General features: G+C 39.1%; 3 protein-coding genes across 3 annotated transcripts; 2 read left to right on the forward strand and 1 right to left on the reverse strand.

The window, feature by feature from the left end:
• Nucleotides 1–3,760: 3,760 nt before the first annotated feature.
• On the forward strand, nt 3,761–79,091 carry LOC149281469 (protein eva-1 homolog C-like; the record flags this gene model as incomplete). Its single annotated transcript, XM_089499200.1, has 6 exons — nt 3,761–3,975; nt 19,223–19,346; nt 20,040–20,192; nt 22,486–22,629; nt 77,986–78,147; nt 79,081–79,091. Coding segments are annotated over 6 exons (809 nt in total), but the record flags the coding sequence as incomplete, so codon positions are not given.
• Nucleotides 10,174–11,947, reverse strand: LOC149281470 (serine/threonine-protein kinase SBK1-like). The gene is made up of 3 exons (XM_089499184.1): nt 11,842–11,947; nt 11,499–11,701; nt 10,174–10,947 (listed from the first exon to the last, which is right to left on the reverse strand). Exons 1-3 carry the CDS (start codon nt 11,945–11,947, stop codon nt 10,174–10,176), a joined length of 1,083 nt encoding a protein of 360 aa, XP_089355310.1.
• A 2,482-nt stretch (nt 79,092–81,573) lies between the features above and the next one.
• LOC149281471 (protein eva-1 homolog A-like) lies at nt 81,574–88,700 on the forward strand. The gene is made up of 2 exons (XM_089499256.1): nt 81,574–81,685; nt 88,330–88,700. The coding sequence occupies exons 1-2, from the start codon at nt 81,574–81,576 to the stop codon at nt 88,698–88,700; spliced, it is 483 nt and encodes a 160-aa protein (XP_089355382.1).
• Nucleotides 88,701–144,179: the final 55,479 nt, after the last annotated feature.

The raw sequence follows: 144,179 nt of genomic DNA on the forward strand, positions 1-144,179 counted from the left end.
CAGCAGGGGGGCGCTGGAGCAGATCCATTCACGGAGTCCTTCTCGGATGTGATCTGCTGCTGGTCTAACAGGGAAAGAAATGAAAAAGTAATTAGTTATCATTCTTAGAATACAGTATCAAGTTAACATAAGTAACTGAGCTTTTCTTAATCTTCTGAATATATGAATGAATGACGGGGGGGGGGGTCGGTTTTGCCAAGTCTTATCTGCAGGAAGCTCCCGTGAAATACCATAGTACAATCGTGTCTTTTATAAAAGAAATAAAAGCATGTCGCGTTTTCCAGTTCATTGAAAAAAACTTCTGTTTCTTATAATTTCATTTTGCAGTCTTTAAAAATATAAAGATGGGGGAGGGGGGGGGTATGTATCCGCTAATAACTTCTATGGAAATGGTTTTTAAGAAAGAAGAGGCAGGGGTCGCTCATGTAGTAAAAAGAAAGACAATACCTATATTAATATTCTTTAATAAATGATTAATAAAGAACATCTATTATTCATGTTAGGATCCCTTTAAGAGTATTCTGCTTTTATGTTCATATATACAGACATTCTAAGGGTTTTCTCTTTTTTGATTTTGAGGAGTCTGTGTTCTCTGATCCAATATCACTGTATATTGTATAAAAGGGGTACGGTCACTTTGAGAGTGTTAAGCATAACTAAAATTAGTAATTTAAAACTACCTAAATTTATATTTCTCGTTGCCAATTGGTTTTTTATAATGATAGCCGAGATTGGCCGCAGTCTGTGGCAGAGACAGCATTAACCAATCAATTTCCATGTCCTGAAGTTCTCTTTAAATCCCCCCCCCCCCAACTTTACAATGGCTGCCCGAACCAATCACAATTATCAGCAACATAGCAACTAATAATATTTCCCAGATTGTAAGCTCATTTGAACAGGGACGTTGTCACAGATTTGTGTCCAAATTAAGTTTAAATTGTTATGTGACGCTTTTCTTGGAATGTCATGTTTATGATCTGACATCATGGTAAAGTTAGGAAGGCACAGCGGAATATGATGGAGCTATATATATATATATATATCATGGTAATATGACATCATGGTAAAGGTAGGAAAGCACTGAGGAATATTATGGAGCTATATATATATATATATATATATATATCATGGTAATATGACATCATTGTAAAGGTAGGAAGGCACTGGGGAATATTATGGAGCTATATATATATATATATACATATATATCATGGTAATATGACATCATGGTAAAGGTAGGAAGGCACTGAGGAATATTATGGAGCTATATATATATATATATATATCATGGTAATATGACATCATGGTAAAGTTAGGAAGGCACAGCGGAATATGATGGAGCTATATATATATATATATATATATATATATATATATATATCATGGTAATATGACATCATGGTAAAGTTAGGAAGGTACTGCGGAGTATGATGGCACTGGCCTTAAAGTGCCTTGTTACGCCTTGTTATCCCTAGTTCGTCCCTGACAAAGTGTATCTATTTTTGTGTAGTTGTCCAACTGACTACTGATGGGCTGCATCATCAACACACATCTCAGTGATCACTTATTTGATCCTCTTAAGGTACCCTTTGCTCATTTAGGTAATCATCTTGTCGGTCCCCCTGAGAAAACAGCTAGTAACAGTCGTTATTTACTAAACTCATGGCTATATCATTGAAGAGAAACATTGGCAGACTAGATGAGCCTGAATGGTTCCTATAAGCCATTGAATTTTATCTTTCTATAAATATTATTATTTATTGATTTTGGGGGGATTTTTTCATACTTTGCTCATCGATCACCTGGATAGCCATCCTTTAATAAAAAAACCCTCAAAGTATGTTTTCCACAGTGGTCTTATACAGAAGACAAGTATTTTAAACCTGGTCAGCAGATGCAGAGACCACTTTCTTTTGGTAGAATGTAATCTGCCCCAGAGGTATTTTTTTGGCAATTATTTTAGATTATATCCATATGTTTTTATTTATTTATAAAAACCGAGATTATAAAAACAAACTAACTGTCAGAGAAAATTACACATTAAACAAAGACCACTACACTTCAAATTCAAACAGAGTCCTCATTACCTTATTGTAATTATTTAATGTTATAATTATAGTTACTTAAAAAGAATAATGTAGACTTTTTTCAAACCTAAGGATGCTAAGAAATTTATGTGTAAGCTTGAGTTCTCAATCAATAAAACACAGAGTTTTATACAGTAAGTATGTAATTTATGCTTTGTATAATAATATTACATTGGGATATTAGGTTAGTTTTTAGCTTATTACATAGCTATATAGGTTGAAAAAAGACATTCATCATGTTCACCTCCTTGGCTCTCTTGTGCCTATAGGGATACCAACCATACCCCTCAGACGAGGCCAGTGAAGGCTGAAACGTATGTCTGGGGTTGTTGGTTGTCTGGCGATGGGGAAATTTGCCTTACAGTTCAGCTCTGGACTGTCTTCGGGGAAGGATCAGACTGATACGTAGATTTTTTTCCTCTGTAATGGCACAAGAGACCTAAAACTTGAGATGCTCCTATGCGGGAAAGCGGCTCTCAACCACACCTATCACCCATATCTGTTGATCCAGATGAATTTACTTTACCGAGAGAGGTCAACAAGTTTAACAGCCTCCTAGTAGCGAGGAAATGTACAGGCATACGGCTCCGAATCTAGACCAACAACTGAGTCTTTACGTCAGGAAGAACAAGAAGCTTAGATGAGCCGAATGGTTCTTGTCTCCCATGAAATTCTCTGTCTCTCTGTTTCTAATGCATTAAAAAAGGAAACTTTAAATTAATTTTGTCGCAAGAGGACTCAGAGGGCAATCAGATTTCTTTCCATGGGTCAGCATTACCTATGCTCGAGGTTGCCTAAGAAGAATTCTGTTTTTTTCTAACTTTAAAGGATGAACAGTTCTATTTATATATAACATAATTGTTTTCCTTTGCCAAATGCGTCATTTTACTTTTCGCTATGTTAAAATGCATCTTTTATTTTACTGTCCCGGCTCCCATTGTAAATCCATCTTCACTGAGATTACATCAATTTCTCATTTAATTAGGTTACACAGTTCTGTGTCACCCACAAGATATTATTTTCAGTGCCCTATTCTATATAATTAATAAATAAATGAAAAGGCACGGGAAGAAGGATGCCACTCAACCCACAGTAACCCTCCGTATTCTGTCTTTCAACTAATTCTCTGTCCGTGTACAAATGATATATATCCCAATGCTTTGTGTTTTCATTTACACATTATTGTACAGCGCTACGGAATTTGATGGCGCTATACAAAATAATAAATAATAATTATAATTGATGTGGTCTTTTTTGGTTTAATTCTCCTCTGATAGATCTTCAAGCTTATTACATTACATTGCTTGTAACCACCTTATCATTGCAATGAAGACTTTAAATGTGTGAGATTTAACATATGGTAACATATAAGGATTCTTTTTTTTTTTTGAAACTCTTTTTTATTGAGTTTTAAGAGAAGAGAATTCTAAAAAAAAAACAAAAAAAAAACCGGAAGTCATTGCATTTACCTTTTTCCGTTGATAAAAGCCAGATGTGCGTGCATTAGATAAAGAGGGGTAACCTACATTAGCAGCAGCTGTTATACTAGTGAGCGGGTTCTTGTTACCAAATAAAGTTTCCTTTTAGCATGCTGATTACTTTTGAACCAATATGCCTACATTTAAGGGGGAAAAAAAATATGAAATATGATTTATTTTTTTTGTTAATTGTAGGTTATATTTCCAGAATTTTGAGGAATTATACAGTACGAGCTTGTGATGGAGAGTATGCGTCGCTGAAATGTCCGCACAGAACCACTATCAGTATTCAGTCGTCGTTTTATGGCCGGAATGTACCCAGTCATCAGATGTGCCCAACGCGGAATTTCCAATCATTCGCCGCGTTTCTCAGAGAAGATGTGTCCTGTTCAACTGCCACATCACTTCAGGTACAGCTCGGCATATAACTTTTACTAAAGCATATGGGGGGAAAAGGCTGAACTGTGTTTACGTTAGTAGCTGTGATTTACTTATGAGCCTACAAAGAGTCTATTGAGGTCATGCTGACCTGCTTCAGTTGTTATGATCTGTGTGTGTGTGTCCGCATGAGAATGATCGCTGTGCATGCACTAAAAACCATACTTCTAAGCTTGGGAACTTTCCGAGATGCTGGCTTGGAAGTCTCTCCCATATGGGAGCCTAGAGGGTGCAGAGCTGGGTCTGAGAAGTTGGGGCTACCTTCGAGGAGAGCTACGATTGGGATGGGGAAAAGTTGGAACAATGGACAAACTATGGCCTAATGTAATTTAACACAACCACGTAAACTAGCGCAACGCTGCGTCTGATTTAAGTAATTCTAACATTGACTATTTGACCTGACAGCAAGTTAAACCTGGTGAGGCTCTTTTGGTGGCACCAAACTTTTCTTGGGGGAATTGCCCTGTTGCCTCTCTCCCAGATCCCATCGATGGAACTTGGTGAGATACAGAACCGAACTGGTAATGGGAAGAGTCAAATACAGCTCTTCTCCAACTAGAGATTAAGCTGCTGCCCCAATAACCAGCTGCCATGCGTGGAGCCATTGGGTTCACCATACTGGGTGGATTCTTTATAATGGTGCTGAGAAAGTCCTGTTTACCTGTTGAGGTCCTTTCATCCATAGCCTTTCCTTAAGACAGAGACATAAGATGGCACGATAAGAATGTAGTGTGTTTATCTAGAGCAGACCTGGGCAAAGCACGGCCCGCGGGCCACATCCGGCCCGCTGAATAGCTCGGACCGGCCCGCAAAGAGTGTCCTGGTGACTCACCAATGAGTCCGGTGTCCCCCCCCGCCCCGGTCACTTACCTTAAACTCCTGTGTTGGAAGCGTTTGTCTCGGGTGCCGGCGCTTTACGCTGGGCGCCGGCATATGACGTCAGACGCCGGCGATCAGCAGTGAAGCGCCGGCACCCGAGACAAACGCCTCACGCTTCCAACACAGGAGTTTAAGGTAAGTGACCGGGGCGGGGGGGGAGATCCTGAGAAGGGGGGGTTAGGGAGTTAGAGGGGAGATACTGAGAAGGGGGGGTTAGGGAGTTAGAGGGGAGATACTGAGAAGGGGGGTTAGGGAGGGAGGTCTTACTGTGTGTGTGTGTCTTACTGTGTTTGTGTGTGTGTGTCTTACTGTGTGTGTGTATCTTACTGTGTCTGTGTGTGTCTTACTGTGTCTGTGTGTGTCTTACTGTGTCTGTGTGTGTCTTACCGTGTCTGTGTGTGTCTCACTGTGTCTGTGTGTGTCTTACTGTGTCTGTGTGTGTCTTACTGTGTCTGTGTGTGTCTCACTGTGTCTGTGTGTGTCTTACTGTGTCTGTGTGTGTCCTACTGTGTCTGTGTGTGTCTCACTGTGTCTGTGTGTGTCTTACTGTGTCTGTGTGTGTCTTACTGTGTCTGTGTGTGTCTCACTGTGTCTGTGTGTGTCTTACTGTGTCTGTGTGTGTCTCACTGTGTCTGTGTGTGTCTCACTGTGTCTGTGTGTGTCTTACTGTGTCTGTGTGTGTCTCACTGTGTCTGTGTGTGTCTTACTGTGTCTGTGTGTGTCTCACTGTGTCTGTGTGTGTCTTACTGTGTCTGTGTGTGTCTCACTGTGTCTGTGTGTGTCTTACTGTGTCTGTGTGTGTCTTACTGTGTCTGTGTGTGTCTCACTGTGTCTGTGTGTGTCTTACTGTGTCTGTGTGTGTCTTACTGCGTGTGTCTTACTGTGTTCATAGCTTATTCAGTTATTGTAATAAATATTTTAGCCCATTTTTTAGCTCAAAATATTTTTTCCTTTTTTTTCTCCTCTAAAATCTAGGTGCGTCTTATCAGCAGGTGCGTCTTATAGAGCGAAAAATACGGTATGCACTCCGAAGCCTTGTTCATTTTGTTCACTTCTGTGCTGTGCTAATAGTTATTCAGGCCTTACTTATTCAAGCACCTCTACCAATGACGTAGGCTTGAATAACTTTATTAAACAGCACATAAGTTAACAAAATGGACAAGGCTTCGGAGTTTGTAGTTTGTAGAGGTCTGGCCCTCTAAAACCATTCCAATTTCTCATGTGGCCCCATGGGAAAATTAATTGCCCACCCCTGATCTAGAGGATTGGGCTGAGATAACAGAGTTTGAACACACACATGGAACGTTTACAAATTCCCAAAACATTCTATCATGTAAAAACTATATATTTTTTCACAATATTTTTAAAAAGCTGTAACGGTGCTGTCCTTCTTCTACAAAAAAAAAATGTAATGGGTTCTTTGGCACGTTTAGCAGATCTGTCATTTTATTATTTCCTCTAAAAGTTATATCATGAAAAAATAACAGAAAATAACAGAAAAATGGAAGAAGCTTTTTTCAGTTTCTATGGCAACAAAGCTGCCAGTCACACGGCAGTTAGGTGTTTCCGGCAGAAAAAAAATAAATAAGAAGGAGGCAAAAGTTGACATAATTAATAAAAAAAAAAATTCTGGGAAAGGTTTGGGTATTCAGGTCCATCTAGTACACTTGTTTTTCCTGCTGTAAAGACTCAGATCTTAATCAGTCGTTGGTCTCGTCTTCAGGATTGAGCAGCCATATGCCTTTACCATGCATGCTTAAATCCCCTCACTGTATTAACCTCTACCACCTCTGCTGGGAGGCTATTCCACTTATCCTTTATACCGGCGGAAGCGCAGAGACGCGCTCAAAGCTTCCGGTTCTCTCCGACCTTTAACAAGATTTTATAACACTTTGTGTACGTCGATAAACAGATTAACAAAAGCTAAAACCAGAGCGCTGACGGTCTGCAAATCACAAGCAGGTAGGTCGTTGGACTTGAAAGTTGTTTATTTTCAGAAGGAACCCTACGCTGACGTCTCGGGTTCCAACTGGAGGCCTTGCAAAGAATAGAAAACCGAGACCTGCATGCGATCAAATAAAACCTTCTCAGCACGTGTTTGGAGGTACGGCGTGTTAGAAACCACAGCTGTCCGACTTGTTCTGCCAGAGAGCTACAGTAGAAAGGGCCAGATCTGCATTATAAAAAAGCAAAGGGACACTCCGGCCATCGTACGCATGTTAATGCATAGGGCAACTGAGAGGTCCCTTTATATTTACATGGTGCCTCCCTTCGAATGCATGGGGTGTAAAGATTTAAAGAACCCCTCCATATGCATTTGCCACTTGCCCCTACCCCCCACCCACCAGTGATTTTTCATGTAGGAGATGTGTTGGGCTCTCTTGCATGGGATAAACTTACCACCAGTCGGCTCTTTATGCATGGCGCAATCCATCATTGGGCCGTAGGAACGTTTCTCTCAGTAGAGCCACCGCGTACAAATGGTGGAAAGCCTCCTTTTCCCAACTGATCTTCCTTCTCATTTTCTGGCAAGGTCCTACTGCCACGAGGAGGCCTTTGGAGTAGGGTGACTACATCAGCCATGTTTTTCAGGACACATACCATTACTACATATCGCTGACCAACCCAAATAGTGCTGCATGCTGCCCTGTAGTATGTAGGATGTATAAGTGGTTCCCTTCCATGAGTCTATACATCCCGCATGGCAATGTGGAAACCCACTAACAAACATATAATGAATTTTAGCAAACTATACTTTAAAAAAATTATATATATATATATATATATATATATATATATATAAAAGGCACTAAGCAATAAGTACCTATGGGACAAAAAATAATGAATGCGATTCTCTTTAGCAGAATTAAAATAGAAATCAATATAAACAAACATGAAGGTAAAATAACGGAATTTTATGGTGGCGAAAACGGTTGTTTGTCTTTATGTTAAAAGAAATGTGTACTCCTAATAAAATTAGCACATTCTGTTCGGTATGATAGACAATGACAATTAGCTACAGCTTCACAGCGGGACCTGAGTGGATTTTTTCATTACAATGAGACAAATGGTTGTTGTAATTTACTACAATGTCTTAGAACCAACACCAACACTTTAACCAACACTCGACTTTAACGTTCAATCCACCACTGATTATACGTTACAATGCACACACACACACACACACACACCCACTGGCATACAAAAGTATCTCTATAGAATGCTGTAATTGTATGTATCGGCCATTATCTGCTTGATAATCTGTAGCTTGTAGTGTCGCCCACAAACTGGCTGAGATTTATTAGGGGATTTATTCTAACTATAAATTCCCAGCACAGGGGCAATAAAGGAAAATCTGCGGTGCTGAAAGATCGCATGCCATATTTCCAAAGCCAGTAAAAATAATTTTTCCCTGAAAAGTGAATTCACTAATTAGGACCTCGGACTCTGGTTTTCTCTTTCTAAATCTAAAATTCCTACACTTATCCTACAGATATTTCTTGACCTATAATATAATACAATATATTGCCATTACTTCACCGAACCATGTGTGATACAGGCCAGATATTCACACTCGTATTGTTAAGGATTCGTTATGACGCCATCCATAACATACGCCAGCTCCGTGGCAAAGACTAGTTATGCGCTACTAGCCGCAGCATACACTGACAATTCTGGATATCACCCAAATGTTCTACATGTAGACCGACAACCCGGCCATACAACCTCACGACACACAAGTTTTCTGATATACAGACAGTAGCCCACCTAGGCCTCCCATATTATTAAATGGAAGGAATCATCTTAACACAAACACATTCTATGCTCAACAAAGCTCATGTATTTTATCCTTCGTTGGTAGATCCCTGATACGAAGCTGCTCCCCATACTAACTACATTTTGTTTCCAAACCCTTAGACGATTATATTTTATGTTAACGGGAAGTGTCCCGGCCCCCGAGAGTGGTCATTATTGACAGATTTATATTGCCGATAAGTATTATAAAGTTATCACAGTATTGCTGTGTGGTTGTTACAACCTCCACTGTTCTCCCCATTCTCTCCTTATCTACGGATTGTTACCCCTGTTTACATGGGTGATATAACCATTGTCTGAATGGCCCGTCCGGATCCACAGTCATTCTGTCCTTGGGCTTATCAATTCAGGGCTTTCTTGAATTCTTTTACTTCTGGTGATAGATAAATGACATATCTTATTTTCCTTATCCATCGCCACTGGAAGCAGAAAACATACCTGCCGTATCTCATGCATTGTAGCGCTAATTGCATGTGTGCTAGTGGAACAGCAGTATAAGAGCAAATATATATATATATATATATATATATATCCATTGTAATATACAATATATATATATATATAACACTGAAAGGCTTGGTAACATAACAAAGCTAAGATTCAAACAGTATAATCTACTTAAGACAAAGACAACAAAAAGTAGCTTTGGTTTAAAAAGCAGTGTTAATTTATTGTTTTATAATTTAATCAATAGTGAGCAGATTTGTCAACAAACCCAGGGTTTAAAGGCCATAAAGAACAGGTTGTATGTGTTTAAGTACAAATACCCCACGATGAATGACTCGCAGGCTACCAAATGTTTTTGCGGGACAGTATTGGCAACACTTAGGTTCCACCTCGCACCACACAATGAACATGAATTAAAATGCTAATGAACCTTACCACGGGTGTCCACCTAGTACCGACACGTCATTATAATGAAAATAGTGCTGCATAAACTAGTCTTGGCACAGAGGGTCTAGGGCTGTCTTTATTTGAAATGAGGGGTCGGGGGGGGGGGGCTCTATTGTTGTCCACCATAAACTGCAATGTTAATGTCAATGGAATATTTATATGATGCAACTATTCCAAAACTAATAATTAAAATAAGGCTTTATCCAGTTTTGGTGCCTTTAATAGAATTCATACAACCTTAAGAATGTACAGAAATGATTTATGTGGACGCCAATCCCTTGGAATGCATACCCAACATCTGCCAATCGCTATGGTTACATCACAAATAGAACGGGCAAAAATATGCTCATAGTTGCTCAGTTTTACAAATACAGCCCATTCATACAGAAAGGCTCCCCACCCCAATTGCACATCTAGTAAGTTAAGAAAGGCCTCAGAGACTGTCATCAGTCACAAATACATTAACATCTAGTCCATCGTGTCCATAAGAAATCCAATCTCGTATGGAGGCATGGAAACATATTAAGAGAGAAGAACCTGATGCATTTTACAGTAAGTGCTATTTTACATCTTTGGTTGGATTAGTCGCAGTATTCATAAGTTTCAGCTTCAGTGCCAAAAGTCCAACCGGTGCTCTCAGTCATTAGCACCAAAAACTGGTCATCAGCCGTGTTGCCCACAAACACGTGGTCTTTCATGTCCATGCTTTCTACTACGATCACATCATCCTGTGACGGTATAATAATGATATCATAGTCCTGGCTTTCCTGAATGGTTACCACCTTTATTTCTTCATGTTTTACCTCGCTGTTGCCGAAGATGTTTTTGACACACCAAGGGAAATGGAGATATTTCAATATTTGGTCAGTGGAGGGCCTTATGGATGGGTCCGGAGAAAGCAAGTTAGAGAACATAGCCATTGCTTCCATGGTGAAACTCTCCCAATTTATAAGAGGAAAAACGCAGTCACTGGTTTGCCAGTTCACAAACATATTGAAATAATGGTCATTCTCTGTAGCTTCTTCCCATGGAAAATACCCGGTAAGTACCATGTACAGAAGAACTCCAAGAGCAAAGATGTCCACACTGGGGCTCACGATCAAGCACTCGTCTTGTTGAAGGGAACAGAGCTCCGGTGCCATGTACGGAATATTGTGTGACATGGCTGGGACTAAGCTGCCAATACACTGGGTGAAACCAAAATCACCAAGTTTAACGTGAGTGCAGTCTTTATCCATTAACAGAACATTATCTGGCTTTACATCCCGATGAACGAAACCCATGCTGTGGATATAGTGAAGAGCACTGAGCAGCTGCACGGCACAGCGCTTTACAGTTTCCTCAGGTATCCCAACCTACAAGGGACACAAAGATATAAAGTTAAAAATAAATACATATGCCAGGTTGTCAACATAATACATAAACCATGAGAGAATTCTTTTTTAACTATGGAGGTTAATACAGTAAGGAAATTTAAACATGCGTGGGATAGGCATATGGCTTGAACCAAAGTCAAGACCAAGGACTGATTAAGGATGGAGTCTTTACAGTTGTCAGATTCTATGTCTCTATGTTGCCATACGTGGAGGCTTCCCAGGGCTGGTCACCCCAGAGCTCTTCATGGTCTATCTCTGAGGGAGATGTTCCTATCCACATTCATGGGATAGAGTTGGCCCAGTGGAATAAAGAATGGGGACAACCAGGGGGGTTAGTAGGTGATGTCTGACACCTACAAATCTACTGATTACATAGTAAATGGCGCAGAAGATCGAGTGTCAAGTGTGTAACATTAAAACAGCTGGATGTGACAATTTTATGAAAGAGCTTTGCGAAAAAAAATGAGATGCACAATATATTGGCTATTATTGCTACATTGTGATGACTAAAACCATTGGTTTTTGCTTACCCCAAACTCAATGATGGAATGTAGTGTTCCGGCCACGGCCAGCTCTTGTATGATGACGTAGTGGTCTGGGGTATCCAGGAAGGTTGGATAAGTGAAGATGATGCCTTCATGGTTGGAGAGATATACAGAGACATATAGTTCCTTGAGGAAGGTCTCCTTTTGTGTTTTGTCCTTCCTCACCAGTTTAAGTGCAACAGATTGACCTGATGACAAGGGAGTAAAAAACAATGTAACAATGTAAATCAAAAAAACATCCCCACGTTCAACAAACATTTATCTCTTTGAGCACTGGGCACCAGTGTATTTAATCGAGTGGGCATTACTAATGATTCTAGGTCTTTACCTGACTCGTGGTCATGAGCTAGAAGAACTTTTCCAAATGTTCCACGACCAAGCATCCTTATGATCTCATATTGGCTTTCAATGATCTTGATGTCCTGTGATTCCATTAGGGTCAAGGAGATCAGGTGTCCTCTAGTAGAACATTAGCCTCGGACCTGCAGATGCAAGTTGTTGATATTTGTTAAATGCATAGGTCGGTCATAGACAGGAATGAAATACTTGACATGCAAGGCTTTACGTCTGTGGACAGATATGGTGTATGCCATTTTTGACCCAAGGATTCAAACAGAGATGCATTTTCCAAGCTAATATTTTGACACAGGTCACCGGCGGATCCAGCAACTGTTCTGGAACCCAATGAAGGAATGGCCTAGGTTTCCCAGACATAGCAATTATCCAGTTTCTTCCCATGATTACAGATAGTTTTGGTAAACTGGTGGAAATTAATAGTGTTACAAAATAAACTCCAGTTTAAAAGCCCACTAGGGCTTAAACAGTGATAAACCTTTACGGGACGTTACGACAAATGTATTTTAATATGTCCCACATTTACAGTGCTGCTATTCCATGTAATGACCCTTATTAAAACGGGGGAGAAACAAGTATTTTAAGGGACAATGATACACAGGAAATAGGGATAGATAGTGTTAATAATATAAAGAAAAACCCTAATAATGACATTCTTCCTAAGAACCGTAAAACAATTCATACAAATGAAGGGTTATGCTTCATTTAATAGAACAATCGAAATATAATAAATAAGATAAAATAGATACTAAATAAAAAGTATATAAAAATCAGCCACCTGGCGCTAGCCGTCATCATATATTTCTCTTACCTTGGTGGTAATGGAAGCCACAGAGTTGACATAGCACCGGAAACATGCCATGGGTTCCTGGGGCAGAGGATATTGAAGGAATGGAATCGGACAACTTGCTGCTTCAGAGTTGGAGGAGAAGTCTTGGGGAGGTGATGCGGGTTCAGCGGGGGAATTCAAAGTGTGACTCGGGTGCTACTCCAGGGGTATTTTATGGGGCAGAATGAGCAGGAAGCAGGCTCCACCTCTGACCAAACAATGGCTCTGAGCCTGTATTAAAATGCTAATGTGCCTTACACCCGGTGTTACTAGCCAGCGATCCTAGTGGCCAGGAGAAGTGTTAAAAAGATTATTTTCAAATAAGGCTGCTTTTGGTGAAATACAATGTTTTGACAAATATTTGACTTAGGAGTTGCCTTATCCTAATCTAAGGCCAGGACTTTGCGCTCGTTCTGTACCAGTATGTCTTATGTATGTATGTTTTTTATTAGCCAACATGGAAGAAAAAGCGCAATGGCGCAAGCTTTGGGGACCTCAGTGATCTATTTTTTTTATTATGTTGGCCCAATAAGATGGCAATTCCAACTAAAAACGCCATTTTTCTTATAGCCCAATATAATTATTGTTAATTCTGTATATTGTTAATTGTTAATTTTGTATGGGATCTGCTGGTGCTTTATAAATACAATGTAATGCAATGATACATGAAAACCATACTGTATTGGCTTATGTGGCATTATTAGTAGTATTTGTTGAGAAGATAAATACTTTTTTTTTTCTCCTTCAATGCAGATTACGCAACTTGAAGTTCTTTACTGAGAGGGTGGTAGATAAATGGAACAGCCTCCCAGCAGAGGTGGTAGAAGCTAATACAGTGATGGCATTCAACTGTGCATTGGATAGGCATAAAGCTATCCTGGCCTTGGGTTCGCCCTAGGCCTGACCCAGGGCAGTGCCCCAGCCGCAGCGCCAGGATATAATTTCCTATCTTGGCGCTTCATGTCTTAAAGGCCCCCCGAACGTTTGTAAGCATTCTATGGAGGTTGTGCCGGCTCAGCACAGTCTTCCATAGCATCGTTGGGCCGGTGATCAGTGATTTCCCTCATAACCGGCCCATTGACACCAGTTTTGCCGTATGGGGGGGGCTGTTGCCCGTCAGGACTTGCTGCCCTGGGCCGTACGTCGCTGGTTATATGGCTGGATTGTGGTGACCGGAGGTTTCCTCTGTTTGTACAGGTAACGCATCCTGCTTAGCACCTGGTTAATGTCGCTTTGTAGTGAAGGACCCCTGCGGTGGCCGCGTCTTCTCTGTACCTGGCGTAGGTGCAGTCTTCTTATCTGCATTGAAAGACAATATTATTTGGTTTCGTTTCCAAGGAACACACAAAAAAAATTACAAAACTGGAGTCACTTTGATTTTATCAGGCTGTATGTAAAGGTCGATAGCCCCCTGTCCTGCTTCCATTAGACCAGTGGGAGTCTGGCTACAATAAGCCCCCCACATCACATTATTATATATATATATATATAATATATTGTTTTACATAGCGCCATCAGATTCCCTAGCGCTGTACAAAGGTAGACAGGGCATAATAGTTAGTATATAACATAACAAGATGACAAACAGAAACACCTTGTGCGGAGGGCCCTGCTGAAATATTCATTAACTTGTAAAATGTAAGCATAAAATATACTAAATGTAGGGTAATTTATCCTATAGTAATGTTGGGTTTATCTGCAGACTTGGAGGCTGCTGTTGAAGGTAGTAGACAAGTGGAGCATCCTCCCAGCAGAAGAGGTTAAAACAGTGAGGGAACTTAAACATGCATGGCATAGGCATATGGCTTTTGAATCTAAAAGGAAACCAAGAACTGAGTAAGGTCTTACATCATTGTATTCAGTCCTTACATCATTATATTGTGGGTGACTTCCCCTGCCCACACTGCGCTGATACTTTATGGCAACGTTAACAAAGTCCGTTCCTCCATAGACTTTTATTAGTACGACTGGATGATTAAGACTGAGGTATTCTATTGTTTCCCACAGGCAGTGTGATAAGGAGTCGGGATGTTTGGAAGATCGGGGGTCAGATAACAGAGCGAGAACTCATGGCTAATATGCAGCTGCCCGAAAACATTATATTATGAATATGAAAGTTTTTTTTGAAAATATATTTATATATATATATAGTTTTTTGTTGACTAATCTGTCAGCCCCCTTATCATTTACTTAGCCTGAATTATAGGTTTAAAGTAGGCTACCCTTGGATTTTTTCATGAGGGTGAGAGATATTAGTTTCAACTCTTCGACTTTTATTATGGGTCGTAAAGAGCCCAAAACGTATTGAAACAGAAAATGACATTCAATGAATAAAGTGTCATCACAAAAGTGCTAAAAGTAGCAGATTAGGTGAAACGCCTCTACGAGAGACTATTATATTAAAAAAAAGGTGTCAATTCCCCTTTAAGAGATAAAAGCATTTCTATCAAGAAGACAACAACATTTTTTAATTAAATTAAGGAAATTTTTTTTACCCACAATTTAAATATTCAGCTTTCTCATATTTATTATCAGCTAAATTGTATTTGAGAAACATATTTAATAAAGTATATTGGCTGATTGGGAATTTTACAAACATATTGTGAGCTGATGACATTTATATGTCCTGCTAACATACCAGCAATTCACTGCTGCTATAACCATTGATGCTACTGAGCATGTGCAAAAAAAAAAAAAAAGCATACACACGAATGCTTCCTGTCTTCAGTAGAGGCAGCTGGGGGGAGGAGTTAAATAAGACAGAACTTCAATAATTAATGGAACGAATGATTTGCATGCAGTAAAATGCATTAGAGACTATGCAATGCACGTTAAAAAATAAAACAACATTTTGGAGACTAGACTTAAAAAAAAAAAAAAGTTATAAATAATTAGTAATATTAGTCAAGGTCAAACACATTGTAGACATTATAATTATAGACATCAAAGAACAAAATTTGTTACTCATACATTACCGTAATGAGCCCTCACAATAAGTTGTACGGCTTTAGATTACACAAGGGTAGTACCATCTGTAAAAAAAATATAACATAAGTTTGAGTAAAGGCGTCTAATAACAATAAAATTAATAATAATAAAAGTAATAATAATAATAATAAAATAATAATAAATTTGCTTTCCAAGAAGCGAGGGTCAACTGTTCCTAACCGTACAGCTTGTTTTAAGATATTTAGAGAGTAAGAGTAAAAAATAACCGGGTTAATTAACAGACGATTTACCATCAACATACAAGGTCTGTACGTTTGAAGTCAATCTGGTAGAGTTTCTTCATAATCCTGGTTCCAGAACATCCATTTTACCAGCTTCATTAATATTTCAGCCTAATACTATATACTACATTGTGGAAATGCAGAATATTTGTCTTGTTTCCAATAAAGAAATAACATTATTATTATTATTATTATTATTATTATTATTAATGTCAGTGTGTAAAACCGCAGCTCTGAATGTCAGTGGAAATATCGTCAGGGTGTATTACATCCAGACCGAGAATAATTATGGCATAGAGTATATGCGTTATTGCTTCTTATGATGAGAGTAGTAGGTAAATAGAACAATCTCCCAGCAGAAGTGGTAGAGGTGAATACAGTGAGGGAATATAAACATGCATGGGAAAGGCATTTAGCTCCTAAAGACTAGATGGAGGACTCATTAAGGTTTGGGTTTTTAGATTAGGAACTAGAGGCAGACTCAATACTTATTATCTGCTGTTGTTTCTATGTTAATTCATTACAAGGAGTTAAATCCCAGTCCCCAAAGGTCACAGGCACGCCTGGTTTTCAGGATAGTGCTCAGTGAAACCAAGGGTTAATGTTTGATTGCCTGTTGACTGAAAATGTCCCTAAAATGTGGAAAGATTGTAGCTATAGGAAAAAAAAATAAAATAATAATAATACAAATAATAAAAATAATGAATACATAAACAAGTAAGCTAATTGAATGCATGTAAAGTAACGTTCTATAGACATAAGTGTTACATTGGAATAAAAGGGTTGCCACCCTCCCGGATACATATGTTAAAGAAGATTCATCACGGCTTCATAGATTAGAATGATTTTGATGCATGTCTGCGCTGCGCATACGACATAAAAGAAATACGTTAACTGCTTTTGTCTTAACTTCTTCATTTCGAGGAGTCTAGACTGAGCCCTGTATGAATTATCATACTGTATACAATAATAGGGCGACCACATGTAAAGTGCTGCCCCCTGCAGTATGTGAGAGGTAATAACTCAAGAAGGAGATAAGTTATTCACTTATACATCCTCATACTGCAGGACAGCACCAGGTGAGAGCATACTTCCTAAGTGTCCCTTTTTAGGAGGGGCTGTACCTCTTTGGACCCCAAATCCCTTTTTCCTCCCCTGATTTCCCTCTTTTCTAGAAGCCCCATTGTCATACTATTGTGCATAATGTGTCCATTCGTATGTTGTTATATAGGTATATGGAACAGAACTTCAGGGCTAGAGGTGACTTTCCATCCTTTGTTATCAGTTTTTGGATGAAACATCTGGAATATAGTAAAAATATTTATAAATGTAATTAATGAATAAGTCCTGAATCAAGGGTGTCTAGCAGGGGCGGAGTAGGGATGAAAGGTCTCCCTATCTCTTCAAGACCGGCAGCCTCCAAATGACAGATGGGCGTCCGTGAAGTTGGACATGATTGTACATTCTGTTTCTTTACTCTCCAAGCTTGCAGCTGGATATGGCAAGACCCGATCTGCTGCTGGATTGGCAGTAAGGGTAAGTATGCAACGTTATCAGCCACTGGCCCACTGGGCATTTGCCCAGTTTGCCAGATGACCGGTTTGGGCCTGGAACCCAATAAGTATGGTCCAGCTCAGTCCCGAGCGCAGGTGGGCAGCATGAAACTTCTTCTAATGTTCAGTGGTAAGCAAAGTGTCCATCAAAGGACACCATAGCCCATGGAAAGGCTTGTTGGGGAGTCATTGATGCCTATGGGAACATTAGAAGAAAGCCCCGGCTCCCCCAGCTAACCTCATAGTCTGGGCTTTGACAGTTTCAGAAGCTTATTTAAGAGCTCGTATTAACTTATATTTGTAGATTACTTTGATTTATTTTCTATGAACGCAGAGCAATAAAAATGCCAGCCCTGTCGGTTTGAACTTAGAATTTATGAGTACAATTACCAAACACCCTGAGAATAAATATTTGTTTATGCGTTTTCAGCCCTTAGAGGAATATCTTATCATCTCGTCCAAAATCTCTTGTTGTTTCATCAGAATTTCATTTGCATAGAAAATAAATCAGAAAAATAGAACCAATAACTCAATAACTGTGTTCTCACCCCAAAACACATCTGCATTTCGCAGCTAATTGAAAGGTTCCTTCAGGGGTAAGAAACAGAAGCTGACAGCATTTCTCTGTTTTCATCCAAAATAAATCTCCCAAATAATAAAAACCCGGTGCCGGATTCACTGATGTAGGCCGGCTGCCATTGTTGTCCGTCATGTAACATGTTGGGAGCCTTTCCCTGCTCACACCACACTGAGCTGATTCTTTGTGCTGATAAAATGCTCTGCTTCCAACTTTGTGGGAACAGTTTGGGGGAGACCCTTTTATATTCCAGCATGACCACCCCCCAGCGCACAAAGCTCCATAAGACATGACCTCAACCCCATCGAACACCTTTTGGGATGAACCGGAATGGAGATTGCGAGCCGGGCGTCTCGTCCAACATCAGTGCCTGACCTCACAAACGCTCTACTGGATGAACGGGGAGAAATTCCCACAAAAACTCTCCAAAATCTTGTGAAAAACCTTCAGCTGCAAAGAGGAAGCCAAACCATGAGGGTCTCACAATGTTCTCCAGCCCTAAAATCTGTAACAATGTGTATAGAAACCACCGAAAATGCGAAATGGGTTTATAAATTAAATACATTCTTCTACCGAATGCCTTTACATTTACTAATTCTGTGTTTATTTAGTTTTTTTTTGTGTATAATTGCCCTTACCCTAGCCCAGCCTGACAAACAGGTCTACTAGAACGTTACCATCAGAAAATTGGTCAACGCTAGAATGCCAGGACACTTTTATTAACCAAAAACGTACAGTATCCACATGTGCTATTGAACAGTTCTGCCGCATATGATGGCGCTTTACAAATCAATAAATAATACTTATTATTTTTTTTTTTTCCACGAATAACTCATTTGTGACCAGGTCGTTTTAATTTCCATTTATTGTGCGTGTTCTGCTGTTTCTTATTAAACTTGACCCCGTTTGCTGCTTTGTATTTCAACCGGGACGCTGAAAAATTCTCCCATTGAGAAAAAAAAATTGTATTTTTAAAAAAAAAAAAAAACACCTGCTCTGGTTCTTAATGGGCTTTGATATCTAGATCTGGATCTGTAGCTTCATGTTCTTGGATCGGCTACATGGAATTACTAAAAATGAATGATATTTCCACTTGCGGCTTTGTTACAGCTACTAATTTTATTCTTTTTTTTTTGTTTTTTTTTTTTGTGCGTTCCTCTGTATAGAAGATGTTGGATGAATGCCAGGATCGCAGAATTTGCCAAATTCTTGTCAATAGCCGTTTGTTCGGATCAGACCCATGTCCTGAAACCAGCAAGTACCTTGTTGTATCGTACAAATGCAGACCGAGTAAGTATCTCACGGCCTCAGGAAAGTTATACTTGGTGGCCTTTCTTTATTTATTGTATTTTCAGAATTGCACAACCTCCTTTGTTTTTAACCAAAAAAAATAAATAAAAAAAATCTATCTAATATATACCGTAAATGTATGTATATTTTTTTCAGGACAAGTATTGCTTTTTTGTAAACCATTATTCATATACCTAAGAAATTTTTGTAGAATTTTATTTTTCCAAAAATTGGATTAAAAAAACTAAAACATTTATTCACAGGTAGTAGAAATGTAAAAAAAAAAAATATATATATTCGTTTACTAAATTGAAACCCACCCTATATTCATACAGTATATAATTTTCATTTATTTTAAAATTCAAATTTTTTTTCAACCCTTACCTAACTAATTCCCTACTAAAAACATTAAAATGTATATTTAATTCTACATATAAAAAATGCAATATTTAGGGTTAGGTGGAAATAAAAAATAATATTTAAAAAAATGACACTTCTATATGTTTTATATAGTTAAGTTTTACTTCCTAGCTAAGTTTTTAGTATTTTTAAATGAACGTGTATAAATATAGTCTTCCCAGCGAGGTGTGCTTTTCTAGTCCCACACTAGAAGTGATTAAATGGTTAATTTATGTTGTTTTATTGTCAGTTTCATGCTTGATTCATGGCAGATGATCTTGTTTTTTTTTCTAGATGAATATAAGAGCAAAGTGGCCTGCGAAGATGACCGGCTAAGGTTGAGCTGCAAGAGGAACACCGTAATTGCTATTTATTCGGTGATTTTCGGCAGGGTGCGGGGGGACGGCCTGGAGTGTCCGTACCCAAATGCCGGCGTTCCTACAATAGGTAAGGTTATATATGGCTAGACCGTCGGTGCATAACTCTGGTGCAGCAGGGGCAGCAGACAGGCCAGGAATTCTGTGTCTACCCCTGCCCGAAAACAAGAAGTTTCATGATTTGTTTAACGGGACACGCCAGTCATCACACGCACTTTAATATGTTTATTAGCGGTGGCTCCTTACAAATTTCACGTGGTCCCCATTGCATTGAGGGATTCCGGACTATCCTCCCATATGCATTTGCCTCTTTCCCTGCCCCTCTTCTGTTTTGGGGATATTGCACTGTAGCTCTGGAGCTGCAGCTTCTCCCAAAGGCAAGATTTAGTTTGCGTTTTTCATTAATGAGGCTGCAAGGGACACGGGGCAATGTATGGCCTGTTGCTGCCCCTGACCACTGATGTTTACTGTGCACAAAAATTATATATATATATTTTATTATTATTTATTTATTTATTTATTTTAATTGATCCATTGGACAACACACAAGTTATATATGGCCTATATATGGCTAGTCATTTTTGTGTGATGGTAATTACACAACCTATGTGCAAGCAAAACCAAAAAGTTTTAACAAAAATTCTAAAATTTAAAAAAAAAAATATACTAGGGAAATTCCGATTTAAAGGTGTTGCCTATAAACAAACGTGACCATATTTAGGCCAATATTATTTTATCACTTATATATACCGTATTTGCTCGATTATAAGACAAATACCCCTCGTCTTCTAACCGGGGTCGTCTTATAATCAGACCTCAAATAGGTCTGACTATGAGACTAAGATCCAGATCCCCCGCAGCGATGCAGGGGACCTGGATCCTCCTGTGTATGCCCCCCCCCCCCAATTTACCGGTGCTTCTGAGTCCCCGGTGCTTAGTCCGGGCAGCGTGTAGAGCGGAAGTTGTCTACGCGAATCGCGTAGAGCTCTACACGCTGCCCGGACTAAGCACCGGGGGACTCAGAAGCACCGGTAAGTTGGGGGGGGAGGGGGAGGGAGTGTTAAACGGGGAGCATAAGGCATTTCTGGAGGCAGAGTGCTCTGTGAAATGCCTTTTAACCCCCTTAATGCCACTCTGCCTCCAGAAATGCCTTTTAACCCTCTATACGCCACTCTGCCTCCTGAAATGCCCTATACCTCCCTATATGCCACTGTGCCCCATAATATGCCTTTTAACCCCCTAAATGCCAGAGTGGCATATAGGGGTATAAGGCATTTCTGGAGCCAGAGTGGCACATAGGGGGTCAAAAGGCATATCATAGGGCACAGTGGCATATAGAGGGTGAAAAGGTGTATCATGGGGCACAGTGGCATTTAGAGGGTTAAAAGGCATATCATGGGGCACAGTGGCATATAGAGGGTGAAAAGGTGTATCATGGGGCACAGTGGCATTTAGAGGGTTAAAAGGCATATCATGGGGCACAGTGGCATATATGGGGTATAAGGCATTTCTGGGGCAGAGTGGCAAGCCTGGGGGCAGATGTGCATAACTGGGGGGGCAGGTTGTAAAAAAAGGAAATAAAAACAAAATATTTTTCTCAATCATAGCTTTTATTAACAAACAATTGTTCACATAGTTTACATGAATTAACATTTACTGGTAAAACTTTTTTCCTATAGGGTCGTCTTATATTCAGGCTTTTTCTTTTTTTCATAAATTAATATTCAGATTTTGGGGGGTCGTCTTATAATCAGGGTCGTCTTATAATCGGTGTGTATATATATATATATATATATATATAACATTTTTAACCATGTTAAACTATTGAAGCTTTGTTGCATGAATAGCTACATCTGTTCTTACGTCTTCTTCTTCTTCCGAATTCCTTTAATTTTAATGTTGGTAAAATCCACAAAGCATTATTTACTTAACAAAAATGATTTGCGCTGAGCATATTCCCAGATTAGCTGTTTATTGTTTGTTGTGCTCCCGAGATTTTATTAAACGGAACCGAAACACCATCTGGGTTAATTAAATCATTTTAAAAATAAAAAATTATTCAGAAAATGTTTTTTTTTTTTTTTAAATTTAAGTGATGAAAAAGTATTTAAAAAAAAAAAATATTTCAATTACCCAGAGGGTGTTTCAGTTCCCGATAATAAAATCTCAGCAGCACAACAAACAATAAACAGCTCATCTGGTTTTAGATCCCAGTCCTGTGTCAGGTTAAAGTTTTTTTTCACATTGCGGATGCTATTTGTAATCTGAAACTAAAGATATCCTTAAGAACGGCTTTTTCCTTGGTTTGGTTATCCAAACATTGATGATACTTTGTCAACGTCTACTTTTTCCTCCATTATTAGAGTGCCAGTCTGTGGCAGCCCTTCCACTGATGACCAAACGTTGTCAAGGCAGGAGAAGCTGTATTGTCTATGCCAGCATCAATGAATTTGGGGATCCGTGTTACCCTGGGGTCCGCAAACATCTCAATGTCATATACACGTGTGGTGAGTCCCAGCGATGACATGTTTCCATACATTCTTCTTATTATGCCCGTATGTTTATCTCATTTCTTCCTCTTCTATATGGCCTTCTAGCTCAATAATATTCCTTTTATTTTATGCGTCACGTCTCGGGTTTGGGTAGATAAATCTACCTCCCGTTGCAAAAAAAAGTCCAGTTAAGTTATTTCAACGATCTTTTGTTTCCGACATTACTTTACAAGGAATGTTATTACAAATACTGCTTGCCTTAAGAAAAACACACACTTTTTTTTTTAAAGGTAATTACCCCTCATTTATTTCTCAGGGTCTAATTTCTCTTTAAAGACTTGGGGGAAAGTGAGAGTGGTTGCTTAGAAGCCGTGGTAACCTGATCCAGTTCTCACCTCGCTGCTCGTATTCTAAGACTAATTGAGCTGTCTGGTTACATTGAAATTATCGCCATTCTGCGGTTAATGAGTTGCCTGCAGCTGTCAGTGGATCGGGTTATCTGCGGAGCCCAGTATGTTACCTGTATCGCTTTCATTCACATGCTCATCCTTACACCGGCTACAAAGAAAATACATTCCCGTATTCATCCTGTGAGCGTGAAATAAGGAAAAAATGTGGCGTTAATACAACTTAATTAACCATGTTGTACTTCCATATTAGCACGGTGGCTTATATATATATATATATATATATATATATATATAATATAATATATATATGTATGTATTTATATATATATATATGTTTATATAATATAATATAATACATATATATATATATATATCTTATATTATATATAATATAATATATATATGTATGTATTTATATATATATATATGTTTATATAATATAATATAATACATATATATATATATTATATATAATATAATATATATATGTATGTATTTATATATATGTTTATATAATATAATATATGTATGTAATATAATGTGTGTGCCTGCTGTGTGGGAGGAGCAAAGTATATGGAATATTTGAGGATGAAGATTTAGTTTGTCTTCTGATTGACAGCAGGTGTTGCTTACGGTGAATAGTGCACGTTTAATAAATGATGTGGATTCAAGAATAGAAAAGTAATTCAAAAGAGGAAGCTCCATGAAAAAAAATGGCTTTTGTCCTTAAACATTGAGAAAAGTTGGTTTTATCTCATTAAATCCCCTTTATCTGCAGACCCGGGGGCCGCCATTGTTGTCAGTCATGGGATATTTTGGGTGACTTTCCTGGCTCAAACCCCACACTGAGCTGATGCTTTATGGCAATGCTAATGAAGTCCCTCCCTCCATAGACTTTCATTAGTCAGAGAGTCCAGTTGAGTGATTAAGACTGCTGCCTGAAAACATTATATTATGGAAAATCTAATGTGTGTGCAAAAGCTTTGCCGAAGCTGGGCCTTAAAGTGAGATTAGGTAAAAAGAAAAGAAGCAGACAAGTCTTTGTGGGAAAAAAACCACATGGTATTCACAAGACAAAACGCAAAAATGATTCACGGTAATTCAGTTTTTTTCATACTCAAAAGTGGAAAATCTAAACACATTGATAAAAAAGACCTACAAAAAACTGAAAGTAAGTTAACGCGCTTTCATGTATGAGTGAACTTTCCTGTCTGTGCCAAGAAAACAGATGAAAATCCTCATGTATGAAGCACGCATTCCAGAGAGGAATTATTTAGGATCTGAAGGTGTGCCAAGTGGAGACAGATGTGGACTGTGTGTGTGTGTGTGTGTGTCGGGCGGAATATCCCGGCAGTCGTCTTCTTATCATTACTAAATTATCAGTCTCTAGGAGATGATGGATGGGAAAAAAAGCAAGTACATTCAGGTTAAGAAGACCATAAATATGTTCTTCCTTTTATGAAGGACCACCTCTAGAAGAACTGACTGGGAGACATTCCAGCCAAGGATTCTTATTCTGTACCCTTGAGGCTGAACTCTGCCACACATCGAAGGTTCCATAATGATAAAGTAGTTTGATATTAAATGGGCTTAATTGTGTGCTTTTCTGTACGTTTTTGTGATAAAGGTATATCGTAAAAAAAAAGGGGTTCACGGGGCAAAATCAACTCAAGGATGGGGCTGTGGGGGCAGATCATGAAGAAAACCTGGCCTGAAAGGTGATTGAATAGGCAGCATTGACCATTGTCTGCGCTGTTTAAGTAACTGGATCATGTTCAGGTAAACACGCATGTGTCTGGGCCGTGTGTTTTCTGCAAGGTTCACACACACACGGGCAAAAAACAAAAAACATCTGTTCCGACTTTCCGCAAGTTATTATCATTTAGCGATTTATATAGCGCCATCATATTCCGCAGCGCTCTACTATAACTTTATTCGTTTTGGTATGCATCACGTTGAGAAGGATCGTTTTTAATTCTTGATATTTAAAGTTAGAAACAAACAAGTGATTGTACAGACCGGAGGCCCCATGACCTACACGGCCACCCATTAAAAAGCTGACATTGTGGGAAGTATTAAGTATCATGACTTTCTGTACTTATTCCCTGTTCTCTCTAGAATGTGGACGGTTCTAACCAACCCTACCACGTTCTAATTGACGGTATATATAGCTGGTGGATTTCATTTCATGCTGAGGCAGGCTCTCCTTCAGACTCACCAAGGTCATGGTGACTGATCTTCTGGACATGGCCAAAGACCTGAAGCCAGGAAGAAAGGAAGCATTTGTAGGTGTCTTAGGTCCAGCTTAGCCCAGACGGTCATCCTTCTTGCGACCTGTAGCAGTACGTGGAAGTATTATTACCCCCAAAGCCCAACAATTAGCGCAGCTTTGCCCTGGAACCATATTGCCCTGAGGTCTAAGGATCTTCAACGGGTCGGCTGTAGGGTTGCTGGTTTAGTTAAGAGGAACTTTTCACATTTTTACGAACATTTAGCTACATTTTCTCTAGGAAAATAATTCTTGGAGGGGAAAAGTTTCTGAAAAAATACTTTTTTTTGGTCTTTTTGTATTTCCTCCATGATCGAGGGGCACTAAATATTTTACTTGTGTTGTTAAAATGCTCTGTTTCGCGGGAGAGCTACTCATGTTGTGGGTTACAATTCCAAAGCTTACAGCACCAGCTGAGTGATAGGAGTTGTAACCAGCCGCTGCTGTAGTGATGGGAGGCTTCTACAACCCAACAATACTCCTAAAATACTAATAAAATGCATTGCGTCAGTTGTTAGTGTTCTGCATAAGGTTACGTTTATTTTAGGGACTCGGGTCAGAAATGTCATCCATTTGGGGATGTGGCCCTCTTAGCTCCTAGTCCTGATATATTGCAAGTATTGAAAAAATTGAATTTAAAAAAAATGTATTAAATGATGCAATGTCAGTTTTCAACTAATCGCCATCAAATAAAGAAAAATAGGGACCCGTTCTATGAAAAGTACCTAGAATCCCAAGCACATGGAAAATCTAACACAAAATATTTCTGAATTACGGTTTTGGATGAGAAACAAATTATATTTCTATATAATTCCAATTCTTTCTGAAGAAGAGACCTCTGAGATCTCCAAAGCTTTTTCATCTTTTTCAAAGCTGGCCAAAAATCTATTTTGACTCTATTTTGGGTAAAATTTATTACTGTGACCAGTAGATGGCGCTGAAGAGCAGTCTGAAATTATGTGGTTTCATTTCTTGCTTGTATTTATTATTATTATTATTATTATTATTATTATTATATGCACAGGTTCTGTGTATCCTGTTGACCCCATCAGACATGCTTTCCAGGACAAAAAGGTTTGAGCGCAACTCAATTTAGAAGGAACAGCTGCTTAATAGCCTATCCTATGGTCCATCCCTGCTTAGAAGTATCTTACCTTCAAACATGGAATTTTACTTGAAAAATGCAGTAATGCTAAATCAAACATAAGTTATTCAGATATAATGGGTCTTGGATCTTTCTAGTATTACGGTTGCATTATATATATGATGAAAAGGGCTGCCACTTTATACTCTTTTCTACATATTGTTGTCAATGACCATCACCTGAATTCTAGATGTGTTCTAAACCATTGTTCTAGATGCCACAACAAGAGTGCAGCAATTATATCAATGCTTCTGTTTTTCAGTTATCTGATTCTCTGTCACTTGGCTTCTTGAGTAAAGGGCAGACGATTCTATTCTATATATATATATAATGTACTGAATTTGGTTATTTAATGTAGAATCCATGTATCTGAAAATATAACTGAGAGTTTGCTAGTTTTCTATCCAGACCGTACAAAGGGAAATGTCTCTATTTACATTGGCTCATATTTTAACCGTTTTCATTTTTGCTCATCGTTTCAGTTCATATTTTTATATTTACTTTTAAAATGCCCTCTTTCCTTTAAAGGCCAAAAAGATAAGGACACCTGAGTTCATCACTATCGCCATAGACTTATTCCTGCATTCCTTTACTTTATTTTTTCGCTTGGTTGGTTGAAATTTTCCTATGTAAATCTAGGTCATGACGTTTGAAAGACCAACCAGGCTGCAGAATTTCAGAGATGTCAGTGCCACTTAGTTTCTTCTATGCCAGGATCACCGCAGATGTCAGAAATCCCTTGTTCAAACATTTTTCATTTTTTTTCTGATCCATAAATAGTTTTGATGTCATTTTGAAGGGCAGGTGTATATTTTGTAGTCTGAATAGTCTGTAGCTCTGGCGATAATATACATTAACATGCATATGATGTCTATAGTATCCTTTTAATTTCTAGGGGACTCTGTAAAAGGGGGACAAATATTCCACACCAACCCTTACCTGAAAAGAATGAGTGATCAGAAGCCACCTGTAACCTGTAACCTGGATTAAGGGAAAATTTGGTTTTATTTACAGCATAATCTACAATGATAAATCTTGCCCAATAACAGACTTCATGAAAACTCAACTAGTTCTTGTCCACCGTCTCGTATCTTTTAGGGCAACACATCCCCACGATAAACGTATTATTAACATGTTATTCCTAAAACGTTATGGCCATAAGAAGACCAAAATGGACAGCTCTGAAGACAAGTGTATGGTTACCCAGGGCTGGAAATGATATTCCAATTTAGAAAGACATATTCATTTATTGTTACATCATTTGTTGACATTGTGACATCGTAATTCCTAATCGTAAAGAACATGTACAGCAGAATAAATCAGCAGATGGGCGGCAGAACAAAGAATTTATAATTTAACTAATTGAAGGAAGTGGACTTTGGTGGTTCAATAATGAAGCAACAGTCATCTGCAATGGAGAGGCCACAGACCTCCAGCCTGTCGACCCCCTCTGCATTTCGCCCCCAATGGGGTAACTCAGACGGGTTTGATAGGAAGCAATAGAACTCTGTAGAACAATAGGTTAATATTGAATTTAGCGATCACTGCCAAACCCATTCAGAATAGCATTGTCATCCTGTCACTGCGCTTACTACTAAGACATGGGAACCGGGGAATGTTGCCTGAAACGGACATTTGTATCCCTCCCTTGTCTCTTCTCATTTTATCTACACTTTATAAATTGTCTGTTAAAATTAGGATCTTTGGAAAACCGCGAATCTAATTAAAAACGGTTCTCTGCGCTGTCTGAATTCATTCTTGCTGTATTTTGTTAAACTGTAGCTTAGAAGGACGTTTAGCCGGTTTAAATGGATACTTTAAACATAGAGTTAAATAGAATTCGGAATGTTTTGCATGGAATCCGGTAGAATGCACCATAGAATGAAGAGTACTTTTCATGTGCATAGACAGTGACAAAGGTATATAGAGGGTGATAGATAAGTGGAATGGCCTCCCAGCAGTGAGGGAAGCTCACCATGCCTGGGATGGGAATGCATTGGGGTCAATGCAGAATGGACTCCAATATGCTTTAACATATGTTCATGTTATTATTTAATGTTTCTATATTGTCAATTATAATGTTATTATTAGTCTTGGAGTCTTCCCTAATGTAAGAGTGCTTATGGAATCTGTAGGCGCTCTACAGGCCCGACCGGCCATCGGGAACACCGGGCAAACGGCAGGTGGGTCTGTGGCGGATTGCTCCCCGTACTCACGCTGCAGCACATGGTCTCCGGCGCGATATGCCCGGTCGCACGCTACGTGAGCGTAACAACGTGATGTGCAGCCGTCGACTGCACTTAAATCATCAGACGCCCGTCAGCCCTGGCGCTCTATAAAGGTAATCTAATAATTAGAGCCCTTCGAATCTCACCTTTTGAACCAAGTCGAACCTAAAATCAGGGATAATTTTTACATTTAATCAAGTCCCAAATAGAATTTATAAATAATCATCAGACCAAGGCATACATCAAAACTCAACGCCACTCTTTCCACCAAAGCCCACGCGCTCCAAAAATGCTCATATACACAAAACATATACCACCCAGTGCTAACCAGGGCTTTCCTCAGGGCGCCCAATCCAGATTACTGCCCCATGTAATAAAATATACACCACCATGCCACCCTCCGCTGTCAGGTTCACCAATGGACCCATCGAGTACATGCTCAACGAAAGAAGACAACACTAGCTTAGCCACCAGACTTTGGGAGTAAGTGGTTGAGGATCTCAGAGTGATTTATTTGGCTTCTTTATGGCGGTTGTGCACACGCGACACTGACTTCATATCTAGCCAGATCTTCGGCGTGATTGGTGGGTATCTCTTCCAGTCTATTTGAAACCCTGAATAGGCCAGTTTAAGGCAAGTCAATAATTAATTGTCTTAAAATAATAATAATAATATTATTATTATTAATAATAATAATAAGTATAGGTCTTTCCTGAATCTAAGACACGGTCTCAAAGCAGAAAGAATGGGCAGACTGGATCAGTAAATTCTTATTTAATATCCAGTTTATATCAGACTGTACTTCCTAAACCCCCAGATCATCCACAAAACCAAAACTGCTTGCGACAGGAATGACCCCAACTCACTTTGTTTTACATCATCATGAATATGTAGCACAATTAAACATACGTTGTAGTAAACAGGCTGCCTGTATCCTTTTACATCTCGGATGTATTGGATTATGTCACTTTTTAAATACTGGATATGTAGGATTATGTAAGTCATTTACAATAAAAGCCGCAATACACAAATGTCTCTGTAAAAACATTTATAGACTATAAATAAACATCCAGAGGATTTATTCATTCAAAGCTGAACTGCAGATGTCTGCGATTTAAAAAAAGCTTACGCATCACATTGCTAAGAAGAGCCTTCATGTTGATCCAGTATAATGTCATAACCTCAGAATAAGTGCTGCCTGCGCATGAAAACCTTATTATCGAGCGTTTGTCTTGTAACATCTCCATTACCTTTAACAAAAAAAAAATTAAATTAGTGTCTCGGACAAAATAGCATGGAACATTACCATTATTTGCCTGTAGCTATCCTTCAAAACTAGGGTGATATGTTCCAATTAAAGATTAATTTCCGCAAGTATCCAGCAGCGCCAAGAATATGGAGCTGGGCTCTTCTGTTCCTGTTTTCAGGCTTATCCATCAATGAGAACATTAAAGTTCAGTTGATCAACTAATCAACCTAATGTCCATGTTATGACCTCATCAAATATGGCGGATTGATGAAGTTGCTCTCTTAGACCTTTTGTCTTAAAGCTTAATGACTTTGTATTTGTTTTATTTCGGCCGCTATACGTTGAAGTTGTCTGATCGTACATTGTACTTGGTACCCTCTATATTATGCTGAATGCCAACATCCGGGTCTTCTAGTTATCAACTTTTGTAGAACTGCAGACAGTAGTAATTTTGAATAAAAAAATGTTTTTCTGGAATATATAAGCCCAAATTCCTCTCTTTTTAAAAAAATGCTTCTTTCACACAGGTCATATAAACAAAGGTGGTTATTAACTAAAGGGAGAGTTTGTAGGAGAGCTGTGGTTTCAACTCCCTCGCTTCACTGTTCATCATGAACGTCCAACGCCGGCAGGTTTCTCCAACTGGCCCTGTATAATGCATAAATCAATGGATGAGGAGACTGTAAAGGAGTGCTGCATAAATTGTTGGCGCTATATAAATAAAAGATAATAATAATAATAAGTCTCATTCATTTAACCATACATTATACAGGGCCAACCAAGCTCTACCTGCTGCAGAAGCTCTCTGGGGTTGTCCCGTCATAATGTAAAATGAAGTGAAGGAGCTGAAGCCACAACCCTCACTTTAGTGAATAGATCCCGGAGTTGGGACTGCCTATCTTTTGTATTTTAGGAATCCGTCATGGGTACTGGATTTATCTATATTTATAAAACCCTTTGCAGCTGATTTAATATCTTTTGTAGGCACAGAATGCCCGGTAAGGATCACCTCCATGGTTTTACATCCGTACAACCAACTCTGACAGCATCATTTTAAGACGTGGCCTTACTGACCTATACAGTACTGTGCAAAAGTTTTAGGCAGTAATGCCGTAAAATAAGAATGCTTTCCAAAATAGACAGGTTAATAGTTTGTTTTAGTAAATCAACAGAAAAATCAAAATCAGATCAATATTTGGTGACCATTCCCATCACTCCTTTATCACTCCCATCACTCCTGTGTTCCAATGGCATGTTTTGTCTAATTCAGGTTTAAGTTTAGAAAAGGCTAATTAATAGTTAGAAACCCTTTTGCAAGTATGCTACAGCCAGAAATGTCCTTGTTTTGTAGAAAACAGTTAAGTGACCCCAAACCTTTTGAACGGTAGTATATATATATATATATATATATATATATATATATATATATATATATATACACCGTATTTGCTCGATTATAAGACGACCCCCCCAAAATCTGAATATTAATTTAGGAAAAAAAGAAAAAGCCTGGTAAAAAAAGTTTTACCAGTAAATGTTAATTCATGTAAACTATGTGAACAATTGTTTTTTAATAAAAGCTATGATTGAGAAAAATATTTTGTTTTTATTTCTTTTTTTTTACAACCTGCCCCCCCAGTTATGCACATCTGCCCCCAGGCTTGCCACTCTGCCCCAGAAATGCCTTATACCCCATATATGCCACTGTGCCCCATGATATGCTTTTTAACCCTCTAAATGCCACTGTGCCCCATGATATGCCTTTTGACCGCCTATGTGCCACTCTGCCTCCAGAAATGCCTTATACCCCTATAAAAGGCATATTATGGGGCATATAGGGAGGTTTAAGGCATTTCAGGAGGCAGAGTGGCGTATAGAGGGTTAAAAGGCATTTCTGGAGGCAGAGTGGCATGAAGGGGGTTAAAAGGCATTTCACAGAGCACTCTGCCTCCATAAAAGCCTTATGCCCTCCCATTTAACACTCCCTCCCTCCTCTAACATCCAGATCCCCCGCAGCGATGCAGGGGACCTGGATCCTCCTGTGCTATGTACCCCCCCTCAACTTACCGGTGCTTCTGAGTCCGCCGGTGCTTAGTCCGGGCAGCGTGTAGAGCTCTACGCGATTCGCGTAGACAACTTCCGCTCTACGCGAGTCGCGTAGAGCTCTACACGCTGCCCGGACTAAGCACCGGGGACTCAGAAGCACTGGTAAGTTGAGGGGGGGTACATAGCACAGGAGGATCCAGGTCCCCTGCATCGCTGCGGGGGATCTGGATGTTAGTCTCATAATCAGACCTATGTGAGGTCTGATTATAAGACGACCCCGATTATAAGACGAGGGGTATTTTTCAGAGCATTTGCTTTGGAAAAAACCTCGTCTTATAATCGAGCAAATACGGTATATATGTGTGTGTGTGTAAATATATATACATATATATATATATATGTGTGTGTGTATTCACCTGTTGTTGTTCCTTTTAGAGAATGACCCAGTAACCTTCCACCAACGGAGTTTTTAGTTGCGATGGTGCAGTTGGCGCGTCTTTCCTCCCCGTGTTTTAAGTTTCCATTTAGATGTTACATCTTGTCAACACTTTTCGCCCCGGAGGTAGTCACTGACATATATCTGTACAGTAATGCAGGCCTGCCTGCTGTATTATTTATAACAAACTTCTCTGCCAGGTGTAGAATTCAATGGCTTGCAAAGCAAGCAGCCGATCGGAGTTAATGATTAGCCGAGAAAGGGTTTTTAAAATATGCGTGGCAGAAAATAGCGTTACTCTTGCAGACGAACAGATGTGTAGTCTTAGAATATGTGATGCATCGAGTTGGAAAGTCCCGTTCCGAAATGTCTGGGGTCATACATTCAGTAACAGAGTATTATTACAGTACAGAGCTGCTGTTTTAAGCTGAAATAATACATATTTAATAACTATATTTAAAAGACACTTTGCTGGCAGAGACCAGCCGCAAAGTCTCAGACCTTAATCAGTCGTTGGTCTCGTCTTAGATTCAGGAGCCGTATGCCTATCCCATGCGTGTTTGCCTTCCCTCACCGTATAAACCACTTCTGCTGGGAGGTGGTTTCATTTATCCACCACCCTCCCAGTAAAGTAAAACTTCCTTACATCACATTTAAGCCTCTGAACCTTCTACTTTTAGGTTATGGCGTCTTGTTCTAACATCCGCTTATTGCTTTTTTTGAGTGGGAGTTGTACTAAAACATCTTCTGTTATGGAGATGGAGAGCAAATAGAGGGGGTTTACATAAAAATAAACTATTCTGTCAGAAACCTTGAAATAGTGTCCTGTCACCATAGCAACCTGCTGAATAGTCCAATCAGCAGGGACATTCCATTGGTTGCTACGGTGATACTTCTCATTTTCAGACTTTGTACCAGAATCACTTTTTAATACAAAGATCCTGGAGATCTTTTACGTTGTGGGTCTCCATCGCATCACAAAATCAGCACGACTGTCCCTAATAACAATAAATAATAATAATAACCCTACATTACATTGTAATAACTAAGTACCAATTATTTGTGATATAATTTGATCTAAATTACCAGCGATATAATGAACCCGTGATTACTGGTGTTATTGTATCCTGATCACTACTACTACAATTTGATTCCAGCTACCTTTATTATGAATCGGAACCCCGAGTAACATTATATCCAGTGCTACAATTTCTTAATATAGTAAAATATTAGATACACACATAATATATAATAAATATAATACTATTATTCGCTATTATTCTCCACCTAATGTATCGGTTTCTCTTAGTCTGTCCATTCTTGTCTTGTCCTTGTTTATATATATATGTATTGTATTAAGCGCTGCGTAAATTGTTGGCGCTAAATAAATAAAAGATAATAATAATAATATTAATAATACTATTATTGGAATTTCCTAGTTTATATTTTATTCTGGAGAACCTTTTCATGTTGTTTAATTGTCGGATTCTGACACTATCTCCTGTGATTCACATATAAGCGTGTTTTTGGTGCTAGCCTTTTACATATGTATTTAACATGCCACTTAGCATTATATACTGCACTCGATTAGCCATTCTGCCCAAGTCATGTCCTGACGCAGAGGTAAAAGTGATTTACAAGTTCATTATCTCCTTTATAGCAGTCATTGTGTGTGGTTATGGAAACCACAGCCTTTTAAGCTCAATATCACTGCCGGAACACACACTATTACCCTTCACTTCACAGCCACAAGATCCACGAAGTAAGCTAGAAAGGCTCTAAGGAGAAGTTATCAGATCTTACGAACTTTCGCTCTAGTGGAAATTTGCCAACATGTCAACAAGTTTTTGGCATAATTCCAAAAAAAATTTCTGTCCACAGATAACTAGATAAATTAGTATATAATATTAATATATATAATATAAAAAGTAATATAAAAATTATTATATATATAATATAAAAATTAATGTAAAAATTAATATATATAAAATCTAAAAAATTATATACAAATTTATATATATATATATATAATATAAAAATTAATGTAAATTTTTTTATATATATTATAATATTTACATTTAGACTGGTGCATGGTTAAGGCGAGGTCATTTATGCAAAATGAGCTTCAATTCTTGCTTATCTACTTAATCGTGATAAATTATTGTTATTAAGCAGGGACACAAGGATAGCAAATGAACCCCAAATTAGAATTTTGTTTGATGAGAAAACATTTAATATTATTATATAAGGTATTTTGGCGTACATGTCGCCTTCTTAAAAAACTTCCTAGTGATTGAGTCTAAAAGTTTATTCAGGCGAATAATAGCGTAATTAATTAATCTTTAAAAGCTTTACAGAAAAGGGTAGTAGATACCTGGAATAGACTTCCAGTAGAAAGTAGAACAGGGAAACCCATTAAATGAATTCTAGAAAGCTTGTGATGTGCATAAAGCTATCTTAAAGAATCGATAATTAAATGTAATTTAAAAACAGCGGGTTGTATGGAACAGTTGGTTCTTTTCTGCCAGCCATATCAAAGTACGGTATTTAAGTAATTTATACCTGGGAATCACCTTACTTTCTTGTATATCTACAAGAAAGGCAAAATTCTTAAAAAAATAAAAAATAAAATTAGAGCATTATAGGGGCTAATCGGGGCTATACTGTTCCCCTATTATATGCATGGTTAGCGTCCACTTAAATTCACAGACAATTAGAAGAAGCAAGGGGGAAATGAAAACTTAAATATAGCTATTGAATAACTGCGTATACCTGTCGTCCGCCATCCTGTCATTACAGCGGGAAGTTATAATGTAAATTAACAATCAAAGCTGTTCAGTGTATTGGAAAATAAGATCATCTAACTTTAAAGGGACGCCACCATGAAAAGAACTATGCGCGTAAATCTTGTGTAACACAGAGCGGGGCTTTTTAAACTTGGGGTCGGGACCCATGATGCCCATCGCTGGGTCACACCTGGCTTTCACTCTGCCCTTGCTGTACTTGGCACTGTTGTATTCGGCGACACGTAACATTTTACAATTGAATGGGTATAAAGTGTTGGCCAGCGTGGTTTGATTTTCATTTCCAAGTTTTTGAAGGTTCCAAACACTCATGGCTCATGATTCATCCATTGATTGATCCGTTGGATATCGGCCCAAAACGATTTGTTTTAACGGGACACCCATGGCCGTGTGTACCAAGCTTTAGTCTGTCGAGTAAATCATTTGTGCTTTGCAAGTGGAGCTCAACCAAGAGCCTTAACTCCTTGTTACTCTAGAATGCCATTTAGAATGTGGAATTCTAGTAATACATATTTTAAAGGTTTAGGAAGTCTTACATTCGTGGCAGCCCAGTTAAAGCACCCCCGCCCACCGCCATATTTCTTGGTTTTTGTGAGGGTGACAGTCCCTCTTTAATGGCCTTCTTCTCCTGGTGTAGGGGATCTGTCCTCACAGCTGCACTGAGGTCACACCGTGGGGAGTAGTAATGTCCTGCGCATGGATAAATATAGACTTGTCCGTCTAGAGGAGAAACCCAGTTCTTAGGGTTAAGTTGACCTCCCTATCTTCTGCACCTGTTCAGCAGCTCATCAACCTTTCAGCTTAGTTCAGGGTTCTTTACCATAACCTTTATAACCTAAGTCATCTGGACTCTGCTGAATCTTCATCCCCAAAAGGTCAGGGTGCTCACTTAGTTACACCTGATGTCTTTACTTTTATTCAAGGTTAATTTTCCCAACACATTAATTAAAAAAATTAAAAAAAGCTTTGGTTGGAATGAGTTGAATCCTTTATTTAAAAAAAAAAAAAATCAAGAAAAAATAATAATAATAAAAAAAACCTTTCTGCAGTGGCGGCCCCTCTTTGGTTCTGAACCTGGCCATTGAAGTTCCCCATAGTGGTAATTGTTTCCTACCTCTGATGGCGGGTGCTCTCCGGATTGATCGTGTTTATTTTGTTTAGAGCCATACATGACCTCATCCTCTGTTGGTGGATAAATTGTGCTCTGGGGTTTATTACCTTCCTTTCAATTGTTTGGGCTTCCCTCCCCTTTTTTTTTTCCTTTTTGTATCCCGTTTATCTGAAATTCTAATAATAAACATTGACTTACCTAAAAAAGAAGTTCCCCGTTGTGGTGTGCGCATGATGCATGGGAGATAAGTTGTATAGAAGTAAATGTATGTCTATTGCCTCTGAATGATGACTTACATGTGCAGACAAGCTAATGATTGGGACTGGCTTATAAGGCAAAGGCAATTCTCCCGGTACCTACCGGGGTAATTGGTTAAATTCGTTGTAGTCCCCGGAGATGCGAACAAAGATAGAAGATAGAATAGAGAAAATAAAAGATGAAAGAGAAGAGATAAAAGATGGAGAACAAGAATTTTAGGCATAAGCCAAACTGATCGGCAGCTGAGCCCATGCAAAGGAGTCCAATGTGCACTATAATACATTTAATCAATATATGTTTGGCTTGGCTAGGCACTGGGATGTTCTTAAATGATCATTTTGTAATTCCTGCTATTATAATGTTGTAAATGATATATCTTCACCTTTTTGTTGTATTTTAGGCTATTCATATAGCAGACAGTCTTTTTGATTGGACTTTTGATTTCTCCTCAACCTCCTAATAGATTGTAAGCTCACAAGGGCAGGACTCTCTTGTCAATTTTAACATCATTGTTAATTATTACTGTCCCCCTGAGCTATGGAATCTGCTTGCACTATATATATATATATATATATATATATATATATATATATATATATATTTATTATACAGTATACATGTATATATAGTATAAGCAGATTCCATAGCTCCATTGTAAGGTAAGGTTAGAAGCAAAATTTTGACACCGAATCGACCATCTGGTTTGGCCTAAAGATGTGTCCTGGTGTGACTGTGCTCCGAAATATCTGTTATTTTCATCTGCCGAGACGTTTGCTACGTTTCTTCACTGCGTGGATAACAGATATCTAACACAAGCTTACATTATTTTTTATTATAAACTGCACTGGTTCTTCTTATGCACAAGAAGTTTAAGAGCCTAGCGGGCAAGTATCCAGGACCTTCAAAATAGATTTCCAGGTACTGGCAAATCTATATCACATTTTAGAGTTAGAAGAAAAACTGGTTTTGTAGAAGGAATAGACATTTACTGTATCACTGGAAACAAAGTCGGCTACTGCAATATATTTAGGAAATCGGTCACAAAACCACAGGCCAAGAGGCCGATCTGGTAGTCTCACGAGAGGAAGGACCTTATCTACCTGCTTCTGTTTCAATCACTGGGTTAATACAGAGATATATATATATATATATATATATATATATAGTGTCTATTGTCCTTTCACTTGAAAAGAACATGAGTTCACATGCATTGAAATCGTTTCTGAGTTGTCCTCAGGGCGCACGTAGACCATGAGCCCTTAACCTGACAGACAATGGGCTTGGCTTACACTATGAAATCATTGTTAACATGCATGAATTAGTATCGTTTATCATTCATTCCACTCTACAATCCTTCTGGATTCACAGGCTTTCCAGAACAAAAATGCCCGTAAGCCCGCTCTATTGAGAAACAGGCCTTCGGCTCCACGGGCGTGAAATTATGACATCATTGACTTCAGCCATGATAGCTGACATCATGAGATGTAGTCTGTGTGAACACAATGGTTTATTTGTGTTTAAGCTTAGTCATGAATCTAAGACGAGACCAAGGACTGGTTAAGGTTTGAGTCTTTGGATCAGGACAAAAAGGCAGACTAGATGGGCCGAATGGGTCTTATCTGCCATATAATTCTATAGTTTTATGTTTCTTCTAAACCCCTATAATCGATATTTATTAAATATTTGTTAAATAGGCACAAGGCAGCTAAGCTTAGTGGAAGGAAAGCCATTTTTTTTCCTAATACAAAGCACTGACCCCTGACCTTCAGCAACAATAAAGCAAATGGCTTTGAATTTATTTACAGCGGTTTGCTTTCACAATTTTAGGTTTTGTTCATCAAACATTCTATACATTCCTGTACAGAAATAGCCAAAATACCCTTATCTAAGCTCAGAACCAGCATGTTTGGATAGGAGGCATGCTGGTCTTCCTACCATGTGAAAATAGATTATTGTCATATGTTGTCAGGATCTTTACGCACCGTATTTTGGGTATTAACTAGCATTTTTGTCATGATTTCGGATAAAAAAGATCTAAACAGGAAATAATTTGTTGAGGCTTTAGGTTGAGGTCACTGGTCGGAGTACCATCATATCCAAGCAGAGTTATCGGGATGTTTGACACGGACATATACAAGGAGCGATAAATATATACCTGAAGTACAACATTTTTACTACCCTAAAGTTTGACAAAGGCTAGTGGTAGAATTAGTGCATGGAAAGGGTTAAAATACCAGCATTTGAAATGCCTTGGGGTGTCTAGTTTTTAAAAATATATGGTTTGATGGGGTAAATTTCATTGGCCGGCTTCAAAGATACCCGAAATGGCACATGGGGCAGAATGACCAGCTTTGGGGAAAAAATGGTTTTGAAATAGCAAAACGCTACTGGTACTTATTGCCCCATAACGTGCAGAAAAAAGCAAAAAAACATAAAAACATTGGGTATTTCTAAACTCCGGACAAATAGTAGAATTTATTTAGCAGGTTTTTTCATTTGTTTTTGCAGATGAGTAAAAGTTTTTTGTTCAAAAAGTGAGAAAACTTAATTTTTTTTACAAAAAATCACCACATTTTATCATTTTTTTATTGTAAATTAGATGATATGATAAAAATAATAGTATCTAAAGAAAGCCCTGTTTGTCCTGAAAAAAAAACACCAATATATAATATGTGTGGGTGCACGAAATGAGAAAGAAGAAAATCACAGCTAAACAGCAACACTGAAAAATGTTAAAAGAGCCATTGTCCCACAATATACTACGAGTAATAACCCCTATTGTCCTTAAGGGGATAAATATCATCCCTGCTTTATCGTTGTGACCTCCTGCAAGGAGAAATGTAAGAAAAACCCATAATTTTACATCAAAAAATGAATTAAGTCAAAACTATCCAGAGCTTGTACTTTTATTACTTTTCAATTAGTGTCATGGTTTTAGAATGCTTGGTTTCAATGATTACAAAGGCTGCCTGAACCACAACAACAATCAGCAACTTAACAACGGGGGAGCGATAACATAATGGGCTGGAATAATCCCGTAGAACGGGAATTTAAGACGACTGCTCCCATGGTATACACATAATGTGGGTTTTTTATTATTCATATGTTGTTTATTATAACCCGTAAACATTATTACATGGGCTTATTGTTCATGTTATAAGTTCTGTCTATCACTTTAAGTATTTTTGCCAGTTAAAAGTTTCATTCAGCCGCAAAATAAAATCGCCCCTGTGCCGCTAGCGCCTTTTGGTCCTGCATGGGACAGCACTTTTCAAGGCTATAGTTTTTTTTTGCTATAAAACCAGTCAGCAGTTTTAAAAAATAGTTAATGTAGGGAAAAATGTAGCCGAGCCAAGTATATGCTGGAGCCGAGTGATATCTCTTTCATGTCGCCTCCTGCCGCTACCCTGCCGGACCGTCACGTCGTCTCCACGTGCTTTGTAACGATCCAAAAATCGACGACTATTTCTCTGCCGTGAGTAGGATGGAAGGCGATCCCCTTTACTTTCCCACATGTCTATAGTATGAGCTTTTCTTTCCCTCTCGGAGCCCAGGACACAAGGTAAAATCATTGTCAGCTTCTTGATATAAGTGGTTTAATGCTTTTTATGACGAGAGGGGTTTTTTTTTTCTATAAAAGGTGATTTTCTAACTTTTACAGTTCTGTCTAGATGTTCATATGATACAAAATCCTGTGTATTACGGTTTAGTGCACTAAAGAAATATATATGACTTCGGAGCAGCCATGTTAATTTCCCGTTGTCACGATCAACATATTTATTCCTCCCCATTAATGTTATATCCAACTTTTTATTAAGTTGCAGACCAATAAACTATCAATATACAATGAACAAACATTAAGTGTAGTAACCTTTCATGGTATATATACTTAGGGGCTCTATGGGTTTGACCCGGAGTCTCCAGGTGAAGCCCGGCTCCCCGGGGTCTCTGAGTCTCTTAGTACCTCAGGCAGTGTGGTCCTATATATAAAGTGGTAGGGATGTGCAAATGAGGGAGCCCGTGTCATTTAGGGTCAGAAATCAAACCTTGTGTCCTTATCTGCTTTGCTAGAATTCATAATTCATCGTGTATTTTACTTGGCTTTACCAATAAGCAGAGAAGGTCTGGCCTTAGAGATGAACAGTGCAGCCGCCTACTACAGCAGTCCGCCGGGGGATCCGAGTCCGGGCCCGACGTGCCAAAAGCAACTCATTTTAATAAGAAAATGACACCTAGTCCACAGCACAGAGGGCCGAGTGGAACAGGAACTTTTTTGATCCTTAACTTCATTTCATCATAATCATTTTTTCACTTATGGATTTTCCTATGTAAGTGTGTTCACCGGTAATCTGCTCGTACGTCATATGGGCCATACCTGGAAACATCCAGGGAGTCATAACTTCGATTGTCTAAGTGATACATCCAAGGGTGCCCAACTCCAGTCCTTGAGGACTGCAGACGTGCCATGTGTATCCTCGCTTGAAAACAAGGAGTTTAATTCATTTTCAATTCAGATTCCCGTGCTCAAAAATTGTGGCCCTCAAAGACAGGCCTAGTGCTGCACTGGAATATACAAATCCTATCTACCCTGACTTGCAAAGAAATATTACTGGTCCATACTTAGCCAGAACAAACCGCTGAGATATTTAATGTTATTAATAAGTTGACTCCAATCCTGTGACTGCACAGCTTCAGGTACAGATGGGGCAGCTCTGTATAGAACAATCAGAGCGGTGTAGTTATTATGATTTTTTATTTCTATGACGCCAATGATTTCCACAGCTCTCCTTACAGTCCATACATGAAGAGGGCAAGAGCTTACAATCTAGCGTTCTGGGGCTTCTCCCAGCTCTGAGCTCTACCTGTTCTGTGTCTGTTTGGAAGAACAGTGCTGGAATCTGGAAATCACAGGTGCCCTGTGCTGGCCCTGAAATGAAAGGGACACTAGATGGGCCCCAGAGGTCTAGGGCCCGGGTAACAGGGGCAGCTGCCTATCATTATGTTGTTGGTCCAAACCCTTCTACTCCTTTCACACAAATTATGACCTTGTTACTTTTACCTACGTTGCACCCCTTCTGGTTATAACCTCTGCGCATGTTTGTCCAAAATGGAGCCATTTTCACAGACATCACTTAGTATATCCTACCCGTACTTAATATCAGAGAATGACATTTATACGTCCCATAAAAGCAGCTCTTCATTGTGTCAGCTTTATGATGTGTACTTTTACTCAGATTTTACTCTTTACTTTACTCTATAGTATTTTTATTAAGGTACAAAGCATCGTTTGCACGTAAAGTTTTCATTTGAGGTTACTCTTTTCTGTGACATGGACCACAGACCAGCAGAAGATGCCTCTATCTGTGCAGAGTCACAAATGCCTGTGGTTGTCTAGCAATTCAATGCTAAATCGAGCGAATCATTCTCCGTGAATAACAGAGCCATTGAAAAGCCACGCAACGCTCTGCCCGTCACCCTCTCCTCTACGTAAGCCTGGCAGGAACGATACAACGTCATACGACGTCCCAATTTCTACAGCAACGTTCTGGATGAAGGTCTGGCTGGTTTTCGTACAATGAACTTTAGGAGCCATTACATATGAGGACAAAGCTACAGAAGACAGAAACTAAGTTTTTATATCGTTGACTTTTTGGGTCAAAAACTATAGTAGAGAAACTAAGACAAGTCTTTCAAACTGTTCATCTCTTACAAGTGTTCTGAATAGACAGATGTACTAATTCTGATTTTGGAGTATTTTTCTTACAGATATTTATCATTTGTTGAGTTTTTGCACCAGCCTAAGCCCTCCCCCCCCTTACCAAAATTAACCACCACGTCCGAAATGGAGGAATGGCGACCATGCTTGACATTATTATCCCATAAATTGTATAAAAGGGTAAATGCTTCCTTCAGCAGCTTCATTGCCAGATAATTTACTGTTATGGTTTATAGGTTCGATAACTTGATCCTTTGAAAGGAACTCCAGGACATGTATCTGAACAACAAACGATTAATCGTTAACCAAGGGAAGAGAGCTGTTACCGCACACCGTGATACCGTCACCGCGAGCGAAATAAATTCTGCCTGTGAGAGCGAGCGTGAAATGCAGCTCATGTAGATGGCCCCGTTATGCCGTAAAGATGAAAGCTTCACAATGCGACGGCCTATGAAGGAAAACTTTAAAAGAAGATTCATTCTTTCACTATATATATATATATGTACATAAAATGCTCTAAAATTAAGCAATATATACTGTCACTGTCAGTCTCCCGCAGATGATAGGCATTGGAACCAACAATTTCCACTTCCACTTTCAGAAGGAGCGCTGGAAGTTCCTCGATTGCGATGTTACTCTAGCTTTGCATTATTCCAGATGATCAGAATGCAATTAAACCTCCTTCCTTATAGACTCCATTTGATTTTTCAGAGCAGAAACAAAGGGTTAGGACAATTGGAGAAACATTTGCAGACATTCTAGGCAGCAGTATGTTCTTGACCAGCCCTATAACCTGCGGTGACAGACCCAAAAGGTCACCGGCCACCCAACCAAGGGAAGATCAGCCTTTTGTATGATCAGGCTCCCCGATGTGTCGCTGCTCAATGGGTCCGGTTACAAGCAAGATCTCTTATGACCCCAACCGGCCACGTTTCACAATTTGCAATGTCTTCTTCTGAAACCGGGATACGCAAAGGCCTTTGACCAAAATCTGGACAAGATATATGTCTGCCTTTGAACATTGCCTTTTTGTCAACACTGGTATAAGGTATGGGGACATAGCTTGTTCCTGGGATAGGTTAAAGTGGCAGTAAACTTTAACAATACATTAAATGCCAATTTCACACAGCAACCGACACAGCAGAACAGCCCCGGAGGGAAAGAATTGGACAGAGGGGCCCCATGAATGTAGTGCGGACGAGGTACCCATGGTCAAGCCGGTTTAAGGGGTTAAGGCATGACTAAGCGGAAATTTTAGCACGGAAGGAGTTAAGTTTGGAGGCACGTGCAGGGCCAGAGGGGAGGGGGTAATTACCCTCCCTGGGGGATATATAAGGAAGGGTCGTGGCCTATAGGGGCAATTATTTTCAAAGAGATTTTTCCCGCCCATCCCTCCCCTAATTTTTGGCTCTGCCGGGTACTCTGGTTTGGTTAAGCTGGTACGGTGCAGGAGTTAACCATCTAGGTATGGTTACTTGTGGTGCACAGAGGTGTAAGTGCAGGACACTCCAGGGGCATGCGCCTCTGTGAATCGTAAGGTCATGTGACTGCCGCGCTAGGGGACGCCGGCAGTTCCAGCAGAGATACAGGTGGCCACGCCCATACCAGCAGGCTATTAATTTGGTTATTAATGGTTACAATTGGTTATGTTGTCTTTCGTTTTGACAATAATTATTGATATATGTTGTGTCAAATTTGTTGTGTTTATAATATTTGACACTTTATGACATATTAATAAAGGTTGAGTGTCGCGGTGCTGAGGTGTTTAAGTCCGCACCGCGGACAAATAATTCCATTCTGACGTTAATAAAATTTTGAAATAAAGAAGTGTCTCTTGTTTTATTTGTGAAAGAGGTACCGAAACTGGACGCTACTTCATTCAAGTCTCACCGATAGTTACTTGCAGTTCCTGAAGTGAGCAACACCATTTTCCCAAGTTCTATAAAAGGGATCTTAACAAAACATGATGATGTCATCCTATCATATGATGTCAGTTACAGAAAAGACTGCATTGTACACAAACAGGAAATCAAGATCCTTTTATTTTTGTGGTATTAAATTAATTCTTTAAAAATGTGTCACATTTCCTGAGTTATTATAATGTTCCTGGATATCACGGAGAACCTTAAATAGTTAAAGTTTTTATTTGCAGAATATATAGCGACTTCTGTTTTACAGGAACTTTCAGGTTTCTAGTTTCCGTAGGTTTGATCTTTGATTATCTTTAAGCAAACAATTGGAATGCTGGTGAACACGCGGCTGCTCTCAGACATTCCGCAAACAGCCAAATCCTTTCAATCCCTTCCTTTCAGGTGAGTATAATTGTATGCACTGGGTGATGATGTCATTGGTATTACCAAAAAAAAATACTATAAACATTAATTGCAAGTACTAGCAGTAATGTTTGGAATGAGAAAGTATTTTCAGCTTTAATATTGGAAATGTCTTTATGTCAATCTGGGATTGTCCGAGAAGTAAGAAACCCTTACAAAGAGGGAAGGGAATTGCAAATTAACTAAATTATCAAAAAAGATCACTGTTCTTTAGGAAAGTTATTTTCTTACATTCATTCATTCATTCTTTTTTCCGTCTTTCATTCTTTATTTCATTCTTTCTTTCTTTCTTTCTTTCTTTCCCAAAACACCCATTTTGCCCTGTGTCCCAGAGAAGCGGTACTTCACCCAAAGCCTCCAGTTGAAATCTGAGAGTTTTCCTGGTAATGCCCACCTTCTCTGCAGTCGATCACAATAGGGTCTATTCACTAAAGAAAGAGTTGACAGAGGAGTTCACAGGTGAGTTGTGTTTTAGCTCCTTGACTTCTGCATGATGAAGAGCCAACTCCAGTGAGTTTCTGCTGCAGGAAGAGCTTGGCTGGTCCTGTATAATGTATAACGTGTCCACCCCCATTACATTATACATTATACAGGGCCACCTCAGTGAAGTGATAAGAGTTAAAAATACAAATTGTAAAGCGAGAGAGTTTGAAACCACAACTCTCCTGCCAGCTCTCCTTGTAGTAAATAGACCCATTTTCTTTGCCTTTGTACCTTAATTGAGGTTGCAAATGCTGGAAGCTCTTTTTCCAAAATATATCTTGTAAAATTCACATTCTTCCCCTTCAGCGAGTTGGTTTGTAAACAGCATTTGAGCCACAACTCCTTGGAACGTTTATAACGATGGCCGCGATCACTACGGAGCTGTGCGTGTTTATGTGATGAATGTGGCATTGCAGCGGGACACGTAACTTTACCACTCGCAAGAAGACCACCCTGGACGTGAGAATTTTAATTCCAGGGGCAAATTACTTTTCCAGTTTCCACGGCTTTTCAGATATATATATTCTATCCAACGCGCTTCAGTACGTAACTGGTGGAGCATTGTTGTATAGTCTAGAACCGCCAATGTTTACACTCCCAAGAATCGTATAAGAATCATTTTTGCTCCGGCTCTGTTCCCAGGTCTCCTCTGAAGCTTCGTCGTCTCTCGCAGGCTCTTTAATTGGGTTTGCAGATTTTTGCTGTCTGTGTGTTATTTGCTTTGTGGCCACGCCAAGCCTTAGATCAGTCCAAACTTTCGTCTATGGTGAGAGCTTCTTTATTTTCTTGGCTTTGATGATAAAGCCACTACAATGAGAAGTTTGCTTCAATTTATTGAAAACATGTTGCTGGTATGTTAAATAAGCTTTGGCTCCCGCTTCCCCTCCTTACTGCAAATATATTGTGCTAACTATTACTTATTAAAGCCACCTGTTGCTCCAAATACTCCAAAAATAAGTTTATCATACAGGACAAAACAATTCCTTTGGAATCTAATATCTCCATTATAGGGTGTATTACAAATCATTTTTTGGTGTTCATTGTTTGAAATCATACCGCCATGTAAAAATTTCAGACTAAACGTCAGGCGTATCACTGGCTCTGCTTTCCTTTTGGGCCAAATGCCCAGTATTTTACAAGATTAAAAAAACTCAATGTAAGAAAAATTGGACAAGTGTTTTGGCAAAAGATGGACATTATTTTTCTACGGGAAAAAAAAAAAGGAATCACAGCTCCAGGGATTTGGCTAATGTTAAATGACGTGAACTTTACGAGATTGTATTAAAAAGTATGGTATACTTCAAGGGGCAGAGCCTGAACTGGGCACAATACATGGGGTAAAAGTGGGGGAGGCAGGGCTCATTGTACAGCGCTATGGAATATGATGCCGCTATATAAAACAATAATAACTCTGAGGATGGACGTCATGCTGGAGATATGGGGTTGTTCCTGGTTCAGACTTTCAGGTTTTGCAACTGAACCTATGCATTGAAGTACAGGGGCAGGGGCAAGCCTAGGGTTACTCACATCTGAGTGCGGGATTTCTTTGGTGCCTTTCTCTCTAGATGAGCAAGGCTATAATATTGCCCCACACCTTCCTGCATACCTATGGGTGAAGAGTTTAGCCAAGAGTCTTCCTGGACCCCCATTCCCTAAAACTAACACACACACTAACACACACAGACTAACACAGACACGCATGCTAACACAGAAACTTGCTATAACATCCACGCACCTAACAACATAGAGTTACTAACTGTAACACCATAGACTAACACACATGATTTAACACCATACACTAACACACACTCTTACACCATAGACTAACACACATGATTTAATACCATACACTAACACACACTCTTACACCATAGACTAACACACATGATTTAACACCATACACTAACACACACTCTTACACCATAGACTAACACACATGATTTAATAACATACACTAACACACACTCTTACACCATAGACTAACACACATGATTTAATAACATACACTAACACACACACATACTCAGCCTCATACACAAATTCACACACACTCTAATAACATACTCTAACAACATACACCAGCACACACATACTTTAATAACATACACTAACATACACATACTCTAATAACATACGTTAACAAACACATACTCTAATTGCATATTCTAACACACAAACTCACTCTAACGCTATACACTAACAAACATTCATAGAGTCCCCTCAATTATACCCTTAAAATGGTGACTTTCCAAAATAAGATTTTTGTATTTGGCCACAAAAAAAATGTATATGGCAGGTAAAGTTAGGATGTTAAAGAGTACTGAACACAAACATTTTCTTGAAAGAAATGTCTGACGAATGGAGGTCATTTATGAATATATTTTATATTAATGAGTAAAAAAACAAAAAACTAGCATACAACTCAAGTTTAATCATCTTCGGTATTAAGGTTTATAAAACGCTCATCTACTCCGCCACACTTACAATGAAGTAACAGTACAGACCTTAAACATTTTAAATAGATTTCAAAAAGTCTGTTTCCTGTTATGAAATATTTAATATATAAAAGTCCTCTGTTGAAATACCATTGGTCTGACCATCCTTACACATAATGCGTTGGCCTGGTCGCAAATCATATAACCACAGAATAAATCCCTAAAAAAAACAAATGAATTCATATCACACCATGACACTTGGATCGGTGAAGTTAGCTCAGAACCACAAAATGCAGAAAGTAATTCCAGAAGTCTAGGCCTGGAAACAAATACTTCTTCCCAAGCTTTTCAAGAGAGAAAAGTCTCACGAGCAGGAGCTTTAAAAAAAAAATATATATAGTTAAATAATTAAACCATAGAGCCACCTATAGCTTGTGTTTTTTGTTTGTTTTGTATGTTTTTTTTTTTCGGTGTAATTGTTGTGGAGGTACTTGGTTTAAACATTAACCTAATGGAAGCTGAGACTGGAGGCAGCCTGTAGCAGAACCAGAATTATCTACTTAACTTCCTCTTATGATGTTTCGTTCCCCCATCATCCTTACAAAGGCTGCCTCAACCAATGAATGACAATCAGGAACTTAAGGATAAAGCAGAGCTACAGCAATGCGAATGAATAATCCTGAGAAAACATCATTCCCCACTTTTCCCATAAAGTGGGGTTTTATTATATGTCGATATTGTTTATTTTAATGTGTTGTGTTTGGGGACTGGCCCAGGTCTGTTTTAAATGAGAATTCCTACTAAAATGATTAAGACACAGACATTTTATCCAGCGCAAGGCAATATGATACTAATATAGGTCTAAAATAACGGCTAAAAACTAGAATTATTTTTTGAACAGTACCAACACAATATAAAAAAGAAAACCTATTTTAAAGTAGTATTAGTAATAATATAAAAATACTAAGGAAGGTTTTTCCCTTTAATGATGCACCATGGAATATAAATTTATATTGATGTATTAATGCATCACAGTGCTACATGACCCCGATTAAAACGGTATTCTGTCTACAATGAATATATGCATTTTGTTCTTGAATTTGTACTTAACACATATTTAATTTTTTTTCCTCATTAACACAAAGCACCATATGTTGGCATTTTACAGAAAAAATTTTTTTTAATTATTTTTGATCATTTTAATTGACATAACATGTACAGACGTATGTTCTTTCTACCACCAGGCAGGCATCTGATCTTGATGCAATTCTCTTGTTTTCTGCTCACTGGTTTTTGGCTTCCTGCAGGACATTTTGTTGGAATTAATAATGTTGTTAATGCTTCAAAGAACTATTGCAAATATACTATTTAGAATGGAATTTTGCTCTAGTTTGGCCTAGAAGTTGGGCTGTGATAGGGCATGAGCCGAAGCTTAGACTCGTCCTCCATGGACATCTTTGTGCATTCCCAGGGACCCCCAAAATTAAACAGCTGAAATATGGGGCAGACGGGGTTAATGTTGTGAATGACTATTGGAGCTGGAAATGGCCGATTTTTTATGGAATATTTAAGGATTTATGCTTATATCCAATATTTTCCTGTATTCTTGATTGCTTGTTTTTTTCGAATAACGACCAAACAATTTCGATTAATAAAACGACAAAACAATTTCGATTAATAAAAACAAAGTTACATTTTTGTTCATATTTTTTTTTTATAAGATTGAAATGTAACAAGAATTTCTAAGGATTTATTCCAAAAACAATAAGTAAATGCTACATTCAAACGTGGAGATGAAGTTTATGCTGATGAAAAAATAGCAGTTCCATCGTAAAACTTAGAAAAGGGATCTCCTGCACATTTTCCTGACATAATAGTCCCTGGCATGGTTACTTAAGTGTGATTAAATTCTCTGCGCTGTTCCTTTACTGCCGCGAGGCGCTGGCAGCTGTCCAGCTCAGTGCCGGGTACTCTCGTTGGAGAGGCTTAGATGGGATGTAAGGAAGTTTTACTTTTCGGAGAAGGTGGTAGATAAGGGTAACAGCCTCCCAGCAGAAACAGTAGAGGTGAATACGGTGAGGGAATGTTGACCTGCATGGAAGTTATTCGCCGGCACACCTGAAAACATTCCTAATTAAGCCAATTTTGAGACTTTTTATCGCGTTTTATTAGCCTTTCACTGGCATTCTATGTAGCAATTAGCTGGTGACATTATATCCCTACCTGGGAACTTTCTAAATCAGCTGACCCCTTGAAATATTAACCCTTTAATAGCCATCGTGAGGATTCTATGTAGCGACTCGCCAGATGTGTTACTCAAACCGCTCTAATACCGGTCCCCATGGAAACCTTTTCATTATTTCAAGATACACTTGAGTCACCTGTATTCAAGAAGGGATAGAAACTAGACCTGTGCATTCGTTTTGGCGGGAACTTTATTTCATACGCAAGAACTTGCATTCATACGAATCATTAAAAATGAGGGCGATCAATATTCTTCAGCTATAAGTAAATATTGGTGACAAAAACCATGGAAACCTTTTCATTATTTCAAGATACACTTGAGTCACCTGTATTCAAGAAGGGATAGAAACTAGACCTGTGCATTCGTTTTGGCGGGAACTTTATTTCATACGCAAGAACTTGCATTCATACGAATCATTAAAAATGAGGGCGATCAATATTCTTCAGCTATAAGTAAATATTGGTGACAAAAACCAGGCATTATAATATATAAGATTGGGGAGATTCGGTCCTGGTCCACGGGCTCTACTACTCCTGCTGCTGCTGCACCTCTTTGACCATCTCTGGGGGAACCTTTTTTTTTAATTTCTATAATGAAAGGGGAGTCCAGAAGGTGTCAGGAACCTCCACCTCTTGGGAACTCCCCCCGAATGTCCTTCCGAATTAATAAAAGACCTCTGAATTTGTGCACAGGTCTTATATGAGCCATAACCTACTGGTAGCAAAAACACCAGTTGGGGGTCTTAGATATAATCAAAGAACATCGGTATAGGAATAAGTCAGTTCCAGACTGTGTGACCCTGAGAATCTGCCCCTTCACCCTGAGATTGGGGCAAAAACCCCTGAGATTATATCCCAGTGTTCCACATTAACGATGGTGGCCGCAGAAGGGACCGCTAGGTAAGGTAAGTACGCCGCTGGGGATGCTGAGCCCTCTAGGGAAGCTTATCTAGGATATTTACAATGAATTTCTACTCTGCAGACGGGGTTTTTACCCACGAGGATCATGTTTACCATGGGCAAAAGTTTGTAAAAATGTTCCAAATGTTTATTGTACATAAATATATAAAAAAAAAGATATTATGATGCCAATTGCCGCCGTCCCGTTTTTTTGTAAGATCGCAGGGACCATTACCACGTTTACTGCAGATATCACATCAGGTATTGTGTCTCCACTTATATATCATTGGACTAATATGAACAAAAAACTATAACTTAATCATTGCAATATTTTGCTTTTTCTGAATGAAGAACATCTGCTTCACATTCAAACTCTATAAATGCAGAAATGTCCCTTAAAATACAGCAAATACATCTGCCAGGTCTGTTTTGGCTCCGTCTTGGTTTTGCCTGAATTAATTCAAGAAAACATTTTTTTTCTCCAAATTATGCAAAGTGCAGCAATAGTGAAATATATATATATTTATATAATTTTTCATATTTTTTTTGTTTCCGTAAGTGGAATATTATTCTGTTATGTTATATACTACTTGTTATGTTTTGTTTACCCATATATAAAATAATACATTATATATATATATATATATATATATATATATAATATACCCCTCCCCCACACCCCATAAGGTTTGACCTTCTGTTATGTTCCCATATATTCTCCTGCGGATGCAGTGTGAATTTGGCTTTGATTGTTGGGGTTTTACTTGTCACCGTTTATATCACAGTTGGCTTCCTTGGATTGCTGCTAAATAAAACCTTACGGTTTTTTTTCCCTTTCCCTGCGGATCACCATATGCTCTCCCAAACCATAAGCATTCCAGACTTAGTCAGCCGGATAATCCGACCTCCTTAAATATGAAAGAATGGGTTGATTGAATTTAGACCAGCCAACCTGTTCAAGGTGCGCTGTCTGGGTGAGATTGATGGGAGTCGTAGCTCACGGTAGCTGGAGGGATAGCTATTTGGAGGAATGAAAACAGGTGAGGCACAAAATGTGAATAATGAAATTATTATTATTTATTGTTTTATATAGCGCCATCACATTCCGTAGCGACTGATTGGCTGTTTGAAGTATCCAATCAGTGGCAGGAAAGTGCGCCCACTGAAATCAATGGGTGTTCTTGGGTGTAGTGTGACCGCTACTGATTCTGCCCCTCCCCCCCCATGCATTTGCAAAAGGGTCCCGACGATAATTTAAAGGGGCTACGCAGCTATTATATGCGTTAAAGTGTATATGACGGCTGGAGTGTCCTTTTAACTCTGTGCTTTTACAAATACAGGGTCCGCTCTACGATCGCGGGTCAAACTTTGCATATTACACAGTCTTATTGTGCAAGTTTTATGTTCGTTGCAATGAAAAGGGAACTGATAAATTACAACTGTTTAAAGTTTTCTAGAAACAGAGTTTTTCAGGTTAAAAAAAATGACAGCACTTTGTTTACTTTACTGGTCGGGCCAGGCAGCTGGCTTCTTTCAGAAAATGTATACTTTACTTTTTAACACTGTTTTGAGTAAATGGTACGGTTTTGGCTTTTAAACATCACCGCGTTTATTTCTTTAAAACATTAAGCATGACCCAAAATGGGATATATTTAACTTATTAAGGGGAATCAGGGGGTACCTTGGTAAGTCATCAAAATAGCGTAATAATTGTAAATATTAAGAAAGAATTAGCTGACGCAATAAGGGTCGGGGTGATCTAATCAGCAGGGTGTGGTGATGATACCACGTTTCAAATTTTACATCAGAATCACTTTTTACAGAGACCCTCTTCTTCAGAATGATATTGAGATTTTGGAGAGAGTTCAGATACGGGGTTTAGAGGAGTGAAGTTTAAGAGCAGAAATGTTGGAATAAGCGGCCATAATCTAAAACTAGAGGCTTAGATGTGATCTATTGTTGTTACTGAGAGGGAGGTGGATAAGTGGAACAGCCTCCCAGCAGAAGTGGTAGAGGTTAATACAGTGAGGGAGTATAAACATGCATGTGATAGACATATGGCTCCTGAATATAAGACAAGGAAGCTGTTATTGTAGACTTGGAAGCCTCAGAGAGAGAACGTGTCTTGGTCTGTATATTTCTGACACCATATAGTAAATTGCCCTTGGGCTGCTCTGATTTAAAGATTTTGTGTCATTGCCTTAGCTTTGTATGTTTGCGTTTGACTTGCAGTTCCGCGTATACGCACTAGGGTGCAGAGAGTAGCAAGGGCTTCAGGAAGCATTTACGCGATGACTGGATCCTTTCTGTGCTGCCTCTTATCAGTTGCAATGGGTTTTCTTTGTATTCCCTTTCAGTAACTTTTTTGTGGTGCTCCCGTTGCATATCCCCCTTCCTTACTAACCAACTATTTGACATACAAGACATGTATTCAACCAAAACGCATAATTTCCTTACCTCCAGTCACCTCCAATGCTAGTTCAGCAAAAGCCAAAGTTTTTAGTGACATTAATCTGTTACACTATCCTTTTAAGGCTTGAATAAATACCATTGATTTATTATTTATTATGATTTATTAGTATTATTGATTATGTTTTATTATTATTATTATTATTATTATTTATTAAGCACCAACATTTTCCGCAACACTTTGCAATTAAAAAATTACATTGAAATTGACATGCGTGTTCTGTGTATTTTTTTTTTTTACGTACTTTCATGCACGTAAAGATTCCAAAACGTAAAAATAACGTAAAAATAATAATGTTTTTTGTTACGTTTTGTGTTTTTTGGGGGTACAGCCATTGAAAGAGGTGATAATTATATTAAAAAAAAATAATAGAAGAAGGCAAAAAAAAATTCTTTTTTTTCTGCAGAACTGGTTGGTAGGAATGCAGGCGGCCGGTGAAATCAAACAGGGTTTAGGATCCAGAAAAAGAGGGATGTGTTCTGTATCATTAAAAAAATCTCCCTGCCAATGAGTGATAACAGACCGAGGCCTGAGCTGGTCCTTTTTCATCCAATCTTGTCAGCACCCGCACATGGATTTTGACTGCAGAAGGGGGAGGTGGGGAGTAGGAGGTAGTGTTGGTAAGGGAGGGGAGAGAAGGAAAGTATTGTGAGGAGGTTGGAGGAAATGAGACAACCTTTTTTTTTTTTGTTAAAGTCTACAAGACTCCAGGCTTTCCAGCGAATGGTTCTGGTTATCTACTTAGTTCTGAACTGTGTTTGTCTGCGAACGCTCATCCTGGCATATAGCAGAGAGTCTGCGCCGGCAGCTGCCCAAACTTTACTATTTTAGATGAAGTTTTTATTTTAAGGCACGGGGAAGTGATTTGTAGCGTGTGGCTGCAGCTTCTCGGGTTTACCTGTGTCTAGCGGAGGAGACTTATTCTTTTAAGAAAGAAAAAAAAGAATGGGACGTGCGGTTTGCTTTCTCCTGTTTCTTTAACTCACAGAATCTTAAGGAACAGAGAAGAGAGATCACACCACTCAGAAGGTAGGTCTCGGAAACTAAGAAACCTGGGCTATGAATGAACTTTTAGAGAGTCTTCTTCTTCCTCCTAATTATTATTATTATCATTATTATTGCAGAACACAATGTAATTCCTACGCTTCTTCTTATTTGTATTATTGATATTGCAGAACACAACGTAATTCTTACGCTTCTTCTCGTTTGTATTTATATTGCAGAACACAACGTAATTCTTACGCTTCTTCTCGTTTGTATTTATATTGCAGAACACAATGTAATTCTTACGCTTCTTCTCATTTGTATTTATATTGCAGAACACAATGTAATTCTTACGCTTCTTCTCGTTTGTATTTATATTGCAGAACACAATGTAATTCTTACGCTTCTTTTTCTTTGTATTATTTATATTGCAGAAGACAATGTAACTCTTGTGTTTCAATGCACTTTAATGTTGTCCTTTTAACATTTGTGCTGTAATTTATATATTTACGGTTTCGTAGTATGTTTACAGGGTTTTTTTTCTTTGTGGGATTTTGCACGACAATTTCTCAAAGTTAGAAAAAGCTCATTCTTGCTGGGCTGGATGGCTGGCATTTAGAGGCATGAGATGCAGCAATGTACCATGTATTAAAAGCAGAGCGTGCTATTGTAACCCTTTACATGCCAGTCAGAGGTCAGAGAACAGTCCTATCAAAATCACTACCATCTAGTTTCCATGTGGCTAGGTAGGTAGAAAAAAGGGCAACGTGCATTGAATACGTCATCCGTAGTAATTTGATACTTGAATGGTGGCCAAGATTTGTTCTTTTTATTCATTTGGATATTTTGGGGGGTTCCATAAAGTTGGGTTGGGCACGCACCCCCTGGTTAAGAGAGGTCTTGCTTGCTATTGGATTACGTTGAAATTCAGCAAATAATCCAAGAAGAATGTTGATTCAGTTCTCTGTCTACTCTGGTCACTGGAAGTTATTGTCGGCTCTCGGCTCTGGAATGCATTGTGTTGATGTGCCTACATCTCATGTGTAACTTTCCCTCTAATCTCATTTAAATTGTGATGGGGAGATAAGCTGTGTAGCTGGGACTGTTATTTGTGTACTGGAGACAGAATATAATGTTGCTGACCTTTAGAATTCTGAAATGCTTTATAATCATGACATAGAGGAAAGGTAGTTAATAATGAAATATGTGGTGGGTTCAGCGTGTATTGAGCAGTCTTCTGGATTTGGTGAATTTCCGCTTAATAAGAGAATTTAAGAACATCAAGTATTGTGTTGATTAACATTAAACTTGAAATATTAAACACAAGATTAATTAAGAGTATTACTACAGTGAAGCTACACCCCATGAGCTTGAGGACTCCAGTCCAGACCTAAAAGCCTGGCTTAGTCCAGGTCTTTGGGGGGAAGGGAGCAAGCCTTGGCCAAGCCGGCTTTATCACCTTCTGCCCTTTCGTCTTTAGATCCCTGCTCACCTCCAGATGGATGCTCACAAGAGCCTGTTGATCAAGACAAGATGTCAGCACATGCACAGCTCAGTCAGGTTCTGATCTACCCCAGCACCCCAAAGGTGCTATGACTTTAAAGGTTGATGTTTGACCCTACCGACTACAAGGGTGTCAAACTACAGGCCTCGAGCGTCACAAACAGATTAGGGTTTATGTAAATCCCTGCTTAGAACACAAGTGATTTCATCAATTCCAACCATTTTGGAGCCATCGGTACTAATGAGAAAATCTGGCCTGGTTCAGGCCCTCGAGGCCTGGATTTTGACACTCCCATCTTCAATGTGGAGATGTAGATCTTTTTTCTCCCTCCATTACCAATATCACGTTTCAGAGATTTAAGAAACTAGAGTTGTGGGTGGTGTTGGGTTGGATGGAACCCCCATTGGCATAAACCTCCTGGTTTCCATCAGCTGTTATTTGGAGCTTAAGTGGTTCAAAACTACAACCATCATGAATATACAGTACATTCTATGCTGCATGGAAGTCTTTATGTCAGAATACTAACTAAAACTAATATATTGGTCACTGATGTATCCCAGGCAATAAGACTAAAAAAATTTTTTTCTAAACATCTACTTTTCTCCATCTTCCCCGATTTAGGTAAAATCTTCCAGTCTTTGGGATACTGAGATATCACCCCCCGTATGGTGTTCTTTGATTTACGTGTAATAATGGGAGTTGCAATCTGAAGCTCTGTCGTTCTTATCACGTTGGATGCACCCCAATAACATCCATTATCGTCGGAAAACCACTTTACATGTTACCGCAGGTGTATTTACTTTCATCTGTTTAGATTCTATCCTTAAATGAATTGCACACCTACAGTTTGGTTTTGTTTTTGATCATTAAGATTCACTGCAGGGGTGGCCAGCAGGTAACGACCCAACTGTTTGTTAACTTCAGTTACCGCAATCTTTAAACAGTCTGGTGGCTGCCTCTGCTATAGAGAAAAAGAAGATGCCTTCTATATAAAACAAATAATATTCTTGATAAGTCGGTTTCGTAAGCTTGAGATGACATGGTCAACAGATGTTTGGCTGTTGGTTGACTAGTTTGTTTCTCTAATAAAATTAGAATTCTATGGAATCTTTTGATTCTTTTACGGGTCATAAAAATGTTGGTGGAACGTTATTGGAGGTAGGTTACGTTCATTCTTAATCAGGAAAATACAGAGTCTTTGTTGGCCAAGGAAGTTAACTTGGGTCTTCTGCAACCTCTCTTTCCAGCTGAGCAACTTTGGAATGGTTTCAGGACGTTGAGGATCTAAATGCTCCGAGACCTTCCAGCCATTTTGATTCACCTTAAGTTTTCAGGTTCCTTTAAAGTCGGCTTGGGTCACCACGACAAAGCTGGGAGCAATTATTATTATTATCAGTGAATTCACCGATTGTTCACATCTGTGCGTCACTCTAACTACAACTCATCTGTTAATGCACACAACCTCACTGTGTGGCATCTTAATAAAAATAGTTAAATGGATTTAAGACACATATTAAGTCACACACGTTAACCGAAATCCTCTAATTTTCAATGACACTCTTTAACACATGGCCTCTTAAGACATTAACCTTATTAATTTGTGTGTTCAATGTTCTTAAATAACAGGAAAAACTCAATTACTCTCACTTTGTTGTGATGCAGCCCTGCACAATGTTTTTTTTTTTTTTATTTCATTATCTTTCCATGGGTTTGTAATGTTTAAAATTTTATGTATCAGGAATTTCAGTAGCTCTGGTAGCTTAGGACCAGACCCATACATACGATCTGCCTTCTGTTATATTTGTCTTTCTTGCTCATTTCTTAGTAATGATTCCCCAACCTTAGTATGTAAGCGTGAGCTCCCAATGCCTTCTACCCATAGCAGGGTTCGGGATGGAACCATTCTTGTCTATGGAACGCAAGCCTGGAAGACCAGCGAAAGTGCCACCAGCACGAAAGGAGTTTCACAGAGCTATGGGAGGCTGGGAAAACTTATTTTTAATATAAAATGAACAATTATGGCAAAAAAAACCTGATTTAACAGGATTCTTGCAATACGTTCCCTTAGAGGGACACTCCACCCATCATATGCCCCAAAATGTATGTGATAGCTGAGATGTCCCTTTCATGTATTTGCTCTTTCGGCCGCTGACCACCTTTATTCCAAAGAACCAGACATGTTAAGCAAAAGCTTTTATAGTCAGCCCTGGCGCTGGCTCAGGGAAAGCTGTCCACGGCGCCAATCACGGGCAAGAATTGTCGGGGGGTATCTGTAGAGCTGCAGCTTCTACAAAAATTGTCCACAAGGTTTCTGTCCTCACATATTCACTTATCCCCCCCCCAAGGAATACCGCAAACGTTTACAATGTATCCATATGGTACGTAGGAGAGTGCCCCAGTGTTTACAAATCTATGACATATGGCTCTTGTAGTATGTAACGTAAACCCGCAGTCGGGGATTGGCGCTCTGCTTTAAATTAGATTGCAGTTTGATTGCTGCAATCTGCCTGTCAGAAGGGCCGGCTAATTTCCTTCCTCCCGTCCCCAGCATCGTCCCCAGCATCGGCGCACCTCCGAGTATTATGTTACAGCCGCAAATAGTTGGGATCTCCGCATGCAATCATGAGCCGGGCCCTTTTGTGTAACACTCATCGCAGAACTGTAGACAGACTTATCTTACTGTAGCCTTGTTTGGGTTGGTAAAGCTCTTAAACACTATCTCCTTCATCCTTTGAAGCGGTGAGTGCTACCCGTGTTAATTCTTTAACCGATAAGAAATCCTCTGGAACGTGATCCATGTCTATCTCTTTGCCTTTTAAAGTCATGGCTGAGTTTCTTTTTCATGGCCGAAGTGTGTTGGCTTCGCTGTCGGTGTGCTTCTGCTGTGTATGTGCAGGCCATGGAAGTACCTCCTAGTTATTTACCGCCTATTGGCATAAAACACCTACCAGGATTTGCAAAGGGGAATGGGATAGTCGCCCTTTCTGGGTGTTCTTACAAGAGACTACCGGAGTAGTCTGGGTCTGGAACCAACATCTGGGACGTAAGCCGAATCCAGGACTGTTGGCAGCTATGCAAGAATGCACAGAGCAGTGTGAATACTTGTCCTGTATACCATGGTCTTATCAGACTGATTTACACTCCTTTCCTCTCTAATGACCGATTGGGAAGAAGGATATGTAAGAGACAGATTCATGCGCTAAGTATTATTTTTAACAGTGATGTCACATCCCTTCCTGAAGAGACAGAGCGGAGAGTTTTAGTTAAGGGTTAATATTAATTAACGTAGTATGAGTAATCATTTTTTTTATGCTCTTAGTTTTTCTTTAACTGTTTCCAGGTAATACAATGTCATATGTATAGATGGATCTAAGAGGGATAAAGTTAACGCATCATTTAGGATAAAGGTTGCCAGGTTACAGATGGATTATATCAGCGGATATAGAGGATTCCTTTCCTAGATGCATGTTTCTGGTCCGTGATCATGGTGGGAGTTCTAATCATCTTCTGATTGACTGCGAATACCAAGAAACTAACACAAAGCCAGCCTTTTTAACCCCCCCAAAAATACCTGCTTCCTCCAAAAGGCAGGAATTATAAAAAAGAGTCAACTCACCTTAACGGACTTCTCCAGCGTGCTTCTGCTAATTTCCCATATATATATTAATCTACCGGTGTATTTTCTACCGCAAGAAACATACTTACCGGTAGGGCACATGATGCCACTCATCGGTTTGCTCACAATACATAGGTGGTGTTATGATGTCATGTCAGGTTTCTGTCTCTTTTATGCCAGCAGCTAGGATATACGTGGAATCCAGGACTGTTGGCAGCTATGCGAGAAGCTTATCAGTAAGAAGTGACATTTGAGGATGGACAATTATTCTGAAGCATTCATTTTTAGGCATTGGAAATTTATTTTAAGGATTGGGCAGCAATGTCGGGTTCTGTGTGTTTGTATGTATAGGAGGGCAGATTGAATGGAAGAAGAACCCTTTTATCTGTCGAAAGATGAGAAAATATTTAATGATAGGTCAAAACCGGCAAACGCCTCAGGCCCAGCAGAGTCTGCGTTCATCATGAGCGCTGGGCCAGCCCGACAATGGAGCCGAGTGGGGCGCCGAGTGGTTTTCGCTTACCAAGCTGTCAGTACCCGCTCGGCGCCCCTCTCTCTCTCCTCTGCGGCGAGTCTCCCTGTTCGGTCTTCGTGCCGGCTTGTAATGCTGAGTGCCGGAAGATTAACTGATTTCCGGCGCTCAGCATTACAAGCTGGCACCGAGACCGAACAGGGAGACTCGCCGCAGGACTGCTGAAAGGTAAGTACAAGGGTGGGGGTAAGGGTAGATAATAGGGAGGGAGAGGAAGGGTAGATGATGGGGGGGGGAGGAAGGGTAGATAAGGGGGGGGGGGCGGCTTTTTAAAATTCGCCCCAGGCGGCATTTTGCCTTGGGCCGGCCCTGGGGACGGGCACACCTCGGGAATGTTTCCCTGGTATTTCGGCCTGGTGCCCAATATCTCGGAGGCTTTGTGTCCGCGGTTGACACCTGGAAGTGACTGCTGACAGTTGATGTTGCTCCTCTTGTGAGCAACAGAATCATAAATAGGGAAGATTTGTAGGGGGAGATACTTGGGGGTTCTTCATCATCCATGAATTCAGCAAAAACAATGTATTTTTGCACTCCTCCTACCACTGCTCTTATTTCTTTCTAGTCTATTTCCTTTATCCCATTGCCCCTTCGTGTCTCGTTTTCCCCCCTTTCAGATTCTTCTGATTATACCAGTGATTTTCTGCTGGCTATAACCCTCTCTATGCTATTCCAAACTTAATGCCCATCAAGCATGATGGGAGTTGTATTCTATAGCTCCGGTGGTGCGGTGGCTTTGACTTTCTATAATAGTTTGCAGGATAAAAGTAATCCGCAAAGACTAAGGCATCTCAATGTGTCCGGCTTGGAGGAGAGAAGACAGAGAGAGGGGATGTGATAGAAACATTTAAATCCATAAAAGAATTTAACAAAATACAAGAGGGAATTTTAGGCTCACAGGCTTAGATGTAATGTAAGGAAGTTTTATTTTGGAACAGCCTCCCAGCAGAAGTGGTAGAGGTTAATACAGTGAGGGAATTTAAACATGCATGGGATATGGCATATGGCTACTTAATATAAGGCTTTGCCTGCTTTCTGAGCTCTGTCCCACAACGGGTTAATCCGCACACACGACACATTTCACTTTACTCGGATTTGTAGAGTTGCAAGTGGTGCGAGACCACACATGCAGAAACAGGCAAAAATGAGAGTCCTGGCTCCACTCCCACCCGGCACAATGCCTTGAAGCTTTCGAATCAGCGATGTGACTTACACTTGGTTACTTCCCTTCTTCTTGACTTGTTTGATTAAGGAAGAGCCTCAGGACTGTCTCTGGAATTTGCTGCCTCATTGTCCTTTTGGAAGCCTTGAAGTCAGATCTTACCCCAGCCAGCGATGTTAAAGGGACCCTGGCAACCAAATCTGACGTGCTTTCAAAAAAGAAACGTAATGGCCAATACACAGAGCTTGTCAAATTGATAGCAAATGTATAGATCAAATGTATTTCTAAAAATATTTTGTGGGGGTATTAGCCGAGTGTCCACTCAACCTCAGTATACAGTATAGCGAGCTGTGCTCCACTGTTAATAGTATGTATTGGTTTATATAGCACCACCATATTCCAGAGCGACGTATGTACAAAAAAATCTTTGTGATTGGTGCATTGTGGATGCCATATCTATCTATCTTAAAGCCCTAGGCCAGCGCCACCAACCACCCCCTCCGCTGCCAGGAAATGACATCATATCCCAGTTCTCCACCGTTTAAGGTCACATGATGTGAGTGAACTCCGACGCAGTCCTCCATAGGTCAGTTGCGGAGATCAGGGATCTCCCTTTTTACCGGCCCGCTAATCAGTGGTGCCCCAAGAGTCCAATAGGCTTCCTGTTTAGCGTCAGCGGGGCTGCTGCCCCCTGGACCTATGGTCCTAGGTGCATGTGCATGAATAGGACTATAGCATGAATGAATTCAATCAAAACACAAACGATATATTTGGTCTGCTGTCATTTGCCATAATTTGGCTTTTATCCATGTAGATCTTTTAGCGAAACCCCATTAAGAAAAATAATTCTGCTTATAATTAAAAGAAATACTGGTGATATTAGAAACAGTCGGGCCATCGAGTCCTTAATCAGTCGTTGGTCTCGTCTTTGATTCAGGAGCCATATGCCTATCCCATGCATGTCTGACTTCCCTTATTGTATTAGCCTCTACCATCTCTGCTGGGAGGCTGTTCCTCTGATCTTCCACCCTCTCATTCAGCAGTTGCATTTTTGCAGTTTTACAAATCTACTGTTTAACCGTGACCACCCTGACGTAAAATACACGCTTTGTATCCAATGAACGTATAGCGATTCCCATAGGTTAGAATTTTTTTATTTTCCTGTTCCATAAACTCTGATTTTATGACATCAGAAAGGAAACTTGGCTTCCGTGGCATGTTTTTGTTATCAGCAACCGGGCTGAATTTATCTTAATTTTAAAATTGCCTTTTCTGACACTAATGACTGCCTGACTACTCTTTAGCGGGGATATCCTGAGGCTTGTGGACAGACATGTCAGTTATGGGCAGAAATTGAGCAGTTACTCAATGTCGGAGGCCTGGAGGCTGTGGAGACCTCTAAGTCTTACTGTGGTTTTTTCGGCACTGATTATAATTCATAGGCAGTTTTGCAATTAAATTAGGACTAGTCGCCTCTGTCCCCTCTCGCCTTTAACCCTTCGAGTACAACCCTTATCAGACCCATTCGGCACGTCTAGTCCGCCATGATGTAAAGACTCAGACCTTAATCAGTCGTTGGTCTCGTCTTAGATTCAGGAGCCGTATGTCTATTCCATGCATGTTAACTGTATTAACCTCTGGCACGTCTTCTGGGAGGCTATTCCGCCCATCAACCACCCCTTCTGTAAAGTAATCATTTATTAATCCTTCAAGCGCTCAGACAGTTAAACAATTTTAATAAATACAGCTGGTCCGTAACAAAGCCGAGGTGGTTATTATTAACCGGAGTCCCTTTATGGTCTGTAAACATCTCCTCTTTCATTTTACTTAAAAAGCTTTTCTACTTTGATCTCAGGGGCCGTGTTACCGGTTGTGACCATTTAAATAAGGTTCCTTGTACGCTATAAAGTAGGATTTCTGCTCCGGTGCAATTAAAAGCCTTCAATTTTTGAAACATTTAAACAGTTTAATTGTATAATAAGTGGCAAAGGCTAAATCACAGACAACATGGGCTTGGCTTTAATTTCTGCGGGAATAGACAAACTGGATATTGCATCGTCTCCTCCATCTTTCTTCTGTTATCGCATAAAAGTAATATTAATATTTGAGAATTCTTTCATTTTTAGACAGAACATTCCGTTCCTGAATCTCGCGCTGTTTCTAGAAGTTGTCAATGAGCCTTGATTTTCTATTGGCCGAGCAGTATTTTTGGTGCAAGCCAATGGAAGAACAAGGACAGTGGTGTCCATCTTTCTGCAGAATCTGTCCATATATATTTGCCCCTTTCCCCACCCCTCCCCCTCTAATTTTCGTGCAGGAGGTGTGTTCAGCCAAACTCCATCTCCATGCATGCCTTAAGTCCAGCCTTGGCTTTATGAATGCTGTTCATAGCGCCATGCACATGCGCTAAAAGCGCTCCCATTGATTTCAGTGGAAGTGCCTTCCCTTTGGAATCAGCCAATCAGTGGAAAGAATCATTGGATCATGGAGGTGGAGGGCAGCTGCTGCAGCAGGGCTGTAGCTACTGTATAGGGTAAGTGCTTTTTTTTTTTTTTTTTTAAAGAATGCATATTAAACGACTCATAAAGTGTTTTCTTATGCACTCTGGCCTGCCAGTGACATTAAACTGTCCCTTGATTTTGTAAATAGTTTATTTTTATAATATCACTTTAAATAGTGTAATAATAATAAGAGTAATGCATTTATGGAACTACCTAAAAAACTACAATAATTACAACAACTGTAACTTTTCTACGTTTCTGCTATAGTTAAAAAAACAAAACAAAAACTAAATTAGACTTTTGGTTTAATTTTTTGTTTAAATGCAGACAGGACCAACAGCTGTGCCTTAAAGCTGCAAAGCCAAGCGCCAGGCCAGACTGCTTTGATTTTATTGGAAGCGTTTCTGTGGTTGGGGGGTGCAGAGTCTTTTAAAAAAAAACAAAAAAAAAAAAACATGTCTTTGTTCAGGCAGCCAATATATAAATAAAAGAGACCACACCTTAGAAAAATCCTTAGCATTAAATCTTAATAAGGTTATAAAGAGAGTAAAATTCTTAGTCTACTCTGCTAAATTTAACACTTTTATAACTAAATTCAGTCTTAGGAGCATTATTCCTAGTAACATTTAATGTCTATACCTTTGTCAGAAATAATTCTTTCATTAATTGAAATTTTGCGACCGCAGGCACTGATAGGCTGTTGCCCCCGAATATGAAAAAGTTTTTAATAATATTTTGAATAATACAATGGCAGACCTGCTTAATTCTTACATTTAAAAGCTAAGCCTTTATGAGAAACATTTAAATGAATATTTGCAGTGAGATTCATTATTTTGTTTGCGAGAGCATGCAAGCTCTGCGTCCACTAATAAGCAGCATATTGGAAGCCATTTTTTTTTGGGTGGAAAATGTTGCCTTTGAGATCGCTTTCGAAGAACACGCATATAGAAGATAACAGAAAACAGATTCTTGATCTACAGAAAGTTTCTTATAATACATTAGCTGGCCGCATACAAGCACATTAATGCCCCCCCACCAGAATCTGTTATCATGGTTGCAAGCAGCCGTATAAAGCTGCCTGCTCCATGGACAGATCGCTGCCTAAAGGCAGTAATCAGGCTTTATTTATATTTTTTTTTTTTTATTGTTAAAAAGAGCCTCATTTTCAAACACCCAATACTTTTTCCTTCTTTCAAATATATATATACTTTTTTTTTTCTTTCCTTCAAATATAAGACTTTCTCCTTCTTTCAAATATATATATATATATTATTTTTTTTGTTGTTTGTTTTTTTTTTCTTTCCTTCAAATATAAGACTTTCTCCTTCTCTGTGTTGTTTTTTTTAGTGTGATTAAAGTTCGAAGATATTGAGTGCCAGATCTGCTTTGGTTTAATTTTCAAGTCTTACTAGAGCAAATCATGTTTTATCCAAGTGGAACAGCACCTCTAAGTGATGCATCCAGGAGATATTATCGTTTTTAGATTTATTATAGCGCCATCATATTCTGAAGCGCTGTATTAGAAAGTCATATTTTTATTTTGTCGGCCAGCACAGAATTTTGAGAGCTTTTTTATTTATTTATTTTAAAAAGTGGAGATTTGACAGTATATCTGCAGAGACCTGTAATAATTGAAATTTGTAAGCATGTTTAGTTTACACGTCCCTCTTGCAAAGTGAGAAGCTGGGGTATTAGAACCCAAAGAAAGGGCTCATCTCTGCCTTAAATTCGGGAACACAAATAAAGAACAGGAAACAAAAAGCTATGAATTAAAAGCAAGACCGGTGTTGTTCTTAAATCAATCATTCTCTGCGCTGACCCTCCCCTTCTGTGCGCTGCTTTGTTGACATAAATCTGTTTGCGTAGCCGGTCGGGGAGCAGTTCTTGCTGCGGGGGAATCTGGATAAAACACATAGGCTGCAGGACACTGGTATACCACAGCGGGTGTATAATATATAATATATTACAGGGAAACAAGCCGTATAGACATAATTATTGCTTTCAGGAGTGGGGAATGTGCAATACAGATATATGATAGACACATAGAATGTGGCGGGGGATCAGACCCATTCGGCCCGTCAAGTCGCCCGTTTCTCCCGCTGTAACGATCAGACCCTAATCAGTCGTTGGTCTCGTCTTAGATTCAGGAGCCAAATGCCTATCCCATGCATGTTTAAATCCCCTCACTGTATTAACCTCTACCACTTCTGCTGGGAGTCGGATCCACTTATCTGCCATCCCATCATTAACGTGAAACCTCCTTACATTCCATCTAAGCCTCTGACCCTCCAGTCTCAGATCATTTCTCCTCCTTTCCAGTGAACTTCCCTCCTGTACTTTGTTAAATCAAATTATGTATCAGACCATTTTTTTTTTCTTCTTCCAGCTATTACATAATTAATAAATCTTGTATATATATATTTTTTGTAAGTAATTTTGGTTTAATTTAAAATTAATGGTGGGACCATTTTTTTTTCTATGTTGGAAATAAATTTGTCATACAACAGTGTTAATAAAAATGCTAAAAATTTTGGTTTTATTTTGGGGTATTATCTTGACTTTATTGCATAATGTGACGCAGGGCCTGCCCAAGACTTAATGCCGCCTGGGGCGAAGTTTAAAATGCCGCTCCCCCCTGCCGACGCCGGGGGGGGGGGGCGGCATTTTAAACTTCACCGATGCCATTATCTACTCTGCCACGGTGCCGGCTTGTAATGCTGAGTGCTGGAAAATGACGTCACTTCCGGCGCTCAGCATTACAAGCCGGGACCGTGACCGAGCTAGAGAGCTCGCAGAGGAGAGAGAGAGGTGCCGAGTGGGTAAGCGAAAACCACTTGGCGCCCCTCTCTCTCCTCCGCTTCAAAAAAAAAGAAGCGCTTGGGGCGGCAAAGTGCCGCCCCTTCTAAAGTGCCGCCTGGGGCAATTGTAGGGCCGGCCCTGATTTGATGACAAAATACATTTCCGTGTTGGATTTTAGAATTATTTTGAGCAAGCTGATGCCAAGTTAACATGTTAATTAGTTTGACATATTATATATTTTTTTTTTAGTACCTCCCTCCATTGTGTTGGGGGAAGGGCAGATTGCTGGAGGTTGGTTAGGAGTATTGATGAATGGTTAGGCTCAGTTCCTATGTTCTCAGGGCTGAAGAGCTTTTGGAGGATGGAAAATGTGTTGCGGGCTAGGAAATGTTTAATGAAACGTGTCATCAGCTTGATAGCACATTGTTTCTGTCGTGCAAATAACAACAACGGGAGTGATAAAATTAAATGACATCACATCTTCTCCAGAACAATTTAATTACCAATATGTCGCTAATTTATTTGCATCCAAGATGGTTATAATTTTTGTTGACTGTTAATTCTGTTCCCTGGCAGGAGAGGAAAATTGGTCAGTTTAGGATTAAAGAGGAAGCCTCGTGAACAAATAATTTGCACACAAAATTAGAATTAATTCACCTGATTTTCATTAACTTTATCGGCAGATCTGGAGGCAGCCATTGTATGCAGTTTCGGTAACACCCCAAACACCGCACTGAGCTGATTCTTTCTGGCAATGCTAATGAAGTCCTGCTTATGCTAATTAAGTCCCTTCCACTATAGTCTGAGTGGAAGTACCTATACTCCTACAAACCTCAGCTGTTAATAAAATCATATTTTATGAAAAGTTATTGAAACAGAAAATGAAATTTTTTTTACAAAACTTCTTTTGGTTGCGTACATTGATCCGGTCGCTGGTGCAAGCCTGCCCTGATAAGATGGTGACCTATTTAACCACTAATGGGTTCTTTTTAGAAACAGTGTTAATACCGTCATATAGACTAGTCAATAAAAACAATATAGTCCATTATTTACACGCAGTTAGCATTTCAGAGACTATTTTCCAAAAAATTATAATAGAACCATTTTTATCAGGTTACTATTATGATAAGAAGTGTCGTGGTTTCTATATAAACATAGAGGGGCTTGTTTCTCAGTAAGGGCTGTAAAGCTTTGGAATCCACTGAATGTTTAATCCAGATTATTCTGACCGCCCTTGGTGTCATAAACGTGCATTCATATTGATACCCGAGGGGCATACGTGCGCGTGCGTTACATGACCTGAAAAACATAACGTGCGGCTGCGCATCTCCAGCCGTCAGACGTCATTAAGAGGCCGCTGGCCTTAAAGTGCCGGGACCGCCTTGTTATTTCCAGTTGGAGCTCTGCCTACCCCCATTCTCTCTAGAGATTAAAATGGTTTGCTTCCTTTCTTCCACCCTCTTTGCTTCTCAAGGGTCCACGGGCCAGTGGGTACAGCAGTGAAAGTCCTCTGTCCACCTCAAATAATGGTTGGCCCATGAGCTGCAGACTCCTTCACCCCTCGGTATTTGGTTCCCATGGGAAACTATACACGTTAACACAGTGGATTGTATATTTTTTTGCCAATATAAACTGAGAATGAACAGATCATTTCCCTTCTGTAGATACCAGTTAATCCCATTAAATGATAAACATTAAAAGAGCCGACAATTTCCCGCCAGCCAGGGATCAAACGGACCGAGGCGCCCTTTTAGCGTCATTCACTGTGGTTTTGCTTTTCAGAGGTAACGCCGCAGAGAAACTCGTATTCTTGTGAAATCACTGATGTCGTAAAATAATTACCCCGGCCTTTCATTTTTTTTCCCCATTGACTCTCGTTTAAAAACACTGTAAATTATTGTCAATTGCTCATAAACATTGCCGTATTGTAAATATTTATGACCCTCTGTTACCTGGATTTCTCACCCCTCTGCATGTTAAAGGGACCAGCTAAACACTTAATAGCCAGTGATGACTTAATAATGGCACAGAGACAAGCACTGATAGGTTGTTGCCATATACACAAAAAAAAATCTTGTTGTGTTTTACATGATTAAACCTTCCGACAAAAAAACAAAATAAGAGATCCGTGAGGTTTACTCGCTTGGCAAACTAGAGAGTACAATTATATTGCGTCAATTAATACAGTGCGATTAATAATAATGTCTAAAAAAGTAAAAAAAAATAATAATACATCTTTTATTCAATTGCAATTCAAAATGCTTATATTAGTAAATCCTGGTTCTACCCTTTCATTAACCCCTTGTAGTTGGGTCACTTGCCATTCTTTTTGCTGTTAAAGGTTGTGGTCGTTCAGGGGTTCACTACCAATGAACATATAAATTGTACAGGGCTACGGAATATGATGGCGCTATATAAAACAATAAATAATAACGATAAATTGTGACCTTGTCTTTGACCAAATCCTATGGGGTTTATTCACTAAAAAGAGAGTTTGCAGGCGAGTTTGGACTCCTTGACTTTACTACCCATCATGAAGGGCAAACCCCAGTGATTGCCCTGTATAATGCATAGTTAACTTTAAAGTGTCTTGAATTATGCGTTAATACGCATATGCCTTCGTATATATGAGAATGGACCGCCTTCTAGTATGGGGGAGACGCATATAGCAAGCATATATCAGGTGTAATGTTGAATATCACTCTTATGGCATTTTTCATATATATATATCTATATATATATATAGATATAGATATATAGTGAAATGCGACGGTTAATTGTCATTTTTTTATGGTGAGACTCATACACGTTGGACATGAAGCCCCCATAATTGTTATTGTCAACATATTCTGCATAGATTACTGTATGACTTTCATATTTTTTTTTAACATATAATACTGCAATTATGATTCTTGAATGTAACTTTAAATAAAAAATCTTAAATAACATAGTTCATTATTTACTAAAAATAAATAAATCATGATATATATATATGTATGCTGTGGTGTCATTATCTAAATATGTATCACTCACACTGTTAATGTATCTGGTAGTTCTATATTTCTGGCTTTTCTGATCTTTGATATTGTCTCGCGGGAGCTCGTGGGGTTGATGAAGTCGGTAGTGATTACTGGTATTGCTGTTTACCCTCCGATGGATAATTGCATTCGTCACACAGGGAACGCATTGTACTTATCAGTGAAATCATTGTCAGGGTGTCAGTTCTATGAGGTGTAATTATGTAGAGAATACGTGGGAAAACTGTCTGCATTCTAAGACAGACTCCCTGCGTGACAGCTCTGTACTGTGCTTCACTCTCGGCTAAAGGTTACCCATTCTTCTTATACAAACATATGAAATCATTGGCGTGTCTTAGACACTTATTATACGTGATATCCGAAGCAGCGTTTGGCTTACCTCCCAACATTTCAAATGGCCAAAGACGGACATTTATGTTTTACAAGGTGTGGTTAACGGCGTGGCCGGTGGCGGGCTTTACTGGGACTTTTTATGTGGCTTTGGGGTGTGTATGCGCGTGTGTGTGTGTATGAACATATAAAGTACTATATATAAAGTCTTCAGCGGGATCCCCACCGAAGAATGCATATCTACACATGGGCACATGGGGTATCCTTCGACTCCCCAGCCCTTCAGTTCCAAAGAGGGACTGGTCCTCCTTTAAAGGGACACTTGGTAGTTATGACTCTGCCCTACATCGTCGGGCAATAGCCGTAGTCTGGATACGGTGCACACAGCAGAAGAGCCACTAGTGATCCTGTATCATATTTCACCGGTCACAGCTGTGTTAATATACAAAGCACCGAGTGTTTATTTTCTTTAAATACAGTAATTAGCTCACGGGGCTGTAACCCTCGGCCAGAGAGCCCCATCAATGTGTTAAAAGGCTGTTTTCTTTTGCAAAGCCATCATACGAGACCTTCGTACAAAGCGCTCTGGAGATTGGAGGAGAAGGGAAGGATTATGCGGACGCATCACTGGAGTTTCACAATGCTGACCGAGGTCACCGGCTGTACGCGTGGGCGACAAATCTATTTAAAGTTTATTGAACATTTTGTGATGTAAAATACTATTAAAACAAGGACCACTTTGAACCGTGGGTGATAGATAGCTACCAACAGTCCCGAATTTCCCAAACTGTTGACTGTCTTGGCAGATGTCCCATTTATTGTGTGTGGCTGTATATATCGGCCAAGAACTGTGACATCATACAGGTGACAGAATCGGAACGTGAAATGGCTGAGACTTTGTAGTCCACAGAGGGGTAATTAATTAGTCATGGTTCTCTGCCTTATCGTATAAAATTGTAATTAAAGAGAAGGGTTGTCCCGGTTTGCCCAATGGCCGGTCCTGGGCCTGTCTGAACTCCTACCTTTCTTCTTACAACGTCCTTACATATGCTGTCTGAGCAGATCACCTTCTACCAGTCCGGGTGTCACAAAATATTGCTTATTTACATTTATAACACATGATTACGTGGATTAATTTAATAAACTAAACTCTAAAATATGGAAGTTGTTAAAGCAACAGTTCTATAGAGATCACCCCAACTTTGGACCTTTTCACACCGATTCTCTCACGCCACGAGAAGACCCCCGGGTTCTGCAGCCACCTGTAATGACCTGTGTGATTGATTGGAATCGGAATATTAAATATCAGAAGCCTCTTTTGACCTTGTTTGAAGCATTGCCTACCTTCATCATCCAAAGGGTTAAAATAATATCTCTATACATGGTTTCATGTTTACATTCTTCTGCGAAATTTCTCGTAATCTCTTAATCTTATTAGACCCGGCGTATAAATAAATAACTAAAATAGTCATTTTCCGGATGATAGTTTGTAGGTATACTGCCGGCTTTGCTCTGGTGAGCTGTGTACTTGCCGATATGTTATTCTGTATCTAGCCATGCGAATGGGACATTATGATCTGCCCGGTGGCACGCAGCGAAGGCCGTGTGTCTAATATCCGAGGCAGAAGGAGTCTCCGGCCTCCCGCGGACCTCCGATGTTATCCAAATGTGAATGGAACAGGAAAAAGACAGACATTCTCGGGACAGATGGACAAAAGCAGGCGTTGCATTAAAGGAACCATTTAAAGAAAAATGCATCTCAGCTACCTGCCTCCTCCGTGGTGATTCTCACTGCTGATTGGCTGCTTGATGCGTTAGACAAGTGTTTGGCCCGAACGCATCTCCTGCATCGAAAGTAGCGGGGAGGGGGGATGCATATGGGGAGATTTCGCAGAATTGCCCCATTTATTTGCAAGGGGGACCCCATGGAAATTTAAAGCGACCTCTCATTAAAGTGCATATGATAGCTGGAATGTTGCTTTAAGTGGAACATTATCTGTACAATATAAATTGTCCAAAAGTATGTATATGGATGTCACAATATATATTATACACCAAGCGGGGGTGCTAGAAAACATGGAACTTAACCAGAATGAGTAATAGTAACAGTAAAGGTTATAATAAAATCTTATTAACATATATATATATATATATATATATATATATATATATATATAGCCAGTACTGTAGAAGTATAAAGGTTATATACAGTATGTCATATTTTTGTTGAACTTGTTTAATATTCACCCAGCTGTCAAATGTAAAATTGTGATTATTATTACGCATGCGATGTTACGGGAAACGTTCTAATTGGTCCTACTTATTCCTGGAACAAAAAAATGTTGGTTTAATCAGTATCCAAAACCTAAGACATGCTGGCTAATTGGATGAATCATCAGTTACAGTAAAGAATTTACTTTGTGTAACATTTCAGTATGTAAAGATAAGGATTCTGCATTGAAGGGGGGGGCAACGCAGAATTAAGTGTTTTTCATTAGAATTGGTCAGTATGTTCTAAAGAACTTTTTGAACGATGAAAAGTATTTCCAGCACAATTTGATGGCCTGTCATATGAGACCAAGCTAAATCCCAACCCTTCTACCGTCATACCCAACTTTTTAATGTAGCTAGAAATGTTAATGATACGTTATAATAAGATATGATAAATATAAACTCTCCACTACATGTCTGATATTGGCACAAGTTTTATCTCTGGTAAGAACCAAAGGTGTATCTTGGCTGGGCTCTTCTCTAGGCTTGGCCCAGGACAGCACCCCAGCCGCCCCCACCACTGACCTCCGCAGCCACCGTCCTCTATGCTACGTGTGCTGTATTTTCATCTCTGATCTCCCAACCCGGGTCATAGAGCAATGGCGCTGGCGAGCCAGATGACCTAATAGGCGTTCTGCCCTCTGCTTCGGCACCCACGGAACTGCCACCCTAGTCAACCTAAACCAGAATACGCCGCTGGTTTGGACACTATTGTATGGAGAACTCCATGCTGATCTTCTCCAGCATTTGAAGTTTTCTCTCAAAGGACACAGGTGGTTATTTTGGTAGAAAAACATTGCTGGAGCCACCTGTGCTCACCACTGGAGACGGTGAAAACCTCCAACAGCAACTGGGCACGAGGACAATAGGGCATCAGCATTGGACATTTCATCATAACTTCATAGAGGTCATCCGAAAAAATCTTAATAGAATCCAACGGCATTACATAACATCATATCGTTAATCATAATTTAGAAGAGTTTTCCACCCAAACGTCATGTTTTCTTTCATTTTTTATATATAAGTATGTTTAGCAAAGTCGCGGCCCTTTAGGGTATTTATACTCAGAATAGTTGACAGTTTTATTGTAATAATCCGTCTTATCCTCCTGCGCCCTGCAAAAGCCTTCACAATAGCGGAGTCCGTGCCAAAGTAATGTGGAAATCGGACTGACGGTGGCACTTATCCAAAGCCGGCAGCTTGTGCTGGCACTTGAAGCGAAGCCATTGAGTCAGCAGTAATATGCATTAACAAGTAGGCCTCGTACAAACCGATCACAAGCTTCGGCTCATGAGAACGCAACACCCTTTAATGGCCTTCAGTCCACTGATGTGTTACTTTATGATGGAAATTTCGGAGTCCTGGGGAAACTGGAATGCAATGAATATTTTATATGTTACATTTAAGAGACTAACAGTACCCGTTATCCTGGAAGACACAACTGTTGTATGCATTATATGTGCAAATGAGCTAGGGAAAAAAATATTCACTCCTAATATTTATGCCTCGGAAATTTCTAAATGAGCTGGCCCTGAGACTCTTAAAATATGTACCCTTCAAAAGACCATTATGAAGATTCTATGTCATGACTCTCCAAATACCGGTCATCAGGGAAACCATACCATATGGGTAGCAAAAGCACCAATTGGGAGTCCCGAGTTTGGTGGAACAGGTCCAACTTTCCAACCAAATTCATTGTTCCTCCTCTTGTACCCTACTTTTCACCACGCAATCATTTTCATACCTGGGAACTTTTAAATGAGGGAAGTGTGTCAGTAAGGTCAGGAACGCATAGATGAGATGAAGCACAAGAAGGGTGGTCGAGGGAAAGGAGTGTCTACTCCCACATTCAAATGCCCCAACATGGTACCTGGCTCCTATATTTTATCATATTTTCTGCTTTTTCCCCATACATGTTATTAAGGCTTTTAGGGCTATAAGACACCGTGATACAATCAGACACACAAAACATTCCTACAAAATAGGGCGATTGGGGAGAAAAGCAGGACATAGTGATTAAGGTACCAAAGAGGGGCTCTCTATCCCGAAGTAGGTTGTCTGCATATTAATCAAAAGACAAAGTTGACTGGAGTTCTTATTCAAAAATCAACTACTGTAGCTGTTAATGTAAGAAAACTGCGAGACGTCCTTCATGGAATTTCTAAGCAAGTTTCGTTCTGTTAACACCGGTGGATCGACCCGGTCATTCAAGGTCATTTGCCGTTGACATTGTCTTGGATTTTTTTCCCCACATCTGTTGCAAGACTCCTCTTTTGTCAGAGGTCAGGCGTTTTTCTGCTAATGAATGTGCCGACAACTTCCTTTTACAAAATGTTACCAAAACATAGCTTTTAATACGCCGATCGTACGATAGGAAGGGCTTTATGGTGATTGTGGTGTCCGGTCAAGGTCCGTTTGTCTGCTGGCCACGAGGCAGGAAATCGTGGCACTTCAGGTTCTGCCGCTGGACGACTGCCACAAAGACACCATTATTCGGAAGGAATTCTTTCGAGGAATTATTGTCTTTTGCGGCAATTGCTTTTAATTTGCCTCAATTTATAACATAAATCAGCATTTTGGGTGCAAAAAGTACGACACTGGCTTATTATGTTTACCGTCTGGAGTTTTGGAATAGAAATGCAAGAGTAGTTCTAATAGTTATGAGTTATTAGAAGAATAATCATAGTGATCATGTGATCAAGATGAAAATTCCCGCTGTCACCCTATGAGGGCCAATTGGATTTTATTTGAAGTGAGCATAAAGATTTCTGTGTTAAACCTCAGTATATCCTACTGACTATAAAGAAACCCTGAAAAGATCAAATAGTGGAAGTGACATTTCAGGTTCAAGGGTCGCAAAGCAAGCTATTACTTTAAAGAGCGGAATATTAACCACGAAGTCACTAATTCCTGTCCTTCATCCATCACTAACTCCCGAACACTCACTGTCCAGACAATGGTCTTCCTGATGGCAGCAGCTGTTACAACTAAGTAAGGTGAGCCTCAGAACATTTCCCAGGATGTTCCAGGATTTAGGAAACAGATTGACAGTTATTAACGCCGCTCAGTGATAAATTGCTTTATTGTTAAAAAGGCAGCCTTAACGCTCAACATAAAGCGGTCTATTAAATAATTCGATAATGAAGAGAGAAATAATGCTTAACGAATGCCAACTCTTCCAAAGTGGTGCCGTCCTTCGGGGGATTTCTGATACCTATAAGTATCCATTGAGGAGCATAAAATCGGACTGGGGGGGGCAATTTTTGGGAATTTTTCATGCATTGTGATGTCAAGAGCAGCCATGTGATAAACTGTATATGTCACGGCAATCAACACAAATTGCTACAGACTGACAACTTGGACTTGAAAGACTAACTTTCTGCACTTTTTTGGAGGAGGGTAAAAAGTTTTAAGCCTTTTACTCATACCTTAAAAACGATGGCGCCAATGATTGGAAATCCTTGTTTGTCTTTGAAGGCAGTCATTAGGATTCAAATCAGATGGCTGCCTGTTTCAGCTTTGTGCTTCGCGCATGGCAATTAAGATAAAACTTTTTACTCCAGCGTTTTTGTAATGCAAACCACGTGTTTCAACTCATTTACAAAATCTCTTTGGGCAAACAGTTGACAAACAAGGGGGTATAGTATTCATAATCCCATGCCGATGCCAAAAATAGAAAAGCATTTGCTGACATACCATGGACAGCAACAGGAACCGGGTATAATGTTACCCAAGAGAGTTAAAGGGATACTCCAGCCATTTGCAGAAACCCCCCCAATAGGCATTTGCCCCTACCCCCACCCCCCGGTCATTTTCCACGCAAGAACACGTCTTACATGGAACATACTTACCCCCAATCAGGTCCAGCGCTGGTTCGGTGAACGCTGCGGGGATCTATTCAGACCCCATACTCATGTGCGCTATGCGCCTCCATTTATTTCAGTGGGAGCACTTTCATACCACTGATTGGTTGCTTGAAGCAGCCAATCAGTGTCAAGGATGGTCATACCATCTTCTGCGTCTGATAAATCTTTTTTTTTTTGTACATTTTGAATGAATACATATTAAAGTACTCACAGGGGGGTTAAGGTTACCCACAGAGCACTTGAATTCTTCTTTAGTGGGGCTGTCGGGAACAGTAAACATTCCCTTTAAAGTTTCTTTCCTTGCTGTCTGTTAATGAAATGTTTGGGTGGGTTCTCGCAACCCACACAGTTGGTGGTCTCCAGTGGGTGGCGAGGAAAGGAATTGTTATGATCATGGCACTACATCGGTTTGGATGATACTTTGGGACTTTAAACAATAGCCTTTCTGTAACATGCTCTCTTAACCAACCGTAAAATAAGAGAGGGGGCTTTCTTCTGCTAAGCAGTGATAGATGGTGGGATCCTCCGGCAGAATCCAGTGTCGTAAATGATTAGAGATCGCCCTACAAAATGAGTGATGTCTTGCAGTTTCTTGTGTTCTGAACTTCTGGTACGTTTGTTAGTTGCTGACGTTCTAATTCATGTTAAATTTTAGCTGCTTTGTAAATGTTTTTTTTTTCTTATTTATATCTGTCGGAATTCCAGAACTAGGTATACTTTTTAGAGGCGCCGTTTTACTTTTAATGTTACTTGTACTCTCTAGTATGTTAACCAAATCAATGTTAGCAGAATTTTTTCAAGTCCCCCCCCCCCAAATTACTACGGCAGCAGCTTATTAGCACCTGTTCTTGTGTCACATGACAATTCCGGGTTCCCAGCAAAAATGACTGATTATGAGACAGGATTTTACACGATTAAAGAATTATTTCTGGGAAGGATTTGGGCATTTAACAGTTCAAGTAATGATGTTTCCAATGCATTTAGTTCCAAAACTGTTATATTTAGCACGGTAGGTGGAACAGCACCTTTAAAATACAATGTATTAAAAGGAACAGCTTACAGTCTCTGACAGCCCTACTAATTAAGAATGAATGAAAGTACTTTTTGTGGCTTCCAGGACAATACTTGCCGCATAAACGTCATTTAAAGGAATGCCATGGCGTGCAAAATATATAAATAATTCACGTTTTTCACTTTATCCCCAAACCACCTTCGTTTTATACCCATTTGTCCTGAAAATACATTTTAAGGATTCTTGCGTAATTACCAACAAATAAAATTTATACAGCATGTAGACAAAGAGGGTATTGTTTGGCGTGGGCCGTAATTTGGTGCGGTCGGTGTTTCCAAAGGACTGCGTTTAAAAACCACAGAGACTCTGGAAGAAAATCTGACGTTAGAACTTTTCAGATGTTAAAATATTGTAAATGGAAACGAATAGAAGGTTTTCTCATTTTCAGTTATATTAGAGTGTTTGTGAGTACATCGTGCGCGGCAGCGGTGCCCCGGGGTAACTGGATTGACCACATCAATCCAGCAAAAAATGTTATATTGAGTCATAGGGAAAAACATTCCTTACGTAAGAGCATTAATGTATTTTATTATTATTATTATTACTATTATTATTATTTACCAGGGTATGTGGGGCAACTCATAACCCCAGAGGGGCAAGTGTAGCCTAATGGTAAATTAATATACCAGCCCCAAATACATTTAGAACATCCATAGATTGAGCATATAAAGGATCCAGTGAGAGTGTCTTGACGCCCTGGTGGTTGTATGTAGAATTGCAGATTTACAGAAAAAGAAGAAAAACCTGTTAGTGACCCAAAATCTTCATATCAGAGCAGATAAGGGTCATTTTCCATCTGCCCAGGACAGCGGGACTTTCCCCGAAACCCTGCGACCTGTTGGAAGCTATGATATTATATGGAATGGTTACAGAAGAAAGAAATGTAAAATGAGCCTTTCACCAGAAAAAAGAAAAAAAAAATCCTTCCGCCTGTGAAAAATCTATACTTGTTAACCTTTTATTTAAATGTATCTTGTATTTTTTTTAAATCCCCTGAATGTTGTTTTTTTAAGGTAAAACAAGAACATTTTAACACAAAATTGGTTAATGTAAGATAATCATTTTTAGGCAACGGAAACCAATTTTACTGGGATTTCCAAATCCTTTCATACGACCACTTATTGAATGGAACCTTAAAATGTTTTATTTCTACTTCCTTCTAGTTCCAAAGAAACTGCTTTCTGAAACTCAGCCAAAATCAGCAAATTACCCCGGAACGCTGCAGACTCACTTCCCGCGGCAGTCAGGGGCTTTTGACCGCAGTGTTATTGAAGATGGAGCAGTCTTCCCCGATCCTGCGTTTATAAGCGAGCGGACACTGCAAGGTACCATAATACTGTGTCACCTGCTATCAGAGGGTAGTAGCTATATGGAACAGCCTGCCAGCAGAAGTGGGAGGGGCTAATTATGTGAGGGAACAGAAACATGATAGGAGTATGGGCAGAGTGGTTCGTATCTGCCATCACATTCTATGTTTCTAAGCCCAGAGCCTGGGAGGGCAGTATACTGCACACTTTATCTATCAGAAAGAGAGATCATAGCTGCCAACACTCCCAAAATTCAGGATTTATTTTATTTTTCAGCTGTGGTCTTCAAATGGATGGCAGTTTGGTGTTTTATTTGCTTTGTGTACATTTTAGAAATTCTTCCAGCTGACAAATACTGTTTATTCCCAGGAGCTGTGATCGCTCGTACAGAGCGTGTTATTGCTGGGGGCCGCCTTAAAATTAAGCCTTCGAGGCAGTCTTAGCGTAAAAAAGGCTCAGAAGTATAAGAGACCGCGTCTGATGTGCTCGGTGCACACTAGCACTCACCAAAAGGCGTCGTTTCAAAAGCCCTTGAGCAGAACACTTAAAGGATCCAGTCACGATGGACAGACTGCAGAAGTCCTACCTTTTCCAAACTGCGGTTTAAAAATGGATGCAGAATAAAACTGTAATAGTGTGAGCAGAATTGTGATTTTATATTAAAGCAACCCATTAAAAGGACACTCCAGCCATCGTATGCACCCTAAACATTTCTGTGTGGTCGGTGAGTTAGAAAACACCCAGTTTAGTGAATACACCCCAAAAATACCCACCTCTGCTTTTCTTCCTAGCAAAAGACAAAGTACACACATCGTTATTGAATAAGGAGAATTATTTTGAAGGAGATCTGTCATTTCTAACTTTAGCCGCTGGTAGCAAACGGCACCAAATGCTTTACCCGCATGACAAGCATCCATAAGAACGTAAAACGTATACTATTTCCTCCCCTAGGTTATGCGTAAAGCCCCCGCTGGCGGGTTCTGGGTTGGGGGTTTATGGCGTTCCCACCAGGATACATTCCAGCCTAAAACCTTATTCCGTATCTTTAAATATCCAGAGGTGAATCTATTTACTGCTGATACCCGAGCTGCTGTCAAGGGACGGGGATCGCTTACACCGGCCGGGGCGATATTTCTCTTTGTAAATAATGTCAGAGCCTCCGATCTCCTTGTACCTCGTAGACTTTATCCCCCCCCCGAACGCAGACTATAAGTTATTATTACGCATAGCGGCGGCCTCTCGACACGCCTGTGAAACCCTATACACCCCTTCTCGGTGGGACTTAAATGGAATTGAACAAATACTTGTGACAAGTACCCGCAAATAGGGGAATGTTCAGGGTTTAATGGGGCTCTTGAACCTACTCTGCTGCGTTTAACACTTTGATGACCAAACGCAGCGCTAGCATGGTTCCCGGTATGGTTGAATCATGTAACATTTTGCCTCGTTCTTATTTTTTTTCATTCACCTGATGCACCAGTACTGACTACATTGCCACCGTGTAGTTTCTATGGGACTGAACCTTTAAAAAAAAAACAAAAAAAAACACCCCAGAATGCTAGTGAACTATTTAATAAATTAACTAGAGCCATGTGATATGTATATATTGCACAATCCTTAAGCTGGAAAACCTTTATATTTTTATTTATAAAAAAAAAATAAAAATTACATAGTATAGGACATTATATAGTCTTCCATTTATGAATATGGTTTTAAAAAAAACCCTAGAATTTGTTCACTAAATAAAAAAAATGTAAAAGAGCCCTGGTCTCTACGGGGTTAAACTAAACTTATGAAGACAATTAAAGGGATAGTCTAGTGTCCCCATACAGTCCCACCAAATATTAATGCATTATGGCCGAAGTGTCCCTTTTAAGCAAACGTTACTTCTGTGAATAGGTTGACACAATTGATCTCTAAAGAATTCCGGAGAGACCTCTATTAACCCCTTAGGCTACCAATAGTCACTTTCTCCTGCGCGCCTTCTGGTCACAGGGAAATGTGAGAACTTGTGTTGTGGAAAACGTGGCCAGTGTGGCCACCCTACCTGAAGAAGACCCACCATGTCCATAGAAACCTAGAACCTGCCGGCAGATCAGACCCATCCCCCCGTCTAGTCCCCCCCCCCCCCCCCCCGTTACTCCTGCTGTAGAGACTCAAACCTTAATCAGTCGTTGGTCTCGTCTTAGATTCAGGCGCCATGCATGGGGTAGGCATATGGCTTTTATCCAGATGAGACCAACGGGTGATTAAGGTTTGACATCAAGAAAAACGGGCGACTAGATGGACTGACTATCCTTCTGACTTATGTCCTGTGAAAAGTCCGTCTCCGACCATCACTCTGAAACCCTCAAAACTTTTACGACTCTTTGAAGCAAAACAATGACTTCATATGTTTGAACGTTTATCCACTATTTTAGAAGCTTTTCTAAATTCACCCCATTATAGGGACAACTAGCACCCCAAATAGGTCTCTCTTAGGGCAAATCAGTCGGAAGAAAGAAAGAAAGAAAGAAAGAAAGAAAGGGTATTTAAAGAAGTCCTTAAGAGGCCGGCTCCTTGTGGCGGGGTCTTACGATCAATCTTTGCTCATTCCCCCCCTTTATAAAATTCAATTAGCCCTGTTCTGTAGCTGGCAAAAGGAGGAAATGGCCCAACGTCTAAATTTAATAAGCGCATACCGCTAATAGAGGAAGTGATTAATTGAGCTTCCTCTCACTTAATTGGCTGTTGAAATAAACCAGAGTTGTGTAATAAAAACAGTTAGGAATGACTGAAGCCGTGCACGCAGATGGGAGAAATCTACTTAAAATCTGATTATTTTTTATTTTAAGTCAAGATGGAAAGTTACCTCACTCGTAGTTTGCTGGCTGCCCCTTTTTATATACGCACACTACTATTCAAAAGTTTGGGGTCACTTATACATTTCCTTGTTTTGGAAAGAAACACAGATTTTGTCCATTAAAATAACATGAAATGGATCAGAAATCCAGTGCAGACGGGGTTAATGCTGAAAATGACTATTGTAGCTGGAAATGGCTGATTTTTAATGGAATCTCTTAATAGGCGTACATAGGCCCTTTATCACTCCCATCACTCTTTTATCACTCCTGTGTTCCAATGGCACGTTGTGTTTGCTGATCCAAGTTTAAGTTTAAAAGGCTAATTGATGGTTAGAAAACCCTTTTGTGATTATGTTACAGCCAGAAATGTCCTTGTTTTCCATGAAAACAGCCAAGTGACCCAAACTTTTGAATAGTAGTGTATTTATATACACTTTATTTATTTATATATATAAGCTCATGAATGATTTTTGTTGGAAATAACCATTATTGTTTTCAGATACTAAAAAAAGAATTACATTATATCTACTTTCGTGTTCTGTAAACAGAGAAGAAGAAAGGGAGAGCTGCTGCCTATTACCCAGCGGATAATAACCTTTCTATGGATGAAAGCCAACGTCCCGTCTCCAATAACAGTATGGCGCCCGTGGGCCAGATCAGCACAGAGATGGCACTCATCAGTAACGTCTTGGCTGCATACTCTTTCATATCCGGTATGTATTATTCAACTCGGACCTGAAAGGAAAGCCAGATTGTTCTGCACAGAATACCCGACAGAAAGCCAACGGATCCCCATACATAATATATCATTTAAACCTTCTAGCCTTCGTATATATATATATATATATATATATATATATATATATAAGAGATATGTGTTATCTTTTAATTTGTTTTTTTGCATTCATAATTTGGGCGGCAGGAGATGCACTCCATCGAAGGTGTCTCCTGCTCAGCAGTCCTTGCCCTACACCAGTCTGCATCTATTGTCGGTATTCTAAAACAGAACGTCTTGCACACCTTGAGATAGGCAGCTGAACTCGGCTGTACAGAGAACTTCACCTGTAAAAGTACCTCTAATATGTAATAATATGTAATAAAATGTCATATCCTATTTCCCCATCTACTGCTGGAATTTTGCTTCTCCACCATAATTAGATGTAACACCCAACATTCTTGAGGTTTATTGGCTAAAACCAGTAGACCCACCATGGTACGTTTCTCCAAAGCCATAACTAGGGCTCAGGGCACTAGGGCAAGGGTCACATTAGCTTCTTTAAGTGAAAAGGGGTGATGGACCATTGCCACTGAGCGTCTCAAGTTCACCCCTCGTCTGAGTTTCTCCACCAAAAATGACTGAGCGGGTCCTGCACGATTCAATCAACGAGGTGACTCACGCAATACCAGTTTTTAAACAATGCATTATATAGGGGTTAAGCAGGATTTTCTCGCGTGAGAAACTCACTCAACTTGGTCCCAGTGATCTCCTGCTTGTTTCCGTCAAACCCTCTGGAAGTGCGTTTTCAGTGGATTGCAAAGCTTTCAGGCTCTTCCTTAGAACCCGGGCCAACGCCTTCACCGTTTATCAAGAATATTCTGTTTTTAATAATCATTGACTGTCATTTTAAACCAACAAACTAAGAAAAAAGCACTTAGAACCCATCTCTTTTAATCGCACCACCCTCTGTTCTCTTTCGTTATTAAGAACTTTTTTTTTTTCAGGAGATGAAAGAGGTCTCCTTACTTCACTAGGATATTTTTTTGAATGACTATATTTTCAGGCGAGTAGTACTTTTTGGCCTTAGCTCAGACCATTCCAAATATAACCGCAAGTAAAACAAACACGTCAAGTAACTGGAAATATTTAGACTTCTGTACTATTTATCGGGCATTGTTCATACTCTCAAGTCTTGTAAACGGTCTGCACTCAGCGGCTCCCACAATGCATTGGAAGACAGAGTATACGACACTCTCCTTTCTAATAGTTTCTGCTGTGGGAAAAAAACATCTTAATAGGAAATTGAAGTATAAAAGGTTATTTTCTTCACATTTACATTTATTTATGGAGCCCCGGTAGATTATGTAGTGCTATTAACCCCTTAAGGACAATGGGCGGTCCCTAAACCCATTGAAAACAATGCATTAAGGGGTTAAAATAGGGGAGAGTCAATATAAACATGCGCTCAGACATACATGTACAGAAGGAGGAGATGGCTTCTTGTGAGCTTACAGATTTTATTATATCCTGAAGAACTGTAGACTTTTTATTGGTGATTATTATGTGTATAAAGAGCTACTTAATCATTACTGTCCATTATAGTTGGTTGAACCCATGTTCTTCTTCCTCTTCTTCTTTCTTCTATTTTTTGTCTTCTTGCTTCTTTTTTTTCTTTTAATGTCTAGATTTTCTTCTTTTTAAAGCAGTAAAGCAAGCCATGCATATGTTAGATATTGGTTATCAACAGGCTCAGCCTGGCCATCGAGGAAACACCAATTTAGTGGGGTTTCTTTTTTTTGTTAACCCTTACCATCCAATATTTTTGGGGCCATCCAGTGGGACCAGAGGGATGTATGGGCTCAAAAGTAGACAAACAAATAAAACCAGCAAACAAAGCCAGCAGGAACACAAAAACATCTAACTAGGAATAGCATCAGAGAGCGCATCTATCACCAAATGAACAATGACGTCCGTGTTACTAAATACAGAATACTCGCAGGGATCATACTTGGCACTGGTTGTGAAAGGGACGGCACCTGCTAAACTGCAGCTTGTTCCGGGCCGCAGATACTCTATCCAGCATGCGCAGCCCAGCTGCTTTAAAGAGGCACTTTATTGATGTGTTACGAGTTGTAACCGGTGTCTAGCACAAACAACAGCTGCTACAGGCCAGGGAAATCCTATGACGGATTCAGTTACACGTGAAAACGTTATCCCTCTTTTAGTAAGAACAGCTTCTGGCCATTTGGATGTAAATAGAAACATAGAATGTGACGGCAGATAAGACTCGTTCTGACCATTGAGTCTGACATTTTTCTTACGCTCTTAAGACCTTAATCAGTTCTTTGCCTCTTCTTAGATTCAGAAGCCGTATGTCCATCCCATGCGTGTTTAAATTCCATTATTTTATTACAATAAAGGCTACTTTGTACTCTATATTAATACAGACCAAGTACATTAGATTCCATACACTATATCTATACTTTATTATAGGGAATGTTATATACCTAAAAGTCCCATGGGGATGAGGAAAATGAGACAGACGTATAATTTTCAATCTCCGGTAAAAAGAAAAAGAGTGCCTGCAATATGCATTTTACTTATAGGGGGCAGAGTGCTCCCTCAAGGAAAATGTGGTACCCTAGGGGAAAAACGAAACAGAGATTGTGATGCAACCACTGGCATAACTACAGCTGCAACGGGGCCCGTGCCTCTAGGGGGACCCCGGTGGGACCCCTTTTTCTGTCTCCTCGTACCGGTTAAAAATTGTTTAGAAAAGGCCCTTTCTAAACTATTTTGAACAGGCACAGGGTAACGTGACGTCACATGACCTCGCGGTGAAACCGAGGCTGAGCCAGAGAGAAAGCTACAGGAGTGGTGAGAAGTAAGCGGGACGGGCGGGATGTATGTATATGTGCTTGTATGTATGTATGCATGTGTACTTGTGCGTGTGTGAGCGCATGAATGTGTACTTGTGTGCATATGTGAGCATGGATTTGTAATTGTGTGTGTGTGTGTGTGTGTGTGTGAGCACGGATGTGTAAGTGGGCTGAGATAGAGTGTGTGTTAGTATGAGTAAGTGTGTGTAATTTGTATACGTGTGTTTGCATATGTTGCAAGGTCTAGGGGCAAAGAAGGCAGAGACAATGGGGCAATTGTATGGGGGCAATGATGGCACAGAGTAGCTGCTGAAGTTGGGGGCCCCGGGGCAATTTTCACACCAGGGCCCTGTGGTTTCTAGTTACGCCCCTGGATGCAACCATAATAACGGTAATAAAATGAATAATATTTTTAAACGATACCAAGCACATGAAAAGATAAAACATTATTTCTGTCTTTTAGTAACTCCACTTGATCTTGTTGCTAATCTAATAACAAACTAATGAAACACATCTGTGATTACACGCCGTACATTATACATCTTTATAAAGCCAGACAAGGTTTGCGGAATAACATTTTCTTATGACAACACAGCTTTCAGATTTGGAGTTTAATTTATCAAAGGCTAAACTATATTTAGGCAACAAAAGTTTTTTGGCACTTTCACATTTGTGATGGAATATGTAAAGCAAGATAATGGCCGCCAGCAGGAAGAGATTAGGGTGGAACTCTGACTAAAATGTTTTACTATAGGTTTCACATTAAAATAGAGTTTTCAATGTATTGAATTTTCTGTTTTAAAGGTTTTAGATAATACAATGTTTTGAGCTGCATTTTTTTGGCACGTGTATGTTTTCTAATCTACTAGACAAACACCCTGGCTCCTTATCATACTGTTTGTGGTAAATAATAGAATTACTCGGTCTTAATCACCCAGCCGGACACTCTGACTAATGAAAGTCTATGGAGGGGTCGACTTTATTAGCATTACTATAAAGCATCAGCTCAGTGTGGTGTTTGAGCCGGGAAAGTCACCCAAAATATCACATGACTGACAACAATGGCGGCCTCCAGGTCTGCAGATAAAGGAAGTTTATAGGAACAAAATAAGATAAAACCAATGTTTCTGCAATGCCAACCGACTTGTCTGTATACAGCGCTGTATAAAATGCTCAAAGAAAATGGAAACATTTTCTCCTTTAAAGATTAATAATGGCATGCGTCTCACCCAGTTTATGCATCCCATAATATCAGAAAATAATCAGAAAACCACAAGCAAATAAAAATAATAATTTCTACAGAGAAAGAAATATAACTTTAGAACTGGCGTGCACTAAAATCAACTGCTTTTAGAAGGTTGTGGTTCACAGTGATTTTTTTTCTGCCCTCGGACCTCCTAAGATGTCATTTTCTCTCGGATAGGAAGTATTGTTTTTTTTTTTCTTTTTTAAGTCGGACATTATTGTTGTGGGCAGTGAAATGTATTAATAATTTTTTTGTTGAAAGTGGTAAATGTAAACATAGTCCTTGTAAACCATCCATAATAATGTCCACATAGCTAAAGTGTTTACTGGACCTACATGATCTCCCATAATGCTTTTTCAGCGAAGGGGCTGGCTGAGGAGTATTGGGGATGAAGTCCTGCAGCAGCTGGAGGGCCGCAGGTTGGACACCCCTGTTATAGACCTACAGAAATACAGATACCAACATAACCGCTGTGTCTTCCGATGTTCAAAGGAAAAGTAACATAGCTCCTACTTTCGATATTAAAGAGAATTGGACACCGAGGAGTACCATGTAAAATATAAATGATACCGCATTTGCTCGATTATAAGATGACCCCCCAAAATCTGAATATTAACTTAGGAAAAAAGAAAAAGCCTGAATATAAGACGACCCTAAAGGAAAAAAGTTTTACCAGTAAATGTTAATTCATCTAAACTATTTTTTTAAATAAAAGCTATGATTGAGAAAAATATTTTTTTTGTTTTTGTTTCCTTGTATTTTCCAACCTGTCCCCCGGTTACGTACATCTGCCCCCAGGCTTGCCACACCAATATGGCACTGTGGCCCATGATATGCCTTTAACCCTCTATATGCCACTGTGCCCCATGGTATGCCTTTTGACCCCCTATGTGCCACTCTGCCTCCAGAAATGCCTTATACCCCTATATCCCATTCTGGCATTTAGGGGGTTAAAATGCATATTATGGGGCAGAGTGGCATATAGGGAGGTATAAGGCATTCCAGGAGGCAGAGTGGCATTAAGGGAGTTAAAAGGCATTGTATAGAGCACTCTGCCTCCAGAAATGCCTTATACCCCTATATGCCACTCTGGCATTTAGGGGGTTAAAAGGCATATTATGGGGCAGAGTGGCATATAGGAAGGTATACGGAATTTCAGGAGGCAGAGTGCTCTATTAAATGCCCCCTTAACGCCACTCTGCCTCCTGAAATGCCTTATACCTCCCTATATGCCACTCTGCCCCATAATATGCCTTTTAACCCCCTAAGTGCCAGAGTGGCATATAGGGGTATAAGGCATTCCAGAAATGCCCTATGCCCCCATTTAACACACACAAGCGTGCACACACACACACACACAAACACACATACACACACACACACTTACCGGTGCTTCCAATTTGCTGCTGTATTGCCGGGGCAGCGGGTTGACGTCTCCTTCCGCTGCAGCCGGAAGGAGGTGGAGTTGGCAGCGGGGGTTTGTCTGCATCCGTCGCGCATACCTTCCCCGGCGAATCGCGTAGACGTCAACCCGCTGCCCCGGCAATACAGCAGGAAGCACCGGTAAGTGTGTGTGTGTGTGTGTGGGGTGGGGAGTGTTAAATGGGGGGGAGACAGGAGGATCCAGGTCCCCTGCAGCGGTGCGGGGGATCTCGATCTTAGTCTCATAATCAGACCTCTATTTGAGGTCTGATTAGAAGACGACCCCGATTAGAAGACGAGGGGTATTTTTCATTCTGAAAAAAACCTCGTCTTATAATCGAGCAAATACGGTAAATCAAACTTCCGTCATTGTTGGATTCATTTCTGGCGGTCTGGGCTGGGTGCCAGAGGGATGGAAAGCAAATACATAAGTACTGCTAAGGTTACGTTTCCGTCCTTAGCATGAACTGAATGACGTGATACATTGTCAGACGTGACAAACAGCAGAACTATTACTGTATACGTTTTTGGGGTATAAAAATGTCTAATTTGTAAATTTGCAGAATTTATACATTTGCGGAATATATTACCCAGCATACACCTGGCATCCTCTTTCTTATTGGCTTTATTGTTTTTACATTTTTCATTGTTTGTTTAGAAAAAAGGTTGAAAGTAAAAAAAAAAAAAAAAAAGGTTTATATGAGAAATGCAGAACTTTCCCTTTCCATTGAACCGTCTCCAAGCAGAGGAGGTTAATACAGAGATGCATAGGATAGGCAAATGGTCCCTGAAACTAAGACAAGACCAAGGACTGGTTAATTTCTGAATCTTTATTCCCGAAAAAAATGGGCAACTAGATAGGCCATGCTACACAAAAGAGAAACGGGGCTTTTTAGTTAAAGCTCTGCTGTAGAGATTATTCTTTTGCTCTTTCGCATAATTTAGCCATTAGGAAAAGTGTACATTTGTGTAATTTATGCCAATTAAATAGCTAATTGCTCATACAAAATAATAAGGCTTCTGTAAGGGTCTTGTTTTTGTTTAGTTTGTTTTGACAGTTTTTCTTTGTTTCCCCTTTTTTTTCCCCCCTAGAAAATCCAGAGAGAGCCGCTTTGTATTTTGTATCTGGAGTGTGCATTGGCCTAATTCTGACTCTGCTAGCCTTGGTAATAAGGATATCTTGCCAAACTGATTGTAAGAGGTCCACCGTGAAGAAGACACCTCGGAGGCAAGACAGCGACAGCGACAGCAGCGACAGTGACGATGACTCCGATACCACTTCAGATTTGTCTGCACGGAGGCACCGGCGCTTCGAGAGGACTTTAAACATGAACGTTTTCACGTCAGCCGAGGAGCTGGAGAGGGCCCAGAGGCTTGAAGAGAGGGAGCGCATTATCCGAGAAATATGGATGAATGGACAACCGGACATTCCGGGGACTAGAAGTCTTAATCGATATTATTGATACAGGGACAGCTAGAGGCTAAGAACTTCATACTGAAGGGCAGAGGCGCCTTCGCTTGGTCAGTAAAGGTTTATCTTTTGTCTACAAACTTGTGTTCACAAGAAACTCTGTTCTGGAATTGTTCCAGTATTCTGAACGGCAACAGGAAGGTGTTTTTTGTTCCATGTTGTGATTTGTTGAATCTTAGAAGAAGGGCTTTTCAATGTTTAGGCCTTCCATTGCATGTGCCACTTTGAGGCTGGACCTTGATGATGTTCGTTAAAGGAGATCTTGCGCGCCGCGGGAGAGACATTATACGGCACTATGGATTATACTGACTTTGTGAACTATTAGCCTGCATAATGCAGGAACATCCGTGATTTAGGGCATTTCGAAAGAAGCTTCAAGCTGGAAGTTTTCTATAAACATTGGAATCACGTTGGTGCTTAGAGTTTAAAAAGACTTCAAATATACGTTTGTGTGGCAGCATTTTAACCGACGCCTCAGGGATGCAATCTTATTGTAAATATAGGGCCGACTTTTCTGTAGGCTCGTGATACAAAGTTCCACTTTTTGAAAATTGTGGGTGTGGCTTAGCAGTGGCCCCACCCAATTGCAACAGTCTAGTCAATGGGGTACCCATCTTTTCCCATATCCTACTCATGTCGACCATGACTTAAGTAGCATTTGTGGGATATAAAACGGACCTGCGTAATAAAGAATTTATAGGAAATGGACCTTTATATTGGGTACTAAAGCTATGGCTATTTTGGCCTGGGTTCATGCAATTTGGACCATACTTTTATGGAGCAAACACCTGGGGACTCCCCTGGCTCTCCCCCCATACACTTTCATCTCTTGCTCTTTATGTAAGTCAATAGGGGCAGGCAGTGCCGGGTTGGAGGAGGCATGGCTAGCCGTACCTATGGACATGGCAATCTAAAGATGGCAGTCCTGAGGACAGGAAGTGAATAGAACCAGACAGGAAGTGGGTGGAGCTCATCGACTGACATCGAGTGATCAAAGGCTGCTCATGTGAGATATCGTGAGGCGCCGGGGGTAAACCCGGAGTTCCCAGGTTTGGGTAAATGTGGATAATATCACAGCCTCCCGGGGAAAGGCCTGAGAGAGACGTGTCGGAACAGAACAACCTCAGGGAGGTTGCTTTTAGTTTTATATATATATATAAAATATATATTTTTGGAAATGCCACATATTAATGTGCCTTATGATTATCTATTTGTCCAACAATGTTTTCCTAATAAATGACAATGCACATTTCTTTTTATTTTATTACAGGAGAATAATGTTTGTACGTCGCCGAACAAATTCTGTAAATAGTGACCAAATGTGGCAGAAGGATTATGCAAAAAAAAACAAATAAACAATAACTGTTTTTGTATTTAATGAATTGGTTTACAGTATTGATGGTATAATGATAAATGCAATTTATGTTGAGACCAAGGACTGATGAAGGTCTGAGTATTTACAGCATTTACTAGATGGAGTAAATTCTATATAAACTTCACCATTCATTACCAAGAACCAACCCCAGCAAGTTTATCCTGCAGAATGCATGGTTTTATTACTATATGACATTCAAGAACTTGTTGATTTAAAAGGAAACTCCCCATTTTTCCCCATTATCAGGTCCCCTTAACAAGGAAGTTCAATAACACTGCCATGAGCATTCAGCGTGTTGTGGCTTAAATATGGAACGCCACCCGAATACCCCATGCAGATAACTCTGACCGCCATAAATATAAAATGAAGTTTATATAATCCTGTTTTAAGAAGAAAAAAAATGCTCGTTATTCCTGTTTGAATGTAATTAATTAGAATTTGGTACATAAAGACACGGGGTTACTACAGTGAGCTTGGAATACATTTAAAATTTGTGGTAGAAATAGAACCCAGCTGAACATGTCCTTTGTTCCTTTTTAGAACAGTTTTTTCTACTACCTCTGGTATCCAGAGAAGGCTTTAATTTGCTTGAAAGCCTAATTTGGGTTAAAATGCAGAGCAGTCCCACTGATTCAGCTCCTTGGTAAGCAATATCCCTGTGAAAAAGGAGGAAATCCTTTATTGATCAGATGTCACCTAGAGTACTGTATCCAGTAGCGTACCATTCCCAGAAGACTATAGATGGTGACTTAAATGGTGCATGGCTTGCATAATAAAAATGATAAAGAAACACTAAGGGGTCTCAAAAAAACAATAAAGAGGGTATGCAATTGAAACATTTAAACACACAAATGAGTTATACAGGGCCGGATTTATGATGGAGCGCACGGAGCAATTGCTCCAGGGCCCCTAGCGTTCTGGATGGTCTGTAGAAAGTGGCGATCCGCAACGTGAGGCAATCATCATGACACGACATGCCAAGAAATGACATCACTTCTCTGCACGCAGTGTCAGTGAGGGAGGAGGATGATTTCCTCACATCACAGGAGCCAATGTGTGCATATGTATGTGTGTGTGTATGTATATGTAGGTGTATATGTATCTATGTGTGTGTATATGTAGGTCCACAGCTTCTTCTGACCTTGGGTACATACAGAAGAGGAATTATTCTGGGACAAGAGATAATAGATTCCGTAAGAGGGGCAGGGTAAGAACAAAGTATTTCTTTACTGAGTGAGTGGTGGATAATTGTAACAGCTGTCCAACAGACATGGTGGAGGTCATTGGTTAATAGAGTAAGTGAATTCAAAAAGGCTTCTGCTGGAATGCTATTCCACATATCTACTACCATCTCAGCGAAACAATGCTTTGTAACATTACTATATTTACTAGAAAAGTATCAGATACTGGCTACTTGGCCTAGCAGTTGCCTTCCTTTGACATATCCATCCCTCTTGGGATGTGTTAGACTCCCTTATATATATTATAATGTGTCTATCACCTGCAGAAAATAAGCTTGAATAAGAGCTTGATGTGTATTTATCGGTGAACTAGGTTTCACACTTTGTTTTGATATGTCAGATCCTATGATGTCAGAAGGACAGAAATCTTAAGAAGTTCAATATCAGTATCTCCCATTCACTTATCTTGTTGTTGTTACAACAATAATATAAATCATTCATGAGAAATTCCGAGAGGTAAATGAGGTGTGACCTTTCCTTCCGGAGATCATGGTGGCCATGCATAACCTGGCGCTGACAATACTTCTAGAACACATCTGGCTCCTTTAAATGCTATAGCATCCCATGCCCCTGGGCTACCAGCCTCCCTCATTCATCTGCTCTGAAGGTAAAGGCTATCAGTCAAATGATAGATGAATTTCCCTTTAACATTATTTTGATGCTTTTCATTTTCACCATCAGTTCAAACACTAGAGAATTTGGCTTTCAAACTTTTTTTTTTAATACACAGAACCCACGATTCTTCAACGTGTTAAATCATTGGGGCTGTATTTTCATTCATGCGCTTAGTTTGCCAGGTGAGATGCTATTAAAGGGACACTCCAGCGTCCCAGTGAGCCCTCCTAAACGATCGATGCCCGGAGCGTTTAGCGAGCTGCCGCTGACTGGCAGCATATCACGCAGCAGGAGATACGTTTGGCTGAACACATCTCCTGCGTTGGAAATAGCCGGTGCGGGCAAAGGGGCATTTACACTTCATTTAAAGGGACCTCTCAGCATTACAGTGCATATTATGGCTCGAGTGTCCCTTTAAATTAATCTCTAGATTGGAAGGTGCCAGGCCCTCCTTACCTTTTGTTTCTGTCCAAATTGTGATGTGCTACTTGTTATGTCCTGTTTATCTATTGTACATCGCTGCAGAATATGATGGCGCTATATAAATCAATACATAATAACAGTGCTGTAATACAGATGAACCCATAAAGAGGACATTATGAATGCAGGTGAGTGGTGCTTGTGGGCTGTCGCGTTCCAGATGGTCAATAATGATCTAGAATTCTGACTAAACTCATGGTATGAATGAAGAGCAACATGCACCCAAGGATCCTCACCTCCAGAGCTTACTATCTGTCCCACAATGTAAACACATTAAAAGCGAGGAATTCAAGAAATTTGGAACTGGTGACAATTTGCAGGGAACATAATCAGTGGGTATTAAACTATGGAGCAGTGTACTTCCCATTCCTTTACACAGGGCGTCTGTTTCCCATCACAAATAACATCCACTTAGACATCCATGGCTTAGATAAACCTGCAGAGGCAATACTTGGTTAAGAGAGAGTTTATTGGACTAGATGTTTACTTACAAAGTGCTAGCATCAGATAAAGTCTCAGCATTCAGACTCTTAACCCTTTCATCACCCAATAAAGAGGGCTTTCCTCAAAGGAATGGATATGATTGCTGGGAATGGTGATCATGGCAATCGCATGACCCTGGCTGGCTCCCATTGGCTCCTGCAAGGTGGCCTGGATGGCAAAACATTGGATGGCGGTGGAACATGCCCCAATTCTTTGTGTGTTCTGGAAACATTATTATTTATTGTTTTATATAGCACCATCATATTCCGTAGCGCTGTACAATGGGTAAACAGAACATAACAAGTAGTATATAACATAACAATTTGACTTACAGAAACAAGCGGTGAGGAGGGCCCTGCTCCAACGAGCTTACAGTCTAAAGGGTATAGTTTATTGAATGAATGAGCTTTTCTATAACATAATTTGGTGTCAGGCCTTTGGTCAGGAATATAATTCTCGTTTATTTCTACATAAAAATCAGATTTTACTTCCATCACCTTTTTAGAATTCCATAAAATGTAAACAGGCGGATCTATAAAAATATGGGTATAAGTGACCATGCATTCTACTTGACTGTGACCCTTCACACCAAGAATGAATTCTAGAATCTAATTAATTAAATCTAGAATCTAATTCATATTTAAAGGCAGGCTCCAGAAAAAAAAATTGACTCTTGAAGGTATATATACATATATAGATATATATATATATATAAAACTTTAGGGCATTCCATGGCTGACGGTTTCGGGGCAAGATGGGTAATCTTTGAAAAATTTGAATTAAAAGATTTGATCTTTTGTGGCAATGGTACTGTAAGGGTTAACCGTTTTAGTGCTGAAGAGATGGGTACGATTTTGTCTGAATATAGTGATTTCAAATATTTTTATTTCTTACTAAAACGCTTTTTTTTTTATTATTACATTAGATGTTTTCTTATGACCTACGGTGTGTTTTAATTTTAATGAGACAGGTTAAATATGACATCATCACTCTTTTGGAGTTTATGTTTCCTTTGGAGAGATTTGTCACGCCTTCGGGAGTTTGAGGGAACTAGAGACGGGTAGAGTGACACATTTAAAAGCAAATGAGTTAAGTTGAGAAATAAATCTATCAATATAGTTACTGCATCAGCACTTGCAATTGTTTATTTTGTTACAAATGTATATGTTTATTTGAGCATATGTCTTATTCTTTCTTTTTTAGTTTCCAACAGGAGATGGCTGACACCACTCAAGGGGCATGGGGACTGGGTTGATTAGTACGATGGCTGAGAGTGTTGGGAGGAAAGGCTGTGCGCTTCTTGAAAGAGGAGGGTTTTTCAGAGAGCTTTTGAAATTTGCATACAAAGGGGAAAATCTGACAGAACGGGGAAGGGGATTCCAGGGAAGGGGAACAGCATGGATGAAATCCTGGAGGCAGGAGTAGGAAGAGGTAATGATGATAGAAGAGAGAGACGCAGGTTGCGAGAGGAACGGGGAGGGCGGTTAGGGGTGTATCTGAATAGATAGATAGATAGATTGATAGATGATAGATAGATAGATAGATAGATAGATAGATAGCTGCAGCCCCCGATGACCTATGGGCAGTAAGGTGCGCTGCATGTTGAGAAACATATGCGACTTTCTAGGTTATAGGTAGGGTGACCACATGGGCCATGTTTTTCAGGACATACATTTTTAATGCTGTTCACAGGCACATGCAAGGTGCTGCCCCCTGCAGTATGTTGGATGTATAACAGAAAGGAATCAGTTACTCGGTTATACACCACATATACCGCAGGGGGCAGCACTTTACACGTGCCCCTTATCAACATACGAAGTATGTATGTGTCATGGAAAAAAATGGCTGATCAGGTCACCCTAGCTATAGTAAAGCAAAGACAGTAAAGTCCTTCAACTGCAACTCTTGCAAGCCCGTCCTGACAAAACATTTATGTTAGCTGGCATTCACAGACATCACATCCAGCCGCATTGAGATCTTTGATATTTTCCTTTTCAGTTCAGACAAAACAATGATGTCAGGCTGTAACAAAAAGTTTAAGAGTACACGTGTACAAATAATTCATATGTATTTCCATAATAAATATGGCACGAATAACAAATTACACGGGGTAAATTTGTGCAATTTGAGTCATCATCCTTCAAATCCATTCTTCTGGACATGCTATCTATCCTCAACCCTTTAAAGTCTAAAGTTCTGGGCTTCAAAACTTAATGAACCTCACAGATTACCCCATTCATTGCAACGGGGAGTACATAAAACAAGTCTGGCTGCGCCGTCCGAGATGCTACCCTTTTAGCCCACTCTCCAGATTCAAACGTATAAAGAAAACACAGGTTAGGAATTACAATACCGCCAAATCCGTATTTTTTAAATAATTAAGCTACTCCACATTTCCCGGCATAAAAAATCCCTCGAGAGGTTGGCGCACTAGTCTCTAACCTCCTCATTCTGTCGAATTCTATTGCTATAACTTGTTCCAAGTGCACATTTCCATCACTTTAAAGTTATAATGTGACTTGAACCTCCAAACTAAATTGAGGGTTTTTTGTGTGGGTCCCAATCTACCCAGAGCAACGTATAGCATCACCTGCCGTTACTTAAAGGTTTAAAAGTAGCGCGTCATCACGTGATGATGTTACCAGATACGTTTCACAACAAGAGGTGTAGTAGACGCGATGATGACTGTGTGTAATCATCCGAGCTGCACTTGGACATTGTTAATGAAATGCCTTTGAAATGTTATTCTCCACGAGACGTCCCCCTTAAGGATTTCTTCATATCCCGTAACTGTTCTATAAATGAAGCGACTGGAATGGTGCAGAAGGTTTCCTGCAAACGACTTAAGGGGCTAAGGGTTAAGCATTATCCAGAGCTGGAAGACTGCTGGAGCTCTTCATGTCTTCTTACAGGGTCACACGCCATATGTCTCCAAAGATAAATCACACAAACACAGCTTCCTCGCTGACAGTGCTGATGCCCCTTCTTTATTGATGAGACCGTCTAACCCTTTAGTTACATTTCCTGTTACAAACATGCCAGGGCCCTGCCATAAATACATTTGTAACTGGATAATTTATACCCATACATGCAACTTGGGCTGCAGGAGGACACAAAGGTATTATTGTTGACCTAGAAGACCCCTAATGCAAATAAACGTTGGGTTGTATTCACTAAATAATGAATTGTGGAAGGAGTGGGATGAGGTTACGAAGGACGAACTCATGGTAAATCAGCCCCACTGTTTTCTAATGTTGGGGTATCTTTCTTAAAGTTTGAGTCATGAGCAAAGACGATGAGGGTAGACGCAGAGGGCAATGGAAGTTTGAAGTCTACGCCAACCTGACAGAAGGGTAATACACTACATATAGCGATCGCTAACTAAAGCACAAACAGGGCCACTACATAGGAGAGACGTAGCTGGCACACTGAGCCCAATTTGCCTGCCGTGTATCTTCACTCATTGCTCGTGGCCCTATGTATTACATAGGGCCAAAGAAGCTCTCTCTCGTAGGAGGATCTCATTGGGATGGGTTCTTCACGATGTATAATGAGATCTGGTTAAACTACAACTCTTTCTGGCAAACTCAAGCGCAGACTCCTACTTTAGTGAATAACCCCTTGTGAGACAAATAACCTCATTGCACCAATTTAAATGGATACAACACAGGGCAAACTTAGCCCTCACATACGCCAAGCATAGTTATGGCAGCGACGCAACTGGGATACTTGGCTCTGTCAGTTCTTGTGAAACTCACTGTTTGGTGAATAAACACCCCTCTCTCTGATATGTAAAAATGAGTAACACTTTATACATTGAGCATTTTGGTTAATTGGTTATGTCTGGGCAAGAACGATTCTTACAGGATTAATATCTTCATTGTTACCCACCCATGACACATACACGGGGAATGTAAGCGTTAAGTCGGCTCCGACCACAACAAATTGTACCATCAAACTGGTAATTCAAAGAAAGAACAATGGGAAAAAGATGTGTCTCACGAGTGGAGGTGCATAAAAACACGCCCGGCAGGATGGAAACCATCATGATATATATATGATATACGAGTGATATAAGAGTGAGGCTAAAACAATGATTTTTAGGGTTCTAAGATATTTAATTTATTGCTTTGCGGCCTATTTTCAGGGTCACTCCAGTGTGCATGCTCGTGGTCATCTAGTTAGACCCCCCCTGCATCTCTTGTGCAACCCAACATGGATCTGGCTGCTGGTGAGTATGGTGTGCATGCACTATAGTGAGCGGGAGATCTGGTTTTGGTTTTCCGGCAAGTTTAGGAGCTGGGAAGGGGAGAAAGAAGCAAATTCAAATGGGGGGATTCTGTAAGGGTGTCAAAACCCACAATTATACGCACACAAGTGTCTGCTTAATCAATCAGCGACAAACCCACAAAATAGTTATTTTTGGTGTAATGAAAATTAAAAAGTATTACTAAAAAGCTTACTTGGATTCTTGGTGGGGAGAAACTTGTGGGATGTACAGCTGGCCCTTTCATCTCACTTCACCTACAACTCATTCTTCATTATAATATTATTATTATTGTTATTATCCTTTATTAAAGCACCAACACATTATGCAGCGCTGCACGATTTAAAACGGACACTTAACACACATAACAAATATACATTAATACATACAGACACATCGGGAGAAGAGGACCCTGCCCGTGAACTTGCCATTCAGCCTTATGGTTCTTTTACACAAAGTTCCGGGCAGGAATGGTGGGCTTTTGAGGGCCGCACCTATGAGCTTACAATCTAAGTGTTCATAAACATCAGGGTTTTCTTTAATGTGGACCTTGAACCCAAGCTTACCTTAAGGGTCTCAAATCAGCTGCCAAGAGTATACTAAGGCAGTGATGTAGATGGACGACCTTAAAGCCGACCACACAGACCTCTCCAATAATCACTAGTGGAGATACTTTGTGCTGACGGCTGTGCAAATCTCTACCTCCATCGCGCTGCGACAGGTACTACCGGGTCAGGTGGAGACACTTGGAGGCACCATGTGATACATTCCTGATCCTCTAGTCTTCCAACTTACACAACGATGATTAAACATTTGAATTCCAACTTCAAGTAAAGGTCCCATTAATCTTCTAGACTAAGGTGCAATTTGTCTATATTAAAAATGTTCAACGATATTACAGCAGCCTCTGGGTAATATAGTTTGTGCCGTTTTGTTTTATAGGATTGGAAATCCCAGAATATGTCAGGAGTGTCGGTAATTGTCATGGCATGTGAGTGCAGAGCGCTATTATGTGGGATACAATGAAATACAGGAATACATTGGCTTATCTCCCACCTGTTTCATTCACCCTGAATGCCGCCTGTGAATTGTGGTCAGAACACAGAAAGGGACCGTGTGTAACGACGTGCAAATGTATCCTGATCCGCACAATAGATTGCACAGGAATAAATAAAGAGACATTTATTTCGGAGAGAAAACTTTCTTTGCGTGTTGTGTGGTTTTACCAAATAGGTCCTGCTGAGACCTTGAATAATAATGTCTATAGCGTCATTGTTAGGTTTGCGTACCTTGATATGGTGCACATCCCCTGAAATATTATTGTATGTTTGCAGATACCAAAATAAGGCGGTAAAGCGGTGACTTTTCTTGTTCTAGGTTCTTGTCAAGACGGGGGGTTATGGGTGTTGTATTTTCTATGGTCCTTCTAATTCCAACCGCCCCCCTGTGGCCTAATGTGGTGTTGCAAGTAAAAAACACATTGCGGTGGTGGCGCGAATTACTAATAATTGACCACTTGGCTGGTTTATAATTAATTTAGAGCAGGATATTTCAGGAATTGTGTGGCATAAGACACAATTTCGTTTGGAGATTTTGAAGATTACGAAACACTAAAGACCATAAAGATTAAAAACAAAGTCTATTCACCCCTAAAAAATCAATTTGTCAGTTGTGTTAAGGGTTAACAGACATGACTTGATTTAAGTTGCATTCACTCACAAAGCAACCTGCACATTTATTTCTAAATACGTGCATCAGACTTTAAAATTTGCAAATTCCAAGTGATTTTCAGGCATGAAGTGTCTACACAGAAATTACTGTTTTTGTAATTATGTGTATATCTATATAATATATATGTTCTGTGTGTATATCTATATATATATATATTATATATTGTCTGGATTTCCAGGGGCTTTCCTCTCAGCTGCCAGTACTTGCTGGAGCTAAAATACCGCGGAATATTTTTCCAGTGAAATAAATATGTGCTTGTGGTTTGTTATGTCTGCAGTAAACAGCTTGGGTCTATTAAACAAAATCTTACTAGCAAGGGAAAAAAAATTAGGCCATATCACAGTTAAAGCAAATGTGGAATTGTGGCAACAAAGTGTCAATACTAATGTTATATTCTATTTGCTTGTAGACTGAGAACAGTATTTTGTCCATTGCCTCTGCTTTCAAACTACAATCAGATTGGTCAAGCACCATCTGGAAAAATGATGGAATTTACTACAAGTCATCCTTGCCGCCTCTCAACCATACATACAACGTAAATTACCGTCGAGGGCAATGCAAAGTGCACTGCTGTTCGGTCTTCACCCATGTTGGCTGGAGATGAAGCATGTATCTTCCAACTGTCCTACTTAAGGTGGGGCAGTCCAAACCCTACCCCATGCCACATATTAAAACCGCATCCCCTAAAACAAAAGTGTCCCTCTTTGACCAAGTGTTGGTAGGTAGGAGGTTCACCCAGGATGCTGGAAGCCTACATGCAGAATCATTTCCTTAAATTTTTTTTTAAAAAGCCCTAAATGAATAGACACTGAAAACCTTAATGTATTGATACTTTGTCTCCCTCTAGTGGCCATAACGTTATATGCAATTCTACACTATTTGTATAGCGGGTACAAGCAGAACATTTACATACAAATTGTGGTCATAATTAGACACAAGGCAAATAATACGCATCTTTTATATTACAGAAAATATCACACTCATTTTCAGCAACATAATACACAAGACCATTAGCCAAGTCATTGTTTATAGCAAAGGGCTGTTAAAAACAATTTAGTGCAATAAAGAGAAGTTTTCCCTGCCAAGCCAGATTAATTCCTTCATAGGAGCCACTGGAATGTTCCTAATGATTGGATTACTTCCTTTCGGTAGTTGCTATAGTGATAGCATCACTTTTCAAAATTCACATGAGAATTACTTTTCATACATAAGTCCAAAAGTCAGGCTATACTGACAGTATTAAATACTGGTGTGAAACCATCAGTTAGAACATTTGATTTATTTAGTCTAAGAATCCCCTTATAACCATGTTCTGCATCTTCATCCACCCGATACTATGCTCGTCCTATACAAATTGGCTCTGATACCTCAGATGTGGCTAAACAGGTCAGGCAACTTGTGGCCAAAGACTTGATGTTGCCGTGTCCTCTACTGTTTATAGTACAGTTAAGCTGGTGTGTATAGACAATCATGGGAGAAATGCAAGAAACGGCTAACAAAAGGCAACACTGTTAAAAAAATACAACAAAACAAAAAAAATAAAACTCTTTTCCTTCATGACAAATGCTACCGGAGCCAATCAGCTTCCACTATAAAATACTTTAACGAGAAGGAGACTTTACTTAGCTGAAAGGGAGGTATGTAAATGGAACAGCCTCCCAGCAGAAGTGGTAGAGGGTAATACAGTGAGGGAATATAAACATGCATGGGATAGACATACGGCTCCTGAATCTCAGACGAGACCAACGACTGATTAAGGTCTGAGTCTTTACAGCAGGAAAAACAGGCGACTAGAAGGGGTCGAATGGGTCTGATCTGCCAGCGTGTTCTGTTTCTATAGATAATGCAGTGCTTATATTATATAGGTATATCTCGAACTGAACTGTAAAGTTTAACAGTAAAGTTACAGTAATTATATAGAAAAAAAAGCATTGGTGAGTTTATTTAATCCTTATGGAAAACTGTCGACTTCAAGTTGGAAAATGTATCCCATTGACAGATAACGGCGCTCCGACTTTATCGTCTCTTTAAGGGACTCGTGCGTGGCTTCCAGAATCATTCAATCATATTTAAGTTTGGAGAGCAGGACACTCCTGGGAACCCTAACGTTTCTTCATTTCCTAATGTACGAGAGTCTGCTTGATTATAAAGTAGTCTACAATAGGAGACGGTGGAGCGAAGCTGTCATGGCAGCTACTGAGATGGTTTCCAAGGAGTTGGTGTCCCATTGTTAACACAGGCCAGCCTCGTAAGGACTGAACGGGACATTTGTTTACAACAACATGTAGCAAGCCGTGCCTTCAGACCACAAACACACAAATCCAGCAGCTCCTGTGTGTAATGTGGGAGATATGAACCCTGATGAGAAAATGACAGAGCTGGGAAAACAACCGTCGGGGGAAGGTAAGGTGAACACTGTCACGTTTTACTACTATGACAGCAAACCTTTTTAGATGAATCAGTCCATCCACAGAGAATAAAATATTACTTAAAATATCGTCTCTATAAAAAAGAACTATAGTGATGGGTGAATAGCTTAGTTTTTTAGCAGCTCTTGTTATTTTGACATTTGGCCATTAATGTGGTCTACTGATCCCTGTTAAAATTGACTGGAAGTCCTCTACAAATAGTAGGTTTTCTAATACGTAACAGAGACAATTTCCGTTTACCCACGTTAATTGTACAGATCAGGAGTAAACAGCAGGGGGCGCTCTAGCCATTGCGAGGGTATAGCTCCCTATATTCTAACATAAATCTATACCACGATAAAGAAGAATAAAAAAGGACAGCAGGTAATAGCTTGATGTCCATAAGCACAATCAATAAGAAGGCAAAGTCAGTGGACAGGAGAACTCCCGGATGGTGGATCTACTGCGACAGATGAGTTTAGAAGCTTCACTTCCTTCCTGTCCAACCTTGTGCCTCGTCCACGCCTGGCATGTCTACTTAAGCCTGGTTCAACTTACAAAAAAAATGAGATACAATGCAATGAACAATTTTTCCACTGCAGTCCATGCGAGGTTACTATTCAATTACTTGTCATAGGTTTATCTCAAACATTAAATCCATCCTATGGACAGATCCCCTTGTTCGTATTCTAAGTGTGAAGATAACATGTTTCGCTTTACTGACGGGTGGTAGAGAAAAGAAACAACCTCCCAATAGAAATGGTAACGGCTAATACAGTGAGAGAATTTAAACATGCATACGGCTCCTGAATCTAAGACGAGACCAACGGCTGATTAAGGTCTTAAAAGCAGGAAAAACTAACAGGTTAGACGGTCCGAATTGTTCTTATGCGCCATCAGAATCCTATGCTTCTATGATAACATATCGTAATGGTGGGTGTCAAATGTATGGTTTATATTTCAGATGAAGAGAAAGGCTGCAAGATACGGCTTCGCCGTGGACTTTACCCCAATCCCCCATCCAATCTCAGGAATTGAACCCTAATCCTAATTTACAAAGTGATAAAGGAATTTGTCTGCCGCCTATTCACTGGACAATGCCTGTCCACCCCAAGTAAGTCTTCATTGGAGTCCTCATTTTGGTCCATTAAAAGGAAAACCAAATCTTTAAAAAGCCAAACTATTTAAAACACAAAACAAAGGAATAAAAAGGGTCCGCGCCAGGCGGTGGTCTTTCCAGCCAGATTACTAAAGTCAGTGTCAAAGTTTCACCTTAAAAAGAAAGCCTCCGGTTGCTGTTGGTCCATGTCTTCTTTGACGCCTTTTGCTCGTCCCTCTGAGTAGTCTCTGCAGGTGTGTAAATTGCGTAGTCCTAGAATGTGATGTTATATCCCCACAATCTCCTTCGGTTATACCTACTGGGACTGCGCATGAGGGAAAACAGGTCTGATCAAAGCAGAAACTGATCATGATAATGTAAATTAATTTACGCTTACGTACCACACTCAGCCACACACACACACACCACTGTTAGATCCCACTCTACCATACATGTATTCTCAACCATTCACACCATCAGCAGAATGATAAAAAATGTAATGGCGGATACAGTTACATCATACAAACCCCAATAATGCTCAGCCGGACAACTCATTGTTTTATATTTGCGATCCCGTATTTAATTGGATACTTAATTTTTTTCTTGTTGGTAGCTGTGATCTGGATTGGAAACCTTCTGCGAGATGGTTACCGTCTCCGCGATATCCCGATGCTCCATATCCTCACATAAAAGATATAAAATTTCCTGAAGGCATCAGGCTCCTCCGCTCCTTCCCAAGTAAGTTGTACCCCCATGACAATGACATCTGTATGTTAGTCTTTAATGTGACTATTAACCCAGCCTTCCAAATATCATTCTTTGGGTGACTGCGAGGTTGAGAGTTAAAAGAGCAATTTCTTTCCACACAAAAGGTTATACAAAATATATATTTTTTTGTATAATGCCTCCCTTTTATAAGAGGTACCTTTCACATGATGAAAAAAATAATCAAAAATAAAAGAAAATAAGGAAACCTTGGGCTAATGTCTATTTGTAATAGTTTTCCAATTGTGGAACCAAAAATCAAGTTTTTTTATGATGTGATGTTTGTATCCTAGAGTTTATGAAAAAAATCTGGAAATCTATAGTCCCGTTGTTCACATAACACTAGCCCATTTTGGTTTAGTTCTCTAGCTATCGGCATCTTTGCATAAAACATAACTGATATACAATGATTCATAATTGAGAAGGTTGTTTGTCTGTTATGATTTAACAAATGTCAGACTTGCAGGTCGTCACGTGCTCAGGAAACATTCCAGATTAAATTTATATAATTGAATTTTTCAATTTTAAAAATAATTTAATAATAATTATAATTATTTCATTTTTTTATTTAAAATGGATGCATTTGTAGCATAAGAATTTAGAATTTAAGAATAATATAAGGGAATATAACAATCCCACTTGTCTTGTGGTCAAGAGAGGTATAAACCTCAGAATTTTATGAAATGTGTTACTTCTATATAGGTATAACTTGGAAATGTCACAGTGACCAAACCAATCTATTTTCAATATATGGTATCTTCCAGAAAGCTTTCATGATGTTGGAGCCGAGTGGACATTTTATCCCAACCAAGGGTTGCCTTTCGCGTATCATACAGGGAAACGTTGTATCTTCCAGGGAACCCACCGGGGTAACCAGACCTCAGCTGATATATCAACGTTACCAACATACTTAAGAACAAAGAAAAAAGGTAATCAATTGAACACTAATAATAAGCATGACAGGGCAAGGATGGATTTAAATCCTATAAATCCTGGATTATAATAAATCTGGACTACTAGGCTACTGAGTGACCATGTAATTCCAAAATTTACAGACTATATGCCATTATTTAGAAGAATGAATAATAATAATAATGAACTTGAAAGTTATAAAATAAATCAGAATGTTATGGATCAAAAGTTATCCCGGGCAACTTTTAAATACTGGTCTTATTACCATAACAACCAATGAAATGGCCCATTCGGCAGAAAGATTCCATTGGTTGCACCGCCATCCCTTTTATACGCATCCTTCTTTGTTTATGAGCCGTATTGCTGAGTATTAATGACATCAACCATTAATGTATTAAATACAGAACAATATGACCCATATATATGACTTTCTTGCAAATTTAGCACTGAATTAAGTGTGAATATTACACAGGTGTGTATTTTATCCAAGACTATACCATAATCTTTAATAGAATGACCAGATGTCTCTGAATTTTCTATCATTATTTCTTAAGCTGTAACCCTTTTAAGTATAAAGGACAGAAAAGGATAGCAAGGAAAATACATTATTGAAAGAGGAAATGCAATTTTTTATTTGCTTGCTATAAATATCATATGACCTCTTTACTGCTATCCTATACGAAATACGGTAAGTTAATAAATTAATATTTCAGCTCTCAAAAGATCAAAAGATCCAAGAAATAGTCAGAATGGATTCTAAAACGTGTACTAAGCTCTTTGCCGTCTCTAAATACTTCCCACCAGAGGGAGTTTTTGTATAACGTTTTAAGCTTGATTACCATTCTTACATGGACATCTTCAAAAGCCGCAGCACAGGAATCCGTATCGAACTTTCTGTACAGCGTACTTTCCTAGTAATTAATTCTTCAGGCTTCTTTTTATAACTGTGAAATTAAATGAACCAGCGGAAATGTACAAAAAAAAAAAGAAGAAAATAACTGATAGAGAAAGTCATCAAAAGAACTGCATCGGTAGGCACATAAAGTAGCCACTCAGCACTTTTTGACCCGCGGTAAGAAAAAAGACATGGGATTTACCATTATTCATACTCAAAGGTCAAGAGCAGCAGAGCCGGTTTTTGAGTGTTGATAGAAAAAAGGAAAAGGAAAAAAAATGGCGGACTGGGTGGGCAGAATGGTTCTTATCAGTCATCAGATTCTATGTTGCTATGAATTACCTTCATGGAGACATCAGATTATTTTTATTGAGAGGGTATAGGTGGGTTTTATTTTTTGATGCTACTGGAGATGGTATTAGGATAATGTTTTTTAGAAAAAGAGAAATCTTTGGGTCCTCCTCACCTTGTTTCTGAAAGTTTCTATGTTATGGATTACTTGTTATGTTCTAATTACCCATTGTACAGCACTGTGGAATATGATGGCGCTACATAAACCAATAATACTAAATGATGCAAGTTCATATATAATACTAATAGTCCCTCTGTACCAGACCATGTTACAGTTCTGTATACTCTCCTGCTTTGGTAAATAACCCACATAATGTCTTAAATCTAATTTGTGATCGTTTTACAGCAAAAAGGCATTGTGCATGCAGGAGATCTGAACCCCACCCTGTTGGGACATCCATCCAAGGGGACACAATGTTTATCTGCTATATAGTGTTGGTTAATATGATTTTTTATGAGCAATATGTTTGTTCTTCTTGAGATACACAGATCTATGGTATTTGTTTCTTACTAGAAATCATAAAAGATTGGTTAATATTCCTATAAAGTCATTTTATATACAGACACCGCAAGTTCTTCATATACCAGGAATTTTTGTTGAAACTTGATGGTCTCTTGATTGTTTTAGTGCAGTTGCAGTGATGGGATTCATGGCTCGTAATTTATGTTATCAGCAGTACAAAGGGAAACTTAGCGCCGTATGGCTTCGATATTATGTTTTGTGTTTTGCAGTCACTGACCCTAGAAATGGGATCCCTGCAGCCAGCCTCGGGGATAAAGCATTCAGTACTCCAGAGTACAGTCCTGGCTTCCACAAACTTGGGTCTACAAGACCATTAGTGAATTTTAAGTAAGTATCACCAAGTTGTCAAACAAATGTACTTAAAAATGATGATCTAACATTCTATTTACAGAAACATAGAATCTGCCGGCAGATCCAACCCATTCAGCCCCCGTCTAGTCGCCTGTTTTTCTTGCTATAAAGACTCAAAACCTTAATCAGTCGTTGTCTTGGATTTAGGAGCCATATGGCCATCCAATGCATGTTTAAATTCCTTTACTGTATTAACCCCTACTATTTCTGTTGGTTGCTCTTCTTATCTACCACCCACCCAAAATAAACAGACATATTAAGGCAAAAAAATAGCTGTTTAAAGGCGTATCGTTACCTACACATATCTCTGAATAACAGAATTAATTTATTAAAACTGCATACAGCTTGTATGTAGCTAAAAAGTAAAGGGCTGTTTTACGTCAAGAAAGTCTGCGGAAAAAGGAGGCAGTACTGGCATTAACAATCAATTTACACTCCATTCTTCTCCCACCAACTCCAGGGCTGCCTGAACCAATCAACAGCAATCAGCAACTTAGCAATAAGGGAGGGATAACTAACGGTGGCTGGAAAAAATAAATAAATAAATAAATAAATAATTTATATATATTTCCCATATTCTTGCACTCAACCTTTACAAAAAAGGAAACAAATACATAACCAACAATAGACAAGTATCGACAGAACGAGGCACTCATGGTTCTTAAAACAAACAAACAAAACACACATAATAGTTACATGAAAATAGCACAGAAAATATAGAATTTGTAAAGTGACTTTAACCACTAGGGTAATTAGAGTGAACCATAATGTGACATACATGTCACATAAATTTGACAAAATAAACATATATAATATTGTGATGTAACTTTTTGAGACCCCCTCAGACACAGACATCCTTTTTGGGGGGCTTAAGTTGCTATTTAATTTGCTTATATGGAAGCGCCTTTTGTGGCCTGGGCTCAAATAACTGGAGCTGTTTGGTCTGATGGCAGGAAAGCCAATGCAAAAATCCAGATTTTTTACGTTTTTAGTATTTAGTTCTCATTAATTTTAATATCACATTTTGCTGCAACACTCCTTTGTAAGTGCCTCAAACGTATGTAATATTGGCAAGCATCTTCCTATAAAATTAAACTTACATTTAGTAACGTATTGTGACAAACAACACAGAGTGTGTTAAATTATTTAGGCTCATTAAATTGCAAAGCTGGCTTGAAGTCAAATCCATAAATCAGCAGATAGTATTTAGTCAGCTCTTCTGTCATTTCTTCATAACTGTTACAGTTACATGAATAAGGAGAATAACATTTTAGAAATACATGTATGCAGTACGGTAATTCTTATGTTCCAATATAAAAAATGGAACAGATATTTTAAGTGGCTTTTGGGTCTATTCACTTAGGGTTAACTTGACTGGCCAGATTCTATTGAGGTTGCATGGCCTCCATGCAAACATTCGCTAAACAATATGTTACCTTACATGCCCTCTTGCAAAACTCACAAAATATCCCCCCCTGGGATATCCCTGGGATATAAAATAAATAATTTAAAAAAGCACTCCCTATTAACCAAGGGCAGGGACAAGGATTGCCTCCCCTCTTCCCCCACCCTGTGTGCGGTGTAATTAAAAATATATAAAAGTAGGGGGTATAGTGCCTATAAACATAACCTCTGTTTCCATTTCTCCAGCTCAGAGGGATGGCATAAAAACAAATAACCTATGAGAGGTGTCGACCCCTAGCCATGCCATAGATCGTAATTTTCAGGCCAAGGAAGGAGATCATCAAAAAAAAAAAAGAATTTCAAAAAAGCCTTACATAAAAAAACACCACCCAGAAACCCCCCCAAAGTAATCCATTGTCACCCAATGGTAGCAAATAATAAAAATGGCTGCTTGTTGCACAGCAATTTGTAAATATACTTCGGTTCCCCAGCAAGACCCATTCAGCCCATCTAGTTGGTCTGTTTTCTTCTGCTTTAAAGACTCAGATTTAATCAGTCTTTGGTCTTAGATTAATGATAGCCATAAATACCCTCACTGATTTATCCTCTACCACTCCTGCTGGTAGCCTGTTGCACTTATCCACCACCCTCTCAGTAAAGAAAAAAAAAACTTCATTACATCTAAGCATTTGAGCCTCTTGTTCTAATATTTATCCTACTTTAAAATTCTTTCCTGCACCCAATACTTTAGGTAAGGTCTGACCAAATTAAATTATCAGGTAGTTTGAGCAGGGCTTTAATTGCCCTTGGTTTGTTAGTCTAAGTTAACTATTATTTAAGCAGTCGGCTAGATCTTTATCCTCATTTATATAATTCCCTTCAATTGTCTTCAGTAGAATTATTAAGCTTCTCCCTATGGGCACCACAGTCTAGGTGCAGGCCTACCGATCACCGCAAAAACCTCAGGACATACTACTGTTTAAGGCGCACTCCACCATTATATGAGAACAGGTTATATGCTATATATAATGGTTGGGAAATCCAGGTCATATACTTCATACATTTTATATTATTTTAAAAGCATAAACCATAGTTTTCTGATTTTCATAAGTTTTCATAGTTTTTTTTTTTTTTGCCTGTTTCAGCATAAAACTTTAAACAAGCTAAAGAACAGCCCCGGAGGGAAAAAAAAATTGGACGGAGGGGCCACATGAATTTAGTGCGGACAAGGTACCCATGGTCAGGCCTGTTGAAGGGGTTAAGGCATGACTAAGGAAAATTTTGGTACTGAAAGTGTTAAGTTAGTGGCACGTGCAGGGGCCAGAAGGGAGGGGGTAATTACCCTCCCTTAGGGGTATATAAGGAAGGGTCGTGGCCTATAGGGGCAACCATTTTAAAGAAAATTTTCCCGCCCGTCCCTCCCCTGATTTTGGCATTTTGCCGGGTACTCTGGTTTTAAGCTGGTACGGTGCAGGAGTTAACCATCTAGGTGCGGTTACTTGTGGTGCACAGAGGTGTAAGTGCAGGACACTCCAGGGGCATGCGCCTCTGTGAATCGTAAGGTCATGTGACTGCCGCGCTAGGGGACGCCGGCAGTTTCAGCAGGGATACAGGTGGACACGCCCATACCAGCAGGTTACTTATTTGGTTATTAAGTTGGTTATTAAGTGGTTATTAAAAGGTTTACAATTGGTTATGTTATTTATATATATTGTGTCAAATTGGTTGTGGTAATAATATTTGACACTTTGTAACATGTTAATAAAGGTTGAGTGTCGCGGTGCTGAAGTTATTTCAAGTCCGCACCGCGGACAAATAATTACATATCTGACATTTAATAAAGCTTGTAAAATAAAGAAGTGTCTCTTGTTTTATTTTGTAAAGAGGTACCGAAACTGGACGCTACTACATTCATGGCTTTCTGTTCTTTGCAAGGAAGACGCATCACATTATTATGGAAATGGCAGCATTGCAAAAGTTTTATGTGTTGAGACATTCTGGCCAAATTTCAAAACAGCTATCTGATTCTACAAAACACTTGTACTTAACCTAATTCATTTTCTTTCATAGAAAACAAAAGCTTCTTTAAAGAGGAAGTCCCAAAAAACGGGAGCATAACCCCCAGCGCTGTATACAGTAATATAACCCCCAGCGCTGTACACAGTAATATAACCCCCAGCGCTGTATACAGTAATATAACCCCCAGCGCTGTATACAGTAATATAACCCCCGGCGCTGTATACAGTAATATAACCCCCAGTGCTGTATACAGTAATATAACCCCCGGCGCTGTATACAATAATAACACCCAGCACTGTATACAATAATAACCCCCAGTGTTGTATACAGTAATAACCCCCAGCGCTGTATGCAATAATAACCCCCAGTGTTGTATACAGTTATATAACCCCCAGCGCTGTATACAGTAATATAACCCCCAGCGCTGTATACAGTAATAACCCCCAGCGCTGTATACAATAATAACCCCCAGTGCTGTATACAGTAATATAACCCCCAGCGCTGTATACAATAATAACCCCCAGCACTGGATACAATAATAACCCCCCAGTGCTGTAGCCAGAGGAGCAGCACAGCTTAGAGGAACAGGCCTTGACAGAGCTAGGAGGAGGGCCCTAGGGTTTTTAATGGTGGGGGATTGGTGTTAGTTTGTTAGTAGGTGGGGTTTTGTGAGAGGTATAAATGGGCAGACATTTTAGATCCTGTCACATTTAATTTGAGCCACTTACCTGTGTTTGTCTCACCCTCCCTCCCTGTTTTTTGGTTTCTATTTGGCTTCGCTTGGTCACAGCGGCGGGGCTGGATTGGTTAGGTGGGGGTAGAATGGTGATGTTTTGGTTGGTTATGGTTGTCTGGTTTGTATGGTTGGTTCGTTTGGTAGGTTTCGAGCTGGTCTGTGGCTCAGAACCTGGGGTGGTAGGGGTATCTCGGTTTGGTATGTTAGTGTGCTCCTCACTGGTATGGTGAGGTTATGTGTTATAATTTACTTGGGGGTCATTGTCTATGTGTTGACATGTGGGGAATGTGTGAAGGTTATATTGTGTTATCTATTGTGGACAATGACTTATTGTTTGGTATGTTGTATATATGTTTACATCATATATATATGTTAATATATATTTTTGTTATGGTTTATAATAAAGCTGTGGACAATTATTTTCCGTCATATCTGTGTGGTCTCCTTTATTGGGTTCACATCTACGATAACAGAGTGAGAACTCAGACAAATGGTTAATATACAGCTTTCTAAAAAGATATGTTTCGGAAAAACTAAAGCATAAAAACGTATTTTAATCTGATACTAGTACCGGTAATAAACATTTGGTGGGAGTTCTCCTTTAATTGACTATGTTATATGATGTTCTGTTGCAGAGACTCGCATAAGTTAAAGTCGGACACATTTATTCCTCTTCAGAAATTGTCAAATACTTCCAGGTAGGTACTTAATAAAATGTAATACATTTTTGTATAATTTATTTTTTTTATCATGTTTCATGGGTGTAGGAAGTTATGTGATCGTCCAAGCTCACCGTACTGTCTCGTTATGCTAATGACTGTATTAACATACAACATGGAACAACATATTGTCCAAACCAATATTTCTTGTTCTTTCTAAAAGGTAGTATCCATACCTACTAATGCGCAGCATGATCTGTTAGTTCAATATCGTGAAATAAGCTGTTTAACCAGGGAATTGGCTTTATCAATTGTAGCATTTCAATCAATATCAGACTTAATCGATAACCTTCTCTTTCCCTTTTGTTAATTGTTTTTTTTAATGTTAAAAATGTTTTTTTTTGTTTTTTTTTTTATTATCACATGTAAATAAAAAGTCCTGAATCTGAGCTTAATACTTAATGTGTTAAACAAATTTTGAAGCAAGTAAAAGATGTAAAAGTTGTAAGTTCTGAAGAATTAACCTTTAGCAGCATTTCCAAGTATAACAATTGTTAAATTTTATTTTGATGGTCTTCTAAAGTTAGTATTGTATCCATGCTCCAATTCCTAGAGATGTATTGTTTGCTTTTTTTGTGGGAGTATTCACTAAAGGGAGAGTTTGTGGTTTTAACCCTCTCATTTCACTATTCATTATGAAGGGCCACATCAGCAGGTTTCTCCAGTGTGAATGGCTGAGCTGGCCAATTATAAGGTGTTATTCAATGGGTGAGGTGACGTGGAAGAAATCTCACTGATTTAACTATACATTATACAGGGCCACCCAAGCGCTTGCTGTAGCAGAAGCTCTCTGGGGTTGGTCCTTCATACCATATAGTGAAATGAAGGGAACTGAAACCCTGTCAACCCTCTTTTAGTAAATAAACCCTTCCACAACCCCAAAATGGATTATTAGGTGCTAGGAGCTTGTACTTTTTGGGAAAAATTAATTATCTAAAAAATTGATTGGAAATTGTATATGTTTTCTGTACTCAAACTGTAAAAGCCTGTATTAGAGATGAGCCTGGAAGTGTAAGGTGTTACTGTAGTTTCAGTTGACCTGAAACTGTGCATAAAAAAAAATCCTCAAATGTACAAAATCACCACTTTACAAACGCGGGATTGCTGAACATTAAATAATTTTGGCATTTTTTCTGTTAATTCTCTAAATTGTTTTTTTTTATTATATATTTTTTTTAATTGTATTTGTTTAATTATTCCATACTTATTTACTTAATTTTTTCCTTCATCCTAATACTTAATTTTTCAGAGATGTATCGTAGATTTGTTCAGAAACTTGAAAAATGGCCCCTGACCTCTTAAAAGTGAATTAAATGCTATTCTATGCCCCCTTGTCCCCCAGTGTTCCCTACAGAATTAAGGCACAGTGCCAGAATCTGCAAGAAGAAAAAAGAGACGTAGAAAAGTTGAATGACTGGAAACCTGCGAGACGTTCATTTCTAATTGGACTCCCCAACATTGGACAGAAAGTACAGACCAAATAAAGAATCAAATATGTATGACGGTCGTTAAGAAAAACAAACCACAAAATCAAAACAATTTAGTTTCCTATAATTTTATTTTTCTTCCTTGTGAACATATTAAATAATATTATAAATATATGATGTATCTCCAAAAATAAAATTTAATTGTATACATTTTATATCACAGGTACCCAGAGCAATTGGAGAGAAGACTGGAATACTTCATTTTTAGGCTATAAATTGCAGATGTTATTCTAATTTATTTTTTGCATGATCCGAATCTTTTCAGTTCTGTTTTATTGCATCATTGATGGTAGTTTTTCCTTTTTTGTAACACGCATTTTTTTGTAACTATGTTTCAAATATATTTAATTTTCTCTATTTTTCTTATCTTTCTTTTTGCTGAAAAAGATCAATATATTCCTATCTTTTAAAGTTATAATTAATTTTATGGATTTGCCATGGCATTCAATGTTTCAGATTTTAGGTAAGTGAAGGATTCTTCTCTAGTTATTGACCAAGTTGATGCGTTCCCATGATCACATGAGAAGGATCTTGGATAATCTAGATCAGTAGCCACCAGCAGTGGTTCACTCTAGAACAGGAGTAACAAGAATGCTAATGATTTAAGGGAAAATTGAGTGTGTTATCAAAAAAACCAAAACTAAAATCAGGTAAATCAGGCCCTAAAACTAATGTGTGTTAATAATGTATTTGAGGGTAATGTTTTAAAAAGTAATTCTGGTGCAGCGTTTGAAAAGTTACGTTTTTATTATGCCTGGGAACTCACTCAGAAAAACTAAGCCTATTACTATGCCTTGAGTCAGTGTTTAATCCTTGGTGTTTGGTCTCAACCACTTCATTCTAGGTCTAGCCTATTCTCTGTTCTTTATAAGTCCATTGGAGACTACTCTGCCACACTGTGTGTATGAGTGTGTGTGAGTGTTAGCATGAGTGTGTTAGTGTATGAGTGTCAGGGGGGGGAGCCTAGGGTTAGTGTGGCTTGGGAGAGGAGAAGACATAGTGAGAGGGAGAGAGCGAGTGTGTAAGTGTATGGTGTTAAAATGTGTGGGTGTTGGAGTAAGTGGGAGCAACTAAGGTCAGCTATCTGTAGGGAATGAGGGATATATTAAACTGATCTCCTTCTAGGGGCACAGGACACTGCTGAGTCAGGGACCCCTGGGTACAATTGCAGGCTGCCCATGATACAAGTGCTTTGATATGAGTGAGATATGAGGAAGCCACAATCACGCAAGAAAATTATAAAGCAGCTGGTTAAAATGTACATAGGGCTTACATATAGAGCTGCATATTTATTAATGGGGTGTTTTTGGAAACCCCCCTGGTTGCTACGAAGTCATCGTGAGAAAATGCCAAGTTCTCGAGTTCTATGTTTTTTTTTTCTCATAGCAGTTATGTGACGTCACCAATGGGATTCACCCAAAATTCAAGTCTCCCGGGGACCCCGCACCCCACTAGTAAAAGCCCTGATCAGAGAGTAGACACTCTCAATAATTACAATGAGAGATCAATGCCCAGTTAGTTGGAGCTGACATGCATAAAAAAAATAAAAAATCCCCTATAATACCAAATATATTGGAATATCTGTCAGCATATCTATTATTATTATTATTATTATTATTATTATTATTATTATTATTATTATTATTATTATTTCTAAAGTATAATCAGAAAACATATTTATTCATTTGTTTGTTTATTGATATTTTTAAACTCTTGATTTCATAATCTTCCAGCATCAAGCCAAATTGGCTCCAGAGCCAATGTATTCTTTATAATGATAATTAATTACAGGCAATATACCTTGCTCCATCAATCTGTACAGAGAAGCAACTGATTAAGAAACAACAGAGAATAATGCACTGAGCATTGTGGGGCAGGAGAACGACTCACTAGAATACATTTTAATATTTATAGAAAATAGATACCAGGTTGGCAGCAATCCATTCGGAGAAAGATTTATTCTATAGGAAAAGATTACAATCTGGGTGTGTTTTGTTAAGAATATTGATTGATGAGGGAGAGTGAATTAGTGCCACAGTCAATCAATGAGAAAATGAGTTTAAATCTTCTCTTAGGTCATAAGTAAAATGATTTATGTGCGTCTAGAGGTACTTGGTAAAGAACTTATGTCAGACCATTTCAAGACATCAAACAGTTTGGCAAATTGAGTTCCCAAAACGTCGGGTAGGCAGCGGTATAGCTAGATATGATCCGGAGACACAAAATAATAGGCATAGCCATACCTAATCATTTTTTGGGGGAACTCTTGGAAAAATTGGCCAGTGTTATAAACATTACCCATAATGCTTTTCAGATATTCCATTATTTTCCTATTTTATTTTAACAAAAACGCTTTACAAGCGACTTTGTGGTAGGTGGAGGTGATAGAAGGGGACCAGCGTCACCAATAAACAGGAACTACTGCCTTCGCTTTCTTTAGTATAAATAATACATTTATTAAAGCTACTGCTAGCTTGTGTTATCCACTTTTTACGTGCTTTGAAGATTTTTTTACTTAAAAATCTTATAGGATTTACATTCTTGCTGTATTCATTTTGTTGCTGAATAAAGTTTTCTAAAAAAAAAAAAAAATCTTATAGGAGTACCATGGGAACAGCCACCTTAACTTCCTGTTTTCTGTTTTCTCCTCATTATGTTTTCTCTCCCCTGTTGTTAATTTGCTGATTGTTGTTGATTGGTTGAGGCTGCCTTTGAAAGGCTGGATGAGGGGAAAAGAGAGAACATCAAGACGGGGAATTGATTAGATAATGCTGTTTCTACCACAGGGTGCCTCTGATTTCAGCTTCTATGAAATGACCTTTAACTTAAAATCTCCATGATAAATACGCTAATAGGCGAACAAAAGAAAACGCATGCTATAGACATCTTTAATTAACAAATTCAGTTATTCTAAATCTGTGTAATTTATAGAAAAATGTGAGATATTCCACTCCAATTAAAAGCTTTTTGGTTTTCTGGGTAACCAGTAGCTTGCACACCTCCTATAGATTGTAAGCTCGTTTGAGCAGGGCCCTCCTCACCTGTTGTCTCTGTTAGTCAATTGGTTATAATACATGCTACTTTTTACATCCTGTCTACCCATTGTACAGCGCTACGGAATTTGATGGCGCTATATAAAACAATAAATAATAATAATAACCTCCTTGTTTACCTGTTCGGAAGTGCCTGTTGCCTTAAATTCTGAAATACCACAAATTACCCTAGTTTAAAATAGTATATATGATTACAGCGACTGGATATGCCCGGCCGCCTGTCAGAAAGGAACAAAGTAAGGATCCAATCGGGATGTACATGCTGCTTTAATTTACTGTATCAGACTTTCTGGAATTACAAATATAGAAAAAAAGTGTCAAAAAATTATGGAGAAGTCAGAGGGAACTTGACCCATTTTTAGCTGTTCCTTTTTACCTTTCACACTTAAAATCGTGTAAATTATGTACTTTATATTTTAATGGTTGCAATGTACGCTATAAGTTTTCTTTAAAAATTGATAAAAGTAGGGGGTTTTTTGCAGAAAGACGACCACAAAAATAAAATCATTAATCAATATTATGTAAAATCCTTCTCCACTGTAATAGCTTTTTGTATTGGCAATGATCTAGAAGGCAAATAGACTTTAAAGGGACATTCAGACTCTGAAATATTATATAAAATGTGAATATAGATCCTGTAAATCCATAAAAATCTATAAAAGTAATTGGAAACACATTAAATTCTTTGCATCAAAGTGATATTTTATGCTGCACTTTTTCCTGCTGTGATTAATTTAGTACTTTAAAGAATAAAAAAAGTTATTTTGATCATAAATCACATATGTTACAACAGCATAGGAAATTAAGCTGCTCTATCTATAACCAGTAACCACTATATTTCAAAATACAAATTCAGCAGGGACCCAATTAAAAGGAGTCTGGGGGGAGAAAAAAAATTATAATTAATAATTTTGTTAGATGTGCTAAAAAAAAAAGCACCATATCAACATGAAAACACATTACTGAAATAGGTGGTTGTTATCAACCCCCCACACAATGTGATTAAGTTTATTAAAAATTACTCCTTATTTGTAAAAAAAAAAAAAAAAAAATCATACAAAGTACACAAGATATATACACAACATATTGCATTTTTAAGTATGCAAAAAAAAAATTAAGTTGTGTGTGACACAGCAGAACAAGTATATAGACAAATGGCAACCTATTTAAAAAAATAAAATAAATAAAAAATGAAAAACAAATAAAATAATAATAATAATAATAATTCTAATGACATCTTATGAACTTAGCTTTGACCCAGAGTGAAGCCCTACTTTCTCGAGTAATAATAATAAGTAAGTCAGCGTTCACAAAAACCTGTTGCTGTCTCCTTTCGTTTCAATAAGCATCCTTTATTCACAGACCCAGATGCTGCCATTGTTGTCTATTGGGATAGTTTGGGTTAATTTCCCAGATCAAACACCACACTGAGTTGATTATTTACGGCTAATGAAGTCTATTCCCCATAACGGTTAGTTGGTCAGAGTGTCCAGTTGGTTTATTAAGACTGAGACATTCTATTGTTTACCGCAGACAGTATGATAGAAAGTCATAGATTAGGCTAAGGTAAGAGAGCGAGAACACATTCATATGGCCAACATCCTAAAATTTAAATTGTTTAAAAAATACTATTTTGAAAGCTTATTTTTAACCCGATACTAGTAAAAAAAACAAATTGGTGGGAGGTCTGCTTTACGGGGGAATACAACATATGGGCAAGCAGAAGCAAGTAGTCGATCTACAAGTCAGTATGACTCTCAGATTGAAAACATTAATAAATTACCTCATACTAGAGACACTAGATTTATCATTTTCATTAGTAAGTTCAGTTTAGATTATTGGCACCTTCTGGGATCTTAATTTGGCTGATTGCACATAAAAAAATCATTATTCTCATTATAACATTAGACTACTGCATCAGGATATAATATAAGCCTTAGTGCTGGCATTTTTTTTACAGCGTTCTAGAAAAGGGTGGGGGGCAAGGAAGCAATATTTTTAGTTTGAATCCTGTCCTCGACCTGACATTCAAGATGTGACCATACCTGGCAATTCTCCGGGTTTTCCTTGGAGACTCCGGCTTAAGAGCCTCTTTTCTGGGTTACTAAGGGAAAGCTCCAGGTTGCAGGAGAAGCCTTGCAGCATGCCCCACTCCCCGCTCACTTGCCCCCCAAAAAATAGAGTGTGTCACGCAACGCTTGTGGGACCACCAGTGGGCCACCCGCATTGTCTGCGGGACCTAACGGCATCCAGCAAGGGTTGCTCTAGCTACCTGGTGCCCAAAAGTTCCCAGGTATGGATATGATAACACATGACCTCTCCGTTCATCTCCAACTACAGTGCCCTATGGAGGCTCGGCAAGGTCTTCCGTAGTTGAGGAGATCCCCCTTTTAAAGGGCGTATTGGGCAGTAGCACACTGGTGGTCCTGTTAAAATCCCAACCCTGGATCTGCCAAGTATTTTTTAATTTCAGATTGTATCTCCTGATTTAATTCAGTGTAGCTGACCACTGCATTGCTAGCCTGGCCCTATCCTCTACCATGGGGTAGAGTACACTTGAGTTACTCTATGGCAATTTTTATGTAGTAAATAACGCTGTATCGGTTGTTAAGGATAAGTATTGCTGTTTTGTAAGTCTCAATTTGATTGTGAATTTAAAACAATAGCCTTGGGTCATTTCATATATTCTCCTTGGTGTTTTGGCTTGCGTCTCAAACCTTTAATTTTTTGGAAGGCACGCACCCACCCAACAGTTCCAAGGAATCCCAGGGACAAACATTCATTAGCGAAACACCAAGTATTATGTCATCAGCTCAGCCTCCCAGCATGTTACGCGCAGAATGAATCACACACAGCAGATGGCGGCGATACAAATAAATAATTTTGATGGCGGATGCTGATTCCTGAATAAATTCAACAATTAAGTTAATCTCTATTAAATGAAGTTAAATACTTTGAGATTTTAGTTGTGATGTTTGTTTCTCGAGTAATTACTTATCGGTACACGTATTGTTTAGTTATATGAGATTTTGAAAAATGTAGTGCACAAGCCCCAAATCATTTCAGATGTCATACCCTTCTAACAAAATTTGGGGGGATTTTTTTTCCGGAAACAAAATGAATTGCTCTCTCTGTGTCCCCGAGTCCTGTCTGTGCCTCCATGCACCTATTCAGAGGTTTACCAGCAATTTTCATTTGTTCCATTGGGTACTTCCTCATTAGCGGAGATTCATACAAAGGCACAAAATAGGCAATATTTTTTTGTTATTTTTTTTTTTAAAGTTTGTACATATCCGAATGTGCAAGTTTATAAAAATATCTAATTTTCCTCCTCCACCTAGGCTGCCACTGCTGAAAGAAATAAATGTACTTAAAGTAGGCTTCCAGAACACGAGTTGTAGAACTCCCTATGGAAAGATGTATACTGCACCAGGTAGGTGACTAAAAAAGCTGCAACAATCCTCTAGTGTCTCCAACTAAAAAAAATATATTCAAAATTTCCAAAATGAAATATAGTAGTACAGATTGCTTGAAGTAAACATAAAAATATCGTGTGGTATGTTGCAACATAAAAATATTTTGTTAAAAACCCAATATACTGCTCTTTTCAACAGCACAGGGTATGGGTATCCATGCGGGGAGTGGATCCTCACTAGGTCACATCTGCTCCAAATAGTATCAGAAGACACCAATGTAAGATAATAGTAATATTTATTCAATTAATAGTATAACCTGGCTTACATTACTGAAATCAGCAAGGATCACTTAGTGCCGTATACAGGAATACCGCCTCCATATCGATCGTCCCATAAAAAGTTCAGTTCTTGAGGTTCAAAATGCTGAGAAAATTATAAAAATATAAATAAAGCTGCTTCTCCTTGGGCAGAATATGGCACTATATATATATATATATATATATATATATATACATACACACACACACTTCTTGTACAATTTTGGATATACCATACACAACTTACCCCTATTTCAAGATTCCTTAAAAGGGGGGGTGCATATTATATACCCAAATACAAAATATCAATGACGTGGTCACCTCATTGAAAGGGTTAACATTTGTGTTCGATCCCCAAGGGCTTGGTTGGGGGAGAGGGGTCATCCAGATCCTAAGGTAAAAAAAAACACAGGTACACATTAGTTATAAAAAAAATATTTTATTAATTTTTTTACATTTTTATTACATAACAGATTACTATCTGATCACTGATTTGTGACATTACTGATCAGATTCACCAATCAACGTCAGTGGCCATTATTCTACAATATTTATTTACGGTAATAGGCTAATGTGCCTAGATATATTATGGACATAGACGTAAGGATTTTGTATTAAAAGGTACGTGTTCTGCTTTCCCTTCTAGGTAATAAAATCACAACCAAGGAAAATATTACATTTTTTCCACCTTAGCTCAGGAATAAAAGCAAAGCTCTTTCCCCCGAGGGCAGCTATATCAGATTTACCGGAAATAAATGAAACTTTCTACTGCATTAAAATCACTTACCTCTCATATGACCGTCAATGTCTAGTGGAATTATACATATTCCTATTTGCCCCACAGAAATGTATATCAAATGGATTTATTTGAAAACAAATTACTGTTTAGCAGAGCTTTGCGATAAGAATTGCGTACATCCTCAGGCGTCTCTCTATACATTGTAAAAAAAAATGAAGATTCAATTAAAGAAAGCATTAATATTGCTTAGTATGCCATAGAAACACAAAGAGAAGTTTTAAATCCTAACATGAAATAAAGGAGAGGGGTGAAGGAGAATGCAGATAGATAAACAACGATATAACCTCGACATTTCAATAAAACATAATCACTTTATTTTATGATTTCAAAATATGTTAAGCAGACCTGTCATCCACAAAACCTAGAATTTTTACTATAAAACTTTTAAGGGTTATGCATGCATTTTAAGGCAGCTTTTGATAAGATTCACTAAGAAATCATATGGTCAGCCTAGTTGCTTTAGATTTCACCAACAAGATTTTTGTCAATGAAAACTTGCATGACCTTACCTGAAATTCTCAAACTCACCAGCCACCACATCACATTCTATTATATCAGAGAGGGTCTATTGATAGGACCACCCCCCCGTGTGCATGCACAGAAAGTGCTCCCATTGATTGCCCACAGATTGGCTACTGATCCATCTTTGACCACTGAATATCCATTGTTTCAACCTCCTGGCAGCCGTCCATGCCAATAGCATTCTAAACTGCTGGACAGCTTTCGGGATCTTCCGGATGAGAACCAGCGATCCTTAGCATACCCCAGCTCAGCCTCCTGCTGTTGTTTCTATCATAGACTCTTGAAACATTTGCCAGCCCAATGCAGGCTCTTGAGCAAGCAGCTAACCCTGTACCCGCGGTCATGAGATCAAGTTAATGTGCCATCAAACATAAAAGAGGGGCCATAATTGCTGAGTGTTTACACAAGATGTGTGTGTGTGTGTTTGAAGGGTAGGAGCTGTTAGGTTAATATAAAAAGAACAGTTATGTCAATAAAATCTTGACAGCATAGTTTAATTTGATTTATGAGATCCCATTTTCTTACTTTCTTTTTTTTTTTTTAACATGGATACATCGCTACATCAGGAAAATACAGAATATAATTTGGTAGAGACACACTTTGGTTGATGGTGAGATTCCTGACAAGGTCGATTGTGTGATAACAAAAAAACTAAAAAGCTACTATTCTGTATTGAGATATTGTGCACAGTATCCTATAAATGCCATTTTATAGCCATTGAGTGTATTCTACCGAGGTTCCAAAGCAAATGAACAGTGATAAAGTTTGTTATGAAGGCCACTGGGATCACCAAACAGACATTGCAATGATGGATTAGCTAGTTCAACGCAACAGGAGACACTGAAAAGTTTTCACTTCACATAACATATTTTGATTCCAGTCACTTGGGTCTATCCACTAAATAGTCAATTAAGTCAACTGACCAGACTCAAAAAAGTTCTCTAAACTCTAAAGTTCTGTTCAAGGACAAACAAGTGTCTATGCCACTCCATCACACCACATCCCATTCCCAGTGGGATGGGGGTTAAACATTTTTGAAAAAAATCCCCTGGGTTATTTATTAATTTTTTTTGGAACAAAATTGCCCTAGTCTCAGTAAAACATTATGAAATATCTCTTGTATCTAAAGAGCATCACAATGATGTCATAGTGAAATCACTGGAGTCACTTTACCTACATACCAAAGCGGCCAGTGAGTGGAGTGTAACAGACATTCTTCTGTAGCACTGGAGCTGCAGCTTCTTCATAAGTTAAGTGATTTTTTTTTCAGTTTTAAAGAATGCATATTAACATACTTCATAGTACATTAAAGTGTAATAAAAAAAAAAGAGATATCATCTCCATTCAGATCATGTACCTATTTGTAGTGCCTAGAGGAAAAAAATAGTGTGATGAAGGCATGTTGGTGAAGGGGTTAATTGTCAAGGAAGGGGTTAATATGCTGTTTTCAGTTGTCCTCTGTAATCCTATTTATACAGGATAAAATTAACCTTAAATCAAGATGATGTCATGTAGAATGATCTGGTGCAGCTGAACATGTCCTTGAACCTGGGATGAGGATCTTGTTTTTTACTAAATATAGGATTTATGCGCAAAGTAGAAAGATAAGGTCATAGATTTTTTTTTGTAAAGCTAAAAGATATAAAAGTGGGCCCATTCGAGCAATGGTGAGACTCGGATCAGTATATGGTGTCAGGCGCCCGGCCAGCAGCCCCTCTCGTACTGTGAAGTAGCACATTGCTTCAAGGGTCTTCCAGTGCATAAAGGACGTAAGCATTAGACTCGTGTACTCGGATTCTTATGAATTGCAAGTTTAACGAAATATGCTGATTTGGGCAATTCATATGAATCACCGAAAATGAGGCCAGACCCCCCCATTTAGCAAAAATGTCACCTTTGCATCCTCAAACCTGTTAACCCCTGCCTTTCCATACAAGTGTGTGCAGTTGTGGGTTAAAATCTATAAATAGGTAGAATAGTGGCTTATGCTTCTTCATATGTCAGCCAGACAAGAATTCATCACACCCCAGCACATTCCTAATATGTCGTGACTAGGGCTCTTGATACCTGGTGCAAGGTTTGAGTTCCCACCCCCGGGCATATTAAGTTCCAGAAGTATACAGAGGAACAGGGTCACCATATGGCAGCTGCCCCATTTGCCACATGGAGGTTACGGTTTGTGGGAGCCAGGTTGGTAAGCAATGAGGTTAACCCTTTTGAGTGCCATGAGGAGTGCAGGGCATTAGTGTTAGCCATCTCAAGAATGGGCATGTTATTGCAGTGTTATGATATTAACCTTTAGTGTGTCACACTATAAATGTTAACACTTTGATACCAAAAGCAGCACTTAATTTTCCTTCAGACTTCACACTTGACTAAATTGTTTTTCGATTCCTTTTTATGAAAACATCAGCCAAGCTCAGCAAAAGCCATAATTTGTTACTTCCGCTCACAGCAAAATGGTAAATCGCTTTTTCGCAGTTCACAGCTGGAAATTAAGTGTAATTTGGTGTCAGAGAAAAAGCCTATTTATGGCCATCATCGCAAAAATAGGTGCATCTGTCATCACTTAAGTAAGAGTTGGAGTGGATTGGAAGGAGTAAACAAATATATCTTCAACACACATTGTGTACATGTTTTCTCTTCCCCCTCCTGAGGGTTTATACAGACACAGGATGCAGAGTCTCCAAGGTCGTACTGATTTCTCTTTGGGTGACTATAATGCGAATGAAAAGAAGTACTGCGGCAACATAGTCTGAAAAGCAATATGATTTTATTAAAGTGTCATAGCATCACTGAGACAAACTGTAAGGGACACACAACGCGTTTCACTCCTCTGTGCCCAATCATACGTCAATGGACAAACATTCTTCACTTTTAAGAAGCATTTGCAAAACGTGTTGTTTTAGGTCAAACCAACTAAGGGATGATAAACGACAACTTCATCCGATCAAGCAGGTTGCAGCTGTTTACAGTATATTAAACCTGTAATCTAACGTATTGTTATTATTTAGTGTTTTATTTAGCAGCATCATATTCTGTTGCGCTGTACAATGGGTAAATGGGTGTATAACCCAAAATGCTCTATTTGTAGGCTTGCACAATTGCCTCAGGGTCAATACTGGATGTTGGACTATTCATAATAAACATACTTGGGAACTTCCCGAGGTGAGCTACAGAGAATTCCCCCTCTTTTGGTTGAGTTGCTTTGCATAGGGGTGAGGTTAGCCCTACAGTGAGAGTGAACTGAGTGGGAAGCAGGAAAACAAGAAACTGACCTTGAGATCCCAGCAAGCAAAGCTTCACCCCGGGCCAAACCTTGAGAGTTTCCAGTTATGCCAGTTTCCAGTTAAACATTTCCAGGGCCAGACTGGTGATGACGAGGCAACCCTGGCACTTTAAGGCTGCCTGATGACTTAAGTGTGGCCGATGACTCAATTTAGGCCCCACATGCTATGCTTTTATGGTCACCTAGCGTGTGGCCAGGCATATCCAGCCACTGGCCATATGCCCATACCTGGGAGCCTTCCCTTGCGGGACGCGGCCAGGACTGCACACTGACGTTGGTGGGTGGTCCCGCTGATGTCGGTGGATGGCCCTGCTGATGTTAATGGGAGTTCCCACTGATGTCGGCAGCGTTCCCACCGACGTCGGGGGCGTTCCCGCTGACAGCAGAGGGAAACACCCCCATTTAAAGGGAAAATGGGCGGGGAGTGGGGCGTGTCAAGACCCCGCTCCCGCGACCCGCAGGATTAGGGTCTTGACCCGGAGAACGGGAGGAGCAGCGCTAACCCGGCAAACTACGGGTCAAACCCAGAGAGTCCCCAGGTATGCACATGCTGCAGTAGTGAGCACATGGCTCATTGACCAGCAACCCACCGAGCAGTGCTAAAGTACAATATATTTTTACTGTATACAGCATTTATGGACCATTTACTATATATAAAAAAGGGGTGGGGTGTACAACTGCTGCAGAATGAGTATATAAAACACTTAAACATAACAATGTAGACGTATTCACCTCCACTACTCCTGTAGGAATATGACACATTTTCATAGCAATGCTTTACTCCGGCATTCTGATACTTGCTTATTAGGACAAAAACACAATATTACAATGTTCTATAAATAAATTAGCAAATTGTTTAATATGACTAGTCAATGACAGTTGAATAAAGGCATGTTATTAAATAGAATCCTTACATTTAATAAGATAATGATCCATATACTGGTTATATATGACTTTTATTACTGTTGTATGTGATGCTGGATTATATTGTCAACGTTCCGCCCTTTAGTAAATTGAACTGTACCATCAGCTCATATATAAGATCACGGTAATGTGTGTATTTTCTGTGCCTTCTTTATGATCATGCAATCAAACCAAATTTAATGTGTGGCTCAATCAATGAGCGACAATTACCAAGTAGTCCACGTGACTGCTCATTAACGGACATATAAATGCATGACCCGGTGCTGAGATCTCTCTGGGAGAATCTGGAACAACTTCACGCAAGGAATTAAGTGAGAGCCACCTGCCACCTGCTCATTACAATATCACACAAATACTTATACTTAATCTAAATTACAACGCAGACACTAGTACAAAGAGCCTTATGTACCTGGCCCATCTAACCCCTGCATGAGTGAGATAACAACCAAACAAAGGATCATATATATATATATATATATATATATATATATAACCTAATACCTATGTCAAGACCCCTTTTACAAGGGATACATTGCTTCCCATTGAAAGGGGGCGCCCATTGAAAGGGAGATCATGACTGTCGGCCCATGCATGTGGTTGCAGTAAGCCCCTTTACCATTGGTGGTAGCTCTTGCAGCTAAGAGGGTTTAAATTGCGGGTGAGAGGTGACTCTTACGTCTTTTCCTGTGCCTTTAGCAAGCTCTCAGACGTTCCTGTCTACCCCAACATGGGTTGCTTCTAAGCATTTGATGTTTTTGGGTTGCGTTGTTGGTTTGTTCATTTGTTCTTTTTCCTCCGCTAAGTTCATTCCAGTTGGGTTGTCACAGCTGCGGTCTGGGTCATGTGGCCAGCACAGTTTTCAGATAACTTTGGCATAGAATGGGTGATTTTTTGGATGATTTTGCCCATAACGGGCTTGAGGAGCTGTGTCCTGGGGGCTGCTTATGGCACCGCGCAGCTAGGACTCTTGGTTAATTGGTGGTTATTAACTGCCTGTTGCGTTTAGCGCTCAACAGCTGGCCCTTTTTTTGGGATGTGGAATTGTTGGTTATTCCATTGGCCCAAGGAATGGTTATATGAATATATAATAAAACCTGTGGCTCATTGCCCTATCCCACAAGAACGGTGTCCAGTGTCTTTATTTCACGGGGGTGGGGTGTTTGGTTCTTTTGTCGGCCCGTGCTAAACAGTCATAGGTAATCCCAATCTCCTTCTTTGAAATCAGATTCCCCCCTGTACTTGTCCCATTGTGTATTCCAACTTTTCTATCACAAGATCTCCTCTCTCTCTCTCTTCTTCCTTCTTTCCTCCAAGCCGTACATTAAGATCTTAGTCTTTCCTGATAATTTATATCCTGCAAATTAAAAAAAGCTCAATTGTATTGACCTGTTACACTGATGCTATAAGAATTTTAAGACTTAGCTGGGTGATTGTTTCTTAAGCCTTGCTTAATATCTATATGCTTCAGTAACAACGGATACACGGATCGAGCATTTACTCCCGGTGAGCTAAAACACTTAACAGGTAACAGTCCTGCAGTATTAAGGTGATTTCTGATGTTCTTGCCGTAACGTTTTAATTCAGGATGTTATTTTCAGAACTGGATGGTCCCAAACCAGCTTCTGCATTATTAAAATCAGAACGCTAGAGTTGTTAAAGAATAAAGAGAAAGCATGCATTTCTTCTGCTAATACGCAGGTATTGTTTCTGTGCCCTCGGTCAAATTAGCTAAAATTAAAACACTTGCTGTAATTATGTTTTGAAGGACTCTTTCCAATGCTATTCAAAGCAGGAGTTTTAACCCATTGTGTTAAAACATTGTAAATATACACTGAAAAATAAGCTTCACCGCAGGTGTGACGATAAAATGTTTCTCTAAAAGCTCATTACAGACAATATTATTAAAACATTCACTGTCTGTACAAACAGAGCATTACACAGAATGTTTAGAAACATAGAATTTGACAGCAGATGTATGATCAAAATTATGTGGACAGCCCTCATAGTTATTGGGTTTGGGTTTGTCAGACACTTTTGTTGCTGATGGATCTCCATAGACACAAATCGGCAGTACAACGGGTTGTACTAAAGACCTCAGTGACTTTAAACATGTCATAGGATGCCACCTCAGGCTAGTTTGTGAAGTTTCTGCCCTGCTAGACCTGCCCCGATTAACTGGTGCTATTACTGTGAAGTGGAAGCTTCTAGGAGTAACAACAGCTCAGCCACCAAGTGCTAGGCCACTCACACTCACAAAGCAGGGCCACCGAGTGCTGAAATGCATTAAAATAGCCCATTCTGTGTAGAATCACTTACTACTGAGCTCCAAACTGTGTTTCGCGGCAATCAACACAAGCGCTGTGCGTAAGGAGGAAATCTGATGGATGAATCTGGGTTTGGCGGATGGCAGGAGAACGCGACCTACTGGAATGTTTAATGTCTAAAATTTGGTGGAGGAGGGATAATGGTCTGGGGCTGTTTTTTTTAGGGTCCGGTGAAGGGTAATGTTAATGTTACTACACACAAAGACATTTTATACAATAGTATGCTTCCGACTTTAACCACAAGCAAAAAAAACGTGCTTTTGATGAATTTTCTACTGAATTCATGGAGACCCACTGGCAACATGGATCTCTCAGATGGAAGCAGCACAAATAAACGGCACTCTAGCTCTAATTAAGGAAGCAATTTCTTTAAACTGCAATAATACGGATCTGAAAGTTTACAAACGGGAGCTAAAAGTTAGTGGTAGGTGAAAATGCTCACTTTTGTTCTAAAAATAGCAGAAATGCCACATTCTACCCCAAGTTCTTATGGTCAATATGGTCAGAATTCTGAGATGCATGTGACGTTGCAGGAGGTAAATACAGTGGATATTTGAATCTCCGCTCTACATCATTTTCTCTAAAGGTATTCACAAAAAGTAGAAAAAGTCATGAGTTTTGTCATTTATGAATTAGAGAAAAGAATTTTAGATCAACAAAGAAAAAAATGAAACCGAGTAACATAATTCTTTTAGCTGGCAATACTGTTGGCCAAAAAAAACTAGATGCTCTTGAAAGTTTTGATTAATTCAAAAAGATGTGAAGGTGACAGAACCCCTTTGGTGAAAAATACCCCCAGGCGTTGTCTCTTTAATAGGATAGTTGAATAGTTGACTAATACCAATTACATTAAATGTCTTTAAAAATATCTAGCCAGCAAAGCCGTTCATGATAATTAGTCCTTCTTGGCCAGATACCTAAACTATAATTGAAATGCAACACTATCATTTACTTGATAGAAGATTGACCCCCCCACACCTTGCTGTAAGTAAAATAATTAATGATTAGTGTTTGGAAGTGATTAGGATTATTCTGAAAACTCTGAGATTTCTTTTCAGTACAGCTATTTTAAATCATATTCAGAAATGTAAGACATTATATATGGCAAAAAATGAAAAAAAAAAATTCTTCCCCCCTAAATACATGGTACACAGCTAGAGCCAATTGGGAAAAATACGCCAAATATATTCATTAACTTGCCTTCATTTGGAGCCCATTCTATGCCTAGAATGTTCATCTATTTTGGCCATAATATAATACAAGTTGTGCATCACTTTTTTAAATTCACCCCATTCTGACACTTTTTGGGAGGCCATATTATCTACAATCTCTTTCAGAGTTGGCAGTAAATAGATTTTTTCCGGTTTTCACACATTCTTTGTAATTCTGGCTTGTATTTCTTGCCCAGAAAATGGCCAACTATAAACAAATCCTGTTTTATGTTCAGTAACATATTCTAAGTTAGTTAATTGCACCCCAGTCATAGGGCTGCAGCATGCACACGATCAGTGACGATGAACCTCTACAGACTCCGCAAATTCCTGCCCCATCATAGGGTTTTCCCAGCAACGTAATGGAGAAGGAAATACACACTGAATGTAACGACACTCACTTAAAGCGCTCTTACGTTCAATCGGACAGCTCGGGGCCACAAATTTTGTCCCCAGCTGTTAGATGGTAGACCAGGCTCTCTCCAGTTCACTGGCAGGGATTTAGCCCTAACGTTGCATAATGTCCATGATGTAGAGAATATGTCCTTGGTCCTCTCCATTTGTTTGTGACGTATCCTCTACGACCTTGATTGCAAAGTGGTTGAGAAAGCACAGACTAGAACAGTAGTGAGTTATGCTCAAACTTATGACCCATGCAGTTGCCCACTTAACTGTTTGGGCAACCCAGTTACTAGTTCAACTGGCCACAGTATTTATTTATAACCTAAATGCATGATAACACATTACTGTATCAGTAACTGCTAATAACTCGACAACCTACCATGTGAAGGCACTTGGCCTCGCCACATACCAGCGGCCATTACGTCTTCCTTAAATTGGTGGGTCAGGACCCTAACTCATCTGATAGAGACTCCATCTCGTTTTTTGTGCAAGAGTCTTACCACCACCTTGCCCAATATTGTAGCCACCTAGGCGAATATTTGCTGGAGACCTTAACTCGACAACTGGGACCCTTAGCCAACACAAAGACCATTCTGGTTTCAGATGACAGAAAAAAGAGGCCATCTCATCCAGCACCTCTGCATTTATCTTTTCCTTTTCATGTCAAAATGCAAAACATCTCCTATTGCTCTTCCTCCTCTTCAGTACCCTTCACCAAATGTTCAGATAGTTCCGCTCACATGGGCCAGGCTGGGTCATGTAACCCCTTCCTCCTATACATGTTCAAGGGTTTCTTAAAGAAATGTTATAAACTCGTTTTACCTTAACAAGAAATAGAGTTTTGCGACACCAAATATGAAAGCATTATAGTCAAAACGTTTTAAAATATAAATAATCTATTAATAATTCAATCAAGAACTTATATGATGTCAAGCAACAGAACAAGGGTGAAGATATTTACTTAATTGCAGAGTAATTTACTAAATAGAGTTGGAACCTTGATGGAATCTATCCAGGAAAATCATGCCAATATTGTATTAATGCCACACCTTGGTAATAATAATAAAGAATATCTGCATGCATATATGTTACCATACCTCCCAAACGTCCCTCTTTAAGAATTTCAGCCCCCTTTGGACCCTTAATCTCTGCCCTTCTTTCCTTTTGTGATCTCCCTTTTTTCTAGGAGCTCGGAACATACGGTATTCATATATATCACGGTATTAGTTGATACATTTCATTGGGCAAGCTTAGAAAAATATCTAAAGTTAAATACCGGTAAACTTTCGAGACCTCTGAGGTCTCCCCTTCAGATAAGACATCCTTTTTTTCAAGTTAACACATTTTACTTTAAGGACTGTTTGCTTTAATGCACACATTAACAGCGTTGATCAAAAGTAGCCTTGTAAGGTATATTTACTTTTTTGGTACTTTGATATTCTGAATCAACATTAATAATCGTAAATACATTCGCATTCAGAAAGAGCAACATCAGGAGATTTATTAATCAATTAGAGAAATCAATGATGCCTTCACTTTATGATTTACTGTTTAGTAAATGTAAATGAAGAAATATCTTGACATTTCGCCCCACAGATTAATGGGATTTAGAAGTAAAATTATCATTAGATTATTGAAGATGAGATTTGAAAAGCATGACTCATATTTGGAATGATGGGGAGATAATGTGTTCTTTGAGTCCATAGCTGGAGTAAACTTTATTTTACTATAGTTCCTAAAAATGGTGGAAAATGCGGCTGGAAAATGGTTTGGGGAGGAAAATGTGTTTCTGCCCAGTAGATTAGATATGCATTATCATGGTTACCATGTGGCAAGACATTGATGCCAACGCATGTCATGCTTCATAAGTAAATAACCGCCATAGACAGAGCAAGAATTCAGTGTCGCGGCAATATATGGCGATATAACGTGCCGGAATCCCCAATATTTATGCCTTAGATAGGTGTTTTTGAATGGTATTTGCCGGGTATGCACTGATTTTTTTCCTCTGCTTTGTGTATTTATTGGTCCATTTTATCTTAGCAGAAATCTAGGAATCTAAATGTGTATGCTTTTTTGGGGGTGTATATATTTTTTGTAAATGGTCAACATAACCATTGTGATATTAGAAAGTGGATATTCCAAGTTTCTGTCCTACAACCACAGATGCTGGCGTTCTTGCGAGAGGCTTCACGAAAAGCTGCGATGTATTCACAAATAGTCCCGGGGGAAGATACATTGATTTTACTCCCAGATCTACTCATTCATTTTAATTTATATATCAATGTGCACTTAGCTTTAATCAATCCATAGCAAGACCCAAGTTCAATATGGGTAGGAAATCTACATGTTTTACAGGCAAAAGAAAAAACAAGCTTTGGCTTGGAACCAGAGGAAAAAGCAGGCGTATATATTTAAAAAGATCAAAAATGTAATGTTTGCCAAGGCTCTACCTGACAAGGGGCTAAATAAAGTCACCTATGTGACTATGTGACCTATGTGAATTATTTAATATAGCAGATTTAGTGTACCCACATTTTCATTTAGAATGTTATAATCATACAAGTATAGTAAAGTTAATTAGAGTTAAATCAATAACTATATTTGTGCTGGTTTTCTTACATGCTGGAAGCTTGCAAGATACAGCCTATGCTTCCAAGGATATCTTCAGTGACATATTCTGGTCTTAGGCCCTAGGGTGGCAGGTCCAGGGACATGGAAGCCCCTCTGCAGTGTAGCTAGGAGCCTCAAGGTCCTTGCAACTCTACTACTCGATGGTCCGGTTAAAAGGGAGATCACTATGAAGGGCTGTGCAGAAAATGCATTGCCCCAGACCGCACCTAGGTAAATTCATCACTATGAATGTTGCAATTTATTACCTTTATTGGCAAATTATTTATTGACGAATTATACTTATGGTCATTGGAGGCACCATGGCATATTTATTTGTGGATTTGAGTGTGCCACTCCCTCCTGGATTATGTTGACTATATACAGTAGCTTTTCACACACAGCTTCTCCATTTTGGCTTTATTTTTCTTGAATAAATCATGACACGGTGTAATGTGTTATGTGTTGTTGTTCATCTGAAGTTGTTATTACAGTACCTAATTTTAGACCTGCTAAGGAACATATGATTGCGATTATATCCTGATATGTTTTTTCACACGGCGTGTGTATATATATATATATATATGTATATCTTTGTGTGTGCGTGTATATATACATATATATCTACACTTTTATATTTAATTTATATATATAAATCAGGAAATCCATATATATATATATATATATATATATATATATATGGATTTCCTGATTTATATATATAAATTAAATATAAAAGTTTGATTAACAATTTCAAAGTCCCTTTATTTTATTATATATATTCCTGAGAAATAAAACGTTTTAAAAAAAAAAAAAGTAATAAAGGTATGGACCGCATTATGCTGTTTCTCAGTGGCAGGAGAGAGGAAAGGAAGCTCAGGAAAGATAAATTGAAGATAGCCCAGCCAACACAAAAGCCCCATCTCTGCATAATTATCTTCTCCAAATCCAAAAGCAAACAATTAATTGTGAAAAATTAAACAACGCATACAATAAATCTTCACATCCTAGTTCCAACCTACAGGAAAAAGTTGGTTCCTAACGACGGCAATCATAAAGGATTCTAACTGTGACAGTGTTAATTTCATCATGCTGTAAATCATGGATTAAAAATAATGTAATTTCAAACTGAGAACAGCACCTTGCTCTGGAGGACATAATACATTTTAGCTAAGGAAGATGTTCATTAATTGGTTTTGCGCATTGATTTCAATGTGTAACTGCTTTAAAGCACATGTGGCTGTGGTTGTCTATTACTAGATAATAACAGTTTACCTTTACCATTTACTCTTTAGTATACTCAAAGATTTCTCTGTGTCTACATTGTTATGTAATGCACTACTTGTTACTCATTGTACAGCACCGCGGAACACGATAACGCTATATAAGTCAATAAATAATAACTGTTTTGCATTTATAAAAAAATACCTTGAACTTTAGAGGAAAAAATACTATGAGTATCCAAAAAAACACAGAAGGAATACATTTAAGTCATGGGCTATGAACATGACGTCTTTTATTGATGTTGACACCTTTGGTTGGGCCAACATAGAGGAAGAAGTAGTTACATAGGCTTTTGGGACCTCAGTGGTCTCTTCTTTCGATGGAAATGATTACATCTGAACAATACCTCTCTTTTGAGTATCTGGCTTTTTTCAGGGGTAATGGTAGCCATGTTACCCCAGTTAAACTTGAGTGAGATGTACGATGGCAATGTGCAGAGCCTTGGCAGGGAGCGGTAATGCCTAAACACGCGCTCTCCTGCCCGGAGGTTGAAGATCACTGATCACGTGTCCTGGAGAAGTAGTACTATATATATGGAGACTCTGGGTCAAACCCAACAAGTTCCAAGGAATGGTAATCTAGTTAGAAAGGAGACGTTAGAGATTATCAACTATAAGCACAAGGTATTCAAGACTTTATGTAGCAGTTTTCATTGACATGTCCACTTTATATGAGAACCTTATGGGGCCATTTCACTGAACATGCGATGGTATAATCACTTTACATAACTTTATGTCTATGGCTGTATAGGTAATGAATTGAATTCTGAAAAATGTATTTAAAGTGTATGAGCCTCTCAACTTGAACTCCTATAGCGGAGCGCATATATGAATGATCTGTATTGAATGACTTTCTTGTTGTCCAATGTTACCTTATGCATAGTCATTCAAAAAATAATGCATTTCAGATTATAATTCTCAACATAAACAGACTTTGTAAGAAAATATGGTTATATTTCCATATTTAAACGATCGATCTGCTCTATCTTCTGTTAAGTATATTTCCCTTGGGGTGCCCATCTTATTTTGTGAGTACCTTGACCCATAATATTGGTTCCAGATTTTTCTCTTCTGTTATGCTTTTAAATGATGGATATTTTTTTTTATAAAACATTGCCTATAAATAATTCATGATATTATTCTTAAAATGACGATGTTCACCAGTAAATCAGTTAATGTTTTTTTCTTTTCATTACTTAGCCATAGGAAATGTACCGACAGTACGATCTTAACCTTTTCTATTTACTGGATACGTCTCCTCGAGCATTGTGGTTGCATTAAATTGGTGTGATTAAATGGAACATATGCATTGAGTTATGCTAATTTATAATCAAATATCACATACACTGTCTTTATAACTGTTATAAAACCTTTTTTTTCTTAATTATTTTTAGATTTCCAGGAGCTACTTAATAATATGTATTTCCATAATGAGAGTATTGCATTTGGGATACCACTCTAGAAGTCACAAGAGTTGTAAGTGTAAGACTAGACCAACATGAGGGATGGTCAACTAGTATTCATACCCAGGAACAGTGATGTTTTTACTTTCGGCAGAACCACCGGACGCCCCTCCCCCAGTGCTGCCCTTGCTGCTAAGCATGAAGATATGATGTCTTATGAAGACACCCAGGAGAGGTAGAGCCCTGGGGGTCATGCCTTAGGATGTTCATACATATCCTACTTTAGTTCAGGTCGCTCCCTACAACATATAGGCATTGCTATTGAGATTAAAAAAAGAACATTATGATACCCCTTCTGGATTATTGCAATTTCCTACTATCTGGTCTACTCCTTACCCGCCTTTCACTGCTCCAATCTGTCCTCAACACTGCAGCTAGATTAATCTTTCTCCGTCACCTTTCCTCATCTGCCGCTCCACTTTGCCAGTTGCCCCACTGGCTCCCCGTACCCTTCAGAATCAAATTCAAGCTCCTCGCCCTTACCTACAGATCTGCATCTCTCTTTTACCATCATTACCTCTTCTCAAAGATTTCCTCCCTTGTACGCAACTTTCAAAAGCTCTCTAAAAACCCACCTCGAAAAGCGTACAATCTTTTTTCCTAACACTCTCAGCCAATACCAATCTAAGCCGTCTAAACGACCAACAACCTCTACATCATCCTGACACCATCCAAGGAGTTTCTCAACCACCGACTAGATTGCAACCTTGCAGGGCTCTCTTCTTCTCTTTTCGTACCAGTTTGTTATTGTTTGTGATTTAAAATGTATCCTTCCAGAATCTGCTGACACTATATAAATAAATGTAATGCAATATAATGTAACGTATCTTTTCAAAAAGTTAATAAATGCATTACCCCAAATGACAGTAAGAATAAACCCCCTTATTACCAAAAAGGAAGGATGTCAATAATTTGTTTTATTTTTATAAGAATATGAGCAGCATGATGTCACACCTGCTTTATGTGTGTGGTGTTATGACTTCAGGGGCATCTAGTTCATGGAACACCCATCTCGTCCTTCTTATCCTGACAAGGGCAAAGCACACGCAGGGCTAGCAGCAGTCATAAGCCAGCAAACATGAGACATTTTTGGAGGCTATGACACTAACACAAAAATAATATTAATAATCTAAAAGCCGCAGTCCGTATCTATCCAGACTTTGGACATAGAGTGACATAGTGCGCCCTAAAATATTGCACTATAAACTAACAGACGCTTTCAAGCTGATATTGCATGCCGATGACAGCTACTTCTCTGCAGTCTGTCTAGATTGCGGTGAACATTTCAGCAGATCAAACTTTCCTCGGAAAATGAGCTACACTTTTACCACCAGCAACTTATAATCTTCTTTCTAAAACATAATGTCTGGGACTATGAATCAAAGAAAGCCGACACAATCTTACCGAAAGTGTTTAGAAGCTCTTTCCAATCTCCCTCACCCCAGCGCAACGCATGTTTTATTCTCCGTAACTGTCGTGCCGTTGTAAATCCATTTAGATCTGACACAAATAATCATCTATCAAAGACAGCTCGGGAGCGCGTGATAATACAAAACATACTTCAATGGCATTATAGGAAATAAATAAAAACGGGGATTCTCAGAATGTAATGAATAGTTACGTTCTTACAACGTTTTTTTATATTAATCTCAAGCTTTCAGACACTATGGGTTTTTTTTGAGATTCTGCCACCCTAGGAGCCCATCATGCACTCAGTAGACTTTCAAAGAATACCATCAGAAATATAACTAGTAATTTAACTAGATGGCAGTTATCTGGGCAAGCTAGCGTAGACTTGAGCCAGGGTTTAGCCAACTAAAATATCTTCTCCTCGCCTGAAGTTTGGTCCTTGCATGCACCCATACGGCACACACTAGTGTTTCGGGTATTGGAGACCCAAAAAATATGGCTTGGCTCGCTTTTTTCCACCAAAGAGACCTGTCATCAAGCACACAAGATAAGAACCACTTCCCTTGAACCTCAAGGTTTGTTTTTCACTGGTCTTAGTGTCTCAGCATATTCTTAACTCTTATAAGGTTTCTCATTAAAACCATCTGACACTACAATAAAATATTTGTGATGTGCTGTTAAAAAATTTGAAGACGGTCAAGTCTGCCTATTTAGAAAGTCCATGATTATTCTCGGTTATTATATTAAATAGCATCACCGTACTTTATACACCAGAGATAAGATATCTCTTCTGCCATAGAAGCTTTGCAAACTGGCTGCATCTCTGAACATTTTGAGGCAGACATCGCTGCTTTACCACTTTGAAAAAATGTTTATCAGTCCTAATTACATATTAATAATACCGGTTAATGCACATTTTCAAATTACCCAAACTTCTTGTTTTTCAAGTTGAAGGTTCGTTATGGGATTCTTTATATTTCCGAAACAATTTAAGGGGAAGGAAAAAAGAGCGATCATCTCTTCTTCCCCATTGTGTTTGGAGAAACCAGACAACACAACTCATTATGTTGCAGATTGTTTGACAATTAAGCAAGGTTGGCATAAAATGATTTTTGCAGAAACGCAAAACCTTCCCCATTGTAATTGAACATTTAACGCATAGAAGTACGGAAAGGAAATCTTTGCTCACAAACAAAAAACATTTATATTTCCAGAGTGGTAAAAGAAAGATTACTGTTTGATTTTAACTTACAATTTATATGGGGGGGGGTGTTTAAAGTCTAGATTATTGGTTATTGGGTAGCCACTTGGAGTTCTCCCATTTGCCAGGAGATTGGGTGCATGCTGGCGGTGGGCTAGCCAATGCATGGGGTTGGGCTAGACCTAAAGTGCCTTTCAGAGGAGGGAATATGGGCAGAATAGGGAATGAGAGTACCGACATACCATTACTTTACCCAGATAAAGAAGAAACTGACCCAGAGACCCTAGAAAGCAGGGCTTCTGTCTGAGACTCCAGGTCAAACCTGGAGAACCCCCAGATATGGTCATCTGCGTCTAAACTTTTACACTATATAGTAAAAAAAAACAACTTAAAATAAACTTTACCTACAGATTTTAATAAGTAACGAAACAGGATGTTAATTAGATAATGCTGACCCTACCATAGGCTTCAGCCTCTTTAAGGAAAACATAGCAGAATAATTTCACTGAAAAAAAAAAAAGCAAAACCTATAGGTATTTTAAATGTATTCTATTATTAACATTAATAGCTGTGACAGCAAGAGTTGTCCTTTAATTATGAACTTGATTTGTCAGGTCACACCAATATGCCTCTGTGAAAACCCCATTAACTGTTTAAAAAACATGAATTTGCCATTATATTAAAAACCTGTAATTGTCATTGTTTTAAGCATTTCAACTGGAAGCCACAGTGATGAGACAAGCCCATAATCCCATTGAAGGTGGAGGCTTTCAGGAGACTGTATTTTATTCCCAGGCAGGTAGTAAATTAAATCCAACATGCTGGCTCTGACATTCTGGACGAAATGACGCGGAATATTGTGTTTCAATAGACGTTGCGGAAGTTAATCAATCGTTAATTCCATTTTGTTTTACTTCTGGAAAACAAATAATTTGCTGATGGAATCCCATGGAAGGGCAGTCATGTATTTGTCACATTCTATGGATAGCGACATCTCTTCCCGAGTCATCAGAATCTTCTCTACTTACTTTGATTAAAGTTATATATTAAGGTGTTTATGGTTTTCCAGAAAACTATGAATATTATGAGACTATTTAAAGTGTTATTGTGTTATTGAATAAGAATAAAAGCTCAAATTAGGTTTTATTGAACACTAAATGAATATCATAATACCTGAATATAGCTTTCCTTTCTTTTTTTCTTTTAATATGCCAAAAAAATAAATAAAAAAAAACCCAAAGAAAAACACATTTCATCAATGTTTCTGTATGTGTTGGTGTGTGTATCATTTATAGAGCATATTATTTTATTTTAAGATTCTCCTCTTGGGATCATTAACATTTATACATAAATCTTCAGAAGCAAATGTTCTGCATAATGCAGAAAAATATTGCAATTAGTAAATCTTACAGTTTGGTTTAGTCCTTACAAAGGATGCCATAAATTATCACTAATCAGATAAAAAATACTTTAATTAAATATGCAATTTTCTTTTAAAAACAGTTCTAGATTTTGCATTATGCAATGTTTCCAGTTAGCTGCATATTGGCCATTTGTATGATTTCTAACACCCTGATTCCTTATCATACTGCCTGTGGTAAACAGTAGTATGGCTCAGTCTCAATGACCCAGTTGGACACTAATGAGTCAGTCATGGAGGAACCGACTTTATTGGCATTGCCATAATGAATCAGCTTAGTGTGATGCTTGACCAGGGAAAGCCACTCAAAACAGTACATGACTGACAAAAAAATCATATTATCTGCAGACCTGGGGGTGGCCATTGCTGGCGGTCATGTGATATTTTTGGTGACTTTCCCTGCGCAAACACCACACTGAGCTGATGCTTTATGGCAATGCTAATGAAGTCTGTACTTCCATTGAGGTTCATAAGTCATCCTGTCTGACTGTTTGACTCTGTTAATTCTCACAGGCAGTATGATAAGGAGTCGGGGTGCTTGTCTAGTGGGGATCAGATAACGGAGCGAGAACTAAATACAAATGCCTGATATGCAGCTGCCTGAAAACATTTTAATATGGGGCAACTAAAACGTATTTTTCATAATATTTTAATACTATTTGATACTAGTAATACAAATTGTGAGAATTGGCTTTTCCCCAAATTGCCAAATTAAGTCAATTTTGATTTAATCAATAGCACCAGTTATGAAGACCAGATGATGGCACTGCATGATAATATTTGTTAAACGGGACATCTGTTTCCAGACAGATTGCTGATACCAGAGGCTGACATCAAACCGGCGATGCATAGTAATGAGTTGGGATACTCTGTTTTTCTAAATTAGCCTTTTGTTAAGGCTGGCAAAGAGAACGGTTCAAGTACACCCAAAGTAAGCATGACTCTAAACAAAGACAAATGTATCAAGAAAATGACATATTTGTTTGAAAAAGAACAATTATGTAAAGCAGATGTTCACTTTCTCCCTCATGCATTTTCATCTTACATCTTAATCAGATGATACTTGACAAAACACAAAGGTGTATTCTATTTGACAGATCTAATAGAATTTCTTGGATACAATGTACCCTTTTTATCATTATAGAGGTGAAAAGTAATTTGAAGATCCAAAAAGGACATTTTATTTTTCTTAAAATAAGGTCCTTTTTCATAAACCATATATTGTGGGTATATGACATGAATGTTTTTATGATTCTACTCATTTTAATCATAAAAAAGTAAAATATTTAGCTTTTTTTTTTTAGGAAACTCTTTGGAATCTTTGTGTTGGCTTAATAAAGGCTTTAAGTGATTGGAGTCATCATCGTTGGTTGGACCGATGGGATATTCTGGCTTACTAGCCCATGGGTGGCAGTTTCAGGGAGGCAGATTGGGTAATCAGGTTCCTTGCACTCCACTGCTGCATGGACCAATCAGGAACATCCCTGATCTTCTTTGTAAAGTGGCAGTAGCACTGTGCTTAGGGAGTACAGCCTCCACATTGAACTGTTATGGAACCTACGCCATGCTGTAACCCTTAAAATTCCAGTGTGCCAAGATATGACGTTGTAAGCCATGAAGGTAAAAGATGGAGGGTGCTGAGGTCTGAGTGTCAGTTTAGGATTTTCCACTGAAATACAAGAGACACTGTAGACAAAGCATGCAATCAGTATAGGTGCCTTGTGTATTATAAGATCCCCAAGGAACATACAGAGGAGTTCACGAGGAAATGTTAAGTGATGTGTAACTTCATCCTGAGACTGTTTATTGACATACTATTCTGTCGAACGATTCTGGAGCTGTAAACTGTTTTCGTTCGTGTACAAAGATGTGTTCATTTTCATGGTTATCACAAAAAGTCTCACTTTACATATATATGATATATTCATATTTAACACTTTTTTGATGAAGCCCCCTGTCATGATTAACTCATATAACGTAGTGGATGCATGGAAGGGTAACCCAGCAGAGGTGGTTAGTTTCTGTTTAAGCATTCCATGAGTTAATCTGAGGTTGATTTAATGTGTTTCTTTGTGAATGCCCTCTGTATCTGTTCTGGCCAGAGGTGTCATCTTCCCAAAGGACCCCTGTGGTGATTCATGGCCTAACTGATAAGGACCCTGAGTTATAGGAATTCCATTCCTATCTTAAGTGGAGGGGTTTCCATCACCTTTACCCCACCATAACTTATTGGCACATCAAAGATGGGAACCAATTCTTGGAAAAGGTGTCATATAATCAGCCATGTGGTCAGAGGGGCGTTTGCTTGCAAAAGTCTGATTTAGGGACAATGCAGTGACCTCAAAGGAGAACTCTATGATATACTCTGATCGGAACAACATCGTAAGAATCCATCTGGATTTAAGGAGTTCCCACAGGCCTACTTATTGGAGAAACTCGTGAGTGAGGGTCCTGTGTTTAAGTCCCATTGTTTTTAAGAACTGTTTGCTGTTTTATTTTTATTTTGTATGTCTTGTTTTTGTAATTCTGGCACTGTGTAATCTTTGTCTTTTTGTTATTAAAATATTCATAATCCAAGTCTGTCTTTGGGCTCTAGTATCGATATCCACAAACCCTAAGAGAGGATAACACGTTACCATATTGTTATTAAGTTCTACAGGATATATATATGTTGTTTGCCCGGGGTGGGTTGATATATATATATAGATAAAGGTTCTAATTCGGATTTCTCACGAATCCGGTATCAAAATCGTGAGTGGTGGCAGACTACCTGGGGGGATACAGGCAGGATTTGGGGGTTAATTTGGTGTAACTTATGCCTTGTTAAGGGGTGAAGTTAGTAAATCCAGAGGCCTGGTGCTATTAACCCCTTCATGCCCACGCCCTCCACACAGTCACGGCTTGGCAAGTAGTCCTGACCGTGACACCCCCCCTCCATATATTACAGTGTTCTAAGAAAGCCCTGTGTCGACAAAGCTGAGCATAACAAGAGAGGCATGCCATGCAGGCAAAAATTACCACTACTCATCCCTTTTGGGGTACTTCTGGATGTGAGAACATGGAATATACATCTCTGGCCTAGCTCATCCGTGGCTTGGGGGCAGGACTAGATATTTGGCACATAGAGACGCTTATACTTACTCAATGTGCCAAATGATGTATGTGTAGACACCTGCCTTAAAGTGCCAGGGCCGCTTAGTCCTTGTTTGCTGTTAGCTTGGGGATCTGGACCCATGATTTGGATTGGCCTAAGCTTGGCTTCTTCTGTGCGACTGTTTAGCTAATTTGCATAGGTTGTAAAGAGTACAAATAATTGCCATATCTGGGACGTTACTAAATAAGCTGTCCTTTAATAGTAGTGACTCTCCAAATGTGTTACTCAAATGGCTCTAATGTGAGTCCTCATGCAAACCTTGACCATAATATACTGGTAGCAAAAGCAGCAATTGTGTGTCTTAGATATGATCACAGTAGTGCAGAATAGGAAGGAGTCAGTTCCAGACTGTATGACCCTGAGAATCTGCCCCTTCACCTTAAGATTGGGGCAAAAACATTGAGTCTCAGGGAAGCCCCTGAGAGTTCTCAGGTATTATAGGCATCATTAGATCCTAGTTCCTGCTATACTAGGTGATCCTATAAGCTGGATGAAAGGCCTCTGTACTAGTGATGGGTGCTCAAATGCTGTTATGGCCTGACTCCAGTTTGGCTGGAGATATACAGCCACATTTAAAATCAAGGTGAACCTAGACAAAAGCGGATAGACCTTGCTAAATAGAGCTGACATATGGACAAAACCAGCCAGTACATGGTATGGTGCTAGTTTTCAATTTTCTCTATGTAGTGATTTTGACAGTCAATTTACTTTTTTTTTATTATTTCAACCTTTACTTTTACATTCACAGGTATGGAATTTAGAAGAAAAATATTTATACAATAAACTGCCTAAGCAATTTTGAGCTGCTTCTATAAATAATATTATGATCTTTAGGGTTATAGAGCATTATGATACGGTCATACTCACAATTTTATCTTTTACTCTTAGAAAACAATTAAGTGAACACTGTTTATATCAAATATATATATTAAAATATATATTTACCTAGTTTTTCTTAAGAGTTATATAAACTATGTGAAATTTTAATGAAGTATATTTAATCTTCCAACAGAGGAGTGTATTTGGTCATACTCACTTATTACCCAAGTCCCAAGCACACCTGTCCGTTTCAAGGTGATTTGGGTCTAGCCCTCGTCCATGTTTCCCTTACCCCACCTCTATGTTCAGCTTATCTCAGTCACACCACCTCTAGTCTCTGATCAAGTGGTAGTGAGCTCTTGGGGACCAGCCTTGGGACATTCTCAGATATGGACATCAAGGAGGAAACAAAGACTTGCAACTTGGAAGGTATTAAATATTTATAATGTGTGTGCAGCTAAACTGTACAGATAATACCTATTATACATTTACAGGAACAGTTTTTGTCCCTGACACCCCCATTATAGAAGAATGCATATTAAAGTCCTCACATAGTATTCTTCAAAACTTCAAGCGCCTACCTGATTTAGAAGATGCAGCCCTGCTGTTGCAGCTGCCCTCCCCCTCCATAGTCTAACTAATCCTGCAACTAATTGGCTGCTTGGGCAGCTAATCGGTGTCAAGAAAAGCTCTCCTAGTGAAATCATTGGGAACACTTTCCACACATGCACACCGAGCACAGGAGCTGACTGTCAGTAAGTATATCACATGCAGCGAGATGTGTTCAGCTGATCCTATCTTCTGCACTACATTCACCTGAGGGGGGGGGAGGCCCGATTGGGGCAAATGCATATGGAGGGGATTTGCAAATGGGACAACACCAAAATTTAAATGGACCTCCCAGGTATCTTATGCATTAAGGTGACACTGCCTGATCTTTCTCAGACCCATTCCTTTCTATACAGCATTGTCTATTTTTAAATCTAGCATTTTAAGTGTCCAACATTGTCGGGTCAAAATATGGTGTCCAATCTCTGTAATTCATTAGTCTACAATGTATTTTATTACAGCGCGTTAGCAGATGCTCGTTTATACTGTGTAATCAGATCAGTACTTGCTGAATGCTCGGGAATCAAGCATCCTTCCTTTTTAAGTGATTTGCATACAAACTCCGCAGTTTCCATTGACCGCGACATGTGCCTCTGTTATGAAGTCTGGTGCATATGCCTGTGACACCATTAAATATTAACTTTCTGTTGCATAATGCAGCACTTAAATGCAAAATTAGCTTTTCAAGCCAAACAAACACACACTAATGAAAATGAGGACTTTCCAGCTCCATTCTCCAGATGGCGATGAATAAATAATGTGAATTGCACTATGGGTCTAATTGCCTAAGTTTCTATGTATCATAAATTATTTTTTGAGATTTCTCACTGCAGAGGTACAAAAAATTTTTTTTTTTTTTGGAGAATATTCCACAAAAAATGCTAATTGCAGAAAACAGATTTGTGTATGAAGGTCATAATTGCTTGCTAAATCATCATGCTGAACATGAGAAATAATATTACCTTGAATTAGTGTCTACAAATTAATTACAGAAGCGTCCTCCCAGGTTCTTCTAGGAATTAGAAAAAGGTGTTACAAAGGTTCTAAAATGGTTTGTTTTTAAATTGTTAGGATTATACGGATCAATGAGTAGACGGGTAACTTGAAGGCCAGAAGGCAAGCCAAATTAATGAAGCCTAAGGGTCTTCAGTTTATTCCAGATACTCTCTGTGGTTCTCTGGAATTGCAACAGAAATACTATTTATGACCTAAATTTATTCATTATTACTTCAAAAACATATTTCACGTTTATCAACCAGAGTATCAAGAGTAACAGGAACGTTGGCAGCATTTATACCATAACTGGATCATTTGTGTGGTTATGCTAGTTTTTAAAACTCATCTCAGCTTCCATTGGGTAGAGTAGTTATTTACTTTAACATCA

The sequence above is a fragment of the Sceloporus occidentalis genome, unplaced genomic scaffold, assembly GCF_023333645.1.
Source record: "Sceloporus occidentalis isolate IW3139 unplaced genomic scaffold, rSceOcc1.0.p SCAF_131, whole genome shotgun sequence".
NCBI classification, from domain to species: domain Eukaryota; kingdom Metazoa; phylum Chordata; class Lepidosauria; order Squamata; family Phrynosomatidae; genus Sceloporus; species Sceloporus occidentalis.

What these genes read in the sequence shown, in the direction of transcription:
- LOC149281470 (XM_089499184.1), bottom strand. Translation starts at nt 11,947, where the DNA reads ATGGAATCACAGGACATCAAGATCATTGAAAGCCAATATGAGATCATA. An exon ending in AGCTCATGACCACGAGTCAG is followed by an intron (nt 11,702 to 11,841) that starts GTAAAGACCTAG and finishes CCTTGTCATCAG; the next exon opens with GTCAATCTGTTGCACTTAAA. An exon ending in ATTCCATCATTGAGTTTGGG is followed by an intron (nt 10,948 to 11,498) that starts GTAAGCAAAAAC and finishes TGTCCCTTGTAG; the next exon opens with GTTGGGATACCTGAGGAAAC.
- LOC149281471 (XM_089499256.1), top strand. Translation starts at nt 81,574, where the DNA reads ATGGATGAAAGCCAACGTCCCGTCTCCAATAACAGTATGGCGCCCGTG. An exon ending in TGCATACTCTTTCATATCCG is followed by an intron (nt 81,686 to 88,329) that starts GTATGTATTATT and finishes TTTCCCCCCTAG; the next exon opens with AAAATCCAGAGAGAGCCGCT.